Source organism: Miniopterus natalensis, chromosome 8 (genome assembly GCF_054644295.1).
Source record: "Miniopterus natalensis isolate mMinNat1 chromosome 8, mMinNat1.hap1, whole genome shotgun sequence".
In the NCBI taxonomy this organism is placed as follows: domain Eukaryota; kingdom Metazoa; phylum Chordata; class Mammalia; order Chiroptera; family Miniopteridae; genus Miniopterus; species Miniopterus natalensis.
In genome coordinates, this window is record NC_142088.1 from 73,898,829 (window position 1) to 74,043,007 (window position 144,179).

General features: G+C 42.4%; 1 protein-coding gene across 3 annotated transcripts; it reads right to left on the reverse strand.

Moving 5' to 3' along the window:
* Positions 1-13,027: 13,027 nt before the first annotated feature.
* Positions 13,028-94,736, reverse strand: CCDC93 (CCC complex scaffolding subunit CCDC93). Of its 3 annotated transcripts, none has more exons than XM_087819901.1 (24): positions 94,629-94,736; positions 90,204-90,317; positions 88,674-88,768; positions 83,343-83,454; positions 79,300-79,398; positions 78,495-78,551; positions 70,061-70,161; positions 62,883-62,919; positions 60,121-60,213; positions 59,785-59,832; positions 58,810-58,896; positions 45,650-45,766; positions 39,701-39,763; positions 36,097-36,170; positions 34,850-34,931; positions 33,890-33,961; positions 32,506-32,559; positions 30,990-31,052; positions 28,114-28,222; positions 24,729-24,811; positions 21,966-22,003; positions 19,856-19,940; positions 17,891-18,004; positions 13,028-13,432 (listed from the first exon to the last, which is right to left on the reverse strand). In XM_087819901.1, the coding sequence occupies exons 1-24, from the start codon at positions 94,668-94,670 to the stop codon at positions 13,379-13,381; spliced, it is 1,893 nt and encodes a 630-aa protein (XP_087676027.1). In that variant the 5' UTR covers positions 94,671-94,736; the 3' UTR covers positions 13,028-13,378. The 3 variants fall into 3 exon arrangements, with proteins under 3 accessions (XP_087676027.1, XP_087676026.1, XP_087676025.1); XM_087819900.1 differs by having other exon boundaries at positions 45,650-45,763; positions 59,785-59,835; positions 94,629-94,734; XM_087819899.1 differs by having other exon boundaries at positions 59,785-59,835; positions 94,629-94,727.
* Positions 94,737-144,179: the final 49,443 nt, after the last annotated feature.

Here is a 144,179-nt window from a genome sequence, read left to right on the forward strand (position 1 = left end):
TTGTCATCTGAACCCCTCCCCAAAACTAAGCAGTTGGTGCTCTTGTGGGTGGAACTGCATGTGGGACCTGGGTGGCTCAGAGCTCAGAAGTGGGAAGAGGGTGGTAAAAAGGACCATTATCATTCTGATCCTGTCTATTAAAAGAATAGTGGGCTCAAACATGTTCCCGCACCAGGCCACAAGGTGGTTATACCTCTAGAAAATTAATGAAATAAATTGTATCGGTGGTAACAAAACATCTGCCTCACGGTTTGCTTTGTTTAGATTGGCACCTACGCAGCTTTATTTACAATAGCTAAGGTCTGGAAGCAGCCCCGGTGCCCCTCAGTAGATGAGTGGATGAAAGAGCTGCGGTACGTTTACACCGTGGAATACTACTTGGCCACGAAAAAGGAAATCTTACCCTTTTGTGACAGCGTGGAGATTATTATGCTAAGTGAAATAAGCCATCAGAAAAGACAAACACCATATTATCTAATTTATATGTGGAATCTAATGAACAAAACAAACTGATGAACAAAATGGGAACATTCATAGATACAGAGAGCACACAGCTGTCAAAGGGGGGGTTGGAGGCTGAGTGAAAACAGTAAAGGGATTAAGCAAAACGACAACAACAGTCATAGACTCGGACAACAGTGTGATGATGACCTGAGGGAAAGGGGGGCGGGAAGAGGTAAGAGAGGGTAAAGGGGGCATAGATGGTGCCGGAAAGAGACTTGACTTGGGGTGGTGAACACACAGTGCAACACACAGGTGATGTATATAGAGTTGTACACCTGAAACCTGTATAGTTTTATAACTAATGTCACCCTAATAAACTCAATAAGAGAAGGATTGGCACCCAGTTGTTTGAGAGCGTGCAGGGGTTCTTGGGTGCACCAAGGAGCCTTTCCCCCCACCTCCTGAAATGCCCCTGCCTTCCCCCCCAGCAACCCCTCCCTGTTCCCCTTACAGCCTTATGTTCATCCTGCCTCTTTACTGCTACTTCCATTTCTCTCTTCTGACTGGACTGTTGGAGATAAGTGGGGGCGGGGGAGGGAAACAAAGGGGTGTAGACAAATGTGCAGGGACTGTGTGTTTCACTGATGACCTTGAAGAAGCTACTTCTGAGCTTGAGTGGGACGAGACGCAAACTCTACGGCTAACTTTTGGGCAGGCCACAGAATTCCTTAAAGAGGGGAGAAAGCTTTGGACTTGCTGCCCAGAAGGGTGTGTAGGAACTTGCTCGCTCAGTTTGCCCAGGCTGCCTCTAGCTGAGGATTTTGTGAGGGGCAGCCCTGGGTCTGTTTTATTTGGGTGCCTTGTCCCAGCCCCAAGCCCCCTGCATGGTGTTGAGGGGTGAGTGCATGGCACCCAGTCCCACTCCATTTCCATGACAGCCTCAGGCAAGGGGGCCGGCTCTGGGCACCTAGCTTCATAGATGGGACAGTCTGCCGAGCTGGGACTGGGCGGGGGTCTGACGCTAAGGTGCTCCTGCTCTTAGCTGCTTTGCTCCCTTTTCATATCACATTTGACATGCTGGGGACTGCCACTCTCACTTCCTGGAGAACCTTCAGACCTTTTTTTATTTTTAAAATATATCTTTATTGATTTCAGAGAAAGGAAGGGAGAGAGAGAGAGAAACATCAATGATGAGAGAGTCATTAATCTGCTCCCTCTGCACGCCTCCTACTGGGGATCGAGCACCCAACTGGGCCATGTGCCCTGACTGGGAATCAGCCACGATCTCCTGGCTCCTAGGTCAATGCTCAGCTGCTGAGCCACGCCCGGCCAGGCCAGACCTTATTTTAACCCAGTTTCAGGAGCCTTTTCACATAAATGCAGCTTGAGTGAGGCCGCAGAGGAGGTGGTGGCCAAAGCCGGAGCAGCCTCACGTCACTGTGCTCACCCAGTCACTGTACTCCTCACCCAGAGTTTTATTTTATTATTTTTAATTGATTTTGAGAGAGATTTGTTGTATTCATTTATGTACTCATTGGTTGATTCTTGTATGTGCCCTGGCCAGGGATCAAACCTGCAATCGTGACGTTTTGGGACTATGCTATAACCAATTGAGCTACTTGCATTTTATTTTTTAATTCTATTTCCTTTGTTCCAGGTGAAGGAGGCACCTCAGGAGGCTGAGATTGTGCTCACGGTGTGTCACCCAGCGGTGGCCTTTCAGGAGAGAGAACAGGGACTCCTGGAGGGAGCAGAGGGCTGCGGGCTGCTGGGCGGCCCCACCGACGTGCCTGTGCTGTGCTGGCCCCGCTTCTTCCTGACCGAGCTCAGCAGCCCCTGTGCCTGCAGCCCGCCCCATCTGGAGGGGCGTGTTCCTGTGGCTGAGCTCCGCCAATTCTTTCTTCAACCCCGATTTACACGCACTTAGCAAGAACTACCCGCCATCAAAGGCCTCCGTCCCAGCAGAGAGAAACCCAGCGCCGGGAGAGGCAGAGAGGTGTGGGAGGGCTTGTATTGCCCCTCGCCAGCCTGGGGCCTCTCCCCCAGCTGGGTCCTGATGGTGCCGGGCAGGCCCGGGCCTGGCCTGGAGGCACAGCCGTGCCCCAGGCTCCCAGGAAGGCACATGCGTGGCACGCGTGCAGGCACCGTTCCCAGGCGCGTGGCGGACAGTGCTAACGGCCCACTTCCCCAGCAGGAACCCCGCTCCAGAGCCCTTCCAGACGGCACTCCAGGCGTTACTGCTGCCAGGAGCCAGGGTGGGCAGGCCTTTCCTTGGACACTCCCTTCCTCAGGGCCTCAGCACAGGGCCGGTGGCTTTGTGGCCCACTCAGAAAACTGTGTCCTCCAGGAAACAGCTCTTCCCGACCCTGCGTTCACCCAATCCGACTCGTCTTCCCCAATTTCCAAGGCAGTATATCCCAGTTTGTGAGGTGATCACCCGAAGCTTTGTTGGTAAAGGCGTGCTCACTGAAACCCTTCTGAGCTGTCACTGAAGTGACTTTCAGAGGAGAGGTCTGCTGATTTGTAGGAGTTCTCTAGAGACTTATTTTTGTCAGTGAGAGACCGCTGGATGCTAGGTTGCTCTTTAGACCAAATACATTGGCACTTCTGGGAGTGGGGGGAGACCCAGGTAGCAGTGCTTTTTAAAGCTCCCCAGGTGACGCCATTGTGCAGCCAGCGAGAGTCAAGAACCCCTGGTGAGGTCCTTTCTCTGTTTCTGCACCACACGGGAAAGTAGCTGTGAGTTTCCCATTACTCCACCACACTGTGTAATATAAATACTTTTGAATTCATTTCTAGGCTCAGAATCATTCACGTGTGTGTATATACATGCAAATCAACTTACCTATCTATTCAACACACACACACATACACACAGAGATGGGGAAAATGCCACCAACAAACCCCTCTGCCCCAGCAATGGCGAATCTTGGCCTTCCTGACTTTGTTAAATATACGTGTGTCTGTAAGAATCCAGGGGCCTGGCGAGGGGACACATGGACTAAATCATCTTGGCCAGTCTACCTGAGTTTGCAGGTGGGCTTGATGCCTAATTAGGCTTTTCAAATTTACACAGAACAGTCCTCTCCACCACTGGCTCACCTGACGGCTAAGGTATGAAGACATTCTCCAAGCTAATAACCTGGAGGATGTGGGGCAGGTAGCTATGACCTGTAGTCACCACCCATCATTGCTGTTTGAAGAGCTGCAGCTCAAGCTTAGGGCTACTGGGGATTTTCCCATCTTGGCTGAAAGACACCAGGTGGTGGTAATGATTTTCTCCCCTATACCTCCTTCCCTAAAATACACAATCAGGAATAAATCTTAAGGGGACTATTTATTGGCCACCATGTGTAGCTGTTGTACCAGGTACTGGCCATAAGTGGGTTGGACACCCATGTGCAAACCAATTCCTGGCAAAGAGAAACGGGATTCCCACGACTGATTCAGGACAGCTGTCACGATTCCTCTCCTGGGGCTGACACAGCCACCATACCTGCACAAATCAGGGTTCTGCCGGAAAGGATGGCCCACAGCAGGTCTTCATGCAGGACAGCATGGCTTCCGGAGAACGTTAACAGCTCCCCTTGGACCATGGCTCAGGGCCCATCTCCACTTTTAAACCCCAAAAGCCAGAACGGGGGCGGCAGCCTTAGTCTGTTTCCAGGGCGTAGCCACTTCACAATCTGTTCCCCCTGCCCCGCCCCCCAACACACTCACAATCAGAGCAGAACCATCTTCACTGCTTCATCTCCCCAAAGCTGTCCCACCAGAAGAGGACAGCCCTCTTTTCATGTCCCTATTTCCTCCAAAACTCAAGAAAAGGCAAGTTTAACTACTTTTGGCTCAAGGACTCTCTTAAGGAAAGCAGATTTATTAAATGAGAATCTTCTGTCTTATTTCTATTTTTAAAAAAGCTAAATTAAAATTTAAAAACTTTATTTTTTGAATAGATAATACATGTACATGGTACAAAATTCAAAAGGCACAAAAGGTATACAGTGAAAAGCAATTCCCACCCCTCCCAGAAGCAACCAAGGCCACCAGGCTCCTGTGTCTTCCCCAGAGATACTCTGGCATATGCACCCAGGTGTGTTTGATACACATCTATGAGTGTGGATGTTGATGCACACACACATACCCACAGACACACTTTTCTCCACCCCTTCCTCTTTTTATAAACAAACACTAGTGAGTGTGCTATGAACCTCTTCCACTCCCTAACCCGACTTAACCACGCATCCTGGGGCTCATTCCATGGCAGTACAGAGTGGCTCTGTTCTTTTAATATCCCATTGTATGGAGTCCCTGTAATTTATTTAATGGTTGCATTAGATGGTGGTAGATTCCAACTTTTTGCTATTACAAACAATGCAATGAAAATCCTGTATGTAGGAAAAATTCTTGGAAGCACTGCTGGCTCTTTCAGTTTGTGCACAGATACTGTGCAATCGCCCTCCAGAGGCTGTACAATTCCGGCTCCTGCCAACCCGTCTCTGCGTGCTGCTTTCCACGGCCTAGTGTCATGTGGCTGTCATTCCAACCAGTCAAGGTACCTTTAGATTCTGACACACTTTGAGACAGGACACTCATGACCTCTGACATGGATGTGCTCCCCCCGCCATGGGGAGAAAAAGCATGTCAAAGGTAAATTAGAAACCTGACACCTTTTTCTTCCCAATCTTCAAGGTTTGAGTATAACAAATACACTCTGAGATTCTCTAAAGTTGCTCAATAAGTTGTCTACCTGTTCTCAAACTAAGCACAAATTAGGTGGAAAGTTGAAATCTAAACTTTGCTAATATAGGGGTGCCAAGTTGCAATGAGAAGGTATTTTATCCAACCAAAACCTCCTGACTCTCCAGGCTAGCCAGATGCTGGGGACCGCGGTGAGTGACACAGGCCTGGTCCCTGTTTGTGCTGCTCTCACCCTCCAGAGGGGGGAGCAAGCAACAGCCCTCACAAAGGACTTCGATGCAAACAGTGCCAGCAAGTGCCACCTCAACAGACAGTGGGGAAAGGGCAGAATGTGACCAGGCCTGCAGGCTGACACTGAGTGGATTTGTACAAATATCAGGTCATCAGGGAAAGCTGCTGGACACAACCTTGGAGGGAGCGGTCCAGGAGTGGCAACAAGGGCATGGCCATGGACAGGCATGAGCTTGGCTTGAGGAACTGACGTAGGCTGGCATGAAGAATCCAGTGTCCCCACGCTGTCCAACAGGCTGCAGACCAGCTACTGAACCTCACCTAATGTTTTTACACATTTATTGTAAGGACAGACCACAGTAACATTTTTATGTAGCATCTTTAGCCCATTACCATGTGCTGTATGAAGGAATGCTCTGAACTGGGGGATGCTGACAGTACATCCCACAAGTCACGTCACCTGGTGAGTGCCCAGCCATGGACAGACAATGGCACCTCATCCTACTGGGCTCTTCGGAGTACTGCTCTGTAGTAAGATGTGCCTTTACCTTGAGGTCAACACTGGCCATGAGTAAATCTTAAAGCATGTCCTTGAAATGTTCTCCCTCAGAGCATGTTTTAAGCCAATCATCTATATCTCGGACTCACCCAAGGTAATTGTTACAACTTATTGCTAGTGTAAGGAGGCAGTCAGGTGGGGGCGGGACACAGGCTGCTCACCAACAGACCAACTGACCAACGGATGGTACTGGCGGATGCCGAGGCTGCTGCGCCCGAAAGTGGAGCAGGCTGTGGTGACTCAGTGGAGAGACTCTTAGAGGACTTTTTAGCAATTTCTACTGTGTAATACCCAAGTGGGACAAGAGGCTTCCTTTTTGTCCCTTCATTTTAGCCTTGGAGTAACCAGCAACTAACTTCTGAACATACAGAAGAAAGGAGACCTACAAAGACTTCTCAAAGTAGCAATCTTGTGGATGAGGGCTCTGAAGCAGACCCTTCAAGGAGGCTTTCCAGCACATCTGGCAATGAGGACTCATGGCCCACATCAGACAATGACAATTTCAATTTTGATACCAAGAATGTTGTGAAACCAAGCTTAGCAAAGTTGACTGCTGCTCAGCAATCCAAGAAAAACATAGAAGCAAAATATGCCATTGTGAGACCAGAAAATAGGACCTTATATAAGGACAATAACTTTCACAGTGGAAATGAAGATGTGTTTGAAAACCTTCCCAACACATTAAAGAAGTCCAGGGCTTTTCTCATCCTGCCTTCCCATCACCCAAACCTGTTCTTTAAAAGCTCATGTCTTCAGCAGTCACTGGTGTTACAAAGAAAGAAGCAACAAAACCAGTAAGTGGAAAACAAAAACATGGTATTGATATTATTGAAAGTGCTCCACAAGAGCAAACAAAGAATGACCATTTGACTTGCGCTGATGATACACACAAAATAGAAGTGATAAAATGTCAGCATTAGGATTAGAGTAAGATACAGAATCACCTTGGGATTCTGACAGTTCGTCTGCAAGTCTTCCACAGAAGTATGTTGATCATTTATCTAAAGCTGAAGATAAAAGAGGAAAAATACAGTAAATGGAGAAGTAGAAGATGTGTTTTATATACCTTTCTGCATGAGTGGATCAAGAAATTTTAAGATGGCTAAACTAGAGGATACAAGAAATGTAGGCATAGCAGTTCTCCACACTGATTCTCCTGAAAAATATCCTCACGTGAAAACAAAGAAACATGCCCCAAATGAAAAAAAAACAGGAGAAATTGCCATTAAAAGAACTAAATAAAATGGAGGCAAGCAATCTACCAGATATGATACAAAACAACAGGTATAAGGATGCTCAAGAAACTCAGGGGAGGGATGGGTGAACTCAGTAAGAACTTAAAGAGAAAGTAAGCATAAAAAAGGGACACAGAAACTATTTTTAAAAAGTCAGAAATGAAGAATACACTAGAAGAATCAGCAACAGGTTAGATGAAGCAGAGGACTGAATCCGCTATTTGGAAGAAAAGGTAGGAGAAAATACCCAGAGTAGCAAAGAGAAAAAACAAAATTTAAAAATGAGGACAGTTTAAGGGATCTCTGGGAAAACATCATAGAAGTACCATAAAAAGAAGAATGAGCAAGGGATTGAGAACCTATTTGAAGAAATAATGGCTGAAAACTTCCCTAACCCGGTGAAAGAAAAGGAAACATAAATCCAGAAGGTGCAGAGAGTCCCAAACAAGAAGAACTTGAAGGGGCTCACACCAAGACACATCATCATTAAAATGGCAAAGGTGAAAAAGACAGAATCTTAAAAACAGCCAGAGAAAGACAGCTACCTACAAGGGAGCTCCCATAAAACTGTTGGCCAATTTCTCAACAGAAACACTTCAGGCCAGAAGAGACTGGCATGAATTATAGAAAGTGACTGAAAGCAAAGACCCACAACCAAGACTATTTTACCCACCAAAGCTATCATTTAAAATTGAAGAAGAAATAAAGAGCTTCCCAGACAAGAAAAAACTAAGGGAGTTCATTACAACCAAACCAGTATTATAAGAAATGTTAAGCATTCTTTAAGAAAGAAAGAAAATATAATTGTAAAAAATAAAATGGCAATAAATAAGTACCAATCAATAATCACTTTAAATGTTAATGGATTAAATGCTCCATCAAAAGACACAAGGTAGCTAAGTGGATAAGAAAACCTATATAAATGTTGTCTACAAGAGACCCACCTCAGAACGAATGACACATAAAGACTGAAAGTAAAGGGATGGAAAAAGATATTTCATGCAAATGGAAATGAAAAAAAAGCTGGGTAACAATACTTATAATCAACAAAATAGACTTTTAAACAAAGACTATAAAAAGAGACAAATAATCAAAAAGGGGTAAACCCAACAAGAGGATATAACCCTTGTAAACATTTACGGATCCAGCACAGGAGCACATAAATATATAAAGTAAATCTTGAAGAAAATTAAGGGGGAGATTGACAGTAATACACAGTAGGGGACTTTTAACACAATATCAATGGATAGATCTTCAGAAAGAAAAGCAACAAGGAAACAGTGGTCTTAAATGACACATAGACCAGATGGATTTAATTGATATATTCAAGGCATTTCACCCCATAGGAGCAGAATATACATGTTCTTTTCAAGTGTATATGGAACAGTTTAGGACACCATATATTATGACACAAAACAAATATTAATAAATTTTGGAAGACTAAAATCGTATCAAGCATCTTCTCCTACCACAATAGTATAAAATTAGAAATCAACTATAAGAAAAAAATGGAAAAACACACAAATACATAGAGACTAAATAACATGTTACTAAACAATGAATGGGTGAACAATGAAATCAAGGAAGAAATCAAAAGATGCCTTGAGACAAGTGAAAACATAACAACCCCAAAATTAATGGGACACAGCAAAAGCAGTACTAAGAGGAAAATTCATAGCATTACAGGTTTACCTCAAGAAACAAGAAAAAACACAAATAAACAATCTAACCTTATACCTAAATAAACTAGAAAAAGAAAAACAAAGCTCAAAGTGAGAAGAAAGGAAATCATAAAGATCAGAGTGGAAATAAACAAAATGGAGTCTTATAAAACAATGCAAAAGATCAATAAACCAAGAGCTGGTTCTTTGAAAAGATACACAAGACTAATAAACCTTATTCAGACTCATCAAGAAAAAAGAGAAGACCCAAATAAATAAAATCAGAAATGAAAGATGAAAGCTTTGCCAGGTCAATATATGCCAAGGTTGAGGGTTTGATCCCTGGTCAGGGCACATGTAAGAATCAACAAATAACAAACAAATGCATAAATAAGTGGAACAACAAATCAATATTTCTCTCTTTCTCCCTCTCAAAAATCAATAAATAAATTAAAAAAGAAAAGAAATGAAAGAGGAGACAACTGACACCACAAAAATAAAAAAATATTATAAAAATATTATAAAGAGCTATATGTCAACAAATTGTATAATCTGGAAGGAATGAATAAACTCCTAGAAACATACACTCTTTCAAACTGAATCAAGAACAGAAAATCTGAATAGACCGAATACAGCTAATGAAATAGAAGCAGTAATGAAAAATCTCCCAACAAACAAAAGTCCTAGACTGGATGGCTTAAGGTGAATTTTACCAAATATTCAAAGAAGAACTAACATGTATCCTGCTCAAACTACTTCAAAAAATTCAAGAGGTGGAAAGGCTCCCAAGCTTATTTACTAGGCCAGCATTATCCTTATTCCAAAACCAGGTAAAGATATTACAAAGGAAGAAAATTATAGGCCAAAAATAGATGCAAAAATCCTCAACGAAATGTTAGTAAACTGAATTCAGTAATACATTAAAAATATCATACAAATGATCAAGTGGGATTTATTCCTGGGATGCAAGTTTGGCATAATATCTGCAAATTGATAAATGTGTATCATAAACAAAATGAAGGATAAAAACATATGGTCATATTAGTTGACACAGAAAAAGCACTTGATAAAATCCAGCACACACTTATGATAAAAACTGTCAGCAAAGTGGGAATAGAGGGAACATACCTCAACATAATAAGGTCATTATTATGACAAACCCACAATACAGGGATGTCCGCTTTCACCACTCCTATTCAACATAGTACTGGAAGTACTAGCCACAGTGATCAGACAAGAACAGGAAATAAAAGGCATCCAAACTGGAAAGGAGGAAGTAAAACTTATCATCTGCAGATGACATGATACTATATATAGAGAATCCTAGATTCTCCCCCAAATACTAGAACTGATAAACGAATTCAGTGAAGTCGCAAGATACAAAGTAAATATTCAGAAATCGATTGCATTTTTATACACCAATAATGATCTATCAGAAAGGGAAACTAAGAAAGCAATCCCATTTACAATTGCATCAAAAATTTTAAATATCTAGGAATACATCTAACTGGGGAGGTAAAAGACCCGTACTTAGAAAATTATAAGACACTAAAGAAAGAAACTGAAAAGGATACAAATAAATGGAAGCATGTACTGTGCTCATGGATAGGAAGGATTAACATCATTAAATGTCCATACTACCCAAAGCAATATATTGAGTCAATACAGTTTCTATCAAAATACCAATGGTATATTTCATAGAACTAGAAAAAATAATCTTCAAATTTATATGAAACCGCAAAAGACCCCAAATAGCTACAGCAATCTAAAGAACAACAAAGTTGGAGGTATCATGTTATCTGATATCAAACTATACTACAAGGCCACAGTAATCAAAGCAGTATGGTACTATCATAAAAACAGACATATACATCAATAAAACAGAATAGAGAGCCCAGAAATAAACTCACACCTATATGGCTAATTAATATATGACAAAAAAGCCAAGAACATAAAATGGGGTAAAGGGTGTTGGAAAAATTGGGAAGACATATAAAAATATTAGAAAGCTAGACCATTTTTTTACACCACACACAAGAATAAGCTCAAAATGGATTAAAAGACTTAAAAGCAAATCTCCTAGAAAATTCAGGTAGTAAAATCTCTGATATTTTTCTTAGCAATATATATATATATATATATTTTTAAAATATATCTTTATTGATTTCAGAGAGAGGAAAGGAGAGGGAGAGAGAGAGAAACATCAATGATGAGAAAGTCACTGATCGAGCCCATAACCCGGGCATGTACCCTGACTGAGAATCGAACCCCAATTGCCCGGATCCTAGGTCAACGCTCAACTGCTGAGCCACGCCTGGCCGGGCGCAATATTTTTTCTGATACATCTTCTTGGGCAAGGGGAACAAGAAAATATAAACAAATGATACTACATAAAACCAAAAAGTTTTTTCATAGCAAAGGAAACGAAGGCAACCTACTGACTGGAAGAAGATATTTGCCAATGATACATGTGATGAGTTAATATTCAAAATTTATAAACAACTCACACAACTCAACACCAAAAACACAATCCACTTAAAAAATGGACAGAAGATCTGAATAGACACTTCTCCAAAGAGGACATACAGATGGCCATTAGACCCATAAAAAAATGCTCAATGTCACTAATCAGAGAAATAGCCCAACATAAATGCCCCCACTATAAGAAATAACTTTTAGTTGTTTTGGATAGGTCTTGCCATACTTTCCCAGCAACACAGAGAGGTGGCCTACAGTAACCCCAGAGTGCCACCCACTACTCTTCCCCACCTTTGGACAAATATCCAAATCATCTAACTGCTCAGAAAGTTGTCAGTTAGGGAGTAGGTCCATGAGCTTCTCAACAGGATAATGGAGACGTTCCCCTGAACCTGAAATAATTTAGTCAAACTGCTGTTTCCTTCCTCTGCCCTCCAAGTGCCACCTGCTCTTTGGTAATTTCTTACTTTAACTTCAGAGCCCTTTCAAAATCCACAATGACCATGGTCCAGCACATGGAATTTCATCTCAAATGCTGCCTTCCCCCAGCTCCGGGAGCAGCCATCACTGTCACAAAGGCCTTGCTGGCCCTGGTACAGAATCCAATGACTGCTGTTAAATCCAGTGTGAGATTTTTTTTCAGTCTGTACACATCAGCCGTGCTTAATCAAATACATAAGGGAACTAAAAATGTACATGGCCATCCTGTGACTGTCCTGACCCATTTGCCTACACTATTTAAGTTTTATGGTCCAAACCTACTGACTGGTATGTGTGCAATTTATGCAGAATGAAGTGCAAACCTCACACTGGGGCTTCCAGTTGCTGATCCCTGGTGCCAGGGGAGGAGGAGCTGTTTGGTTTGGACTGCTCATTTCCAGAGGGTAAAGTCAACTCTTCAGCCTCCCCTTTAAGGCCCTCCCCAAAGTCTGGCTCCAGCCCATCTTTCTGGACTGGTCTCTAAAGCCTCTTGCACAGAGACCGGCCCATCCAATGCTCTCGCAATAAGCATGCCTTGTACTCTCCAGACCCTTCAATGTTTAGTCATAGTCGTCTTTATCCAAAATGGCCTTCCCACCTATATGTGCCTATTAAAATGGTGTGACCTCTTCATATGTAGCCCAAAGCGTGCCTCCTCCACGTCTTCTGAGTCTCTGCACACCTCACTGCTCTTTCTCTTCTCTGACACCTGCTAATCGCCTATCACTCTGCGATTACCATGTACTGCCCTGGACTGCAGCGAATGGTGTCTCCTCTCAGAGCTCAGACCACGGCCTGCCCAGAGTATAAGGGACAGGAACGAGGGGATGCACAAGACCATCAGCATGTCGGCTATGACTGAAATGAGAACTAGAGCATGATAAGGTATCATTCTTATTTAAGTCCCTGTTTTCAAGGTTTGGTGACATGAACTTGAGTAGAATGTAGGGATTAAACCAACAGCAGACACTGGGTTTTCTTTCTAGTTAATATGCCATGAAGCCTGCTGGCCGGCACCTTGAGGAGCCAGGAACAAAAGGAACCACAGGCAAGTGAAGGGCCCAAGTGACCAACACTCAACTCACATGGGATGGTCATTCAGCCTTTGTTTACTAAGAAAATCCCAGGTGGCCAAGCTGTATCTGCTCTCTGGCCCACTTGCTGGGTGCCCAACTGCAGGGACTGTGTTTGATAGTTCCATCGCCCTCAATGCTTGCTTGTCAATGGTTGTTCAATTAATATTTGCTGAACCAATGAATTCCTTTTTATTCAGAGTCCATACAAATACAGGTACCTTCATATGTGCAAAGTTACTGCAGAAATAAAAGTTGAATCGACACAGAACACATACTGCCGCATTTCAGCAGAGGATGAGGGGTGTTATCTAAGCCACAATGTTTTCACTGTCTGATTCCATCAACGACGACCATCACAGAGGTGGAACGGAAGCCAACAGGAGAGAAAATATCTGGGGTGTGGAAATCATTACACCTGCATCTCTCCACTGTAGCGTCTGGAACGATTTCACCATCATGTAGTTGATAGATGGCGTTCAAAATAAATCAATGACGTACGACGATGGCTGGGAATTTTCAGGAGGCCTTGGCTTTCATCTTGGACAGCAGCACCTCGTTCTTGCGACCCTCCTGGAGGGGAAGCAGAGAGAGTGTGTACAGAGAGGTGGTGGCTACATCAGCACCCATGTGAGGCCCAGGTGGTCTTGCTGTCCTTCCCCCAGTCCCATGGGAGACAACTTCTTACCAAATGAACTGGCCCCCTAGCACTATCACTAGTATGGTGAAATTTCCTGGCGACATGCTGCCTTTCAATACCAAGACAGCTACAATGACACAGTCTGTCTGTCAGATTGAGAACACGATGACAGGATTAGGCATTGTCTCTCCAAAATGTTTCTGGAAGCCTCAACACCTTCAGGGGGACAGAAGCTAAAAGCAGAGTTACGTGCCAATCTTGGGTTACTACGTGAAGGAAGGAGTGCGGGGGAAGGTCCTTGGAGATAGACTAAGCAGCACAGCAAGCGAAGCAGCAGAAAAGCTCTTACTCTGACAACAGTGAAGGTTAAGAATATCCTTAACTTTAAGAAAGACAGAAATGCATAGAAGACGAGAAATACACATCAAGGGACACCTTGCCCCCTGAAGAATGAGCTGTATGAGATTTATTACTGTACAAGCTGAGGGACATTGCTGAGGGAGGTCACTGTCCCCATCCCCTGCCTGTGTAACCGATGTCCAGTGCACAAGGTCACCTCTGCATCATTTTATACTCTTCTTCAGATATCTTCGAAGGCTTCTCACTGTGTGTCCTCCTGCCCCTTGTTCCCACTGGCCTTGATAGCTCAGGCTACCTCCATCTGCTAGCAGAAATCTCCACCCCTTCCCTGGGCCATGCCACAAGGAGCCCTGCTTTAAACTGAGAGGTGACGTGGTAGTGGGAAGAGCCTGGAGAGATTGAGCTTGAAGTCCAGGCCTCCAGCAGCCAGGCTTCCCTGGAGATCCACTGTTTCACCCTTGAGCCCTCTGCATACAAGACCCCAAATCAGTGTTTCCATCTCCCTTGGCCTAAGTGCTCCCGGCTCTCTGGAGGCCCTTTGCTCTTTGTGCAGCGTCATGGCTCAAGACTGCAATGGCCCTGGTTTTATTAAGACAGATGCCAGTTCACTGTAGGTTTATACTTATCGTTCACCCAGAGCTGGGGACTAGGCAGGCCCTTGGGCTGGGCGTGAGGCTGAACTCTTCTGTCAAAAGTGAGGTGCTCTGACATGTTTTGAGCACATGTTTCTGGTGGTGGTGGTGGTGGTGGTGGGGGGGGGCAGTTAACTTTTCCTGAGGTGGGAAGTGAAAAAAGGTGAAATTGAATAACATCCTATTAGAAAAGTTAAGAAAGTTTTCCTTTTAAAAATTAGTTACCGAGATTTACTTGGGAGAAAAAAACTTCCAGCCCTCACCCCCGAAGTAGGGAGGGTGGGGATGGAACAAGAACAAGTAGATAGTAATATTGTTACAGTACTTTCTCTACTTCTGTGTATCTTTAAAATTCCCATGAAACATAAAACAATAAAATAATGAATAAATAAGTTAGCTTCAATTGTCACCCACCTCACCTTTTAAATGAGGCAAAAATAACTTAGGAGCATGAACACCCTCCCATGGTAGAGTCCTAGCAGGGGTAACTCCGAGTGGAGCAGATGCCCAAGGTTCAGGAAAGCTGCCCAGGCTGTCACCCGGTGGGTGTGAACACTGATTAAGACCCATGCAATCTACTAGAAGCCTTTTGGGAGACTACAGAATGATACATTTCTATTGGACAGAAAAGGTCCTTTAGACATTTTTTTTCTAGAAGAAAAGAGAAAACGTCTCTTTGACTCTGTTTCTTTCCTGCTTAAAACCATAGGGGCTTTCCATGTGCCAGACACAGCACTTCAGCTTACTCAAGATACGCATACACAGCCAGCTGCGGTCACTGGTCCAGGCTACAATTTAAATCTTGGCTTGGTGACCTTGGGAGATACTGTGGTTTAGAGACACAATTAATTGATGTAACACTGCAATTAAGGTGATTTGTGTTGTTTCCTGGCAGACTTGTTATTAACACACTCTTCCAAGGTGAGCGAGACACTGGAATTTTACAGATAACCCAAATCTCAAATTAGAAAGTCTTAATACCAGAGAAGGCTGGAAGTCAGAATGAGAGCATGACTGGTCCCTAAGCAAACCACATGAAGTAAAGAGAACTACTAAGGTGGTCACAGGCCATGTTCTGGACAGTAATACTGTGCTCCACAGGATGAGCAACTATTGCCAGCACAAGTGCTAGGACCAGGATGTGGTGGGAATTCAGAATTCGGGAGCATAAAATCAGCACATGGGGAGGAGGCAGGTAAAGGAGGCAGGACAGAGAAGGTTCTGAGAGAAGACTCCACCCTGGGATGAAAGCCCAACTTTTTAAACTAGTTTTCTACCAAAAATGAGATCTTATTTGGAACTGCAACATGTAAAATATCAGAATTACTCCGGCTGAAGGTATGGGAGGAGACTGGGGAGCCGCAAGCCAGCCACCACCATCACCTCAACACCAAATCACCCCAAATCACCTCAGAGGAGCCTGTGGAAGAAACCTGAAGGTTTGAGAACACTGACATATGGTTGCTAATTTCATATTTTTGCCAAGTAAAATGCTAACAAAAAAAGAACAATGCACTATCACCATTATTTTATGAGGAAGTCAATTTTAACATCAAAAAACGAAAACATGCTTTTTTAAAAAGGTGAGGCCTTTAAATAAAAAACATTTAGGCGCCTGAAGGACATACTACATTTCTCCTCCCTTTTCCCCACTGTGCTTTGGACTGAAGAACACTTAGGCACGGCAAGTACCTGGTCTAGGGGCTGCCTGGCTCTGAGGGACCCACGCTGCGCCTCTGTGGTGAGAATGACTGTCTGAGGCAGCGGAACACAGAAATCTTGATGCATATTGTATCTGAAGGAACTGTCTTCTTTAGAGGTCATCCTAGTCTTCAGGCCCTCAGGGCCTGTAGTGCAAGAATGCACTTTTCCATTTCACTATTATTTGCTTTGACTCTGACAACATATACTTCCCCTCCCCATCTAGTTTTTGTTTCTGCTGTGAAAAGGGCAGTGCTGGCGTTACCGGCAACATGTGAAAGATAGCTCTTGTCTGGGCCTTCCCTGTGAGTTACTTGAATTAAAGGCAAGAGTCCCTGACTGTCCCCTGCCAGTTCACTGCTCTTTCCGAAACTTCAGCTTCAGCTCCAGCTCCTAGACCTGGAACACCTCGCCCAGTCACTCTCTTGTGCTGCCCAGCCTTAGGCCTTTGCCTGGCTGCTCCCTGGTTGAAGGACTCTTCGTCTGTCCATGGCCAAGTCCTTCCAAACTGAGAGAGACCTTTCCTGACCACACATACATTAGTTCCCCCATGGCAAAGACTGAAATTACTTACTTGTTATAACTAGTTTATTAGGGTTTGTTTTCTCACTTGTTATCTGTCTGCCCAAACGGGGACTGACTGAGTCTGATTTATAGCCTGATACCCTGATACACCCCCAGGGGCATGACAGGAGCTGGAAAAACATTTAGTGAAAAGATGAAAGATTTTGAAATGCCCATGAGTAGTGGCTCCCAAAAGTTAAATTACAAAAAGGGTAAGGAGAAGTAGAGAAAGAAAAGATGGAGAAGGAAAGAAAGGAGGTCTCAAAAATATACAAGAACAAAATTATTGGCATGGAAAGATTATTTCCTTTTACTCTGGAGACCAAACACCAGGTTACAACTTTCCTTTGGTGCCTCTGTATTTTCAGAGATCTCTAAACTCACTCAAACTACTTAGGTTAGAATGGGGGTGAGAAATCCCTGGCAATAATGCTGCTGAGATCCTGGGAGGTGGTGAAATAGTCTCCTTCCTGGAAGACCTCTTAAGTAAAGGGCAAACGCCTTTCTTTCTGGAACAGTGGAGAGTAATCCTGCCCAAATGCAGGGAAGAAAAGACTGTGACAAATGGAACTCAGTGACTGCTGGGTGTCCCAGCTGCCAGACACAGTGCTAGATGTGATTGTCTCTCATCTGACCCAACAGAAGCCATCACGATGAAACTGAGGCTTGGAGGGACGAGGTCACTGCCTGAGTGCACAGCTGGTAAGTGGTAAAGGTACAATTCCCACCCAAGCCTGGCACACTTCAGAGTTCACTCTCCTCCTACACAGCTTCTCGAGGTCCCTCCCCGTCCTAAGGTTGAGGGGGAGGGAAAGCTCTAGACCTGAATCTATAACAAATGTCATTGCTAGGTGGCCCTTGAGATGAGCTAATGCCTTTTATGAATTTAATGTGTTTATTCAGTGTTAGGAAAATGAAAAAAGATGTGATGTCTCCTGGAACATTCAATTAGAGCCCCAAGATGGCCTCAGAACAATGCAAACTTGACCTCTCCAGATGCCATGCCTCACTGTCGATCACGCTGCTGACCTGCTACTTCCCATCACCGACCAGTGGAAAACCAATGAAGCTCTGGGTTTTCCAGGCTCACCTGGAAGTGAACAGCTTTACATACCCGGCCAACCTCCCTCTTACCTCCTTGAACTCTTTCACAGTCTTAAAGTATAGCCTCTGTTTTTCCAACAATTCCAAGTACTGGTCATTCAACTGGTCTCTTCTCATTTTGTTCTCCTGCTTCTTCTTTTCCATCTGTTAAAACGTTGTGGGAAATGGTAATGAAAAGACACGTTCTGACCATGGGCTGTTCGCAACATCTAATAGGCAACTATTACTAATATTTTCACAGATTTCCTTCCAGTATCTTCCTTCTTTATGTCATTTCTGAGGCTGGTTTATTCATTTGCATGATATTCCATAGAGGCCCTATTTATTCAGCATTTTTCCTATCATTGGGCACTGACTGTTCCATTTTAGGTTTTTGTGTGACTAAAAATAATTCACAATCAACAGGTTGGTGGTTCTCAACCAAGGGCTAATTTGCCCCCCAGAGGACATCTGGCAGTGTCTGGAGAGTTTAGATTGCCACTACTGTGAGGAAGTGGTGCTACTGGCATCTACGGGTAGAAGCCAAGGATGCCATACACATCCCACACTGCATAGGTGGCCCCTGTATGGCAAGAATGATCCAGCGCCGAGGTGCAGCGGCATGGAGCCTGGGGGGGATGGAAAGAATGAGGGGTCAGGACATTACCTGCCCCAGGAAGGCATCTCCCAGTACACAGAAAGGAGAAGCCAAAGGGAAACCCAGTAAGTTCCTACTCTTTACTCTTAGCAAGAGCAGCTGAGGAGCAGCAGGGCAGGGTGGCAAGGTCCACCACCGAGATGTGGGTTAGCCAGGCTCTGTCCTCCACCCACCTCATACCCCAGGCCATCAGAAGGGACCCATTCGTTCTCTGCAAAGACAGCCTGCCCTGCCTTGGGTAAGTGTCTATGCACAGGCAGGTGTTGCTCACATCACCTCTCATCTTTGTGGATGAAAAGTCTTGTCACTAGTGATACATTTTTTTCTCCTTTGACATCATTTTACTGGTTATTAATGGGGAAGTTAGTATTTTTCTACAGGGAAAGGGGATACGGAGAGATTTCACCCTGGTTCATCACCTGTGAGATGGGAACATAGGTAGCCTGGATGTCTGTCTTCTGCGAGTGCGTTATGACGACAGGTCCCACAGGCAACCCTTTCTTCCACTTGCTTACGTTCTGGCATCACTCACTGGACACTGCCCCAAGGTCCTTAGAGGAGATACTCTAAGTCCCCAGCTTGTTCTACTGCCTTGCCTGAGGACCACTCTGGTGTGATACATTTTTTAAACAGGACCAAAAGCAAGAGACATTTGGAAGTACTCGTGAGGATTCACCTGGTAAGTAGTAGGAACCATAGCTGTGTCTGGCTTATAGTCAGTCAATGAGTCTGCTTGGCTATTGACAAAAGGGCCACATGCAGAGCCACAACGAGGAAAACCCATGCTGTCCCCACACAGGATGATTCTCTGCAAGGTTACCTCTGGAGCTCCCATACCCCTTTCAGTTCCTCTATTTTCTATTCTGACTTCCGAGGCACTCAACATCCTCTCACTTTAGTAGAGTTCAGTTTAGCAACTGTTTGCACTTTCTATAGGAGGCTCCTGAAACCTACAATGCTCTTAAGACCCTAAGGAATCCATCTCTAAGGGCAGAACGTCAGAAACCAAAGATCTAGTGAGGAAATGATTCTGGGCAAGAGAGGAAGGCTGCTGGTGAAGTTGCTTTCCTCATCTGCAACGGGTATAACACCACTCAGGTAGAAGGGTTTTAGGCGGATTAACACAGTACTTGGGACAAAGAAGGTGTTCAACTGTGGGAGCTATTGCTAGGGGCTGCCTGTGGACCAGCAGTGCAGGAGGCCCTGGGAGCCGGCACTGCCCCAGCAGAGACATGAAGATGTGTCCTCAGGATGGAGAGTACACCACCATGGACAACCAGGAGAAGCCTGTTCTTCCCAGGGCTGCTCTTCTCCATCACTAGTATAAAACCTGCCTTATACAAGAGAAGCCACCTGACCTTCATTCTACTTTGCTTAATTCCTTCTACGATCTGTTCCATCTGACGTAAAAACTGGTCCCGGGCAGCAGGGGAAGCCATGGCTCTGAAAGAAAAACCAAAGAAAGTATGATCAGCATACAGGGCTCTGAGTAAGGAGGAGGTGCCACGGAGTCAGCCTCAAACCCAGAGGATGCCCCAAGAGGCCACTAGGCCTTCACAAGTGGGCCTGGGAGGAACCCGGGGATCCCACAGTTGAGAATTCTAAGCTCTGAGGAAGGCATAAAAATTAGCCTGTTTTTATAACTGAATATTAATCTTTTCTTCATTTTTTCTATAATTTTCTTCAGTAACATGTATTTTCTTAAGTTAAAATTTCACCAGAACTGACAAAACTATTTTTCACTCTGAATGACAATAGGTACTGCTTAGGGAAGGAATTCCCTTTAGTTCTTTTTTTTTTTTTAAATATGTTTTTATTGATTTCAGAGAGGAAGGGAGAGGGGGAGAGAGAAGCATCAGTGATGAGAGTCACTGATCAGCTGCCTCCTGTGTGCCCCCTACTGGGGGCCAACCCGCAGGCTGGCATGTGCCGACTGGGAATCACCATGACCTCCTGGGTCCTAGAAACACGCTCGACCACTGAGCCAGCCAGCCGGGCTAGTTTTTTTAAAAAATATATTTTCATTGAATTTTAGAGACAGAGGAAGAGGGGGAGAGAGGGAGAGAGAAACATCAATGTGAGAAACACTGATTAGCTGCCTCCAGCATGCACCCCAACGGGGATCAAACCCACAACCTGGATATGTGCCTTGACCAGGAACTGAACTGGCACCAGTATGACACTCAGCCAAGTGAGCAACACTCGCCAGGGCTCATTTAGTTCTTAAAAATCTGAGGATTTGGAGGCACTGCTCAAGATTACTAGACATATTCTGAGATTTTCCTAAAACCAGGCTGGGAAACCTGCTTCTGTTTCTAGAAGCAGCAGGTAAATAAGCAGATTCCCTGATGTCCTAAAACATTCCCCTCCACCTCCACTTCTATGGAGGAAGTGGCACCACTAGGGTCAGAATGCGCGCATACCAGGATTAGGAATTCTTCCAAAGGATGGCAACAGTACTCATCACAAAAATGCTCAGACGGCAGGCTCTCTCAAATGTCAAGACACAAAGATGAAGGCACCATTTTTAGAAATGCCACAAGGTTATAAGTCACTAACTGAATCTCATCACAGGGAAATGGAGCCTAACATCTGGAGCTTGTAATTTATTAAGATCTTAAGTTACTGGTCACCTGTCAGGGGGCAGTAGAGATTTGTGCCGGAAGGAAAGGAAGCCTGCTATACGGAGAGCAGGCCCTGAAGCTGCCTGCATGGTGGTGGGCCAATGGGCATGCATGTCTGAGGGCTGGTATAATTTTGGTACAGGTGGACTCTGCCATCCAATTTTGGAGAAAAAATTCATATCTGAATAAAGTAGTTCAGAGGATGCACATTAACTTAAAAACAAAGTCTACTACAAGAATTTTTAAAAATCTTTAAAAAATTCTATGGATTATGCCCTGGCAGGGTGGCCCAGTTGGTTGGAGCGTCATTTCATATACCAAAAGGTTTGTGGGTTTAATTCCCGGCCAGGGCACATACCCAGGTTGTGGGTATGGGAAGCAACCGATTGACGTTTCTCTCTCTCTCCAACCCCCCTCCTCTCTAAAATCAATAAAAACATTTCCTCAGGCGAGGATTAAAAAAAATTATATAGATTATTCCATTATCTAAATTTTAAAACATCTCTATGTCCTCAAGAACAAATGGTATTAATCTAATCAGAGCAAGACAAATGTAACATACAAATAGATTTATATTAGTTAGGCACAGGCAACTTATTTGAAAGTTAACTTTTCCCTAAGATATTCCTCAGTGTTTTTAAAATTCACTCTAATATCAGTGTGTTTTTGCAAGAACTCAAGGGCCATGCACATCTGCACTAGCAGCAGGGGTGAAGTCTCAGCATCACACACTGAGCACTAAGTCTTGCTTGATCGCACTACTGCAGCACCAAGGTGAGCGAGAAAAGTGCAGGACCCACTGTACACTGACAGGGAGGTGGACTGACAGTCTAACAGTACTCACTGTGAGAAGTTCTCATGAATGGAGTTCAGCAGGCTAATCTGAGGAAGAAAGAAAAAAAAAGAAAAAACTGTAAGCAAAAGATCAAAAGATTCCTGTGCTCAACCCCTGAAAGCCTGTCCTGCTCTGGGCATCACTTCTGAAGAGCACACAATATTCATGAAGATGAAAGTCACATGAAAAAAACAAACAGAAACATGTTCTTAGCCCTGTCGTTTTTTCCCAGAGAATCTACCTGGACACCCCAAGGTGACAGGAATGTAGGAAGAGGGCTCCTTGAAGGGACATAAATCCCCAGAGAAGATGCTAAGCTGTCATCAGGGCTCTGTGGGCAAGCTGCCACCACTGCCCCTTCTATCTCACAAACACTGCACTTTATTTTGAGGGCTATCAGCTGAGCACAGGTTAGTCAGGGTGGGGAGTGAGAACACTGTGTCAATCCTATTCGTTCCCACAAAATCTTTTTGCCAACGTGGTCAGCTCTTGGGCAGCTCTGAGAGGCTCCACAGAATGCATCAGTCAAGGCCTCCATTCCCATGGCAACTGTCTCCCCTCAGCATGATATGCCCCTCTATCTGTCCCAATGGTACAACCTAGGGCAGAGCTCTGAGTCTGGAGAAACCAGAAACCTAGTTCTTCTTTCTGGCTGAGTCACTAACTCAACTTGTGAGCTCAGGACTAAGCACTCACTATACTTGGACCTCAGGTTCACAGTCTTTAACATGGAAATGATAGTCTTGTCCTTATGACTCCACTGGGATGTTTAGCTAAAATATCACAGGCATAATAGATTTGGAATAAAACGCACAATTTATTCAAATACAAAGTTCTGTGATAATATGGCTTAGAATTAAAAAGCTCTCACTCTTCTGCATACTCCTAGTATGTATGTATGTATGTATGTATGTATTTATTTATTTATTAATACAAATTGGAAATACAGATTTAATGTAAGTCCTTCCAAAAGGCAAGCAAGCTATATTGTAGATATTAATGTAACAATTCTGATGTTAATATGGAAAGGCAAAAGATCTAGATGTCCTTCAACAGCTGAAGAGACAAGCAATCTATGATACACTCATACAGTGAAATATTCTTCAGTAATTAAAAGAAATGAAGTAACAATACAAAGACAGGAAGATTCCTAAATGTATATTAAGTGAAAGAAACCAGTTTGCAGAAGCTACATATTATATAATATGACATTCTGGAAAAAGCAAAACTATAGAGATGTTAAAGACTGTTGGTTGCCAGAGTATGAGGACGGAAAGGAAAGGAGGGTTGAACATGTTAAAGTACAGAAATTTTTTTAGAGTAATGACATTATTCTGCATGATATTGTAATGGTAAATATGACATTAAGCATTTGTTAAACCCATAGATATTTACAGCAAAGAGTATACCTTAATGTATGCAAATAAAATAAAGACTGGAGAAATCCAGGATATGACAATAAGACAAGAAAATCTAAATGTATTATAAGGATATGAAACACCTTTACTAAAGGGTTATTTTTTAAAAGAATGCAATGACTTCAGACACTGCTAATGAAGGGAGGTCAATGAGTTCAAGGCTTTTTCAGAAGGGGCTGGCCTGTCCCTAAGTTAGGACTGGCAAGTCTTTCTCATGCCAGGCAGGAAGACCCCCAAGGCTAGAATGTATAGCAGAGCTTTCCCACCAAAGGCAATCAACTCATCTACCCAAACATTTATCAAATGCCTGTTATGTGCCCATCACTGTGTAAGGCCCTGGATACAGAGAAAATGAGAGCTCAGCCCTTCTTAAGAGCAGCCCCTCTAGGAGGAGAGAGATTTATTTCATTTGATTAACAACTGGCACTAAAGGTGACAATAATGACAGATGCCTCCATGTGGGTTCAGGTAAAAGATACATCTGTAATACTGTTCTTATTAAATGGCAATCAGTGCAAATTGCAAAGTAATAAAATGCAATCAAATTCTGTCACCCTCAAAGTGAGGGGTAAGCAGGAACTGTATGTATTGAAAACCACCATGTGTAAGGAATGTCACATTTTCTCATTCTGTTCCCATCATAATAATATAAAGCAGGTGTGTCCCATTTTACTGGTGAGGAAAACAAAGCCAGGCTACAACCCAATCCTGTCTGACTTCAAAGCTCATGCTTTCTCCACCACACTGTGCTGCTACTGTGAAGACCAGTGCTGTTCTTTTCTTAAATGTAGTTGCACATCCCATCCCAATCATTTGTCATCCACTTTGGGGGAGCCTTGAATCATGAATGAATTTACCTGAGAGTCAAAGTAATACGGAGGGGCTGTCAGTACCATGTGAACCCCCTTTCACTCATGCTTTTTATGATCCTTTTAGTTCATGCCTCTGTCTGCTACTGATAATTAAACAGACATTGCCCCATGTAAACAATGACAAGCCCATCACCCCCATTTCATTTAGCTGGTTCCTTCCTTTAAAACTCAAACTAAAGTTTCATCAATTCCAGGACCCCTCCATATGCACCTCCTGAGCTTCCATTGTGTTCCTCTTAACAATGGCATGTCTTGAATGCACTATGAGGCACCTGTCCACCAGCCTAGTCACCCCAGACAATGTGAGTTCTGTGGAATCTTGCACCTTCTGACTCTGCATCCCAGCACTGGGCATACACCAGACATTATTTCTGCTGAAACTGAATGCACCCAAGACACTGAGTTCATTTGAACTTCTTGGGATCCACAGCACTGGGAACTGCTCATCTGATTAAGTATTTCCTTTTAATAAAGGTTCTTACCTCTTTTTCCAAATAAACCTTTTTATCACCCAGGGTATTATATAAAGTGAAGAACTGCTTGGTTTCTTTATGCACTGCTGAAACTGTAAATGCAAAGAAATAAGAAACCATATAAGAAAATGTGTCAAAACCACCCTAACCACCCTCTCCCCCTCAAGAAAGGGACCTGTCAGGCTGGCCTCTGGACCTATAGTCAGGGCAGAAGCCCCACAGGGCACACAAGCCTGTGCAGACCTGCTATAGCCTGATGACACACAGCCAGTCAAAACTCTGCCAGCCACGAGGAGGGCCTGGAGGAATCTCCCCGTCAGATGTGGGTTGCTTGGAAGTCCTCAGGTGAGGAGTCCTGGAGGAGGTGGCAAGGATGATGAAGCCCCTACACAGCCTCTTCCTTTTGCCTGGCTTCTTCCTCCCCACATCCCCAAGAACAGGAGCCACAGCCTCACTTTTTAACTCCACGGTTAGCATAGACCTCTTCAGGAGACCTTCTAAAATACCTCCTGCAGGAATGACATGCCTATCCCGGGACAGAATATATGCCTAATGAATGTGACTTCTCTTCCCATCCCTATGCATATGACTAAGAAGACACTTATTTATAAGGGCTCCCTAAAGCTTTACCTATAAAATTATTCTGCATTTCTGTCCACCTCTCATGCTTCACTTTTCCCCAAAGAATGACTTACAAGGAAATGGCCAAATTCCAGGACTGTGAGTGTGCTGTGTTCACCAGAGAATGAGATCTCTGAGGTGAAAGCTTCCTACCAAACTCACCCCCTTCCACTCCTCAGGGCTCTAAATCCCCATAATACACAGCCGCCCAGAGAAATAAAATCCCAAGACCTGGGTTCACAGTGAGGTTTTGAGCCTAAGATGAGGACTTGCAGCTATAGCTCAAGATCCTTGTGCTGAACAGCTATTAGGCACAGCCAAGATTACGTGAAGTCTGGTTTCCATGCCACGGGCTCTGGCTCCCTGAAAACAGGTTCCCTCTGGAGCAGCACAACTGGGGGAGGAGCAGGCCCTGGGCAGTTCTGGTTTCCTTGGGTAACCATTAACATTTAAATCTGATTCTTTAAACTAATCAACTTTTAACTTTCATATCCCCTAAGAGCTGCATTTCCCTCCAGCAGTGCAGCTCACAGACAGGTGAAGGTTGGGGAAATTTGCCGAACAAGGCTGGTAACAGAAGTTAATAATCTGATACAAGTATTTTGATGCAACAGTTAAAAAATGTTTCCAACATCAAGATGTGTAATTTGAATGAAAATCACATTAAGAACCACTCAATATAAAGTACTATTATTATTGCTAAAAGCTTTAGAATAGCGATACTCATTCCTGGCTGAAAAGGGGAATCACCAGGGGAGATTTAAAGTCCATGACCAATTAAATAAGATTTTCTGGGGGCGGGGCCCAGCTGATCACAATGGGTGGCCAAAGTGTAAGGTCACTACTGTAAATACAGGAGTCAATTTTAGCTTTGTTGCTCAGGAATGTAGCTGTCACCCTCAGTCCATCCAGCTCAAGGACTAGGTAGGGGATGAAGATATTTGATGACAATTAAAAAAAAAAATGATGTAGATATTCTGGTACAACTGATTAAAAAAGTCTTTGGTGTAAAAATGTCCTATCAACAAAAGGACCTTAACATATGAAATTTACTCCTGTGAAATATACAGATACAAGTTATTATTACTTATTATTGTTAAAAGCTTTAAAGTAGGCAGGGTAGAAAATTAAAGGAAGAGATTTAACTTAAAGGCAGAAACTATTTTCTGCTGAGAAACTGCTGTTATTACCTGCACCAGAGCACCTGGATCAAAGGTGAAGACTGGACTCAGAAAGATGGGAGACACATGGGAAATGAAGCATGATTCTGGACTCCAGTAGAGACAGTGCTCTATACTGAACCAGGAAGACATACGAGAGGCCAAGTTCTTGAGGCAAAATCTGAGGTGGATTTTAAAGAAGACTTGAAGTTTGTCAACTGGCAACTGCACTGCAGTGGCAACTGAACTTGGGGACCAACTCACAGGTCAAGACTCAGTACCCTTCTGAGAGAGGAGGCTCTGAGGGACTGAGGGGGAACCAGTTAGTGACTCTGGCCTGGACAGTGAAGGATTGTGTCAGTGCATTTAGGATTCTGAAGATTATCCAAAAAGTTATGGAGAGTTATTAAATGTTAGAGCTCTTAAAGCAAGAGTATAAATGATCAAATTTATGTTTGAGAAAGATCTCCCAGTCAGGACTGCAGAGAAGGGGTCAGACTCTGGGCAGTGATGAGAAAGTGGTGACAGCAGAAGTCCTGAGGGAATGGACTTCACCATTACTCAGAAATGAAGCAGGCAGAGCAGCATGAATCAGAATGGACTAAAGGGGGGCCCAGTGTGGCTGGACAGTGATCCCACTGGCCAAGAGGAAAAACGGGATAGGGTAGCTGTAGAGTTTGAGGTGTCCAGTGGGAGCCTAGAGAAAGGAGTGATGGTCCAGGACCTGTTGAAGAGGATATCTGAGTTGGGTCTTGAAGGACTTTGTCAGACAGAGGAGAAAGGGTCCCAGACACAGGTAACAGGAGGGGTGGAGGCCTCAGGTGTCAAAGAGCATGGTGTGTTCAGGGGCAGTGTGTGGACTGTGAGGCTAGAGTGTGGACTTAGAGAAAGGGGCCCCCAGGCAGCCACTCAGACTGGGGAGGACCGACCCTGGAAAGAATGAGGAGAGAGGTTTTATTTAGGAAGCCCTCGGGGGCTCCTGAAAATTTTCCAGCAGAGGAAGTGACACAATCAGATGTGTGGATGAGACTTGCAGAGGGGCCGAATACCAGCTAATGGTCACTCAGCTGAGCTGTGATGCAAATAAAAATAGATGTGGCAGTAGCAGCGGGAACAGAAGGAAATGACAGGTTTGAGAGCCTGAGGGGATGTGATCACTGACTCAGGCCCAGGAGATCCAGTCCTGGATTCCTGGGTGAATATGATGCTGTTAAAGGTGAGGAGCACATAAGCCTAAAGTCTGCAGGGGCCAATGAGTAAGAACTGTCTGGAGATAATGGGGTGATGATGTGCTCTAATGCTGGACAGTGGACAGGGAGCTCAGTGGAGCTAGTTCAAAATGCTGCTCTATAAGGGCTCAACTAGAGTGAACTGTTCATAGAGGGGGCACTAAGAGCACCTCCGTGCTGCTCCTGGGATTATGCGTTACCCACCAGGACTACATGGAATGAGCGCTGAGTGGGCCTGAGGATAAAATGGAGCCCTTCCCAGTGGCTGCTTTCAGGGGCTGTGCTAAGATTTGCGCTCCACTACCCTAAAGGGGGACAAAGCCCCTCGCCTCCTGTCCTTCTCGGGACCAGCCTTGAGAGTTCCTCAGTGGTCGATGCACCTACTCTGGCGGTAGAGTTCAATAAATCTCTTCTGATACTGTATTAGCTCGGCTCGGCTGGGCACTTCATCAATCTTGCGATGTAAAATTGCTATTTCTCGATTTCTTCGAGCCTAAATGCAAAAGAGAAGGGGAGACAACACTATTTGATAAAAGGCCTTACACATTCTCTGCGGAGCCAAAACATTGCCCACCACCCACCCAGAGCACAGCCACATGCCCTGGAATGCAGGCCCAAAATTCTGCTGTTGGCTTGAGGTCCCCATCTCAGATTCTGATTTTGCAATACATGGAGAAAGTGTGGCTATGAACTGGAAGCACAGAGACATCAAATTGATGGATAAGGAAGGAGGATTCGGAATGGGATGGGCTGTGCGGCCAGAGCCCAGTCAGCCCACCAGGCCCCAAAGGGCTCTAGAGTAGCCAATTCCACCAGAACCAGGTGACAAGGAACTGATGCCACCTTGCTGCCTCCATATAAATTCCCAATCCCTTCACCTGGTTGAAAAGCTTCCACAACTGAAACCTAAAATACCTCTTCAGTATCTTCTCTCTACCATGGACTGTGGGTATATTGGCAAAGTGCCCCTCTGACTGCATCTGGGGAGGCACAGCAGTGCGGTGTGGTGCAGGGGAGGGAGCGCAGGCTCCTGAGGCAGGCAGCCCCCAGCATCATCTTCCCCAGCAGGGCAGCTGCCTGCAGGAAGTTGCTCAGCTCCTACCACAGGATTCCGGTCTCAGGATGAAGCGGGCTCTCCGGCTGCCTTCACTCTGCCTCTCTGTCTTTCGCTCCCCAGGTCTGCTTTATTCACAGCAGCAGAGGCGGAATCTCTAAACCCCTGGGGAAATATGAGCCTCCAAATGAGAAGCCCACCATCCACGCTGGTGCAAGGGAAAGATGTATTTCTCCTTTTGGTCAAGGCTACATCCCCCATGGGTGCTCAGGCTCTGGCTCCTGTTTTTATTTTAGGAATCTAAAAACACAATTTTTCATTCTTTTTACTGTATCGCTAACCTCTCCCTTTCTACTGTCTCCTTCTCATCAGTACTTAAATATGTTCCAGTGCCTTACTTAAAAAAAAAAAAAAAAATCCCTTCCTTAAACTCTGATCACATTTCAGCTACCAGTCTTTCTCCTCCTCTGAACAGCCAAACCTCCTGAGAGCCAAGGCCCCTCTGTTCCTCTGCCCCCACTCCCCTACAGTCATCCTGTACCCCACACAATGCCTGGCTTCTTTCAACACCCCACCGAAACTGTTCTGGCTAATGTTACCACACACCATTTCTGGGATACTTCTAATGGGCAATTCTCAGCTTCTAGCTTTCTTGACTTCTAGCAACATTTACCATTTTCTCTACTAAGCTCTCTGCTCAGCTCCCACGAGCCCCCGGACTCAAGTTTTCCTCGCCTTCAGCTGCCCACTTGGTCTCAACCTTTATCTGTGATTCCTGCTTTCCCTTGGCCTCTTCTTACAGGGTTTAGTCCCAGGGCCTCTTCTTTGCCTACATTTCACAGCCTTGGTTATCACCTACATAGTGCTGACACCTGATCTCCAGCCCATACTGTGCTGAGCATCAGACCCAACACCCATCACTTCTTGGACATTTCAACATAGTTGAGTACCCCAACCTTTAAAAGCCCCAAACGAATCTCATTAACACTCTTAGTCACACTTTCACCTCCTTCAGCCCTATTCTTTCTTTAATGCTTTTTCTCAATGAGTAACACAGGCATCCACCCTGCTGCCCATGTCAGAAATCAGAGCACCATCCTGGACTCCTGTTTTTCTCTCATCCATCAGGTACAGCTCAATCTCTCCTCTGCTGGTTAACTTCTGTCCATCCCACTGATCCTGCCCTGGCTCAGGCCCTTACGCTTTTATTGCAGCTTTCCTGTAGCCCGTCTGAAGCTATACAGAGTTTGCAATTTGCATATAAGCTCCCTTGTACTTTGATGTACGAATGCATCCTGGTCTAGATCTTGGTACTGAAAGAACCAGCCAGCTCCCAGAAAATGGGCCATCCCATTTACTATCCCTGGGACCTAACGCAACACTAAATATCCAGTAATCACAGTCACAATGATTTCAAATACACAGCTATACTGTCCTGATTTTATTTAATTCTGTGTCTCTTTAAAGTTCAGTACAGTGTCCTTGTATCAAGGACAAATCTGACTCACCTGAATTTAACCAACCAGCAAAATAGGCAAGAGCCAGAGATAAGAAAAAAAGGGTGCCACTGGCCCCCACAGCCCTTTGTCCATTCCTGCCATAACCTGCTTTCCCTTCCCAGAGAACAGAAAGAAGGCCTGGGCCAGAGTGCAACACAAGTTAACCCTTGGCTTCTGAGCTACCGTGAGCCATATCCTGGCAACGTTAAGAGATTGTACAATGTGATTTTGATTCTATGTGAATTTAGCTTCAGAGCCAACTTTAAAACCTACCTCCACTATATTGGATGTCCTCACAAATCTCCAAGGTTATCAACTACGACAGCTAAAATGGGCACTTAGTTTTAGAGGAAAAATATTAGACAACACGGGAACTTGAATGATGGCTCTGGCACTTACCAGTTGCTTGATCTTGGTCAAGTGTTTAACAGATTTAAGCCAATTTCTTCACATAGAAAATGAGGCTAATACCTACTCTCCACCCAGGGTTAGGATCAAATCAAACAAGACGAGAGTGAAAGCAGCAGACCCTATGAGGTGCATCAACACCTGAAGCCACTGAGTCTCCCTCTGGAGAGAAGTGAGCCAACAGCAGCCTTGGTACCAAGTCTCTCTAGTTCTCAGAGACTGAAACTTCCCAGTTCTGCTATAGGACATTCACACCTAGCTCGATGCATGTATGTACTTTTGTGCTCATTTTCACTCACCTGTAGTAAACGAATCTTATAAAGCTTCTCTTTCTCCATATTATATCGTCTGTCTAGGTCTTCCTAAAAATGGAAAGAACACAATTATCTGGGAATAAGAAACTTTCATTCTTTGATGGTTTTTTCAAGTTGAATGCTTTTTACCTTTTCTTCCCCATCCCGAGCCCCCAAATTTCTTTTCTCAAATGGCCAAGTTTAGGGTTGGGGTCCTATGTCACCTGAGACCTTGATGCCCTTTAATATCCCTTTATAACAATTCCTTCTTCTGGAGTCCAAACTGAACCCAGTGTCCTTAAGAGAAGTATCCCCTAAATTCATGTTCCCTTCCCTCGGCCCCACAAACTATGCTGAGGAGGAGATGATCATAACTTTAAAGAACCTCTTGTCCTGTGCCTCTGTGTCTGGAGGTGCTGCTGGTTTGCTTTCTATGTTTCTATTTGGAGCTGCACTGTCCAGTACAATAGCCACTAGCCACATGTGGCTATTTAAATTTACATTAACTAACACTTTAAATTAAAGTCAGTTTCTCAGTTGCACTAACCTCATTTCAAGCGCTCAGTAGACACAGGTAGCTAATGGCTACCATATTGGTCAGTGCAGATATAGAACATTCTCACCACTGCGGAAAGTCCTCTGGATAGCACTGAATTACGAGAAAAACTAGCCCACACATGCACACGCACACACACAGAGAAAGAGAGAAACACCACAGTCTCCTCCACATGGCTCAGCTGCAGGCAAACCCCACAGATTTCGCCACAGGAGTCCTGAAAATCATCCCTCTAGGAGCTTCTAAGGGCACGAAGGGAAGAGAAACGCTAAAGAAGGCAAATGTTTAGAGGCTTTCCTGCTTCTCTCTTCCTCCTCCTCTCCCTTTTCGTTTTCTCCTGGAGGTTTCCTGGAATGCTGGAGTCCTGGAAGCATTAGTTTGACTCAGGACAGGGGTCAGCAAACTGCAGCCCATGAGCCAAATCTAACAGCCCCTGGGCCAAATCCTCCTCTCTGCCTATCTCTGTAATTCAAGTTTTATTGGAACACAGTCACGGCCTTTGATTTACATATTGACTATGACCACTACAGTGGAGCGGCCCACAAAGCTAAAAATATGTACTATCTGGCCCTTTACAGTTTGCTGATCCCAGAATGTAGTAAAAGAGAGAGGTGTTCTTCCCTCTGTACCACCCCCACCCCTCATAGCCTATGGACTGTGACTAGCAGGTACGGTCAATGCAGGCCTCCCCCTCTCAGCAGAGATGCAGAGTAAAGACAGCACTCCTGCACAAGGTGCCAGGAGAAACCCTCCCCAGAATGGTGGCCTTTAGGGCCATCCCAGATGAGGTCCTGCCTCTATCTGAGGGGTCAGGTGTGTAAAATGGGGTGATGCTCCCAACACCCCACACATGAGGTGGCTGTAGAGGAAATGAAATGAGGCATAAGAAGCTGTCACAGGAGAGTATAAAGCTAGCCACACACCCTCGGAGAACACTGGCAGTCCTGACAATGGGCAGGTACTTACATTATGAGTCATCACAGTGGTGAGGGTATCATTTGGCTCTCCACTGGACAGGGTCTGAAATGGTAAACAGTAAGAAACACCTCTGAGTGAGGCGAATGCGACAGGAGCTGAGGGTCTAGCTGTAGGAAGGGTGGGGTGGGGGACACTTCACAGACCACATCCAGTCAGGGAACAGAAAGGGAACAGTCGTATATGAGCCCCAGATTTTAAATTGTTCTTAAATGTCTGTCAGTTACATACAAATAAGCTAAATTTGTGTTTGAATGTGAGTAATACTCCTTCTAACGAGACATGATTCCTGAGAAGAGAAATGGGATCCTAAAAGTCTGTGATGTGTGCAAACTCAGAAGCTGACTGAGCTGACGATTTGAGCCTCAAAGGTTCAAAATTTTAGAAACAACTGGAGCAGGCCATGTGATGATGGTACCAGGACACCACTGCACCGCACAGCCACACTCTGCTAATCCCCCTTCTCATAGGTGGGAAGAGTAGAGTAGCCTGGATGAAAGGACATGCCAGGAAGGTGGGACGTGGCATCTCCCTGCTGGGGATGGCAGTGTCTCTCCCAGTCCCTAAGTGAAGGGGCAGGAGTGCCTGCTGCACTCCTGCCAGTTGGCTTGCACAAGTCTCTTCCCTTCCCTGAGCCTCAAGTTCCCCCTTTTATATGGGAGATGGTATAATCCACGAGTTCTGAGGCAACGTCCAACTCTCACACCCAAGCACAGGGGTGCTCAGGAAATAAGCTTTGAGTCAGGTGTGAGAAGGGAAAACAAAACACAGCACTCTATATATTGGTGAGAGTAATACTTTTTCCTGTCCTTGTGTTATAATTTAAGGCTCGATGGAAACACACACTAGCTCCTCAGGAGACCAAGTCTGTTCAGAGAGCCTGACGTGCCCCTGCAGAAAGCAGCTACGCTGCTGGAGATCCGATATTAACCCAGCTCTGCTCCCCTGCTTCCAGCCCAGGGCTGCCTTTTAAGGGTGGGGCATGTCCCTATGCAGGAACGGAAGGTGAAAGGAGTAACTTGGAAGCAAATTTAGAGAAGAATAGGTTGAGTGGGAAGCAGAACTCAGGCCATTCCTGAAAACACCCTTTCCCTCAGAAAGAGGAGGGAAGACTTGTAATCTGGTTGTTTTCATCCAGAGCGGCTGCTGTCCACACCCACTGCTGCCTTTTACCCAGCAGGAGGGAGAGAAAGGAGAGGGATGGAGATCTTATAAAATCATGTGATGATACCAGCTGAGAAATGTGTACTCAGAGGACCAGGCTTAAGGAAACTTGTCCTTGCTTGACAGTCCTCACTGGTTCGTCCCCCAGAAACCTTTTCATGGTCTGTCATAATGGCATCTCACAGTTTGAGGACTCCTTTAGGGCCCTTACCTTTTCTTCTCCACCTGGTGCTCGCTCAGCTTTCAGGTTTTCAATTTCCTGCTGCAGCCGTGTCATCTCCTCCTTTAAAAGTGATATAAATATTTATAAAACTTGGACAAGCTAGAAACTGTATGCAATTTTTAAACTTGATCCAGAGTTTTATCTTCACATTTTGTGAATTTATGTGAAAACAAAGTCTATTAGGAACTAGTCACACTGATCTCCAATGTTCAGCTCGGGAAAGTTTTCTCAGGAGGCCAACAGGCAGCTTGTTCCTCGGTCAGAAGGCCCTTTCTTTGCAAAGGGAGGGGAGGTACACGTTAATCACTGGGCGTGGAATGAATGGGTGGCCTAGAGCCTACTTCCAATCGGCCTTCTCTGTTTCCTCTTCTCCACAGTCCTGTCCACCTATCCTGGTACCCTCTAGCCTGGAGCCCTTCCTCAGCAAGCCACTCCCTTCCATCTGCCATCCTCGCCTGCCCTTAAGTAAGATCCAGCTTCCAGATGGCTCCTGCGCCAGATTGGCCTCTCCTCCCCTGGAACACACACAGCTTTCGGGGTCTCATCTCCTGCCTCCTGCTGTGGTCATGAGCACCTGTGCACCCATCATCCCTACTACTAAATACCGAGTCCCCAAATGGCAGAAACAAAGGTTTATACATGACGAACAGACATCCTAGCTTTTCTTTTATATAATGTTATTCCTTTGTATTTGATAAGACTTTTCTTTTAAATATATTTGTAAATTAGAAAACACTGTTTGTACGACTGTGCTCTCAATTTTCGGGTTTAGCACAACATAGTGTCCTCGAAGGGTACCTGCTACAGGTGTGCAGGTACACAACTGCTTGAGGAGTCTCCTTTTCTAACTACACTTGGATAGGATGCCACAATAGGACAAGGGGAGGGAAAGCAAGAGATTTTACAAGAGTCCTGATTTAATGTCTGCTGACACCAAGCAACACTTACTCGACAATGTGCTTTAAACTCCTGTTCCTGGCTTTTCAGGTTTTCATTCATGGCTACAAGTGCTCTCAAGTTCTGCAGAATACTTAAGAGAAAAAAACCAAAGAATGACATATGGCAAACAACTACGATTTTATGAATCACAGCTAAAACCAAGTCCCCAGTTAAAACAAGACTCCCTTTTAATTTCCTTTGTCTCTTCCAAGTGTCTAATGGGTTCTCCACACATGATTAAGACTACCATTATTTAACTGACATTATTATTCATTTATATGCCAGAGTCCATCAGCTACATCCAAATAAATATTACAGAATCCAGAATTAACATGTCAACTGCTGAAACATCAATGAGTTTCAGAGTACTGGATATACTTAATGACAACAATTACTCAACAATAGTACTCAAAGCATAGACAGTATGGAAAACCATTTTTAATATCCATTCTGAAAAGGAAACACGCCGCTTACGGTCATTAAACACACTAATTTGAAAATAAAAATGTCAAGTATCTAATAGTACTTTTGCTCCATATTATGACAGAAGGGTTTCTAATTAATTATAAAGCCAAGTAAGCCGTGGGGACTTCCTTGCTAAAATGTCAATCAAACTCAGAGCTGCTCAATCCGGGCCTGAAACTTTTTATGATTTCACAATCTCAATCAAGTGAGTGACACTTAGATTTTACTATCCAAACAGTTTGGTGACAAAAACATCAAATGCAAGTGCTTCTTCTATATAATTTAAATTGTTTAAAGACAATTAAAATGAAAAGCAAAACAAAACAAAAAACCCCACCAAAACCCTAGCAGCTGATTTTTGGCAGAAAAGACTGCACCAAGGAGACAAGGCTAAAGCGAGTGCAATTAAAAGAGATAACAATGGTTGACTCCAGGGAGAACTGGGTGCCTGGGGGAGGGGGTGGGAGGGAGACTTTTCACCATATGCCTTTTTGTACTGTGAATGTATTACTTAGTTTCTAAAAAAAGATAAATGAAAAAACAATTAAAGACCCAAAACATATTGCTTCTGATTCCCAGGGCAATTGGGAGGAACAGGCAGCCCAAGCACATCTCAGCATGTGCCCAAGCAATGGGCACACTCTGGGTAACACATGAAATTAACCAACCTGTACAAGGACAGAAGCATGACCCCTGGCTCCTTAGTTCTGTGTCCCAACCAATTAAGCCACCAGGTACTGGCAAAGTTACTTTCTTCAAAGAGAAAATAAACACATGCTGAAACATCCTACCTTGGATCAGCTTTGGATTCTATCTTCTCAAGGGCTGCCTGTTCCTTGTCCAGTTTCGCACTATGATTTTTCAACTGCAAGAGAGAAGGGAGGCATTGTTGCTAGAGACCTGGCAGTACAGAGGAGTGAGCGCCTCTATCCTCCTGCCCCTTGGTTCCACCTGTACTCCACCTCTGACAGGTGGCCGCGCGCACAGGACTTAGCTGTACGTTGAGAAAACACGTGAACAAGAGAAATAGGATGGGGCGGAGGGAAAACATGGAAAAGTCAAAACAAGACCCTTTTTGACACATACTGCTGGTTAGTAAAACCCTGGTAACAACTTCCAATCCAGAAGCAAATGGGTAAGAAGTCAAATGTAATGTTGACAGCCGGTGCCTTTCAGTAGGAAGGGGAAAATAAAAGGAGCAACTGAGTTTGAATTTCAGAATGCCAATATCACAGCTATGAATAGGGGACAGGGTTAAATCTTCTGTGTTCTGGAATAATTTCACCTCCATTTTGAGTCAGACAGTGAGGTTTTTAAAAAAGAAATTTAAAAAATTATAAAGTGCACAGTTATATCATATAATAGAATACTAAACTGCTATTAAAAATAATACAGTTTTTATGATGATCTCTAGTATCTACTGTTACGTGAAGAAAACAAGGTACAAAAACCACAAGTGTAATATGCTTCTAATTAGTATAAAGGAATGTATACATTAAATGTATACATGTATAAAAGAATATACAAGTTACTTATATATACATAAAGTACTTCTGGAAAGATTCATAAGAAACTGGTTACACTATAGTCACCTCTGGAGAAGGTAACTGTGTGGTTGTTACAGGAGTATACCCTTTTTACTTTTTGAATTTTGAACCATGTGAATGTGTTACCTATTCAAAAAAACAACTTAAAAAAAAGTTCCAAGGATTATATCTGAAAATGAAGAACCAAGCACAAGCTGCAGCAACCCCTTCTTGCCTCAGGTCCTAAAAAATCCAGACTATTATGCTGGAACAAGGGACAAGAAAGATGGCTGACAGGAATGGACTGTGTGGAATTAGCAGACAGAGGAAGGGCTGGTCTGTAGGGCTGGAATATGCATTAGGAACAGCCAGCTGGGCTAAGCAACATGGCCCTCAAACCACGAGCTAACTCAAGAGCTAGTGCTCGAGTCACACAGGCAGGGCAAGGCCCCTGAGTGGACAATATCCAGGAAAAAGAAGGAGTTCCCCAATCCTGAATATTAGTTACTAATGGCCAATCCCACTGCAGAATAAGACCCACCCTTCCAGAATCATTATATGAAGCAAGCTGCACAAAATGAACACAGAATCCACATGGTTGGTAACAGGAAATCTGAGAATCAAAAACAGGCATAGCATCAAGAATTATCAAACATCTGAAGAAAGATAAAACCATAAAAAGATGTATCAACATGAATTTTGGTCTGAAGAAATAGTTTATAGGTCAAGAAAAACTTTAGACAATTAATGCCCTTAGAGAGACACGACAGGATAGTACTTATATTAGAAAGGATCAAGCTCACACATAGGAAATTAACACTGTGATTGCTGAAATTAAAAAGGAGACAGGCTAGACCCTGGTGGCCAATCAGGGCCAGCAAGTCTCTGCCTTCTGGCAGCGGTGTGCAGCCTCCCCACAGATGTTATGCCATCATCTGTCCTCTATCTGCCATGCCCTACTTTACTTTCCCTAATTTACTGGAAAGATGGGTCTCTCCTGCTTTTTAGTGCCACTAACTTATCCTGGAAGGGCAGGTTTTGCTGAAAAGGTAAAACCTGGGAATACTGGTTGAAGGATTCAGAACATTCATTTTGCCAATCTTTGCCTTAGAATAGATAAGGAGACTGAGGTCCAAACACGAAGTTCATGACTTATCCAGGGACCTGGTCTTCAGAATTCTGACCAAATTAGGCCTCTTCATAAGTAGTTCAGAACTAGGTTTCGTAGAGCTTCCCATTTTTGTGGATGGAAATTAGTTTGACTGTCCTACCAGTAATCTCTCTGAGAGGTCTTTGGTGCCAGACTGCGAGCCTGGTGCCCTGCATGACCTTCCTGCCTTGGTCTCCTATCTGCAGAACAGGGATGATAACTGTGTTGTTAGGGCTGCTGGGAAGATTCAATGGACTAATACAAGTGATGTGCTGAGTGCACACCCAGCACATGGTAATGCTGGCTGCCATTATTATTTGATGATAGGAAGCTTATCTCTTATCGACTTAAATCACACATCTACCTTTCTAGTACCTGAAAGGGGATCAACAAATACTTACAGTGTTCAGTACAAAAGGCCACTTTATACCACTTAGGATTTATATCCTAAGGCATTTATGTGTTTTAGGAAATTGATATCAAGATGTTTTGCCTTTAATCTTTTCCAGATTGTTACAGAAAGACTGATCCATGACTTGTCAAGCTTCATGTTAGGGACTCTGCAGCATTAAAAGTAAGACAGCAGCAGAAATTCCACCCCAGGAGTTTGCCATCTAATCCATAGGAATGTAGTCACAGAAGAGTGGAAAGAGAGCTGATCTAATGCAACACAAGCATCTTTAGAAAGAATTTTTTAAAAATTTACTCTAACTGCCCTTTCTAAACATTCTGACAATAATCAGAGTCTTAGTCCAGGCCAGAATTAAAAAGCTTTGTCAGGTTTTCAAGTTTGTAAGTCCTGCATATTGCAATAAATGTAAGAATTTTAAACAGGCAAATTTCATGTGAAATTTTAAAAACTAGGGACTGGTTTGCTTTCAGAATGTCTTTGAAGATCAGTCCAGTTTCCACAAGGTCCAAACAGGATTAGGTGGGGCACTCATAGTGAGGCCCTACAGAGTACAGCCATAGCTCCCAAACCACAATGAGAGCCTTTCTGATCCAGATGAGGGTAGTTCTATTGGAATGCAAGGGACAGAAATATCTCACTCCCCTCACGACAGAGCTGGTATCAGAGATGTTTGTTTTCCTTTCCTGGTTTCCCAGGCAATCAGACGTGGGAGGTAAGCAACAAACTAATGACGAAGTGAGATGGTACGCTTGTAACCATCAGAAAATGGATCAGAAATGGATCAGAAAATGAATTGCATGCTTCAAAATATATCAGTAAACCCCCTCTTCCTCCCCATCCCACTGAGGCTTAATCACTAATTTTGAACAGCAAATTATATCACTGCGATTCTCTCGTATTACAAACAGAAACCATCTCACTCTCATGGAATTCAGTATTTTGGAGCTATTCTACAACCTGTGGCTTGAGAAGCAGGGGCCATTTACTTTGAATAACCTTTCATGTTCTTCTATGTGGCCCACCTCCACTTATCAGGCCCGCTTTCCTCAGCAAGCCTATCCTGGCCCTTGCAGCCCAATCAGTGATCTCTAACACCTAAATCGCAGACGGATAGAACATGAAAGCATAGGTAAACTGGTGGCATGGGTCAGGCACAGTGATGTGATTGTCCTATGCCTCTAAACAAACCTGAGCCCTCAGAAGGGAATCATGACTTCTCCACACAGACTGATGACACATGGCATTCTATTAATAGTGCAGGTCAAAAATGATTCTTAAGGCCCACAGAGGAAGAAAAACCTGCTTACCTCTGTCAGTGTTTTCTTTGTTTCATTGTATCTGGCTTGTAGGTTGGTATGATTTGTCTGCAGCTGTAAGTGAAAGACAGAAGACATCTGCTCTCATTTGATTCTTACAACATAGATATGGGTGATATCCCCATTTCACAGATGAGGAAATGGAAGCTTAGAAAGATTTAAACTGAGCAAACATGGGAATTTTAGAAAGGTCGCCAACAACAAATGAAGAAAACAACATATATAATTAGTATCAACTACATGTTAGTAGATATACTAGGTATTCTGCATAAATCCTATCACTGAACCTTATATTCAATGGAAGAGACATTAACTTTGTTTTACAGATGAGGAAATAAAGATTCAGAAGGGTTAAGTTACTTGACTAAAGCTTTATAGCTCATAAGTGATAGAGCCTGGATTAACATTCAGATCTAACTTTTCTATATGGCTACAATGAATTCAGTTAACCAACTTGCCCATTCACAGAATACAAACTGCATTTCAGCACTCAAGACTCTAGCACAGGATATGGCTGGCAAATAACACAAGATTGAAGAAAGGATTCAGGACTTCAACACTAACAGAAAAAAATGAATTACCTTTACGTTCAAAGTTACATAAATTGTAAACTTGCATCTCAAAAATGTCATTTCCCTTTTTCTTACTAAAAGACAGTCTTGTGCTGTCTATAAACCTTTAGAGATCTGAAAACACTCCATTAAAAGTTCAAAGGGTTTGTACATTTCGACTTTGGAAAAGGGGAAGTGGCAGAAAATCATCACCAGACTCTCTTACCTGTGTACAGATTAACAATGAGATATTTTAGCCTCTATCTCAAAACTAAGTAGCCTGTCCCATCCTTGAGCCTGTACGGAACTTATTGAGAACTATGTCATCTTCAGAAATCACTCCACCTCAATCGTACCTCCAATTACCAGTCTTCAGACTGATGAATGGTTACACTTCAACAAGGCCTACCAGGAAGCCAACTCCAGTAGAGAGCAGAAGTGATGAAGGAGGGAAGCAGGTGGGCTCTGGCTGCTCCCTTTGCAAGGACAGCCATCTATGCAATGAGAGCTTTTATTAACCTGTTTGTGTAACTGGTAGGTGAGAGTATTTCTGGAGAAAGTTTTTTGTTTTTTTCCCTCTGGAAATCCTAGTGATTTAACTCTTGATGCTCTTTGGGGCTCCAGGAAGAGGTCTTGGCACTTTCCCACCTGCTTCACCCACCTTCCTGCCGACTTCTCACCCCTGTACCAACCTACCCATCTGACATTTAGCCAATGCTCTGCTCAAATGAGGTGAGTGGGAGGAGACTACGAACATGACACACAGTCTTTGCCCTCAAGGAGCTGGACTAGTAAACTGGGGATTCGAGTATGAGAAGAGCAGCAGCTGAGACAGGCCCAGGGGATGCCCAAGGAAACAGTCCCCTTACTCATTAGGAATTCAAAGGTGGTTTCACCAACAGACTCATACAAGCTGGATCTTGGCAGGGAAGCAGATGTGTGCAAAGATTGGAAGACTCATCTCCTCTCTAATTAACTCCTAAGTGTTTTTCTCTTCTCCTCATCTGACCACGTTTTCTTAAGTAGGAAATGTCCTAGGAGCTAGGCTCAGCTTTCACCCTGCTGCGGTCCTCCATGATTCTCCTTCCCCCTCACAATTCAGCTGCTGGTTCATTCTTTCTTTCTTGATTCCTCTTTCTTTTCTCAGTCTCCGGTGTCTCCTCAGCTACCTATATGAGTGACACTGCAGTTCTGTCCCATTGCAGCACGATCCCTGTTGGACCGTGAGATGTCCTCTACTCCTTCTCTTGCTTTTATCCCTCCCCCATTTCTCTGTTGGGCTAAGACTTTCTCCAGGGTTCTTGTCACTAAGGCCACAGGTCCATCTTGGTTGCTTTCCCCCTGCATTACACCTTGTAGAAGAGGTTCTTACACTTAAAGTTTCAATTCTCTCATATACTATTGGTAGAAAAGTAAACTGGTAAAATAATGAATAATTTGACAGTTTTGATACAGTAATTCCACTTTCTAAAATCTATCTTAAGGAAATATTTTATATTTGCACAAAGAAGATGGCATAAAGATATTGTGGAAACATATATTTGCAATTGGGAAAAATCTACATATCCATGAATGGGGGACAAGTTAATAAATTACGGTACATACATACTATGTTGCAATATGCAGTCATTAGAAGGAATGACGTAGATCTATATGTTCAAATCTTGGTTCCACTGCTAATAAGCTGCGTGACCACAGGAAAATTACTTCATTCTCTGTGTCCCAGTCTCCTATTTGTAAACTGAGGATAGTCTACAATCATACCAACCTGAACGCACCCAATCTCATTTGATCTTGGAAGCTAAGCAGGGTCAGGCCTGGTTAGTACTTGGATGGAAGAAGGTAGTAACAGTAACTTCTTCATAAGGATGTTGTAAGAACTGAATGAGTTAATTTTAAAAATACCTTGTAATTACTCAGTAAAAAAGTTATTAGTTATTATTATTTCTGAGAGAATTCTGTAATAGAATAAGTGAAAACAAATTCAACTTTGTAACTAGGCAACCCACTGTCCCCAGGTGAATGGACATATATATAAATGCTTGCAAAGGCCTAGAAAATAAAGGCTGGCTTTAAGAAGTGGAGCATTTTTATTTTTATATAGTTCTATACCATTTGATTTATTTACAGTAAGCTTTTATGATCTTTATAATTAAAAATATAGTTGAAGCATTTAAAAACTGATAGAAAAATATGTGTTTAGCACACCTACACACACACAGTTCTATATGCTTTTGCAATTGTGACTTGCTAGTCAGTGCACACCAAGAAGTATAAGGTGGACCCACAGGGCCAGATGAGGTGGCTAGGGAGGCAGTCGAGGAAAGAGAGAATGGAAGGAGCTGGGGTTGAAGCTCTAAAGACCTGGTTCTTACACAAAAGGCTTGCTGTTAGGATTGTTGTTTGTTGCCCATCTGATTTCTGACAGATAGAACCAGACAATACTAGAAGATGAAAAAATTCTGTAGATCAGCTAGCCTAGAGGTGAGCAAGCTTTTGTAGCAGGGCAAATTTAGGGACAGTAACAAAGTTTAGGGGCTTCATATTTTTTTTTGATAGAACATTCCAAATTAAAATGGGCAGAGCAAGTTACCTAGAAAAAAATGTATTCTTACAGCTCTAATCACTGTTTGGGAAAAATGTTTATGAAAATGTTGATGTTGCCCTGGCCAGCCTGGCTTAGTGGTGAGACGGTCCGCTCCTGAACCACAGGGTTGCAGGTTTGATTCTCGGTCAAGGGCACGTACCTGGGTTGGAAATCAGGGAGTGTGTGGGAGGCAACCAATCAATGTGTCTCTTTCACATCGATGTTTCTCTCTCTCTCCCGCCCCCCCAACCCTCTTCCATTCTAAGAGTTAATGGAAAAATATCCTCAGATGAGGATTAGCAAAAAACAAAACAAAACAAAAATGTTGATGTTAGTTTTGAATTTTTACAAAACATTCACGTCTAGGCTCATTTGGAAACACCGTCATCTTTGGTTTCTTATATTTGCATAAAACTTCGGTTCATAAAAAGTGCATGTCTGTTTATATTTTCATCTCATCCTTGAAGCAATCTCTCTAGGCACAAGTTTACCATCATCTGAGACCCCTAACTCAAATGTGCTCTGTGACCCTGGGCACATCTCTGCCTCCCTACCTCACTGTCCTCACCCAGCTGGCCTAGCTACATAGGCAGGGTTTATTGCACATGCCGGTCATCTTCAATAACACTGACCACTGCAATAATGAGCACTGTCCTTCACTGACAGCCTGCTACATGCTAGGCAGTATGCCTGAAAAGTAATAGGCTCTTGGTAAACAGGTTCAGAGAGGCTTGCCCTTTCAGTTGGACTAAGAATGTGCCAGGACTGCCACTGGAACAAGGCACAGCATTCCTTCTCTCCAAGTTGAGAGAGGAGTTAAAAGAAAACATGTACTCATGCTGAGAAAATCTGGCTCACAGGGTCTGTAATATCCTGAAAATGATCCTTCCTCAGAAGGTAAAGACATTCTGATGGATAAAGCCTCATCCTTGATTTATGCTCATTCTGTTCTGTGGTGAGTTCTTTTTAAACCAATTACTTTCAGGTTCTTTTCACTGGGAAGAGTCAGTAGTAAAGATAATACTTTCTGTCCCGGCTAGTGTGGCTCAGTGGTTGAGCATCCACCTATGAACCAGGAGGTCATGGTTCGATTCCTGGTCATACCGGGGTTGTAGGTTTGATCCCCAGTAGGGGGTGTGCAGGAGGCAGCCGATCAATGACCCTCTCATCATTGATGTTTCTCTCTCTGTCTCTGTCTCCCTTCCTTTCCCTCTGAAATCAATAAAAACGTATTAAAAAAAAAAAGATAATACTTTCTGTGCTGAAAATTAAAATACCTAAACAAATTATCAAATGAAAACTAAATCACAGTCCACCTTGGAATCCTTACTTGCTTATGATCAGAGCATTTTGTAAAACCAACCTACTGTCTGTTCAGCTGTGGAACAAATTCTAATAGAACAAATTCAATCAAAGAAATGACTGGGCAGGACCATTTGATATAGTACTATCTTTTGAATATATGGGATTTGAAAAGATGAAAAATATACAAGTTCAAAATGCCAACTGGCACCCATTTTTAGAAAATCAACTGTTATAGGAACTACTGGTGAACTGTTCTTTAGAAAGCCATATTCATTCCCATTATCTTCTGCTACATGTATTTTTCTAATTAATTAAATATTATTGCCAAGCAACTGAAGCATGTAACATTTTGTCTTCTAATGACTGTTCCTGAGTCAAACTCTCCAGCTTCCTTTTATGTCTACTTTTCAAGGTGAATACATGAAGGTCTTTCTAAAACAGTTCCATCAGTCATCAAGTATCACAGAATGCCATCTCAAAGCTCTCTTAAAAATGATCTGGTTTTCTCCATTTCCCCTATCACCTCTAGTCAAAGCCACCAAAAGTTCATGTCTGGACTATTGGGTCAGCCTCCTAATGGTTCTCCCTAGACCCCTTCTCACCCAAATCCAATTAATTCATGCTCCCACAGCAAACAGAATGGTCTTTGAAACATGCAAATCTGATATTGCTATTCTCCTACTTAATGTCCTTCTAACGTCCTTAACATGACCTCAGAGGTCTAGTCTGATCACACTCTGCTGACCGGCTGCCTCACTCATGACTCTCCAGCCACAAAGCAGAAGTTGGCCAATACTCTTCCTCTCCCAAGTCTTAGTTCATGTTGTTGCCTAAGTACTCATCAAAGCCCCACACTTCCCATACAGACTTCCTGCCCAGCCATCTATCCAGCTGCAGTCCTCTGTGACTCAAGATCAGGTCAGGTCTCTCATCAGATCTCTCTAGCCTTCTCCTTTAAGCACTTATCACAGCTGTAACTGAATGAGGTGTGTGAACGGTTTAGTGTACGTCTCCCATTACTACCTGAAGATCCTTGAAAGCAGGATCATAGCTTGTTCTTCACTCATCCCTATAGCCTAGTTTAGCTCTAGCACACAGAAGTACTGAGCACATATTTGTGAACAAATGCTACTCTTGACCTATGGTATCCTTCCAGAATACAGGTTGGCAAATCTCTTCTGTAAAGGGCCAGATAATAAATATTTTAGGTTTTGTAGGCCATGTGGTCTCTGCTGCACCTAGTCAACTCTACCCCTGGGGCTTGAAAGTAGCCACAGGAAATATGCAAACATACAGGTATACATGTATTCCAAAAAAACTTTACTTACAAAAACAAGTGGAGGCTGGGTTGGCACAAGGGCTATAGTATGTAGACCCCTGTTCTGGAACTTCCTTTGACCATTCTACCACAAAAGTCTTAACTCCTTCCCCAAATTTTCCCTTCCTGAAGAATGGTTTCATTTCACATAAATAAAATTATAAAAAGAAAACACCAACCTCTTCCAGATGTTTGGTCTTCTGCAGAATCTGCTTGTTTAAGGAACTGACTTTCCGACGATGAAGTTGGGAAGTTCCTAATTTTTCTGGACTTTCTTCAGCTGATAGCTCAGACTGCTGTGGAAAACAGGGAGGGCAAATCCAAAGGACTTAATTAGTCCACCTGGGCTCTCATAAGACAGCTCAGTCTGGGCAGGGCACCACTGGCTTTGGTGCAGACCCAGGTCCAGAGAAGATGACTCTGGCACGATGATCAATCCCCGTCAATGGGATCTGCATTCCTGGCAGAGGGAGTGGCAAGTGGAGAAGCATAGGAATATGTAACCATGGTTACACTGATGTCATAAAGGCAATAATAGGGCATCATCAAAGGGTCTTAAAAAGAGGAAGAACATCGTTACATTAACATCTTCATAATACCATTCTGGAGTTATCAAGAATGATGAATTGATTCACTTTCATAAAGAATTATAAGCATATGGTTAAACAGTTTAACCATTCAGAAGCACTTACAATGAAAAGCAACAGTCTCCCAACTTATTTCTTCCCATCCTGGGGCACTTTTAACCATTTCTTATTTCTCTTTTTCTGGTGCTCACAGAGCATAGGTTTGAGAGGGATAGAAGTTGCTGACAGAGGCCAGTAGGAAATTCCTGAAATTATACACATGAGGAGGGGATGGAGAAGAAAGTTTGGACAGGATACAGAGACTGTCAGGACTGGAAGTAAGGAAGAGAGTTATGAATCAGGTGATGGGGTGAACACAGCAACATTACTGAGAAATCACACAAAGAAAGAAGCAGCCTGGTGTAGGTACTAAATACAAACACAAGCCTCAAGATCCCAGTGAGAAACCCTCCAAAAAGAAACAAAAAGGTTCACCTTGTTGTAATAGGTTTACTTGGAATGCTTGTTGGACTATCATAGATAGCTCTATTAAACAGTTAAATGCCCGTTTTAACCACATTTCCTTTTTTACTGGAAGCATCCCAATTCCAAGCAAATCACTGATTTTAAGCCCAAGTATAACAAAACAATTTGGGTATTTGACTTTCCCTGTATGTTTTAACAGTGTTCATGGGCTTGAAAGTCTGGGAGATTCACCCATGGGGAGAAAAAATGGGGAAGTGAGGAGGAGAAATTGGATGGCACAGTCATCATTTATTTTGGCTAAGGACTTCTTTGAGTAATTCAGCAGCATTATTAACAGATGATGAGTTTTTTTTGTTCCTTAACAACTCTAGATATGGAAGGAAACAACCAGCAGGATATGGCTGCATAAAATAGTAATGAACATCATTTTCTATCTTGTGGGCTGGTAGGCCATAAAGGAAGTAGAAAAACTAAGCATCTGGTTTTGTAACATATCTAGCCTTGAAACCTGGCATTTTGGAAAATGTCAAGCGACATATCCCAGATCATCTGGAATTGGCATTACCTTTTAAAGATGCAATTAAACACATCAAGATATCCACAACCTGGAGTCTGGGGGAAAAGAAGTGTTTCTGAAGATTATCTGAATACAAAAAAGGGGAGGGGGAAGACCAGTCCTCAATTTCCAAATCACTTGTCAGAAACGGAATTATAATTAACTAATTATATCTGTTTTACTTTGCACCACCCTAAACTGTTATTAATTTGGTCACTTTTGTCTGCTATATATTTGGTAGCTTTTTTCTTATAGATAATTTCAGATTTAGGTTTTAACATCCAATTTACATTCCCTGACCCTGATTTCTAAAGAGTCACTGGAATAGCCTCAAAGCATTTTACTGTACGAGTAGAATCACATAAGCCTTCTATCTCATGATTTATTGACATTTGAAACAGAATTAATTCCCCATTCATAGGACCTACCCCACATGGTATGTCTCTATGTTTGATGTTTGGATTATTTTAAGTACCCTCATCTCCTCCAGCTGCCCGTCTGGCTTTGGAGGAGACCAAGCTGTGGGCAGGCAGGCTCTGGGGGATCAGTGTCTCACTCACCTCCCAGATTTCTCCAGTGTGAAGGAGTGAGCACACACTCATTCAGCACTATTCTGCACCTTGGGCATGGAATGGATGATGTCTCCAACTCTTAGCAGGTTTTTCAACTGATTTCATGGGCAAGGTTCCCAGAGAATGAAAACTGCATTTCCCGCCCAGCTTTGCTTTAAAATGATGACCTTTTTTTTCTTTAAATGTATCTTTATTGTTGAAAGTACTACAGATGTCCTCTTTTTTCCCCAACTGACCCCTCCCCTGCCCCTAGTCCCCCACCCCAGATCCAGGCCCTCACCTATGACTTTTGACTTCACTTCCAAGAACTCTTCCATAGAGGAAAACCAGTAGCTATTTTATATGTCTGGAAACATTTCCAGGCTGGCCTTTCTTTTTGTCTCTCTGGCTAGCTTTTTTTCTCTTTTATGTATCTATCTATTTGCAAAATTTTAGCCATGTGGTCCCACAAGACACTTTCAGGGGGGTCTTCAAGGTTAAAATCCTTTTCATAATAATATTAAGATAACATTTTTTTCCATTCTCATGATTTTACAGTGAAATTTTCCAGATGTTACATGATGCATGATAACATACATTGCATGTATTACTGCCATTTGTAATTAATACATAAGCTATTGGGATCTCAGTAATTTTCAAGAGTTCTAAAAGGTCCTGAAACTAAAAATTTTGAGAGCCACTACATTCACCTAAGAGGTCTGACTCACTTGGAAGTTATGTATTGGCCCCAATTGTTGACTGGGATAGCCTCATTAGCACTGAGTTCCAATAAATGGAATGGGCCCACCATCATTTATATAACACCCAGAGGGGAAAGTTCTTTCTGATTCTACTCTTTTTACTAGACTGGCGATTCAGAGAACCATATAAGCAGAGAGAAAATACTTGTAATGCACAGAAGGACTCAAAGTATCTATACAAATGTACTATTACATCTCGTTAATGATATAATATGTTCTCAGCAAATACAGGCTTTCAAAAATCCTTTCTCTTATTGCTAGGTAGCAATTCTCACCGCTCTGTGGAGTCCCTTAAATTTGTATCTGCAAAGCATTAATGTACACTAATATCGAGATAGTAAGTGCCATTTCCATATCTGACATTTCTCCAGCTGAATTAAAATGAATAATATGCAATGAACAGGCCCACAGTGCATATAAATTTGTGAATTTCTTCCATTTGCTTTTGAGCCTAGAGATGGTGCTATGCAAACTGCTTTGTTTAATGGGAAGTTATTTTTGCACTGAAAAATAATTTATTCCAGAGCTGAACTGCAAAGAGTCCTTAACCTACTCAACGGAAAGCTTACTGCTCTATTTTTCAAACATACTTTTAATTAAGCAATCTAAGTTTTTCATTTCTTTCAAATATCCTCTACACAACCAAAAGCATGAGACTGATGAAGGCAGAAACGGGTTTTTAAAGCAGTATGTCTCATTTGACATTCTGTTCCCCCAGAGTCACAGTGGGAAGAACACTGAAGATGACCAAGTTGGATCTTGAAGGATCACACAAAATTGTCCAGGTGGAGAATAGGAAAGAGAGCTTTTCAGTAATTCCTTGACAGAAAAAATTTTAAATCCTGGAGCATCTTAACTGATTTCTACTTGAAAGTTGCAACATCTCTCAAAAAATACCAACCATGTACAAATATTCCATTGTGTTTACACTAGAGTGAGGGCTAAAGTACCAATCTAATTTTGTTCAACAATTTCAGATTAAGAACGTGCTTTCAAAACCACAACATGGATTTGATGACCTCTAATGCAAATTAGAAGTCATCAAATGTTTTCTAATAACTGATATATATGCACAACTTCTATTCCCAGGGGAATCAGATTTAAATGTCATTCAGTAGTATTAGCCCGGTTCAAAATAGTAAATTCCTCAGAGAAACAAAAAATGATTACTTTAGCTAAAACTATATACTTTCATAATGAAAGAGACCCAAAAGGTTATCTACATAACCACCTTCTTTTTAATACAGAAATCTCTCTTATATCACCACCCTCCCTTCCCAAAATATGGTCACTAAGCTGTCAGTAATAAAGATCCCTATCTCAGGAGGTTGCCCAAAATTCTCTACTGAATGGGTGAACTTCAGTTTCTCACATCTTGATGAACCCTCCTATTAAAAACAAGTAAACAGTAAATATAAAATATTTATTTTTAATCTTTTAAAAAATCTATAAGTAGCAAGAATGAACAAAATCCTGGAAGGCCAAAAAGCTGGTGAAAGTGGAAACACAGGAAAGTGCGTGTAACCACTGAAGTTGGCTTTTTTCTTGAGTGTATTTGCCAAAACCAGGTGATCGCAACCTTGGATTTTTAAAATTCAACACCTGCTGTGCATAAACCTTGATACAGGTGTAAGTGGAACAGGAAAAATATCTGCAGTGAGATTTTGTAACAACAGATTGGTCCACTTTTGGATATGCAATCTAAATTTACACACTACCTAGATGGTCTAAAACCCCACAAATCAAGACTGTAAGTACAACAGACTTGGACTGGGATGTCCCCAGGTGTTTGCCAGAAGCAAAAGCAAATCCACTACGGAAGAACAGAGATTCAACTCTAGGCCTCAAAGAATTTCTACAGATAAATTTCTATGGAATATGAACTCAGTCAAAAGTCAAAAGTGCACACAAAGTCAAAGTATCATGAGCAAAAGCTAGTAGAAGCAGACAGCAAAATCTGGCCTGCAAAAATTCAAACAAGTACCCACCGCTTCCTCCCTGAAGCAGCAGAGATTAAGTGTAACCACTCTTTCACAGTTCAATTTTTATCCAGAAGACCACAGCTCTTTCCTTTTTCCTTTTTATAACAAGATATCAGTATCCTTTGCCATCTTAGCCGTTATTCTCTGGACATACCCTAGCTCATAAGTGACCTTTTCAAGTACTCCAGATGGAGTCAGAACTGCAGATAGGATGGGATCATCCATCCACTTTCCCTGATCTACACTCTGCTTCCACTAATAAAACCAGATACATAAACATTCTTTTCAATATTCTTGACTCCCACTAATGCAATCCCATAAATTTCAAAGCCACATTCATGTAACTGCTGAATCCAAGGCACAGCTCTGGGTCCCCAGGTAAGAACAGAGCATCCCTGCCAGAATGTACTTAATATTTAGGAAGTGTGAAAAAAAATCCAAAACCTTTCACTTTCATCTCCAGGACCTGCTGTCCGGTTAGAAAGCATCCTTATCAAATCCTGAATTGGCATGACTGATTTTTCAGAAACTAAATAAAATAGTTCACATTTATCTTTAAAAAATGAATTTATTGCCCAGCTGGCATGGCTGAGTGGTTGAACACTGACCTATGATCCAGGAGATCCCGGTTCAATTCCAGGTCAGGGCACATGCCCGGGCTGCAGGCTCAATCCCCAGGGGGGCAGTGCAGGAGGCGATCAATGACTCTCTCCCTCTCCCTTCCTCTTACTGAAATCAATTTAAAAAATTTGTAAAAATGAAAAAAAATGCATTTATTGGTTTGAACTCATAATTTCAATCTGAGACATTTCTGAATACTGATTCTATTTTCCAATGTACTCGCCACCTTTTCTTTTCTAGCTTTAAATGATGTTCAAATCCGACAAAACAAGTCCTATGTCTTTATCCAAAGTGTTAAGACTCTGAAAGGTACAGGCTGTGCTATGAAGCTTGAGACAACTCCACCAGGTTGACAATTCTTTAGAAATACCATTCTCCTGCTGTTATTTCCTGTGTATCTCATTATTCACTCAGAATTTAGGAAATCTTGAAGCTGTTTGGAAATGCAAACATATTTAACACGATTTTCTGCAGATTTATTGAGTTCCTTAATCTCTAAATTCTGATTACAGTTTTAAGCCTCACTCCCTACCTTCCTTGGTTTAGTTCAACTAACCTCACTCAGGCACTATTAAGTGTGGGGCACAGCAGAAGGCGGGGTGGGTGCGGAGAGACACAGACCTTCCCCGGGCCTTCTGTCTGGTCAGAAGCCAACTCATTCATAAAGAGGGCTGCATCCTCCACCTTCTCCCCAAGCCGAAACTGCGCCACAGGGAAAGAGTTCTCAAAGCTCTTTTCCCCCTTCTCCCTTCCTTCCTTTCTTCCTTCCTCCAACAAATGTTTATGATAAACTGATCTCAGCCCTTGCTAACAGCAAGCATCCTAGTCCTGGGAGACAGGCAGACAAATGAGATGGCACATTGTGAGCAGCGCTGTGAGGGAGACAAGGAGCGGATCCACACCCCACCGAGGAGCCTATCTGCATGGCTGCTGGGCGAGTCTCCAGCCTCTCAGTCACCATTAGCCTCTACTGAGTACTGCTCATACGTTAGGCAACAGAGACGCAGAGATGAAACTCCTGGCCCTCTAGAAGTACACAGATTTAGGACATGACTTGCCTAACACCTGTGACCTTATGTGAAGAAAGAGTCTAGAAAGAAGGGGTAAAAAATCCACCCCTGCTCTCACCCTCCTGATCCCAACCTGGGTTTCCCCATCTGGGGCCACAGCAAGAGGTTTCCAAGAGGTCAACTCCTCCTTTTCCCCACATTGCTTCCCGCACTCCATATGCCAGACCTGATAGGAAATGGTAAAACTGTTCTCTGGGGTGTAGTCAGATGATGGGATTAGAAATATTCACATCTAAGCTTATTAGAAATGACCCTGATTCCAGCTCAGGCCTGATTCTCTAATTAAGTAGCCAGGGCTTGCTGGTTACTAAGCTTCCCATGACCTTCTGATCCAGGTGAGGTCCCTGGGGTGTGGTTATCTTTACTCAGTCCCTAGCCCTCTTAAACAATTCTTTAACATTTCACCTCTAGTGGATAAAAGTTTTATAAGTCATCTACTCTGCCTAATTATTAATAGGAAAAAAAGTTCAATATCAACTATACCAACCACTTTTCTTTGGGCACATACTGACATTTCAAATGGCAACACACACCAAATAACAAGTGGCATCCACCTGAGATCACACAGATGATATTATTCTGTAATTTATTTTTTTGGGTTGACTGACTCCTAACCAGGAGCTCCTCAGGACAGTATGCATGTCTCACTCACAAATGTATCCCTGCCCTACACCTGACACTGCCTGGGAGACAGCACACGCTCAATAGATGTCTGCTGAAAAAAGAAATCATCCCATCTAGAGGGTCAATTCTGCCAGTTCTTTGGCAGAAAAGAAATCAAGCTAGAGCCCTGGCTGGGTGGCTCAGTTGGTTGGAGGGTCATACACCAAAAGGTTGTGGGTTTGTTTCCTGGTCAGGGAACATACCTAGGTTGTGGGTTTGATCCTTGGTCAGGGTGCATATGGGAGAAAACTGATCGATGTTTCTCTCTCACATCAATGTTTCTCTCTCTTTCCCACTTCTCTCTAAAAAAACAGATCCTTGAGGATTAATTTAAAAAAAAAGAAATCAAGCTGAAGACTTAAAATACCCCAAAATTACACAATTCTCTTTATAAATGTTTGAGAAGTCTTCATAACACTAATTGAAAAAATAAAACCAAGGTAGAGGAAAAAAACAACAATAAGGCAGCTCCCTCGAGAGGGCAGATGACATAAGGTAGTTCTCAGACCCCCAGTGGATGCCAGAAACCACAGATAGTACCAAAGCCTATATATTTCATGTTTTTTCCTATACATACATGTGATGCTTATAATTTATAAATTAGGCACAGTAAGAGGTTAACAACAAGTAATAAAAAAAATAATAATAATTTTAACAATACTGTTATAATACTGTTTCAAGTAACTGAAACCAAGGAAAGTGAAATTGTATTAAACAATAGATTCTTTTGGGTCAATTTCATCCAATTTAGTTAGACAAATCTCCTGAGGACTTACTATGGACAAAGGCTTACAGAGGTGCTAGCCGTCATGAGTGCCCAGAATCCTTTGGTTTCCTAACAGCAATCCCCTCCTTTGCGGAATCACCATCTTGCACTTTTTCATTTCAGAGGAGCTGCCAATCAGGAGGCTGGCCACCTGGCCCCACAACTGCCTCAGGGAGAGATACCTGAGCCATGTCATCCGGAAGAGAGTCCTTCCTTAGAATTTTGCACAGATGCGGGGAGGATGCTGTAAGACTGGAACAGTCTGTGGTGTGATCACCAAGGTGCTAACAGAGAGATAAAGTGAAGCAAGGGCAAAGAAATACTATAACAAGGCCTTTGGAGCACCCATGCTCCTTCCAGATTGCTGAGAAAGGCTCCCTTTTGCTTTTATCACCACTCATGGAAGAGTTTCTATCACTTGCAGCCAAAGGGTACTATAAAGTAAACTGTCCAGGTCAGTAAGTGTCAGAACTCTGTCACTCACTGTCACTCTACTGGTTGCACCATAAAGTATAATAAAAATCATCATGGTACAGGGGGACAAAAACCTACTCTAATCAAATATGGTTGTCTGCATTTTCCAGAAGCCTTCTTTCCTTTCTGTTTTTATATGCATATCCCTTACCACACCCTGGCCATTAGCGCTCTGTGGCTATACCCAGCTCTAATGACCTGAGTTGCCCCAGGTGCCTCCGGAAAGGTATCATTTCAAGACAAAGTATAGGCTTCCAATGAACTACATATTTTAATGTAGTATTTTCTGGATATAAAAGCCACCCACACCCCCCAAAGAGAAATTTCCACAGCTTGCAACAGTGTAGGTGTGACTGTGTATGAGTGCCTGGGCTGCACCATTTTTATTTTTGTTTCTGTAGTTAGTTCCCAACATGACCTGGCCTCTTCTCTCCATTTAGTCCAAGGTATGCTGTCAGATGGTTGGAGTCTAAAGAGGCCCTTTCGCTGTGAAGCCTGGAAGGCAGGCATGAGGGATGGCAAAGGAGGCCTTCTCCACTTCCCCCCCACAGAGGTTTCATGTGAGACAGTCCTGTATACAAACCTGGAACTATAAGCTACATGGTGCTGACCAAGTTACTTAACACTCTGACCTTTAGTATCTTCATCTAAAAAATGGATATAATATCAAAAGCTTATGCACTGAGCACCAACACTGTCAGGTCCTTGGCAAGGCTCGAGGTTATAGAGAAATGTAGTTCACATACACATAAACAGAAGGTTTCAGTTGCATATGGGTCAGTGTAATGATGGAGACAGGCAGAGGATTATAAACAAGGAGACAGAACACTGTTCTTATAATTAAGTAAGATGATAGTACACAAAGTACCAGGCACAGAAAAGAAACTCATGATAAATTCTTCTGATTCCGCAAGACAGATCTCTGCCTCTAGATCAACAAAATGTTCTAAGATTCTGTCTCAGGGAGATATTGACCAAGGAATGATTTGGTTAAAGTGGCCAAAATGGTACGGTTGATTAGTATGTAGCATTAGGGAGAGTCCCTTCCTGTACTTCTAGGGACCCTGCACCTTCCCTGGCCTAGCTTCCTTCCCTTTCTACTGGCTCAAGTTAGTGGGGGACAGTAGAGTAGAAGTAGCTTTTGGACAGTCAGTCTTTTTAGTTTTCTGTAAATCAGAGTAATAGACCCTCCCTCCCTGTGAAAATAAATGCTAAGACACAGTGGGCATATCAGTGGGGCCTCATCTAGCACACTCTGAGAAGGGTGTTACCCTATGGAAACAAAGGGAGACACTGCTCCCTGGCCGCGGCCAACTGACAATCATGAATTATATATCTGGAAGCTTCTTCACATTCCTCTTTCCTGATGCTTTGCAGGAACCATATTAAATCGAGTTACGTATCTCAGAAACTTGCTTTGAAACATGGATTATTTATCATATTACACTGTTCTAAGACCCTTTGAACTTTACAAATAAAAGAGAAGCCTGCCCATATCTATTTTTCACCTCATGTTTATATCCCAGTGCCTGTTGACTTTCTAAACACTTGTGCCAGGTAGGCTGTTCGATTCATTCCCTGGTCACAAAATAATTTTCATACTTTCACCCTTCCAAAACTATCTTGCCCCTTTTCTTCACTAAGCAAAAATCTATCTTGATCTCAGGCTAATCTGGATTTCTTTTAAGTACTACTGATAGCTTCCCTCCTGGACATTCCTCAATCCCATCTCTACTTCCAAGGGTTTCATAACTGAGACCCTGAAGGCAGGGGTACGGATTTTAGATAAACTATCAGTGCCTGGTTTTAGCCCAATTCATGGCAGTAAGATTAAAGAGAAAAGTTAACACATTGTGGTAGGCAATCCTAAAATAGCCCCATAATCTCTGCCCTCCTAGTGTTCAGGCCTTTATGTAGTAACTCCCCCTGAATCTGGGTGGGACCTGTGACTTGCTTCTAACCAACAGAATACAGCAAAGGCCATGGGATGTATGTGACTACAGGTATGTAACTGTGTTACATGAAACTGTAATGTGTCTTGTAAGGAAGTGCTCTCCCTTGCTGGCTTTGATGAAGCAAGTGACAATGTTGGGGAGGCCCACGTGGCAAGGAACTGAAGGCAGCTTCCAGCTGACAGCGAGCAAGAACTGATGCTGCCAACAACCACATGAGCTCAGAAGTGAATCCTTCCCCAGTTGAGCCTGAGATGAGACTACAACCCTAGGTAGCACCTCTACTGCAACCTGGTGAGAGTCTAAAACAAAGAACCCTGCTTTTGTTCAGCTGTTCCCAACTGCTGACCCACACAAACTATGTGATAATAAATGTGTGTTCTTTTAGCCACTACATTTGTGATAATATTGTTATGTAGCAATAGGTAACTAAATAGACAAAAAATAGAGAAAGAGAAAAGCAGCCCAATGTCTGAGAGCTAACCTCAGCAAAGTCCTGCTGCTGCTGGCGCTGGACTGTACTTACATTAGGCCTTGGTGTTAAACATAAACAATTCCAAAAAAAATCAACATCAAACAAGGTCATGAAGATAGAGGCAAAACACAACCTTTCTGTAATCATGTCTGAACATGGACAAAAACTTGAATATTGTTCAAATCCCCCAAATGACTAAACATCCCCCTATATTGGCTAATATAAGTAAACAGCTTTAACCTTGGTTCAGTCTGCATCTTATATATTAGATTTATTTAGATGCCATTCATTGAATTGCCCTTCCTAAAGCATCCAACACAGAGCAAAGCCCTACTTTCTTGAATTTCCCCCTAAATCACCTAAAACAAGCCTAAATCTCATAAGTCTTTTCTAATGCCCTCTTACTGCGACGCTATACAGTTCCCCACTGGTGTGTGGCCTCTCCTGCTATAACCAGCAATAAACTTGTCAACTTGTTCAACTACAGGTGTGTTCCTAGTGGTCTTTGGCCCTTTTATACAGTTACAACTTATTTGTAAGGCAACACAGGAGTTATAACCCAATCATCAATTCCTAGGAAACCTTTTAGCAGAAACTATCTGCTCAGATTTTACAACACTATTATCTACAATGGCACCAGAAACAACTTAAAAGACTAACAATAGGGAAATGTTTGATGACTTGTGTGGTATCAACATATGGATTATCTAGTATTCAAATAATCATGAAGGCTAAAACAGAGAATGTTTAGGATTTGATGAGACAAAAAAATACAGACTATAAAAATGCAAGTGAAGGTTACCATTAGCTGAACAGCTATAATGTGCCAGGCACTATTTTAGGCATTGTGTTCACACTTCACATAATCTTCACAATACCCTCCCAGGAAAGTAATAATATTCCCATTTTGCAGATGAAGATACTAGGGCAAGCAGAGGTTAAATAAATTAGCCATTATCTCATAGCTGGGAGTAGAAAAGACAGGTATGAACCAAGACATGACTCTAAATGCTGTGTTTTCAACTACAGAGCTCCATCTCTCTTAGACATACATGATGACTGCAACTAGGTACAACTATGGTATTAGGGACAAACACTGGAAGATAATGCACATATGAAATAACTGATATGGGATTAGGATTAAAGGCAATTTAATTTTAAAAATTATCATCTTTAATGCTATATGATCTACTCAATGCAAACAACACAGATAATCAAGCAATGAACTCTTGACCTCCAATTCTCTCTGAGAAGTTAATTATGTATGTCTTCGGAAAGAGACCTGTCCAAAACTACTAATTTCATTCTTTTCTGACCTTCTGACCAAGACAGTGAGTAAGCTGGTTTTGACTACCTGGCAGCAGGGTTCTCTTGTTTCCGCCTCCCCCACCCCCACCCAGTTTAATGCTTCTTAACATAGGTTTTTTAATCCAACTTTCAGAGACTCCAAAGTGTCCTCTATTTCAATTTACAACATAGGAGAGGTGACAGTGGTCATAATGCCATCTGAGGTTTGCACAGAAAAGACCTTAGGTTATCCTAAAGGTACTCAAGTAGAACATCCTCAAGTCTTTTGAATTTATTTGGTTGGAGGTGACCATCTGTTGTGTTTACATCAGACTAGAACTCCCAGATTATAGACGACATCCCTTCCCAATTACATCATCTGTGTAACAACTTCAGAAGAATATTTATTGCACAGAGATTGGAGCAGAACTAATTTTTTGTCAAGGTTTCTGAGACAGGGAAAGCAAAGCTGGAAGCTTCAACAGACATCAACGTTTTAGGGGGGCCCAATGAGTATGGTGGGGAAGGAAGGATATGAAACAATGCCCGGTAAATCTGATTTTACTGATACTACATCTCAGCCAGAGCAGAATCAGTTATGTGCAAAATGATTAATCACCGTCTCCCTGAGATATTCAAGGTCCTGCTGCCTATTCTCAGCATGAAAAAAATCTAACACTGAAATATGGCTTTCAGGCTTCGTTCATTCTATATCCTTTTAATAAAGTGGAACAAAAAATTTTGCCTTGGGCTTGGCTGAGTTATGGGGTTTATCTCCTAAGTGGCAAAGCTCCATTCCTCAGCCCAATCACCAAACTGAGCCCAAGTCATAAGTGGCCTGGTAGAGAAGGAAAAATGCCTGTGCTGTACCTCAGGTATCGATTTATCAGATGCAGTAATTGCTCTGAGAGACAGGTTTTCTCTTTACATTTATAGAAAAATAGGCACTGTAAAGAAAATTAATTTAGCTAATGGGCAAATGCTGGCTTTGTGTGACGTACATGTTTTTGACAAACGTGGCTAATGAATTACAACCTGCCTCCATCACTGCTGGAGCAGGGTGTAGAGAAAGAGCACAAGTCCTTGGGGCGTTACCTGAGGAAAAGACTCCAGCTGAGCCCCCACGTACCTTCTCTGCGTACTCAGACACAATCTGCTTGATCTCAGCTGAGCAGAGTCCCACGATCTGGCCCACGGAGCTTGCTGTTAGACGGCTCTGCAATCACAGGGAAGGTGTGTTCTCAAGGCCATATCTTGTCTTTCACAGAACTGGAAAATCTAACACTCTGAGTATTACAGCAAAATAGATAATATACCCAGGGTAGAAAATAATCTGGATTTTGTTTATGTATTTATCAACAAGGAAGAAAAAAAACAAACCTTGGGACAAATGTGAAGCCACCTCTCCACCTCCTGAGTCATTTAGCTAACTGGGCCAGATTCTCTCAGGATCCTGGGTACCTCTGGAAAATCATTCTTCATCCTTTCTGTCCCATCCCAAGGTCTTTCTTCCTAAGGGTTACTACATAAAGCCTGCAGAGAACTTCATGGACTTAGGACCCAGAGAAAAAAGAAGTATAAATGGGAGAAAAAAAGCAATCCTAAAACTCCTAAAATATCTCTACTACAGGCCTTTCCTGCTCCCCAAAGAAACTATCCTTTCAAAACCTTTGGTTAAACCTTCTGGAGAGGCCTTGAGTTCTGATAAGACCAACTCTAAATCTGGTATTCTATTTTCTACCTAGGCGGTATAGGAAGGAAACAGAAGACAACGGTTCCTTTGGCATGGGGTGTAACTTGTGGTTATGGAGAGGCAGGGCAGAACCATGGCTCTTCCACTGAGGCCCATACAGTACTGTCCCAACAGTGACACCCTGCCTTCACAAGGGTCTCTCAAGTCTTCTTCCTACAGGTTCCCATGGAAAGCAACATTATAAAAAGCTTCCCAAAAGAAAGATCCCTAGGAAACAGGAAACACTGAGTGCTGAAAAGACAGGGCTCTGAAGATGGTCCCTCCGGGAAGAGGGCCCCACAGAGCCAAGCAGGTTGGTTCCAAGACCCCATCTCTGCAACATGCCCTCCCTGCTGACCACTCCCACCTCACCTCCTCATTTGCCATGGCAGTCATCTTGGTCATCAGTGACTGAATACGCTGCTAAGAGAGGAATGGAGAGAAGTAGCAGTGAGCGGATTAGGCCACATAAGACTTATGCAATATGTCTAAACAGGTCTTTGGAACCCAAGGGTTGTTGTACTTGACCTCATTTTATGGTGAGTTTCATGAGAGGGGATAAAAGGAAACTGGAAAGGGTGTAAAAGGCCAACTAATAGCAGCTGGCTATGAGTGCACCTGGCCAGTCTGGAAAGCTAGAGGTGAAAGTGAAGTTTCTCCCCAAATGATTTAAACAGAAACCTCAGGGGACCTACATGGGCCACACACCTCTTCAGCAGCTTGAAGCTCATCTTCCTCATGAGCATCAGCTTTTTCTGCAGCTGAGAGCCCTGTGGGAAGTACCGTTTTCTTGTCCTCAGCCTGAAAGGGAAGATGCAAAAATAGCTGAGCGTCGGAGTTGGAGAACAGACAACATTGCAAAGAGGCATGAGACTGTGAAAAAACACACACACAGATCTGAAGAGCCAAATCAGTCCCTGAGAAAGAATGGAAAATCCAGAGACCTGAGCTTCCATTCCAACTGCAGAACAAGCAGGTCGAGTTTCATGCCCTGGCCAATGCCTGTTCTCATTACTGAACTGTTTGCTGATTAAATCCCTACCAGGTCATGCACATTTGCCAGACTTATCCTTGTAAGTCTAATTTAATGCCTTCAGAAGCAGGTCACTGCCTAAAGGAGTGTTTTTCAAACTGCCAATTGAGACCTATTAGTGAGAAATGAAAATAATTTAGGTGTGACAAGCACCTAAACAAATTAAATAAAAATTACAGAAAAGAACATATCAGAATGCTTCGTAGGCAGTCAAGGGTTAAGTATTGCTTTGTGAAACCTGAAGTCAACAAAGTTTGAAAACCACTGGCCTAAAGGATAAAATTCTAAGCTGCTTCACCTGCTGATCGAGCTCCATGTTCAGCATCTAGTCTCAGGCTCTAAATGTACCACACCACACTCAAGATACCTGGATTAACTACTGTTCCTCAAACATGGGCTGCGAGTCTTGAATTCTTGGTTTTAATTCCATCTCTGCCATCCACCAGCTGGGTGACCTCAGGCTTACCTTCTCTGGATATCAGGGTCTTCTAGGGTTTAAAGGGAGGACTGGTCTCAAACACCCTTCTCAGATTACCCCAATTCTAGAATGTTTTTCTATAACAAGTCTACAACTAACTATGGGGAACACCTTGAGGACCCAACTGCTGGGTAAATCTACAGTATTTGAACAAGGCTTCTAGTTCAAATGTGCCACCTGACAGAAAAATGGTAAGATAAGCCTGATGTGAATACTCTTTCATGGGCAATTCATGATTTTTCTCGATCATAATCAAACTGCCTTATTTCAGAATATAGTCATACGCATAAACATTCTTTTCATACTTAAATTATGTATCAAATTAAATACATGCATCAAATTCTTATATACTAGATGCCACATGACATACTTAAATCCAGAAAATACCTTGTTTTGGAGGAAATGACTGTTTAGTTGAATAAAAACAAAAATGTGGAAAAAATAAGTAATGAGAAAACAAAAAAAGATGTAATCGATGCATGACTGATTGCTAATGAAATAATAACAATTAGATGTTTACTATGTATTGGATCATTCTAAGTCTTTTACATGTTAATCTCCACAACAATGCTGCAAGGTAGTACACAATTACTACCCCCATTTTATAGATGCTGTTAATTAAGGCACAAGAATATTGTCCAAAGTCACAGCGAGAAGGGATGAAGTTAGTAATTGAAACCAGCAAGTCTGGCTTTAGAACATATGGTCCTAGTCACTGTCAGGGCTCTCTGATGACTGAGACAACAATTGCCACAGGAATCAGAGGGAGGCTAGGGTCAGGGAGGGTCTCCTGAAAGAAAAACTGAAGGATGCGGAGCCTAGACAGAGGGAAAAGTGGAAGGAGAATAATAGGAGTGGTGTTTCATTCAAGAAAATGTGGGAATCAGTGAGGAATCAGAAAAAAAGATTAACAGACCTCAAGCAGTAGGACTCAACTTTTTAAGAAGTCACTGAATACTTTAGTTAGCACTTTATTATTTAAAAGGCAGTGGTTAAGGGTACAGGCTTTGATGTCACACAGACCTGGATTCAGATTCTTATTATGGCACTTAAGGAGCTGTGTGATCTTGGACAAATCACTGAGCCTCTCTGGGCCTCAGCTTTCTGACCTGAAAAACAGGAATAAGTTTCTTCCTCTGAGTTGTTCAGAGGAGTAAGTGAAAAAACACATGCGGAGCTCTGAACAAAGGGCCTGTAACACAGTAAAGTTCTGGCACTGTAAGACTTATACGCATGCCCCGCTGCTGACATTAAAGACCGTTAACAAATACATAAATGAAGAAAAATCTTTTGAGACTGCTTTGTGAAGTTAGAAAAACCCATCTTGACTTACCTGATTTTCCCACCTCATTATTATTATTATTATTATTTTTTAATATCTTTATTGATTTCAGAGAGAGGAAAGGAGAGGGAGAGAGAGAGACAGAAACATCAATGATGAGTCACTGATCGAGCCCGCCACCCGGGCATGTGCCCTGACCGGGAATCGAACCCTGATCACCTGGATCCCAGGTTGACGCTCAACTGCTGAGCTACGCCGGGCGGGGCCCCACCTCATTATCTTAATACAGGGCAGGCCTGTAATTTATGGCTGTGTTCTATCTCACTGCAGCATTCTGTTCACAGCTGTCTAGGGTCCCCTCACTCGAGGAGTGCTCAGGGCCCTGGTAGTGGACTTCACTTTCACACTTTTAGAGTTATTAGAGCCCACAGATTGACCCTGGGCCATGACTTTCAATTACCCTTCACTTCAGCCCCAGATGAGGCCACTGCTTCAGCTCCCTGGCCTGGGGAGGCACATCCTTGCAGCCCTGGGCTGCCCAAAGACCAGAGCCTGGTTGGCAGCAGCCCTGCCTTCTCACCCATGCTGGACAGCCTGTCAGTGTCAGGCAGAGGCAAAAGGGAGGGTGTCACTTCCATCTCTCAAATATTCTCCCCCATTATCTATGCTTTTCTTACCTTCTCTGTTTTGCTCTGGCGGCTAAATCCGTATTTCCTGCAGGCCACAAAAAAGGGGAGTTCAATTACTATTCAAAAATCACATACAGTCTGTCAAATATATTTTAGTTGGATTTTTATATGAAAAGTGAATTTGGGCTATTTTCATGACTGGAGAAAATATTTTAGTGCCTAAACCACAAATATATTCCACTGTGTTTGAATAAAGGGTCAGCCACTCTATTTGCCATATAAATGCTTACATGGGAATTCTCAGTGTATAGTGCAACATTCTCTTTAAGTGCAATTATTACTCTTTGAAGGAACTGTATTTCAGATTCACAGTTTAAGCTAAAAGTCTTGAAAATACCTGTATAAACAAATGTGAATGTGTTTGCTAAAGCTAAACATGCTCTCCAATGGTGACTTTCACAACTCCAGTCCAGCCCATTTTTTCTCAAGCATAACTGAAGCATTTTGTCAATAATGTGTTCATGTCACTCAACTTTAAATTCAAAGAAATTCACAAATGTGAATTTACTTTAGTTTAAATTAGTTTATTTTCTGGCTCTAATTAATATCTCTTTTTTTTTAAAGCAAGTATAACAATGCAAAAACCATTCAACCCAAAACAAAAAGCATAATGAAAAATACCCAATCTCACTTACCTGTAAATAGTTTATAAGAAAAATTAAGGGCTCCTGCTCTAGCCTCCCTCATGTCAGGTCCCACTTAATGGATCAGTGTGATGGCCTCTTCCCTGGTCTCCAGCATCCAACCTCACTCTCACTCTTTCTTCTCATTCTTACCCAACTTCCCGTTCGCCTGATCGGCAATGGCAGGCCTCTACCCTCAGGACAAACAGGACGTCCTGGGCACTCTCATTAGGACTTCCCATCTATGGCCCTGCCTAACCACCATTTCACCTCACCTTTCGTGCTCCTGTGCATCCACTGCCTGAATAGAGCTCTGCACACACTGTGCTGTCCTCTTCTCTCCTTCTACCTTCCTATTCACTCCTCGCACCTCAGCTCTAACACTGCCTCTTCTCCAAAGCATCCTCATGCACAGACACTGTCCTGAATGACCCATCCCTAAGTCTGTACATGTTCTTCCACTTCCCAGGTGGAAATCATGTTCAACTACCTATTTGCATGCCCGCATCCATTTCCTGGAGGGCACTGATGCTATTTTACATTTGGTATTTCCACTTTATGTAGAATAAATAAACTAAAATAAGTGAAAGAAAACAAAGAAATCAAGAAGCCAATAGTACCACCTGACCATGCAATAGGTTGTCATATAACTGGAAAAACCTCAACGTCACTGCTGGGCATATGCCCATCCACTAGGCATAAATGTATAAGCCAAAGTGCAGCAGACTGAGGTTAAAGGTGGAGTATCTACCACATTCTGTAAAGGACCTTATGGCAGATTCTGTGGATCGGCTTAGTCAATACCTATTACATCTTCCTATGGTGGAGAGGCTGGAAAACAAAAAACTCTTTGTTCCATACTCCCTTGCTCCTAGCATTCTGAATCCTAGTTAGGTTCTACTGATCAGATGCATTTGTTGGAGTTTTGAATGTGCAACAGTTATGAGGAGAGAGGAAGGTCATAAAAGATTCACTGTGTGGTGTGGATGACAGAAGTAACTTGGTTTTGGGGCCAGCAGCTGTCACAGTGGTTTCCTGATTTTGGCAGAAGTGGTATGATCTTTTTGTCAGAAGCTGCAGCATCAGCTTCCCAATTCCTCAGGCTGCTAGACAGCTTTCTATTCGTGGAGTACACTAGCATTCCTGGAGGCCCAGTTCCAATGTTACGCTTGGGAAATTACTCTGGCTCAGCTGAGATTCCATGTTTTAAGCCCACAGATCCCCGTAATCAATCTTCTGCTGAAACTAGCGGGAGGGTTTTATGTTCTCAACCAGGGAGCCTTGACCAATTGAAGATCTCACCAAGTTTCTGCTCCTAGAATTGTCTTTGCACCTTGAGTATTTCTTTGTTTTCCAGGCTATAGGCTATGTAGACCCTAAGGACAGAACACATACCCTCAGGCAGATAGCCCTTATCTAAGGCCCAGGAACTCAACAGATTTTCCAAATAAAGCAGTAAACTACTAAATCTGAGCAATTTAATTACCAGGTAGAATTAAACTACTCTGTCCTTAAAGACAGAGACTCTGTGAAGACTTCTCTAAACATCCAAAACTAGATTAGGCCTAGGGCCGAGTATTTCTGTGTTTATACCACCAGCACTCATCCCACAGTGCAGAATAATCATGTTATGTGCAATCTGCCTGTTGAGCTCCTGGAGGGCGGGTATTTGCTTCATTCACTCTCTTTTCACGTTTTTTAAATTGAGGTACAATTCACATAACATAAAATTCACCATTGTAAAGTATATATACTTCAGTGTTTTTTTGTATAATCACTATTTTGTGCAGCCATCACCACTAATTCAAGAACAGTTTCATTAGCCCAGCCCGGCGTGGCTCAGCGGTTGAGTGTCGACCTAGGATCCAGGAGATCAGGGTTCAATTCCCGGTCAGGGCACATGCCCGGGTTGCGGGCTTCAGCCGATCAATGACTCTCTCATCTTTCTATCTCTTCTCTCCCTCTCCCTTCCTCTCTCTGAAATTAATAAAGATATATTTTTTTAAAAAAGAATAGTTTCACTGTCCCCAAAATAAATCCATACCTGTTAGCAGTTAGTAGTACCATCTCCCTCTCTCCTCATCCCCTGGCAACCAGTAATCTACTTTCTGTCTCCAGGGATTTGCCTATTTTGGACATTTCATATAAACAGAATCGTAAACATGTAGCCTTTTATATCTAGCTTTTTTCACTTAGCATGTTTTCAAAGTACAAGTCAGTACTTAATTTCTTTTTGTAACTAAATAATATCCCGTTATGGATAAACCACATTTTGTTTATCCATTCATCAGCTGATGGACACATCTGTGTTATTTCGTTTGGCAACTGTGAATAGAACTGTTATGAATATTCACGTACAGCTTCATTCGCTTTTGTATCCCCAGCACCAAGTACAGCCTGGCTCATAGTAGGTACTCAATAAATGTTTGCTAAATGAAGAGTCCAGATGATTCTTCTAACAGCTTCCTTCTCCATGTGATATTATGGCAGTGCTTCCATGACAAAGAGCTAGCTGTCTTAATGTCTGCCTCACTGTGTGCACTACTCTTCCAATGTTGTTTAAGCTTCACCAGAACATGATATCCCATTATGGCGTATCATCCCTCAAAGAGCAGGGGGATTTTCAATTTCTTTTTACTATAAAAGCATTTACTTCTCTTTATCCTTCCTAGGTATGCTGCTCTACCCTACAACCTCTCTTTCCTCTTGCCCAGTCTCAAGAGCCAGCCTGATATGCAGTGCCATGTGGTACAATCTGCTCCTGCCTTCCCCTTGGTTAGCTCTGACTCACCAACTTTGCTGATGTCCTATACTGTCAGCACCAACAGAGCTCTGGCCCTCTTACCTAAACCTAGTACTTGGTCTTCAAAATCAAGGATGTACATCTTCTAGAACAGTATAGTCCAAAAGAAATATAATGAGAGCCACGTATATAGCTTAAAATTAGTAGATTCATATACTCATGTTACTCTGACAATAATGAAACACATTCTAATAACTAAATCAAGCATGAGTTTTAAAATTTAACATAATTAAAATTAAAATTCTGTACATAAGCCATACTAGTCACATTTCAAGTACTCAACAGCCACATGTGGCTAGTGGCTACCTTATTGGACATCACAGTTCTAGAAAACTAACCTTCAAGAACAATTGCCCCAGGGCAAATTAAGGCATATCAAGCTATCTGGAATCTGAACAAAAGAGGAGTGTAAGAAAGCTCTAAATACTAAGGACTATGAAATCTGTTCTTTGTTTATTCAACAAGCATTTACTAAATATATAGGCTTCACTATCATATGGGACATAGGTTGGGAGAGGCATGTCATATTTCATTTAAGTACAGAATGACTTCAAGCCTCAAATAGTGTGAAATAGGCTAACTCCAGCATTCTAGTGACTGTGCTTCAAAATTCCACTTGCAAGTCAAATACACTGCATATAAATGCATTTCTCCACAGTGGCAGTTTTATATTGTGGTTTGGTGTTTAAGTTAGCTCCTAAAAGGTGACTGAGGTCATAACAAAATAAAAATATCATAGAGTTGCAATTTTGTTTAAGTCTAAAATCAAAACTATGAGTCTTATTTTTCTAACACCACAACTTTAAACAAATACAGCCAAATGTATTTTTAATGGACACAATCCTTAAGGCCATGGTTGACCAGGCTCAAAGTCCAGCCTTATTTGAGCAATTAAAGTAAAAAAGGGAGAAAAAGCTGGAATGCTGACCTCAAAGCCAGGTGCACTGTGGGTCTATGCTGATGAGTGACAGGAACACTGATGAAAGATGAGGGATTTGGACTTCTGGGTGGGGATGAGCAATTAAGGGGTGCACAACAGTGAGGGGAAAGGCAGGATGGAGCAGAGTGTCCCAGAGCCAGCAAAGGGCCAGCCTGCTTCATAGGGGAAGGGAAGGAAGAGCGGGTAAATGTTTCATAAAGGGGCCAGGAGGAGGCCTAGAACTAGGAGTAATGAGTACATAGGGACAAACGAAATTGAAAGGGGGGCTTAGGAAAGAATCCACCTTTGAATCTAAAGGTCATATTTAAGGGAATTTTAGAAGTGAAAACCTGCTGCGGCTACTGTTACTGCTGGGACCTAACAGTTAACATATACTGTTTTCTATAGATGACAAACTGTTGAAAGTTCTTCACATGATCATGTAACCCTCGTTTAATGGTAAAGATCCCCATGCAGTGGCAAGTACTGAACAGAACCATGAGGAGAGTCTCATAGCCAGAAAGGAGGGGAGGGGCCTTCTGCAGAATAGGGAATAAAACGCACACTTGTTGGGCCTTCAGGTTTTATCCAGTTTGCTCTGTCAGTTTAACAACCACTCTCTTCTTGTTCAGTCTCAGACCAAACAATACAGACTGGGCCTGTCTTTCTAAAACCAAGAGACAAACTCTCATTGGAGGCTCAAACAGTATTTGTAGATAATGATAATGACATCCTTTTGGACTCTAAGAAACCTGACTTCAAGCCCTAGTTTGAGGCTCTTAATAGTTCTTAACAGTTAATAGTTGACCTTGGGAGCATTATTTTTTTACCTTTCTGAATGCTGTCTTTATAATTTTCAAAAAAGAAAACAAACTAAATAAACTATAAGACTGTAGTTAAGTATTTCCCTGCCTCTCAAAAACTCACCATTCCTTATCAGAAAAGTGAAAAAGAAAGCAAAATAATCCCTCCTAAAAAACAAAACCAACAAATCCTTCACCCTACCTACTTAGGTTTATAAGTCAGCATGACCCACCAACAGGAACTAAGATTGGTATTGAGACACTCTGCTCTTTCTTACACTCCAAATTTTCAAGGAGTCATAATCGAAACCTGTGCCTTGCTCCCTTCCCTAAATAAAGTCAAGCCACACTCTGGCCTCACACTGTCCCAATCACTCCTGAGGATGAGAAGGAATGTCCTGAATTTACCCAGCCATCACATGGTTACATGGTGATAACTACTATCATCTATGACACATGCAAAAGATCCAATGTGACACTGAGAATTTCAAAACAAAACAAAATATTGAAATTTGTCAGCAGGGTCTTTGTGAGGTGGACAATTTACTGACTCTCTGACTTCTTTTTAGTCCCAGGGAGATTGGGGTTTCCATGATAATGGAAAAACTGGAGGCACGAACAATACAAACTAACAAAAGCCGCAACATTCCCAAGTATTCTTTGGCTCTGGAACATGTTGACACAAGCAGGCTGTCTCTCCATCTCTGACCTCTCAGAGCAGTGCAGCCTCACCTGCCCACCTACAGCTGGGCTTGGCTGGAAAGACCCCATCATAGTGCCCAGGGCATGCAACCTGTCCAGTCGCAAAGGGCTCCACACTCAGAAGTGCCCCACATTTGGTTGCTTTGCTGTCTTGAAGTTCTTAATAATTAACCATTAATAATAATTCTTAATAAGGGGTCCTGCATTTTCATTTTATACTGAGCCATGCAAATTATGTAGCTGGTCTGATGATGACTGAATCAGAAGAGTTCAATTCACAGCAGCAACTGGTGAGCTGTGCAGACAGCCGTCACACCCAGCTTAGGGCTAGAACAAACAACTTACTTTGAATGAAACAGACTAGCTTCATTCTAGGAAGGAAGGACCTGACCCCACACTACCCCTTCAAAAAAACAAAACAACAAAACAACAACAACAACAACATAGTGATAGCAATTCCATTTGAAAGATGGAATACTTAAGCCAATTAAGCCTAGTATCCTCTAGTTCTCTCCAGTACCCTAGAGAGAGAAGCCATCACATGCTCACTCAGGAAGATGCTAGTGGTAGTGCTGTTAGTTCCAGCCACCCAATGAGGGTTGGGTTATGAGGCAGAGCAGCACACAGCAAACACTCTCAGCATAAAGGAAAGAAGCCCAAGGAGATATACTCACATGAAGGAATCAGTTACCCTAAGTAGAAAATGCAGGACATAAATGAAGGTTAATACCAAGTGTCAATCAAAAAATCCAATGGGAAGGAATACTTCCTTATGTACATGTGTTCTAAGTAAAATGTGAAGATAAAAATAAGAATTGTTTTTTTAATAACTAGAGGTATTTTTAAAAGTGACAAAACTACTTCTAAATTCTTTACTCTCCTAGTCAGGACAATTCTTCACAGGAAACCAAAACTATTATTCTAACACTTAAAGTAAAACTGTTGAAAACTCCTTAGTTTACCTGACAATTTTATCAAATGGCAGAGACAGGAAGGGCAGACCACCCCCAGCCTCCATAAATGCTCCAAACTCTGAACCCCCGAAGAGAGTAGAACCAGGACACACGGTTACACACATTCCTAGAAAGCAGTTTCAAAGACCAGGCCTCTACCACTATCAGGGAGCGACCTCCAGAAAGTTGGGTAATTCAATACCAGAGAGAAGAAAAGTTCCAGATGCTGGAAATCTTGGGCCCAAAATAGTAAACGCAATCAGGTAAAAGCCAACTAAGTTAATCCCAATGAAGAAATTCTAAATAGCTTTCCTTTTCAATGGTTTTATAAAATAGGCACTTTAGACTGGGTTCCATTCATACCTGCCATATTCCAAAAGTGTAGCACGGATTCGAGATTCTTCATCAAGCAGCTCCTCTGCTCCCTGCTGGCGTTTGTATTTTCGACGGGGCTTGTAAACATCCTAAGAAGTGTGTGAGACAGAGGAGTTACTGAGTGTGAGAAGTCTCTCCTCCTGAACTGGTGGCTGAATGACTGAATGCAAAAACAGCCAGTCAGGAAATGAGTCTTTTCCCCATCACAATAGGGGCCACCAGGGTGGCTGCCTTTAAGGACTCTGCTCAGTCTACTGCTAGTTAACTTTGTTATAACTTGGTGTTTTTTGCTTTATATTTATGTAGTCAAATCAATCAATCGCTTTACAGCTTACTTCCTATCTAGGGATTGTGAAAAAAAGTTCTTGTCTGTTACTTTTACAGTTTATATTTAGTCTTTTCATCTATTCAGATTTGGGGGGGGGGGGGGGTATAGTGAAAGGTTGGGATCTAGCTATTTTTTTCTGAATGGAAAATTAAGAATCCCAACATCATCAATTTAAGTCTGTCCTTCCCCTGCCTTCCTAAACAAGTATATGGCATGTAATAGGTGCTCAATTAATCCCCAGATGACCCAGAAGGGCATTTATTCTACCCCAAATGAATGTCCTCCTTGACTGCCAAGCTGGCAGTCAAATACCACCTTAGTAATATTTGCTCAGGGCTCTGGGTCCAAGCAGGCAGTTGTTTATACAAGCAAGGAATTCTAGTTGTGTGTCCCTGGATCTTTTCTTCTGCACTACCAGAGTTCACCATATCTAATCTCTACTTGGATACGTCAGAACAAGCAGTACTATCAGGTTTTTCCAGATAGTGGCATTTTTATTCTAATTAGAATTGTTTCCCCTTGATAATTCTGGTTAAGTTTATTATTTTTTTTACTATGAAATATTTCAAACATAGAGAAAAAACTCTTTCTGTAACATACACATAATTTCAACAGGTTAGTAGAAAAGGAATGGAATAGGGTCTGACATGATGTTGGAGGATTGTTCTTATAGCTTGTTACCACAAATATCCCCTAGTTTGCTACTGGCATCTACATGAATAGGAAGCTATAAATAACATAAAACAGATTTATGGGGAAAGGAAAAATATAATGAAGCCATATGATGTCAGTTACTGCGTATGCTTTAATTTCCACTGAGCTCTACAATTATAGTAGTACTATACAATTGAGCTTAACTGCTATCTTCCTTAGTTACCATTGATAGAGTCAATGGCCCAAGACAGGAAATTGGATTCTTTTAAAAAAAGGATTGACTCCAAAACAATAGCATACTGAACCAACAGCTACTAGGACCTTTTCTTCTGCCAAACAATGACAATGTTGGCTTTTGTGTCATTACTCCTTACACTTTAAAGCACCTCATAAACACCTCACATTTTGCAATTTATACTTACCCTGAGATAGAGGCAAGGTAGATGCCATTACCTCCACTTTACTTCTGAAGAAACAGAGATTAAATAATTTGTTCAGGATTGCTAGGAGAACATTAGGCCTGGCCCTCAGTACTCTGGCTGCTGGCCCCAAGGATTTCCCATTACACTAACTTGGTTCTGATGGGCACTGTAGTCACCCACCTGCCACTTCAGCTGAGCCCTCTCATGAGACTCCCTATAAAATCTGAGGCTGCCACATGAATCATTACAATGACTTGGACCTAATAGTAATAGTAATACAGATCTAAAATCAGAGGTTTCCAGGTCAACCAAAACGAACGATTGCCAAATCACCCCTTAAAGCAATAGGAATCAGGAACACTGATGTCTAGTCCTGTCTCTACTACTAACTAGCTATATAACCTTGGGAAGGCAGTTCCCTCAGTGGGCTGTTTTCTTATCTGTAAAATGAGGGCTGGATTAATAGGTCTTGAAGGAGACTCGCAGTCTCTCATTCTTCAAGTTTTTTTAATCCTGTAAAGATCCTGACTTGGTAATATAATTCCATCAATAATTTAAAGTCTAAGATTAATTAAAAAACAACCACTCATGCTTTACACCTGACTGTGCTCTTACAAAAGTACACAAAATCAACTTATCTTTTGCCACTAACAGGGGGAGCAATAGTACTGGCTATCACTTACTGAATGCTAGGTATGTGCCAGGCATTCAATACCTGCCTGTGCTATTGCCACCTCATGGTCCTGTCTTTTTCCTTGATGAGCCCCTGATCCGTGGGATCCCTGACAGTTGGAATGTCACTCTCTCACCTCAGCCCCTAGAGTATGGTCTGGCTTGCGGTGAGGCCACAATTAGTCTTACTAAATGAAGACATGGAGTCAGATAGATGGGCTTTTAGTCCTGACTCCGTAACTTATTACCTGTCTCACTTGGGGCAAGTTACTTTAACCTCTGTAGCTTTCCATCTGCAAAATAGGTATAAGTAGAGTGGCTGTGATTATTTAATAGTACCTGACACACAGTAAGGGCTAAGGTACATATTTTTTACATACAAATATATTATTATTAATAAAATGTGCTAATATTATTTTACTTATATTGCCACATTTACATTTAAAAAAAAAAATCTTTATTGATTTCAGAGAGAGGAAGGGAGAAGAAGAGAGAGAGAGAGAAACATCAATCATGAGAGAGAGAGTCATTGATCGGCCTACAGCCTGCAACCCAGGCATGTGCCCTGACCAAGAATCGAACCCCAATCTCCTGGATCCTAGGTTGACGCTCAACTGCTGAGCCACGCCCAGTTGGGCCACATTTACATTTTATGTGCTGCATAAAAAGGCCCTCTGGCAGAACACACTGGAGGAGTAATTTTAAATGACATGGTCTCTTAGGTGATCCAATAAGTTCAGCAAAGCATTTCCTTTCAACTGGACTGGAAGCTCTAAGAAGTCTTTTTTTTTCCTGTTCCTTCTATATTCACATACATTTTAAGCATTACCAAAAATGCTCAATAAACATTAACTGAATACCTTTTGCGGCTTTGGGTAAAAATTCACAGGCCCTCTTCACTCAAGGTTACTAGGGAGTCACAGACCTCGCCACACAGGACAGATTTTCATGAACACGAAAAGTTGCCAGCTCCGAAAAGGAGGAAGTAGGCTGTACAACAGCACACTAAGTGAGACAAATGAGCGATTCCACTCCGAAAGTGGAAGGCAGTGAAGAGAGGCCTGACCTGGGTGGCAACAGTTTCATTTTCTTACATCCTTTGAAAATACTACCTCTCATCAAGCAGACCTTCTATAAAGCGGCTAACTACTGTATGAAAAGGTGGTGTGGAGAAGTCAAGAAAGTAATACATTTTAAAGAAGAAAGCAGAAGTACTGGAAATAATCCCCAGAAAGAAGAAAAATGAAGCCAAAAGAGAGCCAGCACCTCAAGGTGATGAGCTCAAGTTAGTTCACAACTGCTTTTCTGCCTGGCAATCTGACAAAAGGTCCTAATAGCCTACGGGATAACCTTTGACCCAATTCCCCTTCAGAGCAGGTGTCCTAAGTAAATAATTAAAGATAAAAGAAAAAGTTTAGCTATGAGGATGTCCTACATAATGCCTCCCCTCCCCAACTAAGCTAGTTAAATTAGTACCACACAATGAATAATCTACAGACACTAAAAATGCTAGGGAGGTACATATATTTGTTGGTGGAGAGAGAGAGCTGAGCTTATATTGTTGATCAAAACAAGCCTGCACTAAAACAGAATATACAATATAATGCTGTTATTCTTTCTTTGCATTTTCTAATTCTCTATTTTGACATCCATAACTCTGTATTTCCTACTCAGAATATCAGTGATTATCCCTGGCTGGTGGTATCATGGGTGATTTAGTCTTTGTACTTTTCCTTTGTTTCCTAATTTTTCATTATTATTATTGGTACTAGCATAAATGAAAAATAAGTTATAAAAATCATGCACCAAAAAAATGGATGGGCTGCATGACCAAGGACAAATGTAAAAGACTGAAACAGTCCTATAAGGTTGGCTAATGACAAGAATAAGTTACATGTTTTGAAAAATATTAAAATGTTTATAGTTTATTTTTAAAAAAGAGGTTATTTCTAAGCAAGAATAAGTAAAAACCTACTGGTTGAAGCACAATGGTATCATGTTAACTAATGAAAAAAGGAAAGATGACAACCTCCACTTGGCGGCAAACATTCTCCAGCTGGATAAAGGGTCTTCAAATGGGAACAGTCGCAGTAAATGCCCCATAAGCGACTGCTGAGGTGGTAGGGGGGCTCCCAGTCACTTAGAAGTGTCTGAGTCTCTGGGACCCAGATGGATAAGAGCTCAGAGTCCTAAAGTCAAGAACAATACTGCAAAATTGGTGCCAGGATATGTGGGGAATCAGAGTGCAGGTAAGAGGGAGAAAACTGAAGTATAAACACCTGTTGTGTTGGAGGAGTCAGGTGTAAAATCAAAATCTGGCTGCCGCTTCCTAGCTCTGCAACTACGTAGGGAACATTAGCCTTTTTGAGCTTCAACTTCCTAATTATAAAATGCAAATAACAACTCCCTGAGTGTTGGTGAGGAGTTAATAAGATAATGCTTATAAAATGCCTAATTAGGTGCCAAGCACATAAAAGGCACTCAATCAGTACATAGCTGCTGAATACATTTTACATAAAAGGCTGGGTCTAGAAACTAGGGACCTGTACCTTAGACCTGATTTTAATCCTTAATTTACCATTCACAATTTAAAGTTTGTATTTAGGTAAGAAGCAGGTAAGGAGCAGGTAAGAAATAATAATGAGGCACTTGAAAGGAGACTGGCAAAAGATTGGAGGGGAAAAAAACGCTTTAGAATCTGAGACTTCCAAAGAGCCACAACCCTTCGTCACCTTAGAAAGATTTCATCCCCTTTACTGAGGGAAGGATTCTCTTCAGGGACAGTGACAACCAACAAAAAGCAGCAAGCTGTTTCATTTCTTAAACTGACTCAGAGGAATGAGCCAGGGACATGCACTGCAGCCCCGGAGTTGCCTGTGAGCTTCTGGTACTCATTTCAAGGCTGCAAGGAAGCCCTTGCAGAGGTGCAGGTGGGAGGGATGCAAATTAACGGCAAAGGAGCTCAGCTAAGAAACCTAAGAATCTGGAAGTGAGGAGTATTTTCAGTAGACAGGAAGAGAAGAAAATAAACCCAAGGCCTGGCTCTAGACATCTACAGGAGTTCTTTACCATTCTTGATAGTCAACTGAAGAGTAATAATACATAAAAAAGGAAATAAACTAAGCAATATAAGCTACTATCAAAGAGACTTGCAAATTTCTTCCATTTCACTTTATTGTGATATTATTTTCTAAACTACTATCAAAGATACTTGCAAATTTTTTTCATTTTCCTTTACCTTGATGTTATTTTCTAATCAGCTGCAAACACCTTTTTATCTAGAGACTCACGGCATAGTGTTTTGCACTCTGGCTCCATCATCACCAACTTATATAACCTGTGTCTTAGTTTCTTCAACTGTTAAAAAAATACTACTACTTCATAAGGTTGCTGTGAGTTAGATAAAAATGCTTAGAACATTATTACCTGGGCACTATGTATTTGTTATTATCATTGTCTTTAAATTCTACGCAGTCACATTATCAAGAAGAGGATTAATAAAAATCTCTATTACAAATGAAAAAAAAAAATAAGGCCTCTAAACACCTGAAATATAGGGTGTCCCAGAAAATGTGTATACACACACTTTGAATAATTATAAAGGCAGTTTATTAAAATACGTTTCACTGAGAGACAAGAAGGTGTGTAGGTAACTGCAGTACCCATGCCTCCCACAACCACGTCAGAATTACAACTAAAATACAAAACCACCATCACTCAGAACCTCCTGAGATCTGGCTGAACAGAAGCCCTACAACTCGAGAACTGAAGAAGCATCAAAGACAGGGAGGAGAGACCGAGATGAGAGGCACAATCTGGGCTGAACCACAGGGACTCGGCCGGGCCCACACCTGGTGCTGTGGTTTAAACCCAGGAGGGATCTCTCTGCGGTGGAAGCTTCCTAGAGCAGTGAGGGGTCCCAACCCCACATCAGACCCCCCAGCCCAAGGTTCTAGTGCTGGGAAGAGAAGTCCCCACAACTTCGGGCTATAAAAACCAGCAGGGATTATAGCTCAGGAACAGAGGCTGCGGGAATCCCAGGCAGCTCCTCTTAAAGGACCGGCGCATGGACTCAGACGCCCTCCCCCTGAGCTCCAGCACTGGGCAGCAGCCTGAAAGGAACCTGGGACCTTCAGAAAGGAACTAACTTGCCTGGAATCAGGGTGAGAGCTAGAGAGGAAGCTTTGTCATAGATAGAAGCGCTGGCAGAGGCCATTGCTCCTTTGATGAGCCCTCCCCACACAAAGCGGGCAGGCAGGCAGGTCCCTTCTCTGAATCTGCCTCACACCTTTCACCCCACCCTGGTGATTCCCAGAGACCCTGCCCCTCCCTACCTGCAGGCTCATCCCAGCCATTTCCAATGGCTTTTCTATGCAAGTGGCCTTTCAAGCCCCATGCTTAGGACTTTCCTAAAATATCTCAAACAAGCAGCAGCTGGCCTCAGCATGCCTCATATCTCTCAATAAGTGGCCCCAGGCCCAGCACTAGCGTCAGCCTGCACTGGTTCATAGCTTGGCCTCTCCTGGACACCTCCAAGTCCAGCACAAGTAGCAACCATCTACGGTTTGCTCTGTAGCTCATGCTGGGTGGCCCTGGGCAGGGCACAGGCAGAGGCTGACTTTGCACCTCCGAGGAGGCTGGAGAGAGAGTGCACCCGGTAGTCAGACTCGACCATGCTGAATTACAATCCTACCACACACTCAAGGGGCAGACACGGTGAACACCAAAGCTCCAATGAAGTAAATCCTGCTCCACAGAGGTAAGTGAAAAAAAGAAAACCTATAAAATTATATTTAAAGTAAAATTCCAATTCGGTATAAAAATGCACATTAAAAACATGAAAGAGCGCAGCCGGGCGTGGCTCAGTGGTTGAGCGTCGACCTAGGATCCAGGCGATCAGGGTTCGATTCCTGGTCAGGGCACACGCCCAGGTTGCAGGTTGCAGCCGATCAATGACTCTCATCATTGATGTTTCTCTCTCTCTCTCTCCCTCCCTCTCCCTTCCGCTCTCTGAAATCAATAAAGATATATTTAAAAAAATAAATAAATAAAAATAAAAACATGAAAGAGCCTGGCTGGGCGTGGCTCAGTGATTAAGCATCAACCTAGGATCCAGGCAATCTCGATTCAATTCCCGGGAGAGGAACATGCCCCTGTTGCGGGCTCGCAGCCAATCAATGACGACTCTCTCATCATTGATGTTTCTCTCTCTCTCCCTCTCCTTTCCTCTCTCTGAAATCAATAGAGATATATTAAAAAAACAAAAACAAAAAAACCATGAAAGAAATACATCTGACCATCAAAAGTGGCTGCTTCAGTGTTGTGAGATTAAGGTTGATTTTCTTCCCCTGCATTTATCGGCCTTAAAAAAAACTGTAAAGAAGTTGTAAACTGAACATCTATTTTATAACGAGGAAAAAATTACTCTACTGTCATATTATGTGCTCTTTTTCTTATTACTTAATACTGTCACCAATTCTGAAAACAGTATCTGGCTGCGGAGTGTAGCTACCCTAAAGGTTTTTCACTCCTCCCTGTTCCAAAATGGAATTGAGAAAAGATGCAAATTACAACTTACAACTATAAAGTGAGAAAGACTTTTTTTGTTTTGTTTTAAACAAGTACTTCATGCCTTTCATCATCAAATGATTATTATTTGTTTCAGAATAATCACCTTGGGAGACCACATACTTAAAGTAAAAAATGTGCAAAATAACACTATACATTATTTTTGGAAAAGAATTTATACCCAGGCATTGAGGCTTCACTCCCATCAGCTCAGGTAGGAAGACTGGGGTGGGAGGGCTGACAAGGTTCTGCTGGGTATGGTCCAGAGTGTTTTGAAAACGCCCAAAGCTCTCCTCTGTTCCTTGCACTGGGGAAACTGGCACATGCATGCAGTCCCCCATGGTTAAGAAACACTGTGTATGGTGACAAAGGACATTCCAGAGTTTCCTACACAAAGCTCAGAAGCTACTCTGCCTCTCCAAAGCCACCACGAGGGTGGTGACCTCAGTTTACCATCTCCAGTTCATCATCCACTTTTTTGGGAGCTATTCATAATTTACATCTGACACTGACACCAATGAGGAAGGACTCTGGGTTTGGAAAAGTTCTCCCTTAAAACGGGAACTAAGAAAAACACAGGGCAGTGGTTGTGGCAAGGTCTAGCTGTGAATGGTGGTGTCCAAATACGGGGCACATAAGACAGGCAGGGCTTCCATCACACATATCAGGTCAGCTCCTGGGCAATCCCAGCAGACAGAAACCTCAGGGACCAGGGTTTTATGATTTAGATCAAAACGCTGTTTGGAGGCTGTGAGCCTATCTGAGCAGGGGAACTTACTGAGAGGTCAACAACTGTCTTGATCGCCTTTTCTTTTCTCTTTATGAAGTCATCATCCTGTACAACAAAACACAGGGATTAAATAAATCTTGTGAAGAATGAAACTCAACTGGACTGCTCAGAAATCTGTCTTATAAACTGACTTCACATCACACCTTTGCCTGAAGAAGTCCCAATTTTCTAACAAACTAAAATATATCCTATATGGGGAAAAGCTAGGGCTTCTGCAGATGGCTCCTAAACAAATTCCTATAGCTGGTAAGAAAAAGGGGTATCAAAGGTGCAGACAAATGTTCATGTTTCAAATCTTTATGAGCTCTGAAACCTCAGGCAAGTTACCTAACCTCTAAGCCTGTTTCTCCATCTGTAAAATGGGACACCACCATCCATCTCAGGGAGCATAAGGAGTAGAAGGTATGTGATATGCTGGGACTGGAATACAGTCAGAATACGACAGCTACCAGCTACTGTTGTTGGGATTATTATTAAACTGTTACTATAGGAATGTCCTAGGCAGGTAGTCTCTCAAAAAGCTTTATGTGACTATACAAAAATATACCCAATGTTCTTATAATTTAAGAAAAGTTCTGGATTGAGTACCAAAATTTAAACAAAAGGATGAAATTATAGGGCTTTACACTCAGTGCCCATAGAAAGAGGCAGTTCTCAATGCTGAACCAGTAGAGGCACAGATGCCACATTGGGGGTGGGAGTGCAGGGTAGCCTGAGCTTACTGAGCTCCTTCCCAGGGAGTCTCTAAGTGTGCACTCATAGTCTCAGTGGACAAGAAAAGTAAAAAACTGACCTCAGGGAGACTGTAGGTTTTCTGGAACTGGGATATAGAGTAGGAGCGGATGTAGTCACCCATCTCTTCTTTTGTTTCTATAGCTCGCTTCACCAGCCACTAGGGAAGAAAGTTAGAAATGTGAGTAGGGATGAAATACCACCATGGTGAAGGTCAACTCAGAGATGGCATAACTCGTGAACCCAAATCACTGTACTTGAATGGACCAGGTGATGAGAAACTGTCTATCTGTGTACTGTCCTATAGGCAAAGCCACAGGCTGGGCATATGGGATGCTTAGATCCAGTGGGACCTAAAGCTGAGTAGCTGTGCAGAAGATCACCTCAGATCCTCAGGACTCAGTTTCCCTCTCTGGGTAAGGTGGAGATGAGACTATCAGTTCCTTTCACCTCACAGAGCTGTTGTGGGAGCACATGAAATCACAAGTACTAGAGTGATTTGTAAATACCTGAAGCACAACATAAAGAGAGCTATTGCCCACAGCCACCTGGTTGGTTCTATGCAGATCTTAACGCAGCTCTTTCTCCTGTGCTTTATACCACAGATCAGAGAATAGGGAAGAACCACAGAGAACACCTTCATCTGACAGATTAAAAAATCCCCAAAATACTCAGATTTGAGAATAGGGTGTACTGAGTACACAGCCCTATGCTTAGGGGTAGTTTGGTACTCACAACATTTTTTCCCTCAATCCACACACCATTATAGAGCAGTTAGTATTGGCTGCATTTTACAGAACCTGAAACTCAGACAGGCTATGTAATTTGCCCACTGATCCATAGCTAGCAAGCCACAAAGCTGTGAGTCACAGCTGTGAGGATCTTCCACGCTAGAAGCCTGGAAGTATAGGTTTATTATAAATGCTTCTCCGTTCTACTGGGCTGATATGCAGAAGCAGCCACACTTCCTTTTCCCCCACTTAAAACTCCAGTTAATTAAAACATACGCCCATGCCCACACCCCAAAACCCTGCGGATGATCCAGACGTTCTCAGAGAGGGAATGTAAAGAGCAAAAAAGAGCCTTTGCTTCTCCTCTCTGGCTCTTCATTCATTCCCTTTATTACTGAAGAACATTATGGAAGGCGAGCCCATCTGTCAGGGTTGTCATTCTCTCTCCAGAGAGAGCTATTACATCTCACAAGCAGTTTTGGGGCAGTAGTTTTGTTTCCCCAAGAGCACAGCCACACTTGGCAAATTTTAGCTATCTAAGAAGGTAGGCACATGGCACATAACATGGTGTGCCCACAGGGCTGGAAAGAATGCTTGCTCATGGAGGGGGTCAGTTCTAGCAAAGGTCACATTTAGAAAGTGAATGTTTAGGAAGTTGCCCAGGATAGGGGTATCTGCAAGTAACTGTATGAGAAATATTCTTTTGTTGTTAATATCTTCCATTTATTTCCATCACACCAAACAATGACCTCAGGTAATGACTAAAATCCAGAAGCAGGGCAGAAAGACAGCATTCAGAATTACTCTAGTCCCTTACTGTACCCCATGCAACGTGATGGCCCAGGACAACTAAGGAGGCTGACCCTTGCTCAACTCAGTTTTGCTCTGCTTTCCTTCAGATGGAGAGATCCAGTTTCTAGGCTTTCACACTAGTTTCCTTTTCAGATCTGCCTCCATTAATCAGATGTATACTGAGTTATTATTTGGCTGGATCCTGAATGTGTGGTTAGATGAGGAAAGTAAAGCCTGTTGAGTCATAGGATTCCCTTAGAGAATTTGTCACTGCTTTGGAGTTCCCAGTGTGAAGGGCTACAGAGGGAACCTCTGAGATGACCAAGCTCTGCCACAGGTCCCAACCATTTGAAAAAAATACCCTTACACGGTTCACGTGTCCAGCATGGGAGAAAAAGATGTGACCTAGAACTAACAGTGGCTGGAAGGTAGATTGTTTTTCTCTTGGCTGGCATTCAGACAGCATTACTACAACTTCACTAAACAGTGTGAATGTGGGTGGTGAGCCTCTAGAATCACACTGACAGTGAGTTCAATGGTTCACAATCCATGGTCAATGACTGTTCTTTCACTGGTCTCCACCAAAACAGGAAAAAACTACAGGCATGTGGTGAATTTTTCATAATGCTAAAAGTATTACATTTGAAGACTTGTTCTTATTCTGAGATTGGAGTTAAATGACATTTCCTTTAGGAAATGATGGTGAAAGAAAGATAGTTGTTACTTTAAAAAGCATCTTTGCCTGGCAAAATACAGGTACAACTGTCAGTTAACCTCCATTTTTGCTTTTAAATTTTACAGGCCCATGAAATTAAGAAATCTAGTAACCACTAGCCTAGGCTCTCATATCCAGACAGAAAGCCCTCCAGCATTCTATTCACAAAATGGAACCATTCATCACAGACACTCAAAATGCCCAAACTATAGAGGATCACTTCATCTCCTTCTCATGTTTGGACTAGATTTTTTTGCTCTCAAAGTTCCAGAAGAGGGTTGAGTAGGTCTAATCACTAGAGATCCAGGCTTTCGGGGAAAAGGCAGTAACTTCAGTGTGATGGTGTTGGAGGTTTCAGAAACAATCAACACAGGGTCCTTACTTCCTGTTTTCACAGAGAGAGTTAGGTGCCATTTCCTTGAATCAGAGAGACTGAAAGGCTACCAAAGATACAAATCAAATTTTGAGTAAAAGTCTTAGGCTCAAATTTACAAATTTCATGGTATTTGATGTGAAGTCTAATGCAGGGACGATAACACTTATAAAGCACTTACTAAATGTGCCCATCCTTCAGCTAAGTGCTTTACACATAGTCAAGTAATTCTCATCTTATCAGGTAGGTACTATTACTATTTCTATTTAACAGATGAGAAGTTAAGTCTTTGCCTAAAGTCACACATCAGAGCCAAGATTTGAACCCAGGAAGTCTCCGGAGTCCATGCACCTATACAGTATAATCTTGACACAGGCTTAAAAGATTTTTCTAGCCAGGGCTGCACAGCTTTCTCCTTGGCGGCTCCATGAACGGTGGAGTGGGAAAGTACTAGGCTTGGAGACAGAGCCTTTAGACTGGAACATTTGCTTTTCTATTCTGCCTGTAAGCAAATCAATTACCCTCTTTGAGTCTCACTTTCCTCAGATGTTAGACTGGGATAACAGATGCTTCAAAGACTCTCAGGATCGGATGCAGAGTACTGTTCACAGCACAGGCAGCAAAGGTTAAGTTCCTTTGCTCCTCTTTTCAAGGTGTCCAGACGGGAGGCACACAAGAACTGCAGAGAATACAGGGAGCTGTACGGCATGAGTCACTTAATCACAGGGTCTTGGGGAAAAGCTGAGGTGGACATAAGCCTCCCAACAGACATTTAGTCATCAGATAGGACTGAATGCCTACAAAGTGCCAGATAGTCCATGAGGTGCTGGGATCACAATAGTGAGCAGGACAGCCACAGTGCCTGCCTTCATGAACCTTACAGTGTGACAGAGAGACGGAAAAATAACCACACACTTGAATATACATGGTACAAACTACAGCAGGGGACATTCTTGTGAAGAAAGGGAATGTGGTCATATGAGTGGACATGGCAAAGGAACCTGTTCTAGAATACGAGGTCAGGGTAAGCTTTCTTGAGGAGATTTGGTGGAACTAAGGTCTGAACTAAGGTGGAACTAAGGGAAGAGCTTCTCAGCTGGGGGGAAGGCCCCGTGACAGAAGAAAGCATAACAACTATGGGAAAATCTGAAAGTCAGAGGGACTAAAACAGAAAGAACAAAGAAAAGCAAGGAATGAGGCTGGATAGGTGGGAAGTGGCCAGAGCATGGAGGCAGTGGAGTCCTACCTTTACCAGAAGGACAATAAAAAACAACTAATGGGGAAATTCAGAGTTCAGGTGACAGTGTGAAACTAGGGGAGGTGGAGTACCAGTGACTTTCTGAGGATGACGTCAGGAAACATCACCATGTTCTGCTGCCACCAAATCCAAATCACACCCATTAGATCCAGGATCTAGGCCAGATAGCCCAAGAGCCAGACCCATTACAGGAATTCAATGTTCAGAGGACAAGAAACCACGAAGAGGCTCTCACCTGAACAACAGGAAATATGTGAATAAAATCCATCCCCTGGATCTGATGAGGCTCCAGCTGGTGTGGACACTTCATTCTTGGCAGAACTGAGACAATTTTTTCTGATAGAGCTCTATTTGCAAAAACAACAAGCAAAGAGTGAGAACATACTAAGCGGCCCTTACAACATCTCTCAAGTCTGGGCAGCATCCCAGAAAACTCTGGGGCTTCTCAATGCCAGACCATGACCAAGTTTCTCCTGGCTTACTGCAAAACAGAAAAAACAAGCACAATTTAGATGTGTGTGTGCATGTAAAGCGAAAAAACTGCCTTCATCCTTTATTCTAAGACTGTGTGCTTCCTACATTTTATATTAAAATATTTTGTTTCTCTATGAAATTATAGTGATATTTGAGGTAGTAGCTATTATTTTATAACACCTTTACATAACATAAAAAGTTATCAGTGTCCCATATTCTTTTGCATTTCATTTTACTGACCTACTTTTTCCAAAAGTCTGGGAACCACTAGGTTACACATTTAAAAAATTGTTGTAGCCCAGCTGGGCATGGCTCAGTGGTTGAGCATCGATCTAGGATCCAGGAGATGGAGGTTCGATTCCCAGTCAGGGCATATGCCCGAGTTGTGGGCTCGATCCCTGGAGGGGGCCGTGCAGGAGGCAGCCTATCAAAGACTCATCGTTGATGTCTCTCTCTCTCTCCCCCATCCCTTCTTCTCTCTGAAATCAATAAAGATACACTTAAAAAAATTGTTGTAAATATCAGTTATGCAAGAAATAATTACCAGACTTGTGCTAAGTGCCCAGAATATTAAGATGAAACATGAGGCTTCAAGCTCAAGAAAAAATTGATGTTTCTATCTCTCTCTCTGAATTCAATAAAGATATATTTAAAAAAAAAATTGGACTTCTCTGGTACAAAAGCACTTTTAAAATAAAAAAGTTGCCTTTAGTTTTTTGATACTCTAAAATCAATGCTATATTTGGGGGAAGCATGTATCCTCACTCTTTTTTTCCCAGAGAGAAATTTCCCGCTTCTTATGAGGGACACTGATCTCTCTCCAACCTTTACCTCAGTCCTCCCCCTTAAAGGCTGGGAGTAGGAGGGAGGACTCAGGCTCCCTGAGGTCCTGAGGCATCCTCCCTCTGCTGGAGAGATTTTCAGCTCAACCTGAGCCTGGGTGGGACAGTTTTATGGCAGGAGTGATAGAAGGACTTGTGTGCAAGCCCATTTCACCACAGACTTAAGCCTCCTTCTCTAAATCTGCTGATACTTGATCTCCAACAGTCTTCATCTGTCTAAATTGAGTCAGATTCAAGGGGAGTGCATAAAGGTTATTTAGGGGTTCTGCTAAACCCCATAGCCATGGCAACAGACCAGGAACCTTGAGAAACACACAAGGCATGGACCTACGGGCCCAGATGGAGAAATGGGGGCTCAGCCTACGTGGATAGTTTAGGTTATATCCTCATTTAGGACCCTTAAGAAAGATCTCAGCCAGTTACAGCAAACACTTGGCCTTGTTTACAAGTGTAGAACTCCTTGCTAATACATGAAGGCCCTGGTGAATGAGGTCACCAGGTCTTACCAGATGTTTCAAATTCAGTAAGTTTGGAGTTCACCAAAAGTGCTCCTGGCCAAAGAAATCTTGTACATCTTTATCTTCTTGCAGTTCCATAAGCCCTCGCAGGAGACAGGCACTCTTAAGGCCAACATCTAACTCAGGCCTGGCTGAGAGCAGTTATCTTACCTATGTTCCCTTAGTAGGTTTCATCTCCTCAGACCTGGTAGAAACTAAATAATCTAGGGACAAAAGCTAAATGGCTCCCCAGGGAATGGTCCCTGGAGAACAAACTGCAAAAACATTTATATGCAGAAAGTAGCTATACAAGGTGGGACCAAGGTTAAAACTGCAGAAGGAAACAGCCACAGCCCAGCTCCACTGATCTGTAATATCAACATTAAGTCCAATATGTTAAGAGAATACAATTTGGAGAGAGGAAGACTGATACCCTATGGTACACATTCACAGAAGGTAGGAATTATCCACCCAGGATGGAAGCATACAGGAGGTGTGATTTATCCAAAAGGTTCGAGATATGTAAGAAAACTGTCATGTGCTCCTCAGCCACTTCTGCAATCCCTCCTTTCTGAGCAGCCTGTCTATGGTTCATGTGCATCTTTCTCACTGGGAAAGCCTGTGGTTGTCCAGCTTTTCCTGGGGCTCGAATTGGATAGTTTGGCAGGGAAATTTCCCCGCCCCCCCAAATGTATCTTTATCGATTTCAGAGAGAGGAAGGGACAGGGAGAGAGCTAGAAACATCAATGATGAGAGTTGTCATTAACCGGCTGCACGCCCCCAACTAGGGATCGAGCCCACAACCCAGGCATGTGCCCTGACCGGGAATCGAACCTCTATCTCCTGGATCCTAGGTTGATGCTCAACTGCTGAGACATGCCCGGCCAGGCAGTAGGGAAATATTAACAAACCCATTTGGCAAAATATCTAAGGCTCTCTCTCTGATAAACTTTATGTTTTATTTTCATCTCCAGAAGACTCCTATACTTTGAAACTTGAGAGGGGAAGAAATGGGTACTTAATTGGCGCTGCTCTCCAAACTCCAAGCTTAGCAAATGAAAATAATCACCAACCCTGGCTTTGTGTCCTTGCTCCAGGCAGGCCTTAACTATTTATACACGTGAGGGGCCACCTTTCCTCTTTGCTATATTTTGGTTCAGTAGGAGGAAAACTCCCTCTGGTGGCTACAGGTCTATGGGTTTGCAGAGAATTACTGCTTGCCTATAACCATTCAGTAGCTTAAAAAACGAGGCGTGGACCCCCAGCAACAACCAGCCCAACCCTCTATCTTTAGACAAGGTTCTCCCTGGCTACTCCTCAAAGACAGGTTACTTTCCCAGTTCATAAAAGCCCCAAGGAAAGGATACTGCAGGTCATCTCAGAGTTTACAACCCTCTTAAACCTGCCTCCCAGAAATGACTGCCACATCGGGACAGTCTTGGCAGCACATGGAATAACCTGAAGGCACTAAAGCTGCCTGAAGGTAAAGAGGTGGGGAAAACACCTCTAGGGAGTAGGGGACAAAAATCAGGAAGATTTCCTACAGAAACCCACCAGTCCCCATCTGGCTTCTCCCTGGAGTTCAAGGTAAATCCTCTGACTTTCTGAAAATAAAGGGAAATGACAACTGCAGAGGTCACCAGGCAGGCTTCCTAGTCTAAGATTTTAACATGCGCATTTGTCATTACAGGTGATTAGTCTGATTCTTTAGTGTTCAGTGCACTGTTTCCTCAACCACTACAAGCAGTTTAAAGGAGAGTGAATTAAACCTGGGTCTAAATTCCAGTTCCATCACTTACTCTGGGACTTTTGGCAAGTCACTCGGTCCCTCTGGTCCAATACTACCATCATAAAACGAGGGATAAGCCATGTCCTGCCTACTCCAAGGTTGTTGTGAAGGTTAAATAATAAAAAGCATGTGCAAGTGCTCTGCACACAGGGGCTTAGCAAATGTGTGTTGTTAAAATGAACTCAATTATAAGCCTAAAATTTCATTTTTAGATCTTGGAGCATAGCCCCTATGATAACAGGGCTTTAGGACAGGTGGGATGGAGGGGAGAAGCTCATGGAACCCTCAAGAAAGAAGTAGCAAGGAGAACAAGGCCCCAGTGGGCCCGTATGGGAGAGCCTGAAAGATAACCATGCCCTCACATGCTTCCCATGCCCATCTGTAAGCCATCTTTAACCCATATGCAAGTGTTTTTTCTTAAGGGAGAATCAGGCTTCAAAAAAATACGTGAGTCACAAAATCATTCAGATTGGAAATCACTAACCCCTATTCTTATAGATAAGGGAACCGAGGCTTGCCCCAGGTCACACAGCTACACGAGGCAGGGCTGGGAGCAGAACTGGGGATCCCAGATGGTCTAAGGAGATCACCAAGCCCCTGGTGAGCTATGGAAGACCAGCCAGGGAGCTCTCAGGTGAAATCTCTAGCAAGGAACCATGCCATCTCTAATGAGAGGCAAAGTGACGCTCTGTCTTTCACAGAGACAACAGGGAGGGAAAGGTTCTCCTTTCCTCACCCTATTCAACTTCCATTCAAATCAGCTGCCATTAGAAAGAGATACACGGCAGTTACCAGAAACTTTGATCAAGAAAAAGTATTAGAGTATTTGAACAGCACTACTCATCAGTGACGTGTAAATCAAAACCACAATGAGACAGCACCTCAAGCCTTTTAGAATGGCTGTCATCAAGAAGACAAGAGAGAACAAGGGCTGGTGAGGATGTGGAGAAAAGGAAACTTTTGTGTACTGTTGGTGGGACTGTAAAATTGGCCTAGCCACTATGGAAAACAGTATGGAAGTTCCTCAAAAAATTAAAATTAGATCTACCATATGATCCAGCTATTCCATTTCTGGGTGTATATTAGAAAGAAACAAAAGCACTATCTTGAAGAGATGTCTGAACCCCCATATTCATTGCAGCATTATTTACAATAGCCGAGACATAGAAACAACCTCAGTGTCCATCAAGAGATGAATGGATAAAGAATATATAGTACATGCATACAATGGACTATTATTAAGCCATAAAAAAGAAGGAAATCCTGCTATTTGCAACACCATGGATAGTCTTGAGGGCACTGTGCTAAGTGAAATAAGTCAGAGAGAGAAAGGCAAATACTATACATCTACTTAACCAAACTCATAGTAATAAAGAACAGATTGGTGGTTGGTAGAGGTGGAGGGTAGGCAAAATGGGTAAAGGTGATCAAAAGGTACAACGTTCCATTATAAGATAAATAAGTTCTGAGGATGTAATGTATAGCATGCTGACTATTTTATCAACACTACACTGTATATCTCAAAGTTGCTAAGAGAGTAGATCTTAAAAGTTCTTATAAGGAGAAAAAAATTTATGCCTATGTGAGATGATGGATGTTAACTAAACTTATTGTGGTAACCATTTAACAATACATATATATATATATACACACACACACACACATCAAAGCATTATGTTGTACACCTTAAGCTAATACAATGCTATGTGTCAATTATATCTCAATAAAACTGGAAAAAAGTTTTAAAAAAGTGTTAGAAATAGCCTGAACATTAAAATAACTCTTATATGCTACCTGTATGACCTTGGCTTCTTTCAGTCCCTGTTTATAATCTATAATTACCTGTTGTAATGAAAATTAAAATATGTAAAGTATCTAGCACAATTTCTGGCACACAGCAGGCATTCAAAAGTTACTCTCTCCTCCCCTTTTAGGCTCTTCCATGGCAAACCCTAACAACTTACATTTTTTGACCTATTGTAGAGTTTTCTTGAAAGAGTAAGTCAACATCTACGTCAAAGTTGCAAGTGGTAATGCACCAAGTCATTCCTCCTACCACCTGCAAAATGAAGAAAATATGTGTTTTCTCTTTCTAGTTTGGGGGAGGGGAAGGTGTGAAGGTGTGAAAAAATATAAATATTTTTTACAGACTCAATGAATACACAAAATTATGTACTGTTAGAGAGTATTTATGTCCCGACTCTATCAACTACAATTCATCTAAAATAGCTCTGCGGAATAAAACTTTCTGCAGTGATGAAAACATTCTGTATCTGCACTGTCCAATACAGCAGCTGCTAGCTACATGTGGTTACTGAGCACCTGAAATGTGGCTAGTGTGACTGAGAAACTGACTTTTATTACTAAATGGAATATCATGGACTTATTTTATACTGAAGAAGACAGACATTAATTCTTAGGTGAGAGAAGTCTTAACCTAGTTTCAGGCAAGCGCCAGATTCCAGAGAAATTATCTGTTTAATGGACCAGACATGTGAGTAGCAAAACTGACATTTTGTGGCTCATTACTTAATTTCCATCTACCTATAGGAGATGTGAATCCCTGCTCTACTTTTCTCACAGGATTTCTCTGAGATGGAAATGAGATTAATGCCAAAAATCCATTTTGAAACAAAATCCTTTTCCAACACAGCTTGATGTTTAAAAAACAAAACAAAACAAAACAAAACAAACCAATAGTGAATCTTACTCCTGGCTCTCTTGTAGACTCATGTGAGATGCCTAATAATATACAGATTCCAGGCCTCAGCCCAAACCTAACTGACCAGAATTTCAATGGGTGAGGCCTAGACATTTGTATTCTAAAACAACCCACAGTGATTCTGTTATGTGCAGCCAGGGCTGTGGACCACTTGAGCACTCAACACTTTCTTCCACCAAGAAGCTTTCCTGGCTTGCCCTGACTGACCTGGAGGCTTCATTTCTGTGTTCAGTTCACTGCAGTAGTACTTAGTGCATTGTGCCATTTATTCTATGCATGTGGTTTACTTGTCTCTCTCTTCCCTATGCTACAGAGGTCGAGCCCTTTGAGTACAGGGTGTCTGTCTTATCTTTGTGCCCTATTACAATGCCTTGTGCATAATAATTGTTCAAGATTCTGCTGAATTAAACTTCACCCCATAGTGACTTCTCCCTCCTCCAAACTAAGTATTTACCATCCATCCATAGAAAACCTGGCAATTGTCTTGGGATAGCTTCTTATTAACTCAGATTATTTTATTTTACTTAAGTTTTATCTTCCCACCCAAACTGTTAAGTTCCTCAAAATGAGTAACTATTTCACTTGCTTATTGATATATTATTATTTTTTTAATAAGGAATTTGAACACTTCCATAATGAATCTGAATAAAGGAGAAATGGAAACATGAACAAGGAGAAAGTAAAAACACATTATCTCCCTCCTTTCCAAGGTTAACCATGCCATCCTGACAAAAAATAGCCTAATGGTTACATTACAAAGATTTCCTCTTACCTTATCAAAAGGTGACAAACCTTTAATTCTTGCCCTGAAATACCCAGCTGCAACCAAGAGCTCCAGAATTTCAGTCAACTTGACATTTTGTTCTTCATCTTCTCTTGTTTCTACCTAAAACAAAAGGCAAAAAGCCGGTAAAAGCTACCTCGAATAAAGAAACACCAGGTGTATCTCCTGATGCTACAACATTGCCAGGTGACACTAGTTTATCACTACAGTCATGAAGGAGCATGGGGACACAGTGCTGCCAGAGTTTCACAGAAGAGACCCCCCAGTTGTCAACGAGCTGTGAATCATCATAGGTGGGGGCAGAAGACAAAGGCAGCACAGCCTATTCACCAGGTGCTGAAGGAATCCAGAGAAACGAAGATTAAGGCACATTACCTCCCTGTTCTCTAACACATGGTATACTGACAGGCCTCTCAAGTAGATTATAAATTCCTTACAGACAGGAACAAGGGGGTTTGTTTTTTTAAAACTTCATATTCATTTTGGTTCCAGTTATTTTCAAGAGGGGCAAGAATAAATTCATATATGTATGCCTTTCTACACTTCTCTGTTTGATCTCTAAGGCAAATATAAAGGAGACTTTCAACCCAGAGATACTAAAGGGTGACTGCTGCCATGAAACAGGACTGCTTAAAAAGTAATAAATTCACCTAATATATTTAAATAGAGATTTGATTTAGCAATTTTAATTTATATCCTACCTTCACTCCCAGGTATTTATTTTCAAATCAAATATATCTAAATATCCTAGTACTTTTGCCTCCATTACTTTCATGAGCTGTGCCTTTCCTCCCTTGCATCACTGCAGAAAATAAAAAATCACTTGTCTATATAAAACACCACCAAGATAGCCTGGTTCATATCCTTGTACTACCACTTATGACTAGTCCCTTACTTAACAATGCCTGTTAAATCTTCCTTTACTAAGCATCTCACATTAATCCTCCCTTCCCTTTTATTTATACTTCATGCCAGGTCTATTGCAACTGCTTCTCGATCTTTCTTCTCTGTTAATTTGTCTTGCTCATTCATACCTAAATCACATCTTTCACATCATTATTTCTTTAGCTCATCCTCTGGCCCTTATCATTAATGCATCATACATTGTCTATAAGATAAACTCCAAATGTCTTAGTTTGGCATCCAGGTCTTTAGCCGTACCCTATCTTTTCAGCTTCATCCTTCACCTCCCCCCCAAAACAATCCAGACATGGCTCTGGCCAACCTAGACAAGCACTGTTCACACCACTCTCCTTCTTCTAATATTCTCTGATCATGGAGAAATCATCCTCAAATTCTCAAAATCATCAGGTTTGATACCAAACCTGACATGGTCATTTCTCTGAATTTCTACTTTATTTACACTTCATATCATTCATACAATTAAGTAACACCCTCTTTTGAGTGGCATGTCTGGTGTTAACGAACATGCCTGTCTTTCCAAACAGACTATTATATTAGCTGGCTCAGGAGGGGACCCATACATTATTTACCCATGTTAATTCCTCTGTTCTGAAATAGCACTGGAATTCAAAGACGCACTTATCATAGAGTGACATGCTCAATCACTGCATATAGTGCATGACCTAAGCCAGTCAAGTATTAGCAAAATGTTTTCATAGTCATGACACTGATAATAGAAATTCAAGTTTATTTTGCAGTACAAACTGCCAGGAAAGGGAGTATACATATTAACATACAGTTGAACAAGGAATTATTAAAGTGACTGTTAATCCCTTGCAATGGGGGTTGTAGGGGTGACAACCATGCACCAGTACTCATTTAATTTAACTCTCAAAATGATGCTTGGTCCAACTAGCAAAGATTTGAAGGTTAGCATTCACCAGTTATTAGTGGACATGCAAAAACAAGGTAATATTAATTATTCACACCTTCTCTTCCTTGGCAAAAGACCTACGATGGATGAAAAACAGCTACAAGTGGAGAAACTCAAATAAAAGAGACGGTAAAGAGCAATTTATGGTTCATACAGGTACAGAGGGGAAAAAAAGGAATAATACAAGTATTTTCTTACAACTCTTCGGATGTAAAACAGGAAGCCTTCATTTGTTCAGTCATCATATATCATTAAAACACTTCTAATAAGAGGACAGAACATCAAGGGAGGATCATCCTTGCCTCAACTTCTATCCAAGGAGCACCCCATGGAAGACACATGGCCCATGCTTCTCAGCCACTCAGCCCCAGAATGGAAAATATACTTTTGCAATATAACCTGTGAAATACTTTTTGTCACAAGACACTGAATGAATAATGCTAATAAGACTTCAAATTCGTTTCACAGATTAACCCTGAAACAAAATAGAGAAGAGCATGACAGAATGCCCTCTTGAAGCCATACAAAGCCACCAGGCTGGTTAATACATCCAATTGTTAGAAAAACGAAAATTCTGGTAAAAATAAATGACTGTGAGCTCCTAAACCAGGCACACTAAGTTTTCACTTGCCTTGTATTGTAGTTCATGTAAGGGGGAGGGCAGGGCCAAGTCTGGCTATCTTTCTACCCTCCACATACATACCATAAGTGGTTTAAAAACTGAAGTTAAGGAATAGGACTAGTAACAGTTTAATGACACAGACTATATGTACTAGTCTTTTATTTTTTAAAATATATCTTTATTGATATCAGAGAAAGGAAGGGAGAGGGGGAGAGAGAGAGAGAAACATCAATGATGAGAGAGCCACTGACTGGCTGCCTCCTGCACGCCCCCCACTGGGGATCTAGCCCACAACCCAGGCATGTGCCCTGACCAGGAACTGAACCCCGATCTCCTGGATCCTAGGTCAATGCTCAACTGCTGAGCCATGCCCAACTGGGCTATATGTACTAATCTTTGACTAAATGATAACTTGATTATAGAGTCACCCTGTCTGCCTCCTAATTGCCAAGAACTGTCCTAGGCTCTTGGAAAAGTGACAAATAAGACCCAGTCTCCTAGCAGAAAAGGGCTAAACAAAGTTTATTTCAGAAAGATCCCCACTGGTAGTGGGACACTGAATTGGAAGAAATTATGGTAGAACCATGGGCATCAGACAGGCGTCTAGAACAAAAGGCCCAGCAAAACCTTGATGAGAGCCTAAAACAAAGAAGTGGCTAAAAAGAAATGCCCAATAAACTACCACAGCGCAGAGGCCAGCATTCACAATTCCTGGCTCCATCAGAGCAACTCGCATGTAAGGTTTCACCTAACAGGAGATAACAATGTTACACTTGTTAGGATTTCCTAAGATAACAACAAAATGGACTTGAATTCTGGGAACACACACTGACAGGTACGTCTACGGTTCCATCACTAACTATATCCCCAGCTTTTAGGCGCAGAACAGTGATCTCTCGAAGCTAGTGGGTACTCCTGAGATGAAAATACTGGGGGGGGGGGGGGGGGGTGCAGAGAAGCAAGATTGGCGACCGGCAGCTCGGAGCGAAGGAACCACTCACTGCCCAGAAATCAGTCCCCCTGCCAAAGCCCTGCTTCAGAACGTTGAGAGATTCCATTTCTTCCAAGAACCTAATAAACTAGCTCTCGAGTAAATCAACTGGAGAGAAGGCAGATGTAAACCACGTAGCTAAGTGATATTTGCACCCCGAAGGAAATGCACTTCCCCTTTATTCCCAGCCAATGTGGAAATCCGGAAACCACTGACGACCCCGTCCCTTAGCACGGCTGAGTGCTTAATAACAAGCGCCTCTGGGAGGAAGGGCACCCGTTATCTTCTGGAGAAGCGGCGACGCTTCCGCCAGGTGCTGCGTCCCCCGGCCGCACGGCCCCGCCGCCACACCGCACACTGGCCGCCGCGGCGCGCAGACCCGGCCCGGCCCGGCCCGGCCGGCAGCGGGCGAGGCCCCCGCGTCCTTCTGCCGCCCGGCCTCAGCGGGGGCGCTCTGCAGGGGGGCGTCCCCCGGGCACCCAGGCGCGCGGGGCTGGCCGCCCGTCCCCCCACCCCCCGGGTTCCCCAAGGCGGCCGCAGGCGCCAGAAGGTCACCGCCCTTTGCACAACCCGAGCCGAGACAGTCCCCAGGCACGTCTCGTGACTCCTGGCGCAGCCCCGGCCCTCCGGGGGAGTCCTGCGGCGTCGAGGGTCCGGGGAAACTGCCCCGAGGAGCAGGGGAGGTGGGGCCCCGGGGCCCGCGGCGCCTGGGGCTGCGCTGGGGCAGTTACTGGGTCGGGAAGGCCACCCGAGTCCCAGGACACCGGGGGACCGCTCAAATGAGTTCCGCCCACGCAGGAGGACCTGCACGGGCCCAGCGGACCCCGCCCGGGCTCGCAGCCGCGCGCACACCTGAGGAAGGGGGCGGGGCGCCCCGCAGGCGGCCGGGATCCCCACCGCCGCCGCCCGCCGGCTCGGCCCTCTCTCAGGACCCCGACGTGTCAGGAAGACGGGATTGCTTACCTCCGGGAGGCCCTGGCCCTCCGGCCCCTTGGGCAGCCCCATGGTCCGGGTGGCCTCACGCGCGGCGGCACCGACAGCCACGGCGCGGCCGGAGGAAGCCGTCCCCGGCCGTGAAGCGGCGCCGGGTGGAGCGCAGAACGGCAACTTCCTCTGCCGCCGCCGCCGCCGCCGCCGCCGGCTCGGAGCGCCTCTGCCCCGCGGAGCATGCGCGCTGGGCGGGAACGCGGGCCACTGCGCCTGCGCGAGGCCGTCCGCCGAGGCGCGACTGGGGGACCCGAGCGCCGCGTCCCGCGCCGGGGCTGACGTCCCGCCGGAGCCTCGCGCCGGGCCGGCGTCTTCCTCCCAGGCGCTTTAGAAAAGGGACTACTCTGCGTCTTGGGGAACTTTTCCGTTCTGGGTCCCCTCTCTGCGGCTCACGGGCATGACTCAAGCGGGTTCGGTTCTCAACGTGAGCCGGGCCTCGGAGGCCGCCTGGCTCCGGGGTCAGAGCCCGAGCGCTGGGAGCCTGGCGACTCGCCTCGGCCCGGGTCTAGCTCAGCATCGGGTGCCGCCTGGCTGACGTGCACCTGGGCAAGCTTCTCGCTCTACGCACCAGGAACCGGGCCCCGAAAAAGGTTTCTTCACTCCCGCCGCCTCCCTGAGGTCCGAGCCAGAGCATCTTGTTCCCCAAGAAAATTCTTCTGGGATAATCCCACCCCCCCAGCTTCTGGTCTTTGTTAAAGGAAGGTCCTCTGGGGAGCGGACCCCAGTGTTGACCTCCCCCTCCCCCCTCCCCTCCCCCTCCCCCCTCCCCTCCCCTCCCCCTCCCCTCCCCCTCCCCCTCCCCTCCCCTCCCCTCCCCTCCCCTCCCCTCCCCTCCCCCCCGTGGAACCTGCAGCCCGGGTGTGTGCCCTGCCCCCAATGGGGCGTCAGGGACCATCCAGCCGACTGCGCCCCCGGCCGGAGCAGCGCTGAGAACTCGGGGTCCCCCTCAGCGTGTGTTTGGGGAGGGGCAGGAGTGGGGGCCCATGAGCGTCTACTCAGCAAATGTTTGTCCTTCAAGAAATTCTTTGCGCTGTCCGTTCTCCTGGAATGTGTCCTGACAGCACAGCGATGCCTCTGGAACCAGAGCACACAGCGATCGGAAGGGCCCTTTGCGCGGCCGTTTCCTCCTTAAATGTAGTTAGCAAATATTGCTGGCAAAACTTGGCGCCACCCTCTCTGGCGGGGTAGCTCAGTGGGTTAGAGCATCCTCCTGATATGCCAAGGTTTGGGGTTGGATCCCTGCTCAGGGCACATACAGGAATCAACCAATGAATGCCTAAAGGAGGGGAACAACAGAGTCTCAAATCAACTAAAAAACACCCCAAAACTGTGTGCTACCTCCCCCAGTCCCCAAGAATTAAAAAATAAAATTGAATATGTAAATTGAGGCATTGACATGAGAACTGTTATGTTTTATGTGTATTAAAAAATGATGAAATAGAAGTGACCTCTTGCTCTCACCCATTGTGAAGCCAATGAAACTCAATTTCTAAGGGACCCACTCTCATAACTCTCCAAATGTGTTATTTTTGTAATCTTAAAATTGCCCTTCCCTGAGATGGTATAGAACGAGGGAGAATGGAGAATGGAGGGTGATCATTTGCAGCCACTCATTTGGATGACCAGACAGATACTGATGCCTAGGGACAGGTAGCAAAATCTCTCAGCAGGGGAGTCTAAATAGCTGTCTATAAAGTAGCCCAGGGAACAGAGCTACGGAATAATAGCACTTGGGTAGGCTACACAGGACTCCCCCTATTGTAAATGCTTTTGCAACGTTTTAAATAAACATGAGCAGCTATCTTTCCCAGTAAGAAACTGTCCTGTTTTAATTCTCTGGTAAGGTGACGGTAGCAGACTTGAGTTGACAGCGTGTTTTGTTGTTTTTTTCCTAAGATCCCAGCAAAACAGCTCAAGAATGCTTGAGCATCCCACCTTTGAGAGAGAAACCCTGTACAGCCTTGGAGACAATGTAGGTTTCTGAGAACTCTCTTGGATAAATGCATCTCTCTCCCTCTCCCCTGGCTCAGGGTATCCATACACACATGTTGTCTTCCTTGTGGGATATTTGGGGCTTAGGGATCATCTGTCCCTCTGCACATCCCGCACAGAGGTATGTGATGTTCTTCTAAGTGCAAGATTCTCCAGAACCTCACAAATACTTTTTTTCCTGGGTAAAAGGGTGCATAGTAAAGAGCTTCCTGTTAAGATCACCTTTATCCTGGGTGAAGTTTACTATAAAGCCTCAATCATTCTGTCCTCGTGTTTCTCTTGGTCCTTTCACTCTGAGCTCTTGCTGTGACTAAGAAGGGAAATCATGAAGTCTTGAAGCAGGAAGGGGCTTTAGGAGGCATCGAGTGCAACTATGTGTGTTTAGAAAAGTAGAGTGACACAGTTCAGGTCACATATCATGTTAGTGGCCCTGTAAATGTCTGCTTTACAGTGTCTTTTTATTCATCCATCATCTGTCCATCCATCTATCCATTCATCCACCCAACTATCCAACAAATGTTCTGAATCCCTTCTTTGTCATTGACTCAAACTTGTGGCATGTTGGAATCACCTGGGGAGCTTTAAAAGCTACCATTGCCTGACTGAGTTCCACCCCCTAGAAATTCTGATTTAATTAGTCCAGGGAGGAACATAAATATTTACTTTTCTTTGAAATACATTGTTTTACACATAAGACAATATATATTGTTTATATATAAACCAATACGGGGGATATATACTTGGGCAAGCCAGTAGCGAACTGTGACCTCATTATTATAATGTTTATAGAGCACAGTGGCACACACAATTTAAAATTCATAGAGTCCTTAAGTTAAAAGAGTTCTTTCTGAAAATTCTTTTTTTTTAATATATCTTTATTGATTTCAGAGAGAGGAAAGGAGAGGGAGATAGAAACATCAATGATGAGAGAGTCATTGATTGGCTGCAGCCCACAACACGAGCATGTGCCCTGAGCGGGAATCGAACCCCGATCGCCTGGATCCTAGGTCGATGCTCAACTGCTGAGCCACGCCCGGCCGGGCTGAAAATTCTTTATTGTATGCCAATCTATTCTCAAACAGTAAAAGTTTACAACACACTTTTTATTGGGGAGGGGGAGGGTGAATTTTTAAAACTTCACAGGTAATCCCACTGAGCAGCCAATTTGAGAACCACTGTTCTCTGGTGCTGGAGATACTGCAGTCAGCAAACCAGACAAGATAACTACTTGTAAACATGTAGTTTACAAGTAGTACTTGGTTTAAACATGTAAACCAATGAGATAATGTTGAGTAGAAATAAGTGCTCTGCAGGAAAAAACCAAACCAGTGTAGTATGATAGAGGCAGAGGCTCCTTTAGATGAAGGGCTCTCGGGTTTGAGGGGAGACCTACGTCCCGAGAAGATGCTATGGGAGCATCTCAGGGAAATACATTCCAGGCAGGAGGTGCCTCTGGAATGATCTGGACATCTTTCCTCTGCCCCTCCAGATCCATTCTCACCCCTCTCACCTTGCCTGCTGCTATACAAGGCTGGCCAGAAAGGACCTCATCAGCAGAGTTTGGAGTGTGGACATCTAGGTGTGAAGATCTGGGGTGTGGATCTTGGGAGGGGGGGGACACACCTAGGTTATGGGGCCTGAAGACTAGAACCTCAGTAGAGATTTGGTAAAATGTATCAAGAATTTAAAAACTATCCCTGGATATGATAATTCCACTTTTAGGATTTGTGGATAAAGATCTTCATCTCAATGTTATCTATTGGAGAAAAACCTGCAAACTATGTAAATAGCCCATAAAAAGGGAATGGTTAAGTACATTACATTGTAGTATGTCCACTTGAAACATCACACTGCCAGTAAAAATATTCGTTGCAGCAGGCCATGAAAGACAAGGATGGGAGATGAGGCTATCTAAATATTAGCAATGTTTTGCCTGTCAAAAAATCATTATAACATTTAAAAGGCAAACTGGAAAATATTCGTTGCCTGTGACAAGAATTATTACAAATGAGGAAAAAATGAATAGAAAAGTGAGCAAAAGACTTGAATAGAGAATTCCTAAAAGAAGCTGTCACAAAATATTTAAAAAATATATAGTCTCAGCTTTACATTAAAAAATTAAAATTGGGAACCTTTTTTCATGGAAGAAATAATGTTTTAAGAACATTAAACTAAAGCCATAGCACGTCCTAGTCACTGAGTAAGTTTTTGCAAAGATTCTGGCAAAGTTAATTTTTTAGCAAATATTCATCGAATGCCCACTGTGTGCCAGGCACTGAGAAGGTTTCTCATTGGGGTGGGGGAGTGATCCAGCACCCCAGGGGCATTTGGAGTTTTCACAGTGACTGGGAGGTATTACCAACATTTAGCACCCAGCTGTTATGGATATCAAGTGTCCTACATTGACTTTGAGTCAAGAATTGCTTTGGCAAGAGGAATGTGGGAAGATATGAGATCATGCCAGTTTGGGGCAGAGGTGTTAAGAACCTTTTATTCTGTGTTTCGTTCACTCTCTTATGCTCTTTCCATTCATCACAAGAACATATTCAGGCAGCCACTGCCCCCTCGCCGGGACCCGTGAATGAGAACCAGATGTGAGAGAAAAGGGAGCAGATCAGAGACCCGAACCCAGCCAAACCCAGCCAGGCCAGACTCATGAGTGGGGTGTCAGTGTTTGTTGTGAGCAGTGAGATTTGGAGAGTGTTTGCTAAGCACTGTCATCACAGTGTAACTAACCAATACAGGGAACAAGAAAGAATTGTCCCTCCAAACGCCTTAATGCTCCATTGAAAAACACTGGCTACAGAAAAGGGAAAAAATGGAGCTGTGGGATGAATGTGCCCAGTCAACAAATAATCACACCAAAAATTGTATGATTGTATGTTGAAAAAGTGCCATTAATGGCAAGTTGAAAGGTGGGGTGAGAAAGAGGAGCGGAGCAATGATTCTGAATGGGAAGCTGTGAGAGCGTCTAAGACAAGACCTGGGGCGGAGGAAGAGTGAGACTCAGAGCAGGGGAAGCACTGCAGGCTGAAGGGCCTGTGGGCAGAGCAGGAGGGGCTGGGGGGGCCTGGGGCTGGAGCACAGAGAGCAGAGGCGGTGGGGCCCGGCCCAGGCAGGACCTTGGGGACCATGGGAAGGGGCTTGGATTTCACCTAAGCACAGTGAGAGCGATCAGAGGCCTTAAAGAAAAAAAATTTGTAGACATATTAGTCCTACCATTGGAGTCAGGTCTGCCCTTGGTCTGTAGAAATGAACTTTGAGTTCCAAATGTCCCCAGTGACAAGGTTGCTCATGTAAAACTACTACTGTCATTCATGTTACAGGGACTCGGTGAACAAACACAACTAGAATCTAACCCTTACACCCTCTGAAAATGGAAGGGAAGGAAACAATGAATCAGGGAACGCACTTTGAAATAATTTACACTTATATAACATTATCCTAGGACTTCCAGTTTCTTAAGTGTCCATGTGAAACTAAATGAGAGAAAATCCAAAATTACTTTAGAAGAGAGACTGAAAAATCATGTTTTTCTGGATCCATAGGAGAGACTTCTTAAATAGCAATAAAGACACATTATACTTTTTGTTCAAAATCAAACGATAAAAATAATTTACTAATAAGATTCATACATATGTTATAGATTTTTTTTACCTTTACTTTCTTGGTAAAAACAAAACTTACTAACATGTTTCTGGGTTATTTTATCAGACATGTTAACATCAACAAAAATACTCTAATTACTCTACCAACAAATAGAATAACATGGAAGTCATTAATTTATAAGATTGGCATTTAAATAAACTAAAATTATAAAAATCATCCTAAAATTATAATCCTAAAAGCGTCTATTTGAACCATTGTATCATCTCTTAAACCCAGTAAAAATAAGAGAAAAATAAATCATAATTACATCGGTAGAGAGAGAAAAAGCTACCTTGTTGCAGTTCTGGATCTTCAGAAGTGGACTCATTACAAGGTGGGATCAAGTTGGAAGGTGAATCACTTCTGTCTTCAGGTTGTGCGGGCCGAGGACTGAATCCAGTGCTTGGTGTGGCCACACTTCTTGTTGCCAGTGGAAGATGTGATGGGTCAGCAAAGACCCTCAGTGGAGAGAACTTCTGGGGAGGTTCTTCCTCACTTTCCAGAATGGGAGGAAGGACAGGGTTCTGTTCTCAAGGACTGCACATGTGGCAAGGAGTGTTCATGGCAAGCACTGCTTGGGATAGAAAAGTACTAAGTATGACCTAAATAGTCATCAAAAGAATAGATACGTAATTTGTGGTATCTTTATACAGTGAATTAGTGTACAGTGGTGAAAATGAACTAGAGTTACATGTTTGAATATGGATAAATATGAAAAATGTAGAGTTGAGTTTTTAAGAAAAGCAACACTCATAACGATTTGCTAAGTTTACATCCAGTGCTTATGGATACATAAACTGTAGTAAAAGTGTGAAAGCTTGCCTGGGAGTTAGGCTCATGATTTTGGTTTTCCCTGGGGAAGGGGCAGGAAGGAGGCCCCAGAGTGTCAACTGTATCTGTAATGTTTTATTTCTCGGGGAAAGAAGATTTAAGGCAATTATGATATAATGCCAATATTTGATAAATGTATGTGATAAAGAGATGATTAATTATAACATTTGTATTTTCTGCATATTTTAATTATTTTATAATAAAGATATGTTGAAAATGAGATAAAGAAAAACAGCCATTAAAGTGAACTAGAGGCAAGAAAGAAGGAACAGAGGGTGCAGACTCCTCTTTGGAGAAGTTTGACTATGAGTCGAGGGGGCAGCATGATTGATGGAGAGTGTTTTTCTTCGGCTTTTTTTTTTTAAGATGGCAAAGACAAATATTTTCTATTAAATTACAGGCAAGAAGCCAGTTGAGGGACAAAAAAAAAAAAAAGATTGAAAATACAGACCTGAACCTTAGAGCACGGCTGTTACAAATCTCCCTTAAAAAACAAAACATGTTTTGCCCCCGTAGGGTGTCAGCTCCTCAAGAAAGGACAAGGGCTGTGTGTGTCCTGTTTATCTGCATGCTCAGAACCTGCCTCGCACAAGTGCACCACGGATGGACGGGTGGACGGGTGGACGGGTGGGTGACGGACGGGTGTGTGAAGGGGTGAAAAGCGTCAAGCGGAGTAACATTCAAACACTGTGCGCATCAGAGTGGCCACAAGGTGGCAGATGTGACGGTCAACGACAATCTTCAGAGAAGTCCAAGTGGTAGCTACTAGTTATAATTTCTCTCTTAAGTAAGTGGAACATGCTCAGTATTAGGTGGAAATTGTGACTATCCTGTCATCTATTGGTTTCTCATTTTGAATACCATTAAGTCAACTTAGTTCTTCCTGGAAAAGAAGCTCTTGGTAAAATAAACAAAAATAAATAAATACAGTTGTGTTGACTGAATATGTGTGTCCATCCTGAAATCCAAATAAAATGATGGAAAAAGTATGAATCTACAAGGACAAAGAAAATGGAAAAAAAACACAAAAAACTGCTATTATAACCATTTTATTGAATTGGTTATATGTGTTAAGGTACAAGCAGGAAGCCACCTGTTTTTTCCCATCCATCTTCTTTAAAGCTTTTTAAAACATTTTCTTTCTTCCACACCTGGATGATATCTTGTGCAGATTCTAAGGCTCTTCTGGGAATTTTGTAGGTTAGAATAATCTCCTTTTTAGATATTAAGAGGGGCAATCTACTCTAGTCTTTAATCTTTTATCCAGTTCACACCTTCTCCCCTTCCTCTCTCTGGTCTGACCTTGAATTTTGCAAAATGGAAGGAAGAGGTCATGGTCTGTTTTTGTCTCTCTCACCCAGCTCCTTCCCCCATTTACTAATTAATGCTTTGCCCCACCCCCAGTGCCATGCTAAGGGAAACGGGAATTAGAAGAGAAGAGGAAAATTGTATTTGAGCGGGCTGTTGGACCTAGCATTGAGGCCTCTGTGTGGCACGTGTGCCAAAGCTGTCCCTTTCTGAGGGATGTGCTTTTGAAGGATTTATTTTGAGTACTGTCTTGTGGGACGTCTGAACTTGCACTTAACTGTGGTGCAGCTGATATTTCATGATGTTCCCTTAGTTCTCCTTCCACCTACTCCTGATACAAGCTCATCCTGCTAATTCAGAACTCTTGGGTGGAGTCGTTTCAAGTTCACTTTTACTTTGCTGGTTTCCTACTGAGTTGCTGAAAAACTCATGAATTTCTGTGCGATCTAACTATGGAAGCTCAGACCGTTTCAACTCTAGTTCCTTCTCTGTTCTACAGAAGCATCACCAGACAGCCCCAGGTGATTAGAAGGCGCGAATCTCTTTGCCCCTCCATGCTGTCCAGGTTGCAGCATAGATCAGGCCCACAGGCTTCTGCAGCTGAGCAGAAGCAGGCTGGGGGCTGAGATGTTGGTCTTCACCCATGGCAGTGAATCCCAGGGTCTGGAATATGTGTCTTGAAGCCTCCCCGTGCTGGCCCAAGTGGTGGAGTGTAGCATCCACTTTAAATGTTCACACTCCCATGTGTAACTCTTCAAAAAAAAAGCAGAAAATGCAAACTCTGAAGAGTCTAGTCTTTTTATTTATTTGTTTATTTGTGTATTTATTTATTTTTATGTATGGGCTAATGATAGGAAGTGGGCTCAGGACTTGTCTTATTGTCTCATAGTGAGTCCTGTGTGCATGGTCTAGCATCTTCCTTTGGAATATGGGACTACATTACATTCTGGGCTTTGAGCCTCAGTCAAAACTCCAAATTTATTTTTAAAAACTTCAATTAACACCCTTGTATACTCTAATTACATAATTATAATTACTAATTATAATGAATAATAATTAGAATATAAAAAATAGAGTTCTTAGAAATTAAAAAGTGATAGCTGAAATTAAAAATTCGTTAGAGGAATTGGAAGATAGAGCCAAGGAAACATCCAGGAGGTCAGACGTTCAATAGAAGACAATAGGGGAGGAGATTTTTCAAAGAAATAATAAAGAAATGTCCAAATTGAAAGGACCCTCCAAATACCATGCATAATGAGTGGGAAAATGAGTCGCACCAAAGCACATTACAATGGCATTTTAGAACACTAGCGAAAAGAGATGATGCTAAGATTTTACAGAGAAAGACCAGATCACATAACAAAGAAATCAGAGTGACATTCCTCAACGGTAACACCAGAAGCTAGAACACAGTGGATCAATGCACTCAAAATTCTAAAGAAAAAGTATTTTTAACCTAGAATTCTATACTCTAGTAAGATTTTGATCAACCAGGAAGTAGAATAAAAATATATTTAAACATGCAAAATGTACTTGCTAGCTGTTTATTTTATTTATTTTTTTGGGGGGGGTATATAGGAAAAAAATTTGTTTGAATATATACAAGTATATTAAAACATATTTTTTTAAATTTTATTTTTGTTTAAAATATTACAGATGTCTCTTTTTCTCCCCAGTGACCCATTCCAACCCGTCCCTTCCCCCTCCTCAGTTCCTCTCCCCACCATTGTCTGTGTCCTTGGGTTGTGCATATATGCATATAAATTCTTTGGTTACTCTCTCCCCCTCTACCCACCCGCCCTCCTCCATCCCTCTGACATCCGTCAGTCTCATCTATGCTTCCATGTCATTGAGTCTATTCTGTTCATCAGTTTATTAAGTTCTTTAGATTCCATGTATAAGCAAGATCATGTGATATTTGTCTTTCTCTGCCTGGCTTATTTCACTTAGCATAATATTCTCCAGGTCCCTCCATGCTGTCCCAAAGGGTATGAGGTTCTTCTTCTTTACAGCTGCATAGTATTCCATGGTGTGAATGTCCCACAGCTTTTTTACCCACTCATCTACTGATGGGCACTTGGGCTGTTTCCAGATCTTAGCTATTGTAAACTGTGCTGCTATGAACATAGGGGTGCATATATTCTTTCTGATTCCTGTTTCAGGATTCTTAGGATACTTTTCTAGGAGTGGAATCACTGGGTCAAAAGGCAGCTCCGTTTCTAATTTTTTGAGGAACCTCCATACTGTTTTCCATAGTGGCTGCACCAGTCTGCATTCCCACCAGCAGTGCACCAGGGCTCCCCTTTCTCCACACCCTCGCCAGCACATGTCGTTTGTTGATTTGTTGATGGTGCCATTCTGACAGGTGTGAAGGGATACCTCATTGTTGTTTTAATTTGCATCTCTCTGATGATTAGTGATGTTGAGCATTTTCTCATGTGTCTCTTGGCATCCATATGTCCTCTTTGGAGAAGTGTCTATTCAAGTCCTTTCCCCATTTCTTAATTGGGTTGTTTGTCTTCCTCTTGCTGAGTGCTATGAGTTCTTTGTACACTTTGGAAATTAGCCCCTTATCAGATTCATCCTTGGCAAATATGTTTTCCCAGACCGTGGGGTTCCTTTGTATTTTGAGGCTGTTTTCTTTTGCTGTGCAGAAGCTTTTTAGTTTGATGTAGTCCCATTTGTTTATTTTTTTCCTTTGTTTCTCTTGCCCTAGGGGATGTATCAGTGAAAAGTCCACTACGTGGGATGACTGTGACTTTACTGCCTATGTTTTCTTCCAGGATTTTTGTGGTTTCGTGACTTACATTTAAGTCTTTTATCCATTTTGGGTATATTTTTGTGTATGGAGAAAGTTGGTGGTCTAGTTTCATTCTTTTGCATGTATCTGTCCAATTTTCCCAGCACCACTTATTGAAGAAACTGTCTTTACTCCATTGGATGCTCTTGCCTCCTTTGTCAAATATTACCTGACCATAATGGCGTGGGGCTATTTCTGGGGACTCTGTTCTGTTCCATTGATCTATATGCCTGTTGTTGTACCAATACCAGGCTGCTTTGATTACAATGGCTTTGTAGTACAGTTTGAACTCTGGCAACGTGATCCCTCCCACTCTGTTCTTTTTTCTCAAGATGGCTGCAGCTATTCGGGGTCTGTTTTGATTCCACATAAATTTTCGAAATGCTTGTTCTAGGTCTGTGAAATATGCTGTTGGTATTTTAATAGGAATTGCATTGAATTTATAAACTGCTTTGGGTAGTATGGACATTTTAATGATATTAATTCTTCCAATCCATGAGCATGGTATATTCTTCCACTTGTTTAAATCTTCCTCTATTTCTTTTTTCAGTGTCATGTAGTTTTCTGAGTACAGGTCTTTTATATCCTTGGTTAAGTTTAGTCCTAGGTATCTTATTTTTTTTTGTTGCAATGGTAAATGGTATTGCTTTTTTAGTTTCTCTCTCTGAAAGTTCATTGTTGGTGTATAAGAATGCCATTGATTTCTGGATGTTGATTTTGTATCCAGCTACCTTGCCAAATTCGTTTATCAAATCTAATAGTACTTTGATGGAGTCTTTAGAGTTTTCTATGTACAATATCATGTCATCTGCAGATAATGACAGTTTTACCTCCTCCTTTCCAATTTGGATACCTTTTATGTTTTCTTCCTGTCTGATGGCTGTGGCGAGGACTTCCAGTACTTGCTAGTTGTTTATATACAATGTCCATTCTTCCTAGTTTCCTTTCTAGCAGAACATGTTTGGCTTAAAAATGTGCTCAGTTAAATGCTACAATTCCTAGCCTGCCATGCAGATTACTGGTAGATATGTGACCCAATTCTGGGAATAAAATGTAAGTGGATGTTTTCTAGGAAAAATCCTTCAGAATTGGTAAGATACAGCATACACATTGTTTGCCCTTTTCTGTTCTTGTCTTCCTGCCTGGAAAAATGACATGAAGCTGGAGTTGTAGCAGCATTTTCCTCCCATTTCTTTACAAGGTCTTGTTAATCCATAGGCATTATTCTGAATTCCATGACTTCCCACTCTCTGGTTGGGCAATCTAACCTTGAAACCTTCCCCTGACGGAAGACAGTATATGTTCCCCCTTTGATCAAAGCTGCTGACTTAATGTGTCTTACTGGTGTCTGTTTTCTCAGTGCCCACTGGAGTAGGTTTTGAATAAATAAATGAGCCAAAGAGTGAAGAAACATCTTCCCCCTCTATTTCCTTCCAAGACACTCCCACCCTCCTTCAAGGTTTTAGCACTTAATTCAAACCTTATTTGCCTCACCATCTCTTGCTCACAACTTCAGTGACATCATCACCCATAGATCCTTCCAACCTCTGACCTCAATGTGCCTTGACTTCCCATGGGATGAACTAAACGATTCACAAGTTCTGTTCCTCCTTGCACCCTTATTTTCCTCTCCCACAACTTTTTATTGCCTCTCACCAGAAAAATTACAATCCCATGGCACTACCACCAGATTTATCTTATCTGAACGACACAGCCTCCTATTTAAAAACCAGCTTATTAAAAGTAGTCTGTGGGCTTTAAGTTTCTCCTTCACAATCCTCCTCTCCAACACGTCTTCCTCTCCTAACCTCTCACAGCCGCTCTAGATTTCTCACTTCTTCTCAACACCCCCTGGATTTTTTCTAGTTCTTTGTAATTGTTTATACTATTCTCTCGGCCTAGAATTGTGTTTCCATTCCCTCCAGCCCACAGCCCTTCAGTTCAGCCAGTTGAAAATGTGCTCATTGTCCAATGCCATTTTCTCCCATGAAGCATTCCCCAGTGATCCAAGCAGAATTGATCCTGGGACCCTCCATGACAACAAAAACATTTTGCTATTATGTCTATTGCAGCGTTTATTAGGGCAGTAAATGGTTACCTGCCCATGGTCACTCATTGAGGATGCTCCATTTCTGTAATACGGACTTAGCACACAGTGCCTGGCATGTAGTACATACTAAAAATTGTTAGATGAACTGAATTGAGATTCAAGGAGCTTTTCCTGACTGTGATTTAAGTCTAGTGACATGTGGAAATAGGCAAGGGCAATGCATATCTACTCCCTTAGGAACACTGCCTCACAATTATTTTTAAAGTTTTCTATTTTATCAAAGAGCCTTAGAAACTACTCCTTTTCAAAGCTCTACCAAAGTATTATTTTTCTAATTAATTATTGCAGAGGGATAACTATTGCATAAATCAATTCTCAACTTAGTTTGATCATGATCACTAATGAAATAAATTGGAGATCTGTAGCCCCAAAGAGAATGTTTTCAGATGAATAATATATTTTATTTGTCACCAGTCCTCAGGCTCAATTTATAGTGAAATTAACTGAAAGTGGATTGAAAATAATTGTCAGCTCATTGTCAGTCTGCATTTCTAAGGCCCTGAATAGATAGAATGACGAAAGGTAATTTCGTTTTTCTTCGTAATTGCTTCTGAATAATACCAGAGCTTTTGAAAGAGAGCATGAGGCTGTGCATTTTGAAAATTGCAAAGAAAATGCAAAGCTTGGGTTGAATACCAAAAATTCTCAATATGTCATATGTAACAGAATTAACATTTCTAAGGTTCTTTGCAGTCTGTTCCACTAAAACTGTCTACAACAGATAACATGATTTTAGACTTGAGATATGAAAAACACAATTTTACATGTCAACACTGAGAGTTAGGATGGGGATCTGAGTTCAATTACTTTTATGGGAATTTCTGAAAGGGGTTAGAATGCAATAAAGTTCTTTTCTTTTTAAAATATATATATTTTAATTTCAATTATTTATATTAGTATCATGTGTTCAGCATAGTGGTTAGACATTTATATAACTTATGAGGCGATCCCCCCAATAAGTCTAGTACCCACCTGACATCATCCATAGTTATTACAATATTATTGACTATATTCCCTATGCTGTGCTTTACATACTCATGACTATTTTGCATCTGCCAATTTATACTTCTTAAACCCTTCACCTTTTTCACTCAGCCCCTGAACCTCCCTTCCATCTGGCAACCATCAGTGTGTTTTCTGTGTCTATGAGTCTGTTTCTGTGTTTTGTTTTTTTCCATTTATTTTGCTTTTTAGATTCCACATATACTTGAAATCATATGGTATTTATTTGTCTTTCTCTGTCTGACTTATTTCACTTAGCATGATATCCTCTAGGTCCATCCATGTTGTCACATGTGGTAAGATTTTATTCTTTTTATGATTAATATTCTATTATATACATACCACTTCCATTTGTCTATTGGTAGACACTTAGGTTTCTTCCATACTTGGTTATTGTAAATAGTGTTGCAATAAGTATGAGGATGCATATATCTTTTCAAATTAGTGTTTTGGATTTCTTGGGAAAGCTACACAGAAGTGGAATTTTTGGGTCATATGATAGCTGTATTTTTGATATTTCGAAGAATCTCCATACTGTTTTCCGTAGTGGCTGCCCCAACATGCAATCCCACCAATAGTGCACCAAGCTTCCCCTTTCTCCACATCCTTGCCAACACTTGTTGTTTGTTGATTTAACCATGATAACCATTCTGATAGGTGTGAGGCGATATCTCATTGCAGTTTTAATTTGCATTTCTCTGATAATTAGTGACATTGAGTGCCTTTTCATCTATATATTGGCCATCTATATAGAGAAATGTCTATTCAGGTCCTATGCCCATTTTTAATCGGGTTATTTGGGGGGTTTTTTGGTGTTAAATTATATGAGTTCTTTATGCATTTTGGATATTAATCCCTTATCAGATATATCATTTGTGAATATGTTCTCCCATTCAGTGGGTTGTCCTTTCATTTCGTTTATGGTTTCCTTCTCTGTGCAAAACCTTTTTAGTTTGATGTAGCCCCATTTGTTTATTTTTTCTTTTTTCCCTTGCCCAAGGAGACATACCCCCAAAAGTATTACTAAGAGCAATGTCAAAGAGTTTACTGCCTATATTTTCTTTTAAGAGTTTTATGGTTTTGGGTCTTACATTTAAATCTTTAATCCATTTTGAGTTTATTGTTGTATATGGTATAAGAAGTTTCATTTTTTGCATGTACCTGTCCAGTTTTCTCAACACCATTTATTGAAGGAACTGTCTTTACCCCATTGTATATTCTTGCCTCCTTTGTCATAGATTAATTGACCATATAGGAGTGGGTTTATTTCTGGGCTCTTTATTCTATTTCACTACTCTACATGTCTGTTTTTATGCTATTTTGATTACTGTAGCCTTGTAGTATAGTTTGATATCAGGTAGTGTGATTCCACCAACTTTTTCTTCTCAAGAACAAATATATATATATGTACACACACACACACACACACACACATTTTGTGGTTCTATATAAATTTTTGGATTATCTTTTCTAGGTCTGTGAAATATCCCATTAGTATTTTGACAGCAATTGCATTGACCCTATAGATTCTTTTGGGTTGTATCAACATTTTAACAATGTTAATTCTTCCTATCCATGAGCACAATATGTGCTTCCATTTACTTATATCTTCTTTCATCACTTTCTTCAATGTCTTACAGTTTTCCAAGTACAAACTGTTTACCTCCTTGGTTAAATTTATTACCATTTTAAAATTTTTGAATCAAATATAAATGAGATTTTCTTAATTTTTCTTTCTGATGGTTTGTTATTGGTGTATAAAAATGCAACCAATTTCTAAATATTTATTTTGTATCCTAATACTTTACTGAATTTATTTATCAGTTTCAGTTATTTTTTGGTGGAATTCTTAGGGTTCCCTATACACAGTATCATGTCATCTGCAAATAATGACAGTTTTACTTGTTCCTTTCCAATTTGTATCCCTTTTATTTCTTTTTCTTATCTGATTGCTGTGGCTAGGACTTCTAGTATTATGCTGAATAAAAGTGGTAAAAGTGGACATCCCAGTCTTGTTCCTGATCTTAAGAAAAACACTTTAACTTGTGGGTTTGGCATATATGGTCTTTATAATGTCAAGGCATGTTCCCTTTATGCCCACTTTGCTGAATTTTTTGTCTAAGTAGAAATGTTAGATTTTGTCAACTGCTTTCTCTGCATCTATTTATATTATCATATGATTTTTATCTCTCATTTTGCTTGGCTTTGTCATCAGAGTAATGCTCTCTTTGTAAATGAGCTTGGGAACTTTCCTTCCTCTTGAATTTTTTGAAATAATTTGAGAAGGATAGGTGTTAATTATTTGAATATTTGGCAAAAATCACCTGTGAAGCCATCTGGTCCAGGACTTTTGTTTGTTGGGAGTTTTTCTTTTTATTATTTACTCTATTTCATTAGTAGTTACTAGTCTGTTCAGATTTTCTGTTTCTTCTTGATTCAGCTTTTTTGCAGCTGTATATTTCTAGGAATTTATCCAATTGTTTGTAGTATTTTCTTATAATCCTTTGTATTTCTGTGGTGTCAGTTATCACTCCTCCTCTTTCACTTCCAATTTTATTTATTGGGGTCCTCTCTTTTATCTTGAGGGGTCTGGTTTAAGGTTTATCAATTTTGTTTACCTTTGCAAAGAACCAACTCTTGTTTTTATTGATCTTTTGTATTTTTCTAGACTTTATTTTCTTTATTTCCACCCTGATATTTATTGTTTCCTTCCTTGTATTCATTTAGTGCCCCCTCCCCTGCCCCCACTTTTTACTAGTTCCATTAGGTGTAAGGTTAGGTTGTTTATTTGAGATTTTTCTTATTTCCTGAGGTAGACCTGTATTGCCATGAATTTCTCTTTTAGAATTGCTTTGGCTATGCCCCATAGATTTTGGGTAGTAGGTTTTCGTTTTCATTTGTTTCTTGTTATTTTTTGTTTTTCTTCTTAATCTTATTGTTAACCCATTTATAGTATAGTGGCATGTTACTTAGCCTCCACATGTTTGTCTGTTTTTCAGCTTTTTTTCTTGTAGCTGATTTCTAGTTTCATACCATTTTGATCAGATAAGACGTTTGATATGATTTAAATTTTCTTAAATTTGTTGAATCTTGTTTTGTGGCCTAACATGTAGTTTCTCCTGGAAAATGTTCCATGTGTGCTTGAAAGTAATGTATATTTTGCTGCTTTGGGGTGAAATGTTCTAAAAATATCAGTTAAATACTGCACATTGTTTCTATCTCTTAGAAAACTATAATGCACATTAACTTGAGGAACACTTTGAAAAATCTTGCAATAGAAAAACTGTAATTTTGACTAAGTATTTCACCAAGGTATTTGATTATAGATACCATTTGGTACCTTGTGGAGCACTAGTGTTCCCAAGGAAGCCTCTCTGGGCAGGGGTGCACTAGGTGACTATGCTGGCTGGTTATACAAAAGGGTCTTGGACTGTACACTTAGGTGTAGTCCATTCCCCAGGGTTGTATCTGGGAGAGGAGTACATGCATGGTCCTGTGTGTATGTTAGAGACTGACAGAGAGGCAATGCTGTCTGGTGCAGAATGGGCAAGAAAAGTGAGGATCTCCTAAATGAAAATTGGAAAATAAAGTATCACTACAGAGAGACCCTCAGCTGTCAACACATCCAGTAGAAAAATGGAACATCCACTCTTTTCTATGTGATCTATGATGTGCCCCCTCTTGAAGGTTCCTCCATAGGTCCCAGAGCTGAGTGCAGCATTCTTAACATGGGCTACAAGTGGTTGCCCACTCTGGCCCAAGCCCACCTCTGCATGCTTGTTTCACACTGCTCCCTCCATTGCTTTCTGTGCCCCTATCTTTCTAACATTCTTTCAGATGTTCCAGAGCTCAAGCTTTCCTCACCTTGGTGCCTCCTACAGGCTTTTCTCTGTGAACCCCTCTTTACCACTTCTTACTTTTTTGGGGAAGTTGTCCTGTAGTTCCCAGATCAGATTAGGTCCTCTTGTGGAACACGGCAGTTTTCCTTGGTAGCATTTATTGCAAATGATTAATTATATGTGGGGACATTTGTTAACATTGTATTGGGACATAATATACACCCAGTAAAGTGCCTGATCCTGAAGAATGTTTACATGTGTGTAAATCCAAGGAACCTTTACCCAGATCAAGCTATAAAACGTGTCCAACATCCCAGAGGGCCCCTTCCCACAAAAATGATTCATTTTCCTAACTTTTATCACTATAAGCTAGTTTTCCTGTTCTTGACCTTACAGATGCTTATCATTTTGACTGTGGGATGGACCCAGATTGTTGCATGTAACAGTATTTTATTTTGATTGCTGTAGCATTCCACTATATGAATGTACCACAATCTATTTATTCTGAATATTTTTGACTCTCTTCCTGTCTATACTGTAAGCTTCATGAAGCTTCAGAGAATATGTCTGTGTTATTGACTGGAATGTCCTTGGGCCTCGTAAGGTGAGAGGCAAAGAGGAGGAACCGTACTTTTTGTTGAGAAATTGACTGTTTTGTGTGTTATTGGTGTGGGTGTTGGTCCATTTAATTAGCTAATGCAGCCCCCTCATTTTATGGGTGAAGAATCAGGACCTGAAACATAAGGAAGTGATGCTACTGTTAAAACAGGTTCTCAGATCCAGCCATGTACAGCTATGTAGCCACACCCCAGGAAAGGCCCCAGCAAGCCCCCAGGAGCTGGGAAGAGGGAAAGGAGGACTCACTCCCCTACAGGTTTCAAAGGGAGCATGGCCTGCTGCCACCTTCATCTTAGACTTCTAGCCTCTGGAACTGTGAGACAATGCATTTCTGTTGTTTTGAGACACCGAGCTTGTTGCATTTTGCCATGGCAGCCCTAGGAAACTAATACAGAGCATAGGAAGAAGGAAAACCCCAGGTCTCTCTACTATCCTGCTGGCTGATTACACCTTGGTGGTGCCCTTGAAAATGTGCCTCTCAGATCTCCCACCGCAGTGAGTGCAATTTTCCAAAAGCCCGGGTGCTGTGGTCTGATCCCTCAGTGCATTTGCATCAGGGCCATGCTTCCCATGATCCAGTGACTGAGCCAGAAAGGACATTTGGGATTCTTCTGGGACAGCTTTGACTTGAGAACTTTTTCCTTCATCTGTCTAACTTCCTTCATGACCTGGGAAAAGGGGGTGGGGTGGTTGCAATGGGTGCTATTGTCACCACAACCTCAATGATGCAAGTGGCCCACCAAAGAAGTTGGTGCATTTTGCCACAGAACTGCACACATGCATGACTCAGAATGCAGAAAGGCTGAAAATCTGCGGGGGCTGGAGGAACTGCCCCTTACCACCAGGGTGAGCGTGGGGATCAGTGGCAAGGGCTGCAATGGCATCTGGTGCCCTACACCAATATGCAAGCACAGTAGAGGCTGCTTCCCCTTTTTTCTTTCCAAACTTCGCACAGATTCCTCTTGTCCCCCTAACCACACAGGAGAGGGGATTCTGCTCAGTGTAGTTCCCACTTAGCTAACGTGCCTCAGTAAAACCACCGTTGCTGGTACTGTGTTGTTTCTGCAGAGAAGCTCTTCCAATGTCCTCTGAAAAGTGCGCTCTTTTCAGTCCTCACCTTTTGGACCTCTCTTCACTACCCCTCACTCTCCCCATGGCCTCAGTTACCATGTTTATACGACGGTTTGTAAATCTCTGTCTTCATTTGTGTTAGGATAGGCTTCTTTGTTGCAGCTAACAGAAACCTGATTTAAGTTTGCTTAGGAATAAAAGGGGAATTCACTAGCTCATTTATGCAACTGAGGACTCAACCAAGATGCTCAAAAGCTGTACTCTGTTAGGGATTTGTTTCTCTCTGCATCTCAACTCCGCTTCCCTCCACATTGACCTTGTTCTCAGACAGCCCCTCTCCACTCGGTAACAAGTGGCCGCTGGGTGCTCCATGATTTCACTCTCCCCAGTGCCAAGGGTCCAGAGGAAGAGGGTGTCTCTTCCCCGCAGCTGAGGCAGGTCCTTGCAGAGCCCTCCCCCCCTGAACCACAGGCGCAGAGGGACTGCTGTGACACAGGGGAGGAAGCGGAGTCTAAAGGACAGGTGGGCTGGGCAGGGCTGGGGAAGGGAAGGAGCTGGTGTGTTCCTGTTAACAGCTGGTGGAGGAGTCTGCACCCAGGGCGCAGGGGCTTTCATTCTGGCTGCTTACCCCTTGCCTGCAAAAAGAGGAGCTGGGCTCTAAGGCCCTCTGGCTGCCACAGTCTTTATTTTAATTCTCTATATGATGGACATACAGAGCAGAACCTTTGTAGGGCGAGTCAGGAGAACCTGCTGTTTAAGAGCTTGCGCCCTGGATTCAGATCGCCTGGGTTCTGTGCATGTTCATTGTGGCAGCGTGGCCTGTGCAGTCTCAAGGGACCCCACTTGCAGGGAGCTTTGCACTTGATTTAATGCTCTGCTGTCACTGCCTTGAAATTCTTCTTCTTTTTAATCCTCACCCGAGGATATTTTTTCCATTGCTTTTCAGAGAGAGTGGAAGGAGAGAGAGAGAGAGAGAGACATCGATGTGAGAGAGACACATCGATTGGTTGTCTCCAGCTTGTGGCCCAACCAGGGCAAGGCCTGCAACCCAACCGAAGTACGTGTCTTTGGTCAGAATCAGTCCGAGGGCCAATGCTCTAACCACTGAGCAAACCAGCTAGGGCTGTCTTGAAATTCTTTTTTTTTTTTTTTTTTTTTAAATATACCTTTATTGATTTCAGAGAGAGGAAAGGAGAGGGAGAGAGAGAGATAGAAACATCAATGATGAGAGAGTCATTGTTCGAGCCCACAACCTGGGCATGTGCCCCGACTGGGAATCGAACCCTGATCCCTGGATCCTAGGTCGACGCTCAACCGCTGAGCCACGCCCGACCAGGCTGTCTTGAAATTCTTCATGATTTTATCTGTGAATGAATGTTTTGTACGTGAAGTCTGACAAAACGTTAGAGCATGTTAGTAGAGAAGAGGTCAGCATGGGTGTCCGCTGTGCCCGTCACCTCGTTCCCTTAGAGTCCACAGTGCCTCCTGAGCACGGAGCTCTGGCGAGCCCATGATATGTGGGAGTCAGCGAGACTCAAAGTGCACACAAGGTCAGTGGTTCTGTGTCTGTACCTGACTTTTCATTTGAACCAGAACTTGCTTTGATCGCAGAAAGAAGGCAGTGGCACGCTAAGAAACATGAGTGGCAGGGAATCCTACAAAGTTCTTTCTCCTATCATTTCTCTGTATTATCTGACCACTTACACTGCAAATGATGACATAGAAAGAAAGGAAATTATAATTCCTTTTCCCTTCAGTCCTACTTTACTCATCAGCAAGTCAAAGGAAGAAAGTGTTGCTGGAATGTACGCATATCAAGTGAAATAAAGACAGCTGAGCTAGTTTTGTGCAGCATTTCTACTGTTCTGCAAAATGCACCGCTATGCACGGATAAGCTACAAAGCAACAAACTGTAACTTTGGCTATTTTGCATAAGCGTTAGATGCTCTTATATTTGCATTTAAAACTGACATTGCACAATATAAAAATGAATGGTGAAATTCATACTAATAACTTAAATCATTATTTTTTGAAATCACAACAAGAGGCAGGTGTAGTGTCCATAATGGGGCATTTTTCTGCTTTTGGAACAAGAGACCCCATATTTTCATTTTGCCCTGGACTGGACCCTGTGAATTAAGCAGCCACCTTAACCTCTCAGAGCTGTGGTTTCCTTAATTGTAAATTGGCACAAAAAATGTCTCCAACATTGGATTGTCTCAAGGAAGAACAGTGTTTGGCACTCAGTAATCACTCAACAAATGTGAGCTTTTATTACAAAAATTAGTATAAAGAAGATCTGTGAGTGATTTGGTGATCAAACTTAAATTTCCCTCAATTATGACTTTATGTAAACCAAGTTAGTTAACTAGTTTCCTATCTTGGACTTCTCCTGTCTGTGTAATATGAATATTTCTCTGTAATTTATTAATGGGCTCACTGAATTTACCACTTAGATGATGTCATTGAAATTAGCAGAAGAACTTAGTCAGTGGCAGGACAAATAAAGTCAAGAAAAACATTTTAGGAAGATAAATTTGTGGATCAAACTTTTTGAAATTCAAATAAAAGCTGAGCGGTAAGGATTAAGCTATTGTTCATGTGAAAAAACAGAAAAGGGTGTTTTCCACTTTCCAACAACAGATGGCGATGTCACTAAGCAAATAGAGAACACTGTTCCTTGTTGGAGAGATTCTGCGGATGGAGTGTGAGGAAGCAAAGCTATAAACAGCATATGGAAAACAATGAATATTTTAATTAGGTGTTAATAACTGAACGCTGAATCCTGGTCTTCCACCTAACTCACGACAGTGTTATGACAGCTAATTAATAAATGATTGCAAAAGAAATGATTAATTATTTACAGTAATAATTAGAATAGCTTACATGCTTGTAATCATAAAATGGTTTTCAAAAGTGGGTGGATGCAAATGCAAGGCAAGTCACTGTTCTGCTGTTGCAAGGCTATTGTGGAGCCTCTTTTAGGAAGATTTCTATTGTCATTCCTCACCGTCTGCATTTCTTAAACAGGTACCAGTATGCATTCGTTCCATCAAGTTGCATTCCAGCCATGAAATATAAAATCATGTATGTGTATTTTTAAAGGATCCTCTTACTTATTTGAAATTAAGTACATAAAGGTAAATGTGAAAGCCTCCTCATGTGGGGAAACTCTTTGGAAAGAGCTCAACCATAGAACAAACCCAAACAAAATCCTAGACCAGAGGAATAAAGCCTCCCCCTCGAGTCTCGATTTCTAGCGTCTGATTCTCATATATAAAAACAAAACTAAAAAAGCAAGTGTATAAGCCCAAACTTCTCCTCCTCCTTCTCATTCCATATTTCACATCTCTTTGAACTGCCTCATGTCTTCGGGATATAATGAAATCCCTTGCTCTGGAAGGGAGCCACGAAAGATAGATTTCAAGACCTTTTCTTTCCTCTCTGCCAGTCGCAGAGCTAATGCAGTTTACTTATTAGATGAGTCACCATGGATACTGATGCAGTCAAGCCAAGTCTACCCGAGTGAGGGGAATTGGAGAATTGAGGCAATTATCCTCATAATTTAAATAAACAAAGTCCCCCTCGCTTTTGTTTGGGTTACCTGAATTTTTCAGGTGAATGTCTAATTTTAGTTTTGAATTATTAGAGGTGGTGCTTGCCTCAACTCTCTTATTAAATTTGCTAGCAGAGCTCTGGACTCCTTTGCTGTGAAGCACTTTAAGAGCATGTGCCCAAGGCAAATGTATTCCTGTGCTCTCTGTTTCATCACCCCAAGCATGTCTACCTAGCATTTGGGTAAACAATGAGAATAACTCGGGGCTAGGATGAGATATTTCCAAAGGGTAGACAGCATTCAGTTCTGGAAATGGTTGCTTAGAAAGACCATAGATTTTCGGTCAGACAAAGACATTCATAATACCGTGTTCTCCAAACAATATGGCCCCCAACACGCCCGTGTGTTTTTCCACTGGCCCCTGTCCAAGCCTCAACCTGCCCTGGAACTTCCAATTGGGACTTAATGGCTGGTCTTGGCTGCTTCTCCTAATCCCCTTTCTCCTGAGGCCATGTCCCAACTTAGTCAATGTGAATTCCCCCGTTTTATTACCCTGAACTTCATGCTGATGAGCATTCTAGGAAGGTAAAGAGCTTTGTAAGCTAAGGCATGACTGTTATTTCTAGGTAACAGGGCTCATTTTATTGTTAGTTAATATCCATATTCAATGTCTTTATTATTTAGCACCTTTTGTCTGTAAGCCATTGTTTCAGTTAAGGTTCAGAGAGAACCTGGCAATGGTGCTTGCTATGGAATGAGCCCCGAATACTATGATCTGCATTTCTTTTCACACGGTGCGTGTTTGGAGACTAACTGGGTTTGCCACGGTTTTGCTCTGTGACTCGGCCTTGAGGGCCCCTGTGGCTGCCTCATGTCCGATTCCTTCGCACCCTCACCAGCAGGGGGCGGCTGTGCGGCCGGTTCAGAGGCCGAGTGTCGTCGGATGGGACAGCGCTGTGTGGGCCGCAGGGCTGGAGGACCCGAATGGACGCTGGCAGGGGACAGACAGAGGTCGGAAGCTCATTCTTGCACTTCAGTGAGGCATCCTTGTGAATATGGCTTACTTTCCCTGAACTTTCATTTTTGTTTCTGTGAGACAGAGATAATAATACAGATCTCGCAGAGCAGTGATCAGAAATAACTCCCGGGAAGCATCTGGCATGAGGGGAGTGTTCAATGGGAGCCATTCTTAGAACTGCTCTCCGGGCAGCAGGAGCAGGTATTTTTATTCTATTACTATTATGCTTCATTCTCCTTTCTCCACCTTCACAGGACTTTATCCGTCAGCGCTTATTTTCTGAAAAGATGTGAGCCCAACACTGTAGAGCACACAAATGGCATGTGCTGCTGTGACGGCCTTCAAGGACTTGTTCTCTGGTTAAGAAGAGGCATGAAAAAGAGTAATAATAATCACCTCTAATATAGACTGAGAATTTTACTCTGTGTCGTGCTTTGTGCTAAATGCTTAAAAATTGGATCTCGTTTCATTATCACAACAACCCACTGAACAAACACTCCTATTGTCCTCCTTATATACAGGCGAGGACAGTGGGGCTCAGTGAGTTTAAGAGACTTGCCCAAGGTCAAGGTCACACAGCTAAGAGCGGTAGAACCAGGACTTAGACTCGGGCCATCCTGACTCGAACCCGAGCCTTTAGCCACTCTGTTTCCATATTCACGTGGGCAGCAGTCAGTGGTCCAAACGAAACAGAGAGACCCTGCAGGGTGGAATTCACCTGAATGGTTTTTTGGAGGGGAGTAACTTTATCTGAGTCTTACGGGCTATGTTTATTTTATTATTTTATTATTGAAGTGTAATTGACATGTAATATTCCATTAGTTTCAGGTGTACAACAGAGTGATTTTACATATGTATACATTACAGAATGGGTCTCCACAGTAAGTCCAGTTGTCATCTGTCACCATACAAAGTTAATACGCAATTACCGCCTATAATCTCCGTGCGGTACATTACATCCCCAGGACTGTGTTTATTGTTCTTATGGGAATCTGTACCTCTTGATCCCCTTCACCCATTTTCTTCCCCCATCCCATCCCCCTACCCTCCGGCAACTACCAGTCTGTTCTCTGTATCTATGAGTCTGGTTTTGTTTTATTCGTTTGTTCTGCCTTTTAGATTCCACATATAAGTAAAGTTATTCTTTTTATGTCTGAGTAGTATTCCAGTGTGTGTGTGTGTGCGCGTGTGTGTGTTCTTTAGCCGTTTACCAGTTAACGGACACGTTGTTTTCATATCTTAGCTACTGTAAATAATGCTGTCAGGAACATGGGGCCCATGTATCTTTTCTCTCTTTTTTTTTAAATCCTTACCTGAGGGTATGCTTTCATTGACTTGAGAAGCGGGGGAAAGAGAGAGAAACATCGATGTGAGAAACAACTGACCAGGAATCGAACCCTTAACCTTTTGGTGTACGGGATGACTCTCCAACCAACTTTAGCCACCGGGCCAAGATGCATGTATCTTTTCAAGTTAGTGTTTTCATTTTCTTCAGATAGATACCCAGAAGTGCAATTGCTGGATTATACGGTAGTTCTATTTTTATTTTTTGAGGCACCTCTATACTGTTTTCCACAGTGGTCGCACCCATTTACATTCCCAACAACAGTGCACAAGGCTTCCCTTTTCTCCACAGCCTCACCAGCACCACACAAGGCTATCTTTAAATGGTAATAGTTAATGGCAAAATGTAACAGTCACAAGAAGGTGATTTAGAAGTTCCCCATGAGGCCACATGTCCATCATTTTTCTGTTTGGGTTTATGCCAGGGACCGAATCTTCCCAAGCAATTCAGTGCTGGTCAAGGTGTCCCCTGCATCCTGTGATCTCATTTCTCTTACATCAATCATTTGGACCTCATTGTTTAAAGAATCGAGGCATTTTTGAGCTGGAAGAGATGCCAGGAGTCCCACTGTAAGCTCCAGAGAGAGGGTGTGAGTTGCCCAAGACGACACAGATGGCCCGGCTAGAAAGCAGACACCATGACTGCCCACTGCCCTCTTTCTTTTGGTTGCATTGGGCCCCTGCCTTTTGTGGCATCAGGTATGGAGGTGCAGATTTTATTAAAAAAATTCTTCCAGCTCTGCTTCAAGTGCTTGGTGTCTGGCCCTACTTAATACACATCTCCTCCCAGATACTCCTCTCTATCAGGGCAGTAGGTATTTACCAAAAGACATCATTGGTCAGTCTGCATCTCCTCCATAAAAATGATATCTATTGTCTTGCTTACAAACAGATACAATATGCTGAGGGCCCCCTTTCTCCTACTGAAAAGTCATGCTTCCCCCCAATCAGGAAGCAGAGTGTTCACACTCAAAATCCTGAGGGTTTGATTAGATTTTAAAGCTGGCCACGCACCGTCTTCCTGCCACCCAATACATTATGTGTTCAGCAGGAGACTCTTTGTTTTGAAATAACGTCTCTATCTAAAACAGAAATTCAGAACCCTGTTAAACAAATGCATAAACAGGTATCAGATTCCCAGTCACTTCTTCCCAAAGGCGGCCTCTTGCCCGCTGTCAGTTGGTCCCTGCTGAGTTGTTTGATGCGATCACTGCATTTTATATTACTTAATGTGGCTTATATATCTGCCAATAAATCTGAAATACAGGTCACAGAATACACAGCTCAAGGAAATCCATAAAGTAGTAGAGAGAGGCTTCACTCACTGCATCAGATTGCCAAAAGCTGAGGTCATTTCCTCTTGCGAAAAATGCAGAGCTTCATAAATTATTTTTATCACCTCCAGAGCCAAGCAAACAGTTCTGCACAGATGCCAAAGGGGTTTCATTGCTTTGTTTTTTCTCCTTAAGCTGAAAACATTTTTCTCAAGTCTTCTGCAAAATGATCATGGGTTTGTTTTTCTGGCATTATCTCCATCCATGTAAATCTCGGAGCAGAAACACACTTGCGTCAGGTCGGGTCTTCGGTGCAAGCGACGCCAGGGAAGATGCAGGGACCCTGGCTTAATTATTCCCGTGATTGGGAGCTGACGTGGTTTCCTCTAAAACGTTTTAAAGCAGATGTTAGGTATGCAGAGACAGTAAAAACGAGCAGCGAACATTCAGGGAAGAACTTTATAGAAAACACTACTGAATTAACTTACAGTACATTTGTTAAACATGAGCACCTCTAATAATGACATTTCATTTAACAATGCCCTTTGTCTTTTCAGTTCATCAGTTACCTATTTCAGTAATGAACTGCAGTCATACCATTCTGATTCTCTCCTAATGTAAAGGCTCAGCTCACTTCACTGCCAGTGAAGCATGATGCTATTATTCAGCTCCTGGCTTAGGAAAAAAGCTATAGAATATAGCACAATTCTAATTGGCTAACAAATATTAAACCTTACGATTGTTAAGGGCACCCAGTGATTCTGTTTAGCTTTTGATGGGGCTAAGTAAAATAAAGAAAGGGAAATGGTTTGAAGGAAAAAAAAAAAAGATTAGCGTGTATACTTTATGAGCAGTAACCCAAGTATCCATTGAAAAAATATGAGCACACATTATATTTAATAGCTCAAATGTTATCTTAATTCTTTATCAACAATTCATGCGGATAGCTTAATACCAAACATTTTAGGTAGGATTAACAATCTGTGAAACAGAAGGTTTAGCAAATGAGAGATGGAATTTGTTCTACCTGCAGCTGCAAGAGGAGGCAAACGTAAGCTCCTGAAAGGCTGGGCCGTGCATGAGACATTCTTCCTCTGCCAAGGAAATGCAGGCAGATTTGGAAAATATTATGGTTATTGTAGCCCTGATTTATATTTCCCCTGGAAGGTAATGAAGCCTGTGTCCAAACTTATTTTTGTCCTTTTTGCAAAGCTTTCCTGGGAATGAAAGATAGGTGCCTTCCTTGTTTTCCTTTTTCCACGTGGCAGAATCCCCTAAAGCACACCCCCCCCCCTTTTGAACTCACCAAAACATCTCATTAGTAAAGGCAGGATTCAGCTCACCATAATCTTCCCCAGCTGAGGCAAAGCTGCACAATTTACAATAGATCTTTGGAAAACTGCTTTTTACTGAGTGCTGCTGCATCTATAGATCTCTCTCAATTACCCACAGTAAATTTAGGCATTGTACAAGAGCAAATTTTACAGTCCATGAAGAGATGAAGTGAAATCTAGATGAAATTCATTGTGACAGATTCCCAGTTAGTGCTCTGATGTGTCTGTATTACAGAAGATAGACATTCTATTAGCATGGAAGCTCCCATAATGGACTGTGAATCATCTCAGGTAATAGAGATGCCAAGCAGAATGACTGAAAAGCACTATTGAATTCCATTAGAGCTCTTTGTTTTTAAATCAGTCATTTCTTGTGAATAGCCAACTATACACTTCTTGACCCTATTGCCAAGTGATAATTGTGGACTAATATTACAATACATTAATCTGAGTTACTGTGCAATTAGCGTTTCAGTCGCAGGCTGATTTGGGGTCTCCTAAATGCAAAGGCCTCCTCCTCTGGACGCTGGAACTAATATTACGAACATGCCGCTTCAGAAATGGGCTGGTCCACGATCTCATTTTTAGTCGTGTTTCAACATCACTGGAACTGTTCCTTGGACATACTGAATACAAGGATTTTGCATTGTGACTTCCCATTCTTTTCCTTTAAAGGTTTCCCCTGCACTGGGTCAGGCGTCCAGGGCAAAATAATGATCACAGTGGTAAGTCTATAAGGAAATCATTTTAAACAAGCCGAGTTAACAAGGTTTATTTTTTTAACCTTAAGTGTGCAGCTAATCACAAAAGAAAGAGCTTGACATTCCTCTGCATAAACAGCCCCACCTAACCTATCAATCACGTATGATTGATCAGGCCCGGTAATTACCGGGCTAGAGTACCGGGTGTGGGTTTGTGCAGTGCTCTGAAGCCTTTGGGATGCCTGCATAATTACCACTTGTACAGTAGATCGCGTTATGTGAATTACTCTATTCAATTATAACATAAACACGAAGCTCTTCGGATAGACAGCCTGAACAGCACACATTTCTTAATTCAATGCATTGGATAAAAATGCAATAGCTTGTCATGAGGCAAAGCGTTTTTTGGCTAAAAGCTCTGAAGTTAACATACATACATTGAAAACAGGACAAATCTCTTCTTGCGTCTCCCACCTGGTTTACCAGGCAGGAGTGAGGTCGTTTTGAGAGGGGACCAAGGCTTCCAAAGTGTAACAGCCGAGTCACTTCACTATTCTCCATAAATACCCGGGGGTAACTTACAGAAGAGTCGACTTTACATCTTCTGTCTGCAATCATCTATTTTCACATCGGGATGTGAAAATAGATTATCCTCATGGAGGGAGGGCCCGAGACTACCGCCTCCACGTGAGGCTCTCTCCTTAATGTTGTAATGACAGGTGTAAGATTAACTTTGTTAGGTGTCTAGCCACTCATGCAAACTAAATTAAATTAATGGAACAAATTTCTCTCATAATTAAGATAAAAATTCATGTCAGCTGTAACCTTGCTGTACACTAATTATATACAAATGATTTATCATCTGCTTCGCCCAGAATATTAATCCTTACCTCGTTGATAACCGCAGCCAGTGTTAAGAGATGAGAGTTGATTAACTATGACAGATTGGGCAACCGCAGCCCTGGGCCGCAAACCAGTGAAACCAATAGCGCTCCCGAGCTCCCCTGTTCAAGGTGCATTCCCATGGAAACAGATGCATGCTTAATGAAGGGTACTGAGATTATTTTCAATAATGACTGATATTGGAACAGTGGGCAGAACTGATCAATAACAATTAACCACTTAGTCTGCTAAAGACATGGTTAGAGAAAGCAGGTTATTTACACATTAGCAGAAGCTTAGTCAAAGGCGAGTGCGCCCCGACGTCTCTATGCGGCCCGTGGCCCTCCCCGCCTGCCCGGGCGGCGCCCCCGGGTGGAGGGACAGGAATGTGCCAAGCGCCCACTCCTGTTGCCTCTTCATTTACTTTTTTATTTTTATGGAATTTGTTGGGGTGGCATTGGTTAATAAAATTATATAGGTTTCAGCTGTACAAATCTAGAATACATTATCTGTACACTGTATTGTGTGTTCATCACCCCAAGTCAAGTCTCCTTCCAACACAATTTTTCCCCCTCTTTACTCTTTTCTACCTCTCCCACCCCTCTTTCCTTCTGGTGATCACCATATGGTTGCCTGTGTCTAGGAGTTCCTCTTTTCTCTTGCTTAATCACTTCAGCTTTTCCACCAAGCCCCCAAACCCCTCCCTCTGACAGCTGTCAGTCTGGTTCTCTGTATCTATGGGTCCATTTTTATTTTGTTAGTTTATCTTGTTCATTAGATTCTACATGTAAGTGAAATCATCTGGTACTTGTCTTTCTCTGACGGGCTTATTTCACTTGGCATAATACTCTCCAGGTCCATCCATGCTGTTGCGAAAGGTAACAGCTGCGTAGTATTCCATTGCGTAAATGTACCACAGTTCTTTTATCCACTCATCTACTCATGGGCACCCAATTAAAAAATGGGCAAAGGACCTGAATAGACACTTCTCCAAAGAAGACATACAGATGGCCAAGAGACATAGGAAAGGATGCTCAATGTCAGGAATGATCAGAGAGATGCAAATTAAAGGCACAATGAGATCTCACCTCACACCTGTCAGATGACTGTCATCAACAAATCAACAAACAGCATGTGCTGGTGAGGATGTGGGAAAAGGGGACCCTAGTGCACTGCTGGTGGGAATGCAGACTGGTGCAGCCACTGTGGAAAGCAGTATGGAGTTCCCTTCAAAAATTAAAAATGGAGCTGCCTGATGACCCAGCAATTCCTGTCGCCTCTGAGTGTCTGCTTATGAAATGAGTGATTGATGTTTCCAGCAGTTCTTTGGATGCCCTCAAGATAGCTGCCAAATGTATTAAGGAAAGTCCAAAAGCAACTGTGACCATGAAAGTAATATTGCTTTGTAGGGATTTGGTGTGGTGGAAACTTGACTGCCAAGGCGTAACTCAATTGTACAGAAAATTCCTTTGATCTTCCATCGTATGCTCTTTTATTTAATTTCAAAGAGTCCAAGACGAGATGTGAAGTTATTTAAGGAAACTCTGCTTTGGACCCCTGTCATACTGGTTGGAAAGGGTTTTAATAACATAAATTTAATAATAGATATGGCTTTCAAAGCTATTTGAAAATTTGCACTTTTATTTTGTATTAATTTGAATCACCCCAGGAGTCGAGATCTTGTAATGCTAATTACTAATATAGACTCCCAGAATCCCTGCCTGACAGTCGGCTTGGAGAAATCCCAACTCCCTGGGCCAAAAAGTGTTAATAAAAAGTGATTAGCTACTTAGGCCAAGTCGCATTATAATAATGCATTATATTTCCCTTGAATGGGTTACGTGCATTCTCATTTCTCTGAATGAGGAAAATGGTTGAGGGTGATGGAAATCAGGCATTTTAGCTGGCATTGTTACTAAAAGAATGAAGCTTTAAAAAAAGGAGAATGCGTCTTTCTTTCCACTGCTTCGATTTTAAGACTCTAGAGCTGAAAATGCAAATAAACAGAAACCTGCTCTGCATATTGCCAGCCTAGTGGGTCTGTTTGTTCTGTTATGCAGACTTACCTGGAAACCCATGCCAGCAGCCAATGCCCATGCTAACATGCTGTATGTGTGTTAGAAGTTTTAAGTTTTGGTAAAGAAAAGAACACGGTATTTTGTGTCCTCTAGCCCTGTGGGATGGACGTTCCCCACTTAAATCATCAGCCACAGGGTGTGTGTGGCTGGAACTCCATACAGATGCTAATTAATTTGGAACAACACTTATGTGGCTGAACAAAAATGGATCCTAAACACCCCAAGTCACGCGCAGCAAACAAGAAATAGGCTGACACATTTCTATCAGGAAGGCAACCAGAATGTCAAACTCCTGAATGATATTGGGCGATCTTAGCTCTGTTTTATCATCTCAGTAAATAAATCTAGAGGTGATAAACAACCATAAATACCTGTAAAGAAGACTCCATAAAAATCAAATCTTAACTGTATCCACATGTCCCTCCCATATCACTCTCTCCCTCCAAGACAAGCCTTTTGCTAAATCTCTTGGTGGAAATAGAATTACATTGAACACAAAGATAGTGATGATAGTATTTTTCTACCTACAAGGAACTAGAATATTGGAAGGAAATAAAACAGCATCCCCAGGGTTGGGGCTCGTTAGTTTATTTAGCTGCCCTTATCGGAGTATCTGTTTATCATCTTTCTGAAAACACCATGATCTTATACGGATGCTGAGGCCTTCAATCCTTACTACAACCAAAGCAGTTCTGCCCCAACCCTGGCTGGAATGCAGTGGAGGCAATTACCCTTTCCCTCTCTTCTGAACAACACAATTATTGGGAAGATAATAAGATTATTCAGGCTTTTGCTTCTTAAAATTATACTGCGGAACACCACGTGAATACTGTTTCGTATACATTCATCTTTAAAACAAATAAGGGAAGTAAAACGTGCCTCTAAGCTAATGAGGACCATGAGACAGAGCCACAGATACATTTTCTCACTTGCCTAATGAGCAAAGTGACAGACAGTGAAACAGTTCACACTTGAGTAATTCTCTAGTCATCAGCACTGCAGAGGGCCCCTCCTCCCAGAGCTTTGGAGGGGACGGTGGGGAGAGGTAATAAATAGATCCTGGCTCTGCTGGCCAGAGTAAGTTATCACAAAGAGAGAGGTCTTGGGGTACACTCCCTGAGGAAATTTAACTGGGGAAAAAGAGAGTCCATTAAAGGCATCTTCAGCCATACATTCAATTAGAATTAAATTAAAACAATGGAAAAAAGAACTGCTCATCAGGCCAGCTGCCCGAAGGGGGTGGGGTGGCTGAGGCTCTGGGAGGCGGGGACCCCTCCCCACCGAGGTCTGGACCTGGCTGCTCGATGGCTGCCCCTCCCCTGGGCCTCACGGTCCTGGGCAGCTTCAGGGAAGGTGGGGAAGGTGGGAAAGGGGAAGGAAGTGCCGTCGGGGCTGTGGTGGGTGGGGTGGGTTGTCTGTGTGTGCGTACATGTGCGTTTGTGTGTGTAGCAGACAGTTAAAACGAATGTTTTACTATTTTCAGGGGCCTATGTGAGAGTTGAGAGCAGGGAGCCTTCGCAGGGGGAGGGGGCGTCTTAAAAACCCACCGCTTTTCCTGTTTGAGGGAGAGGAATTGAAAGTTGCTCTGTACCAACTATATGCTAGGCCCTTTTCTACCCTTATTTTATCCCCATGCTGACACCGGGAGGGGGCTCTGTGCTATTTTAGCCTGTTTACAGGGGAACAAAGTGTGCTCAGCAATTTGCTGAGGCTCTCACGGCCAGTAAATGGAAGCACTAGGATTCAGATTTCAGTCTACCTGGCCCCAAAGCCAGGCTCTTTCCACTCAAAATCTCATCGTTTTCCTCCCCAGGAGACCCATGGAGGAGAAAGGCTTGAATGAGAAGCCAGCCAGAGAAGCAGGGCAGAGTGGTCCTTTTAAGCCATGAAAACTGCCTAGAAAAAGGATCATTTGACCCATGGATTGGGCTTTATAGTTCTTTCATTTAAATTATTTTATTTACTTTGTGAAGACCATCCCCAACTTGTGGAGAGTGAAACAGGGATCCAGAGAGTTTGGAAATGAGCCACAGGCCACACAGGTAGGAGGGATGAAGCCAGGATCAGACCAAGGTTCCCTGGGCTCTTCTCCTGACTCCACACTCACTCACCTGTCTGTGCAGAGAAGACAGTTTACTGATATGCAAGGACCACCTAAAGCAGATGCAGTGTGATAGAAACGGTGTCCTGGAAACGGTGGTAACGACTTTCTGTTGCTTATATTTTTGTTGAAAATCATCGGTAAGGAAGCAGGACTTGGAACTCTTCTGACTGGATCAGTGTTGGGGAAAAGCTATCCATGAGAGCCGCCTTAAACCAGAGGTCTGGCTTGGTCAAAGAAGACAAGCAATGCCTAAAATGTTGGATTTAGACAAACAAAGGAGGGATGGTTTTGATTTTGTAAGAATATTGGCTATTAACCTATTGTGTGCCGACTGTTCACTAAGGTGAAATACATACCTGATCTCTAATTGTAACAGCCACGCTATGGAGGTGGGGGCACTATTATTATTCTCATTTCACAAATGAGAAACCTGAAGGTCAAATTGGGATGTTTCTTGTTCATCACGGCCACTTTCTCCCTGGGTCCTGGCACGCTGGTGGGACTCAGGGGCCAAAGCTCAATATGGCAGTCCCCAGGGTACCAAGTATCCAATATGTTCATTCCTCAGCCATTTGTTTCCATGTCACTTATATCACACATACATATGGCTTGAAAATTGTTTGAAATACTTAGCACATTCCATATCTTTTTATTGTACTACTTTAATTACCACAGTATCTTTGAAACTAGTGCAGGCCGCTGGCTCTGGCACTTAAAAGAGAGCCTGTTTAACATGGGCCAGTGCTCCATCTTTCAGAGGTTCTTGACTTTATTCAAATTACTAATCACTTAGAGCATCACTAAAAGCCCTTCTCCCTTGCTCCCCATGCATGCTTAACCTAATTAACTATAAATGAGGAAAATGCTATTCGCATTAAAAGAAAATGTTAACCTATAAATTATCCCCCTCTTCCTGGTGAGGCTAAGGACTTCTCAGAAAGCCCAGTTGAGGGGCAGGCTCTGTTTCTGTGCTCCCCACACCTCCTCACACTAGAATGGGCCGCAGAATCTTCAGTTCATGGTGGGTCCCTTCCTCTGTATTGATTATAACACTATTATAATTTCTCAAATCATCCCCCTTTGTGTTTGCTTAAATACTCTCAGGAAGCCAGAATAGTAAAGTGGAAAACCTCTAAAATGCCCTCAGGAGCCCCCTGGGATAGAAAAATAGCAAGTTACATCCCAGACTTGCCCCCCAGTACAGGAAATCCTGAGCACCACCTGCCCCTATAGACAGATCCAGCCATAGGAAGCCGGAAATGTCATGAAAGCCTCTCAGCTTAGACCCCAAAATATTCTACCTCTCGCTGACCCCCCTCCCACCCCATGCTGCCTTCCCTCTGAGCCACAGCATTAGATGAATCAACACAAATGGGGAAGGGGCTTTTCAAAACTCTTGTTAGCAGAAGTGCCCATAACCACATTAATCTGAAAGCCCAGGTTAATTTATCAGAGTAGTTCCAGCTTTAGTCGTCGAGAGCTTAGGGTAGGCCTCTGGCAGAGCAGAGTATGGAGAGGAAATTGGTTATGGGGCCTCTGGCTGGGCATGCAGATCTCCCCAGGGAAGCTGTTGGGGTAAACCTTGGGTAGCTAATGGACCCAGGTGCCAGGGGCAAAGCAGTAAGGACAAGGGGCTGCAGTGCCCGAAGCAGAATTAGCCACTCCTCAACTTTGTTCATAGTGGTCCCTGCTTTTAATCCATGTGATGTATTACGTTAGACAATTCTGAGGCGGTAGTAACTTTGGAAATGCAACCGACGTGAACAATTCCTGATTCTCTCTTCCATGACTCTCTTGCTCCAGTTAATCTTTGCTCCGGTTGCAAGAGTTCATAACAAACCCCAGTTCATTCCTGTAGCCCAGGGGAAACTAATCTTTGGGGGTGTGAGCAGAAGGTCCGTGCCCCCAGGCTTGCTGTGGATTTATATCTCCATTCCTACCGTAGGTTCTGTGTGGAAGGGAGTGTGGAGGCTGCGATCAGGCCACGGGGGGACACCCGAGTCCAAGCAGGCTTTGCATCCACATGTGCAGTCAATTCTTGATTATCCACATCAGTGGTCTGTGACCCAGGCTCAGGTAATCCCAAATAATTGACAGTTCAAAAGGAATTTCTCTTTGATTTTGGAATATGCTCTGATTTTTCCAGCTGTAGATCTCCTTCCCCACTACGCTTTTCCTGGTAGGATATTAAGAATCATTTATGTTCCTTTAGCTGGGCACTTGGTCTGAGCAATGGCTTGAAGTCAGCTTCAGATTGAAAATTTGCCTACTCCATAGACAAATGATTCCCTTGCAGGCAGTTGAATTTGACAGTATCATATATTGCATAAAGAATCATCTGTCTAGGCCAGTGTTGTTCATTCATTTATTCATTCATGCATTTAACTCACATGCATTGAGCTCCTACTGTGTTCTAGGCACTGTACTATGAATTAGGGATATAGAGATGAAAGATTGAGCCCCAGCTCTTGAGGGATATACATACTAGAGGGACTTAATGGACTAATTTCTAGTATCTTCCTCTGGACCTGCATGTGCCCAGTGCATATTCACTTATCACTCCCATTTCCAGCTTAGCATCCATCTAAGCTTTCCTTTGAGAAGTGTCAGTATTTGAGGGGAAGAGTTGTAGGTGATTGTTGGGTAGGGCAGGGCCTCCCAGAGACAGAAAGAACCCAGACCACCCTACTTTTAAAGGATTAGATATACTAAGAATGAACAGTTGCCAAAACATCTATACATATGGGGTAGATTTTAAAAGTTTACATTTTAAAAATTAATAGTTTAACACTCTAAAATATAGTGTCAGTATAACTTTATTTGGAGAAAATGTCGAAAGTCTAAATTTCAGCCCTTTATGAATGTGAGATCTGGCTCGTCTCCCTGGTGTTCCCCACTCACACTTACCCTCTGCCAAGAAAAACCCGGGTAGGCTGGAGGGCAGTCTAAATGGGGCTGAGTGGAGTCATTTTAATGCTCAGAGGAACCTCTGTAAATATAAAGCAGTTGGTCCATGGCTCTGTGCCTTGTGGTCACAGGAATAGTTCTTAGCAGGGCAGATGCATCTTAAGTACTTTGACTCAAAAGGCATCAGATCATTTTGTTTCTACAAAGGTGGCCTGTTCCCATGGCATTGGAAGGATCCTGATGGAGCACCTGGCTACCAGCTCTCTCTTCCTGGTATCGCCCTCCACACACACTATCAACCTTCAGTTCTCAAAAAGCTCATGGAAGGTAAGGCACTTATGACAATACAAAAATTGGGATTAAGGGTCAGAGGTTGTCACCCGCCTTATATTTTTTATGTTTGTGAAGGTAAAACAGTAAAGGGAACACTAAACTACTTTCTGGTGACATTTCACTCATTTAAGTTAGTTATAATGGGTGCCGTATAATTAATTTTATCTTAGCACACATTGCTTATGAGCAACTTTGCAGGAGCTCCCTACTGGAGAAGATCAATGTGATGCTTGTAAATTTGTTTTTCACATAACATGTATGCCAGGAGGCATTTTCTCTCTGTGCCTTGTCCTCTACCAGAATGTTCAATGTTGGTGAATACTATGACTCAGAATTATTAACTTCCACCTCTAAGATCCTGGGTCCCCCGTGGATTAAAAAATGCAGAGTAGTTTCCAAGGTGCCTGAGATGGAAAAAGCCTTGGGCTACTTTCATGGCTAATTTGTTGTATTTGAAATATCTGTGCAGTAGCCAAGGTTATGGTCTCAGCTCTGCCCTGGACCCTGTTCATACACAGCTCAGCCCTTTGCTTCCTGGTAGAAATAGGTGTCTCCTTTTTTTCAATTTACTTCAGAGTCTCCAAAGCTTCATTACTCAAACTTCTTCTCCTCCTTTATCTTCTACCTTCATTTTTCTTTTCTATTCGTAACACCTAGTTCTCTCTATTTTTCCAACAGGAGTGATTCACGTCACACAGATTAGAACTGCAATTTCCATGGTTGCTAAAAAGACATGCAGAAGTCAATCCTTTAATACTCATAGTTCCCACAGGAGAACTTGTGGTTTAGAGACATTCTCTTGGGGGTGTGTGTGTGTGTGTGTCTGTGTATGTGTAAGGTTTGTGGATAAAACAGTGAGAATCACAGGTGGGAAACCAAAAAAAGACCAACAGGAACCAACAGTTGTGGTGGTGGTTGTGGGACGCAGAAGTTAAGGGAAGATCTCATTAATCCTGCTAGTTGAGAGGCATGGAGTCAGTACAGGCTTTTATGAGGCTGAGGTTAGGGTCATTTTATAAAGAATGTGATGATTTACTATCCTTGATGGAAAAAGTTCATTGTTTAAATAAGGCTAACATTTAGCAAGCATTTCTTACGCCAGGCACTAGGTTAGTCCTTTTATAACTGCATCTCACTCAATCTTGACAATGCTTCTATGACTAAGGCCTTTAATATTACTTATATTTGTACAGCTAAGAAGCAGAGAAGCTAAGAATTAAACTTGGATATGTGTGACTCTAGAGGCTGAGTGCTTGACCATCACATGATAATAGCACAGAACCCATCCTTGGGAGTTACTCTTAGAGCAATGGGGACAGGATGACCGTCTAACATCCCTTTTCCTTAAATCTCATGATTGGAAGAAGGCAACTGAGATTCATACTGCAGTCTGGTCCGGTTGGGTAACAGATCATCCCCAAACTTACCACTTTATAGCATCTCATGATTTTGTGCTCAGGAACCTAGGCAGTAATAGGGCAGCTCTGCTCTGAGTAGCTTTGACTTAGGTCACTCAGTGGTATTCAGTTGGTGGGTGGACTGGTCTAGAGTCCCCAAGACCACTTGCATTGCATGTCTGCCACTTGACGGGGGTGGGTGGAAGGCTTCATTTAGTTGAGACTGTGATCACAGACTAGTGGTCATACTTCTTATACGGCTACTCAAGGATCCCAGAGAGGGTATTCCAAGATACAGAGAGTAGAAGCTTCCAATGTCTTAAGTTCTGACGCAGAGTTTGCACAACACCACAGTGTTTTCCAGAATATTGAAAGAAAAGTTCACTCTCACTAGCTCTATCCCATGCATTCCATTTGTGTTCCCCTCCAGGTTCTTGCACCTTCCTTCTCTAGTTCTCTGAAACTTACCTCCCTGAGGTCACCAAGAACCTCCTCATAACCAAATTCAAAGATTATTTTTTTCTATCTATACTTTACGTAACTTCTCTGGAACAGCTGACTTTGCTCAACTTTTCCGAAACTCTCCTCTCTTGGTTATTCACAGTAGCTTCTCTTCCTCTGCCTTCCTTTTAAATGTGGGTGGGCCTCAGGGTCCAGTCCTTTGTCCTCTTGGCATTATTGTCTACAAATCGCTCTCTACCAGGGACAGTTGTGCTCCCCAGAGATACTTGGCAATGTCCAGGGACAGTTTTGCATATCACAAGTAGAGTGCTACTGGCATCTAGTAGGTAGAGGCCAGGGATGTTGCTAAAAATCCTACAATGCACAGGACAGCCCCACAAAACAAAGAATTATCCAATCCTGTCAATAGTGCTGAGATTTAGAAACCATGGTGTGGCTTTAAAGAGAGGGCACTGGAGAGAGGGTGAATCTTTTTAGCTCCCCCTTCTTGGGGAGCTGTCTCTGAAAAGGAGGCTCCTTCTTGATGAACAGCATGGTGTAGGGCAAGGTTTTGTGGCCGATGCATCTAGGTTCAAACCCCAACTCTCCTGAAGTGGAGATCATAACTTCCATTTTGTGAAGTTGTCTTGATGACCAAATCAGATAATCTATATAAAATACCAAGCACACAGTAGGTTTATAAATGTTAGTCCTTCCCTTTAAATCACATGATATAGCAGATATCTCCCCTCAAGGCTGGGTTTAGTTCCCCACTTAATACTTAGGAGGTACCTACTACAGAATAAAAGTTGAATAAATATCTGTAGGAGGAAGCATGAATAAACTAGCTACCTTATCTCTTTGAGTGGCTGGTTACCATGAGAACTCTCTAGTTAGAAGTGGTTTTCTTTTTTCTGTTCTTGCTGAAGCTAAGGTTTAAAGGTGAGTTTCATAACTCTAATTGCATTATTGCCTAGCCCTATCAGTATAATAGCCAGTGAGGTTTTAGGAGGCTAGGTCATTGGCTTGGCATGCAGCCCTCCAATTAGAGGGCATGTGACTGTCTTATAATATAAGGCAATAAACACAGACAGCCTTATTTTCTTGTGGTCACAGCAAAAGCAGTAGAGTAGAATAAATTCACAGGCCTATGTGGCATCTCTTGGTCCTTTGTATTGATACTAATTGTAAAAGGAAAGTTTGCATATTGACAGGTCTCTCTCTTACCTTTATGGTGCCTATGAAGAAGGCATCAGCCTAACTTTTTTCTGAGAGTCAAAGAAAGAATCACAATTGAGGCTGCCTCTTTGGGATTTTATACAATGTGAATCATTGGCACTTAACATCTCCCTGTGTGCGCCTGTCTCATTCTGATTCAGTCCCCATATGGTCATCAATGTAAGCTTTTGGAAACACAGATCTCAGGTGCTCTATCTCTTACTTCCTGTAAGACAAGTGCTCTATCTCTTACATCAATTTAGGATAAAAACAAAATTTCATGACATGGCCTATAATCCCCATGAGGTTAGGCTCCTTCACCCTCTGCTCTTCTTCCTTCAGGCTTCAACTCCTCCCCTGACGATGGCAAAGCTCCCTCAGGAACTGTGTCTCTCTCCTTTATGGCTTTCGGGGAAGTTATACAATTGTTTGCTTGTGAATGTCCTTCTGTGATTAACATCAGCCTCCCTCTCATAAACTCTTTGCTCTGCAATGGCAGGTATTGTGTTACAGATGCTCCCCATGTATCCCCAGAGCCTGCCACATAACAGCTGCTCAGAAAATACTTCTTAAATAAATTAACAATGAAGCAAATAAATGATGTCATTAGTGAACATCACTTTCCTACTTCAGCCTAGGACCCAAATCCACTTTTAGAAAAAGATGTGACTACCTTTTCTAAACCAAAGAAGATGTAAGATAGAAATGGAACAGGCTCATTGATGATGACGATTGTGATGATAATGTGTAATATTAATATGCAATTAGATAATAGAACAATTGTACCTAATAGTTAAATCTTAGTGTTTATTGAGTGCTTACTGTATGCCAGGTGTTATGTTAGGTAATGGGGATAAGATATGGAGCAAAATGAGACATGGTGCCTTTCGTGCACTACCTTTTTCGATAGGCCCATTAATTAGCTACAACTATCTTCCCATTTTATGGATGAGAAATGTCGCAGCTTAAGTAAATTGCTCATGATCATACAGCCAGTAAGTTGCTACTGATGGAGCACAGATTTGAACCCAGGAGAGACTCCAAAGTTGTTAGCCATTAAATTGTTTAATTTTTGAAGACAAGAGATTATTTGTGGCTGGTGCTTCAACCTAAGAGGTAATATCTATCAGCAAATGCTGCAGATACTACTAGTTCTCCCAGCATCTACAGTGAATTGAGCACCACTGCATGCCAGACACTGTTTGAGGTGCTATGGGTAGATTTTCTCTAATATTTAGAGCGATTTTACTGGTAGGTATCATTAGCCTCCTTTTACAGGTGAGTCAACAATGGCTCGGGTAGGAGGAAGAGCAAGGGGAGAGGGAAAAAGCAGGTGGGATGCTTGAAAACTTTCCAGCTCCTAGTCTTTATAATTTTTAAGTTGTATTTTAAAGGCAGGAAACCCTTTTGAATTCAGATCCAATAAACCCAGGATATGTAATATTGAGGCACTGAATCTTAGACTTTATAGCCGAGAAACCTTAGAGATCATCTAGTCTGAGCTCTCATGGGGCTTCTGATTGAGTTTAAAATTAGAGAAATCTTAGGTAGCTCAAAACTTTTATTTTATTCGTATAATGTTATGATTTATAGACCAATCACAATGTGCCATTTTAGAAACCTACTCAGTTTAAATGAATTAGCAACCACTTCAATCAATTGATAACTATGCTCGTATGTAAGAAAAGTGTAATTAATTCTCTACAAATATTTTACATTTGTAATAGTTACTAATTTAGATAGCAGATCACCAGCAGGGTTCCTCTTGTGGAGGCCTGAGATATGAATGAGATTTTTATTATTCAAAAATGTCTCGGGATCTGAGACACACCCATATTAGAGAAGAAAAGCACCGTCCCAAAGTAAGAGGGAAGTCTTCCCCTGCTCCCTTCCTCCCTCCCTCCTTTTTTCTTTCTTTCTTTCAATCCCTCGCCACTGCTGCAGCCTATTGTCTCAAACAAGTCAGGATAGGTCACATTCATATTTTAAATCTTTTGTTCTCTGGTCATTTGTAGGATCTCGAATGCTTCTGGCTCCCCAGGTCATTCAAAAGGAATAACTTTGGATAGAAAAGATGACATTACTGGTGAAATTGAAAGCTCACCTGAATTTACTTTAATGGGGGACCCCAACTCCCCAGGGGGAAATGTCTGCAAAGATATCACTGGGAGCTCAGAGGAAAATATTATGTTCTAACCTTTTAAAAATTAATCCAACTATTAACAGGGATCCCAACTGTATTTCATTCAAGCCATGATCTGAAAGGTAGGATGATTAAACCAAGACAAATGTAGTGTCATAAGCAAATGTCATGCCATAGATTTACCTACCAACAAGACACTGGCATGGTTCAGGTCAGAGGTTAATTAAAGACATCGAAAGGTCATTGTGTGATTAGCTGAAAGCAGAGTTTTAATAGGGCATCAGTCCGACCCACACTGACAGAAGATTTATGCCAGCCGCGATGACACCGCCACGAGTCCTGCTGATAACAAGAGCCTCAATATTGGACTGAACAGAATGATGAATGGAGCACACATATCCTCACACTTCTCATTACAAGCTCTTTCACTCCTGGTGGCACTTAGCAGCATTTATTTACTGGGGTTTGAAGGTGTGGGACAGCAGGACAGTATATCTAATACTTTTAAATGTAGACTTGTGATATAAAAATGAAACAAGAGATAAGATTAGGTCTTTGAATAATTGCACAGCTTTCCTTCCAAGATTATATTCGCTAGTACTAACATTATTTTTCCCCCTAATGTTCTTCTAGTGTGTGAGCAGTTCAAGAAAATTAATTGTCTGAGGCAGAAGGTCAGAGGGAAAAAAATTACTGATAAGCATTAAACATGCTATAAAATAGAACCTCACCACATTTTCCCTTCCATAGCCCTCAGTAAGTGAACAAAAGATAATATAAAGAAAAGAATATACACATTTCCCCTTATACCATATTTAGGGTTGTTTAAGTGCTGTTGTTAGGTGGATTTGATAAGGTAAAGGATCTAGGAAAAAAGCTAAATAAATAAAATGTAAATAAAAATCAAACAACTTATGATATTGCTCAGCTGAAAACAAAATGTATGAGAAACCAAAACCCGGATGAATAACGTTTACTTTTCCACGAAACTCCTTTTCAACATGTTATATGTTTATCAAACTACCAGAGTGTAAATTCTATGAATAAGTTCTATCATCTCTCAACCAGCAGACACCATGAAAATTAGAACTACAAAAACTGTTATATTATAAAAAGACTACTTTCTATAGATTCAGACATACCTGCTGCTGCAGTTTCACAATAGAAAAATCAGTCTCTTTCCGCTTGGGCCACCAACCAAGGCCAGAGCCAGGGAAGATCACATCACATCTAACCCCAGGTCAGTCCTCACATTTACTCAGAAACGAGTGCGGGTCAGCCTGAATGGAAGTGGGGGAGCTGGAGACCTGCTGCAGGACAGCTCGGAGAATTTTCCTTTCCTTTCTTCAGGCAATTGCATTTGTAGAGAACAAGTTGTAAGTAGATTTACACAAACCAGTAATTCAGCCCAGCACATGCAAGGCCTGGAGCCATGAGAAAGGCAGACTTACCTGTGTCAACCATGCATACCATATTAGGAACCACTTTTTGGCACTGAACAAACTAAATAAGCATTTTGAGTGGCCGATTTAACCCCATCTGAGTGTATAAAAGCTGCTAATTACGAGGAGGATTTCCTTGTTGGCTTTTGTAAAGAGGCTTCTTTTGTCGCTTGTAGCTTAGGATTCTCACTTGCCCTAACAAATGTTACGGGCAGAGTCTTCAGAACAGACAATGTGGCCTTGCAAAGAGCTTCTTGTTTCCTCCAGTCTGATCCACCAGAGGCTCATTTATGCAGGCGACCTCCAGTATTAAATTGCAGGCCATTGCAGAGCAGCCCTGCCTGGGACCACAGGTCTCAGCCAGGCCACTCATTCCATCAAGAGGCCATTAGGAAGATCAGCATGGTGGCCATCAGAGAGCTGTATTGATTAGTTTTCACCAGTCCACATTACAGAGCCCTCCGTGTGTGTGTGTGTGTGTGTGTGTGTGTGTGTGTGTGTTTTGCAACTGTTTGGGGGTAGTTGCTATCAATATATGGTAGATGAGGAAAGTATTAACGTTCTGTATTTGCGTATAGAAAAAATAATATTTTCCAGGCTACCTGTAAGAAACATGTGGCTGTCCCTTTGAGGTTTATTTTACTTTCAGAAAATATTCAAAGCTAACCAATTTAAACACCCATGGCAAACCACAGGACTGAATGGTATGAATATAACGCGATATCATTTACCCTCTCCTTTTTGGTACCAGGAACATCTTACAGAGAATTTGGATAAACTGTGCTCTTTCAAATAAAATCAGTTAAAAAAAATGATGATTAACTAAATTTTATTGATAACCTATTTTGAGATAGGTTTTACAAAGGATTCATAAAAAGTACAAATCATAGGCTCTGCCCTCAGTGGGCTTAAAAGGTTAAAACTCAAAAGACATACAAGACATCAAATATGAGTTGCAACATGAAGTAAGGCTATGTGATAAGTACTGAAGAAATGGTATAGACCAGGGTTTTGCAAATTTTTCCGTAAAGGAAAATAGTAATTATGTTAGGCTTGCATGTTATATGGTCTCTGGCTCACCTACTCAATTTCGCTCCTGTATGCAGAAAGCAGCCATAGACAATACATAAATGAATGAAGGGTGGCTATGTTCCCATAAAATTGTATTGACAAAAATAGATGGCAGGCTGGATTTGGATGGAGGACCATGTTTTGCTGACCTCTGGCATAGTCATTGAGAAGCGTGGGCATTCAGAAAAGTGAGGGAGTGTTGCAGCAGGTGGGAAGGGGCGTCTTCACGCAGTAGCAGGAGAAAGATTATGTAGGAGTGAGTCGGAGAGGTGATATCCTTGGTGGGAACACAATGTACACAAAAGCTATGTATACTAGGAAGGCTCTGTGTGGCTCTCTGTGTAAAAATAGAAAAAAGGGCTTCTTCATGAAAGTATCCCAAGAGGGAGGGGCATTTCTCTTCTGGCAATCAACCGCCTAGAGATTAAATGCACAAATTAGGTCCTGAGATGCATATCCCTAAAACCACGGAGCCCAATTTAGGTTCTTTTCTTTTTATCAGGCTATTTTTCTAGCCTTTCTTGCTGCAGGATTGGCACTTCAGGCCCCAGGGGACAGCGACGTCAGCCCCCAGAAAGAAGGACGTGCATTGTGTGAGTATTCAGGAGGACTCCTTTGTGACGTTTTCTCTGTGTTGTCAACAGCCCCACACCAGCCCAAATGACCTACTGCTTCTGAAGGTCTGTCTCTGATGACAAGATCTCCTAGTTTAAGCCAAACCCGAAGTCAAATGGGTGATATTTGTTAAAGTGTATTAATCAGAATACAAGTCTGGCCAGATGTTCTATGGTACAGACTGTGCTTCCTCACAGAGATCGACCAGGTACATTAGAATATTAAAGGACATGAGAAGGTCTGCTGCAGAGAAATCTGTTTAACTTGTATAACCATAAATTTCTCAAACATTTAACCACAGGACCTTTTTCCATGCAGCATCATAGAACCCATTTTGGAAAACAGTGCTTTAGAGAAACAGATGTTGATGTAAATATTGCTAAAGGTTTCTAGTTGTGGCTTCAAGTTAGCATGAAAAACAGGGGAGGGGGTGATGAGAGGGAGCTTTAAAAACTCAAATGACTCTTGAGGGATGTAAGTATTGGGTGCCATTGTGGCTTTGTTACAGGGAAACCCCAGTGGGGTTCAGGCTGCCTGTCACTGTGTCCAATTCAACGGAGGCAGGGTTGAATCATATAAGGCCTTTATTGAGAAGGCCGGCCAACCAAGAAGACAGGGAGCATATGAGCACCCCAAACCTGTCTTAAGGAATGGCCTGAGGGATAGGGTTATAGAGGGAAATGGGGTAAACTGAGGCTGGGAGTGGAATGCAGCTATGTACAGCCCTGGAGGTCTGCAAGCGTCATCCTTTTGTTCCTGGTCGTCTGGTGATATCTTGATAAGATGATATCTTAACTCCGGGTTGGGCCGGCCTAACCATGCCTGTTCAATGGTGCATTGTCCACAGCAGCGTCACCTCCTTAATTGCTTCATCCGGGATCAAGGGGAGTGTGTGGGTGCAAAGGCCTAGGAGAAAGAAAGTTAAGGAAAAAGAAACTTAAACCCCTGCTTACATAAGTATATGTGTTCTACAATTTATAAGTAATATAATTATGTTTCAGATTAATTCAGGTGCTCAATCTTTGGAACTTGTAAGTGCCCCTATCGGCTTCTTATGTATTGTAACTATTTAAAGTCTGCCTGTTCCAACTCACTTGCCATGCTCCAACTGCAGGCGAGCAGGAGCCAACATGCTGAGATGGGGGAGCAGCAAACGGGGAGCAGGATATTTAAACTTACTTTCTTCCTCTTTTGCCTTGTCATTGATGTTAAACTTCTGGCTTTGTTCCCTTCTTCCATGTCCTTCTGGAGCCTTTGTTTGACTGAAAGCATGAAAATGATTGTCATCCTGAGCTATTCTTGGCAGGCAGAAGTGAGCTGAGAGGGAAAACAAACATATGATTAGCAAGTACATAACCGTCCCCATCCAGGCCTAGCTCCCGCCTCCGCAGAGCAGAGGCAGAGCTGTGCAGAGGAGCGAAGCAACCAAGAATTCTGTCGCAGTATCTGGAGAATTCACTGGGAAATGGTGTGGAATTTGCTGCAGACAAGTCAGACTTTACAATCTAATGAAACATAATTCTATGGTGAAGAGGCTCTAGTTAGCATTTTATAGCATTTTCTTTTGTTTCTTCCATGTGCTTCCCAAACATCCTAGTTTTTATGCACTGTATTGCTATCTAGTTTTGTCAGTTCATTCTCTTTGTAGATATATATTTTTAAAAAATATATCTTTATTGATTTCAGGAGAGGGAGAGAGTGATAGAAACATCAATGATGAGAGAGTCACTGATTGAGCCTGCAACCCGGGCATGTGCCCCGACAGGGAATCGAACCCTGATCGCCTGGATCCTACGTTGGTGCTCAACCACTGAGCCACATCTGGCCGGGCTCTTTGTAGGTATTAAGGAGCAGCAAACCAATGAACAGTAAGACATGATCTCTGCCTTTTTGAGAGGCTGACAGTTAAGATGGGGAGAGAGTCACCGAAACGAATAAATACAATAAAATGTTATAGATGCTATGTGAGATATCTGCATAGGGATAGGGGAATCCAAAGGAAGCAGTTGTCAGTTCCACCTGGAAATGCCAGGAGAAGCTTCACGCAGGGAACCGAATCTGGAAAAGTGAGCAAGTGGCCATGTACCAGACGGCTAGGCATTCACATCCCCCAGAAATATTTTGCTGGTTAGTTCCATGTACACTTGGATGATCAGCAGATCCCTGAGCCCACCCCATACCCTTCTGTATTTGAGATATTGTGTCTTCAGGGACTTTCAAAGTGGAGTATGTGAACCCAGGGTGGGGGGTGTTCAAAATGATCCACTAGAGTGTGAAGAAAAAATGTCAGAACTTTAAAATTTTTATTTCATCCCTTTGAAATTTCTATTTTTGAGTTTTGTAATATGCATATGAATACCATTGTAGATGTTTATAATTTATAAGCAAATATACATATATTGGGGGGTGCATGGTACAAATTGTTTTACTTATGGGGTGCAAGATAAAAAAGCTTTGTAGACCACATGTATTTATTATTCATCCTTGAAGTGACTGCAAACATCTAAGCCTTGTCTTTTTTATTCAATAAATTATTCCTCAGAGTTTTCTTTGACCTTTTTTAGTAATAATAACACACTACTTTATGTCTCTACCGTGTTCCAGGTTCTGTACTAGGCCTTTTGCCTAAAGTACCTCAGTTGACTCTAATAATAGTCCTAGTGAGGTTGAGATAACTATCCCAGCATATGATTGAAATTTAGTAATTTTCTCCAGATTAAAAAGTGGCAGAAACAGGGTTGAAATCAGATGTAGTACAACTTAAATCAATGTGTTGAACAATTAACAACTGCCTTTTCGAAGTCAATGAAAATAAATTACTGATGGGCTCTCTTTGTTTTATTAAAGATGTTAGAAATTTAGTGTTCATAGCCTTTTGCACTGTAACTTTTCTATGAAAATGTGTATGTCTGTGAACAGAAGTGAACTGTGATGCTTATTAGATTTATTCTTAAGCCTTTATAGTTGCATTTGATTTTTGAAAATGTATCTCTCTGGTCTTGAAAGAATTATTCATCGCTGATAATTTATCATAAACAGAAAACATTTACTTAGTGCTTACCATATGTCAGACACTGGGAAAAAGAATCTTCCCACATAACAACAAGTATCCAGTTAAGTTTCTACTCAGGGTAATAGCTAGTAAGTGATGGGGCCAATATTTGAATCCAGGTAGTCTGACTTTGGCTTTGGAACCCATGCTAGTAACCATTAGGCTATATTCCCTCCCAATAAAAGGGCATACAGTTGTCTGGACAAGAATGTTTATTGTAGCATTGTCTGTAACAGAGAAAAACTAAATACCCATCAACAATGTCCTCATTATACTACATTCCCTATGGTACATCCATGTGGAATGGAATACAATAAATACTATGCAGCCAATAAAAATGCTAATTGTATTGGTTGCCTAGGGCTGCCATAACAAATTACCCCACACATGCTGGCTTAAAACAACAGTAATTTATTCTTTCACTGTCCTGGAGGCCAGAGGTTCAAAATCAAGGAGTTACCAATGTTAGGGTTCTGGGGTTCCCCAAGACAGAAATTGAGAGAAAACTCCAGAGAAATTTCCAGACAGATTTTATTAAGCTTGTGCTTGAGCACAAGGGAGGCAGCACAGAGGAAAGGGAGGTCCTCTGAACTGGCTTGGGGGGGCTGGCTCTGCTTGGCTGCTGGGGACAGTGAGGGCTGGGACAAAGTGGGCATGCTTGAAAAGGCAGGCTTTTTGAGAAGGGCAACCTTGTGCAGTTTTCCATTTCAGGGTTAGGTGACATCCTTTTCCAACTCCCTCGCCTATGCTGTGGGGGCAAGATGGCAGAGTGCTTGTGACCACCACCCTAGGAAACTCCTATAGCCATCAAACCTTGATCAGCAGCACATGCGGGTCAGTAGTTACAGCAGGCAGTTAGAAGGGAGACAAAACCAGCTACCTCTGTGTTTTTAAGTAAGGAGTGGAGGGGTGATGACATTTTTGTGTTCCTTCTAGCCACTTGGCTTCCTGACCACCGGTATTTTCCATTCCTGGGCCCAAGTCCCTATGCTGTGTCAGAGGTGTCAGCAGGGCCAAACTCTCTCTGGAGGTTGTAGGGAGAACCCTTCCTTGCCTCCTTCAGCTTCTAGTGTCTCCAGGTGTCCCTTGGCTTGTAGCGGCATCACTTCAGTCTGTCTCGTGTTCCCATGGCCTCTCTGTGTCTTTCTGTGTCTAAATCTTCCTCTCCCGTTATTATAAACACCAGGCATTGGATTTAGGTCCCACCCTAAGTCCAGTATGATTTCATCTCTAGAGCCTTAAATTTTAAAGGTACTATTTCCCAATAAGGTCACATTTTGAGGTTTTGGGTGGACATGAATTATTTGGGGATACTACTCAACTCACTATACTAAGTAAACCTATATTCATTGAGGTGCAAAATGAGATATTATTAACTAAAAACCCATTATAAAGCAG

What these genes read in the sequence shown, in the direction of transcription:
- CCDC93 (XM_087819899.1), bottom strand. Translation starts at nt 94,670, where the DNA reads ATGGGGCTGCCCAAGGGGCCGGAGGGCCAGGGCCTCCCGGAG. An exon ending in AGTTTAAAGCACATTGTCGA is followed by an intron (nt 33,962 to 34,849) that starts GTAAGTGTTGCT and finishes TCACTTTTAAAG; the next exon opens with GAGGAGATGACACGGCTGCA. An exon ending in AGGTTTATTTGGAAAAAGAG is followed by an intron (nt 22,004 to 24,728) that starts GTAAGAACCTTT and finishes TTTCTTCCTCAG; the next exon opens with ATTAGCCTGCTGAACTCCAT.